The sequence below is a fragment of the Electrophorus electricus genome, chromosome 11 (assembly GCF_013358815.1).
Source record: "Electrophorus electricus isolate fEleEle1 chromosome 11, fEleEle1.pri, whole genome shotgun sequence".
NCBI classification, from domain to species: Eukaryota; Metazoa; Chordata; class Actinopteri; order Gymnotiformes; family Gymnotidae; genus Electrophorus; species Electrophorus electricus.
In genome coordinates this window covers 3332746-3473454 of record NC_049545.1, presented here as the reverse complement: position 1 = coordinate 3473454, position 140709 = coordinate 3332746, and the positions used below count along the sequence as shown (strand labels likewise).

Sequence of the window (140709 nt, the reverse complement as noted above, 5' to 3'; positions counted from 1 at the left end):
TAGGTGCAGAGTGATATAAATGAAAAACAGAAACATAAGCACCTGAACAGTGATCATGAGCACCAAACAATAAACATACACCATGAGCATGAACAGCAACACTAACAATGACCAACAACTAATGCTACTCACACAGTGGTTTAAATACACACATAAATGACATGTAGATCAAGGTGTAGGTGTATGAAGTAATGAGGTGCTGGCTACAAACAAAGGGGCCATCACATAGAAAACAGTCAACAGATATGAGTCCCACAGCACGTGGCGGGCAGTACCATGTGATGTGTGGATAGGGGTGCGTACCGTTACAGAACCTTAACCATTGCGCGGTGGTCGGTACATATGCAGTACTGAAACGACCTGTTTCTTTAGAATAAAGATCCTTCATTCCTGCTCCCCCCATATAAGGCTGATCATTAAGGCAAGATCTAGCCAACTAGGCTCATTTCTTATGACCTGAAGGAAACTGAATGTGAGAGTGTTAGAGGAATACTTGTACAAGCGTCTGTTCCCACTGTGTCTGCATCAAACATATTGACTGGGATATGTGTGCACTGAGGTTCCCGACAGGTCTGACTCCTGTGTTTAGACATGCAGCAAAATTTCTCTCTTGTTTCTTTTGCCATAAGCACAGGTTGCTGCTGTACAGATCTGAGGTCAAATCAGACTACATATTATCATGGGCTGATTTTCTCTTGTTTACAGATACTGCAGGCCCGAAGGAGCATTTGAGGATGTTTTACAGCACACAGTTTAACCAGAAACATTCAGTTGGGGTAATAAAAGGAACTGTTGCACCAATACATACACTGAACCATACATGAACATGTGATCATATGGGTTTTGTTCTGTTTTCCTGAATACACACCGATTTCTCAACAGGACATGTCTTATGCCAGCTGCAAAAGACCCTGGAGGGAGGAAAGCGAGAGCCGAATTTCCATTAACAGATTCTTTATTATTCATTCTTTCAAAGCAGCGATACCGAGTCTAGTGGCTTTTCAGGAGCGGAGTAACGTATCTCCAGTAGGCTCGTGTGGTTTGACTACTAATGTGCAGCACCATCCCGCCGCACCTGTGGGTGTACAAATACGCGTACAGGTAAATGAGACGCAGGTGTCTCCTGTCAGAAGACAGGTGATTGCGAGCAGGGAAAGTGAGTGACACGGTCCTGGTCTGGCAGGTGCCGAATTGTCTGAAGACCTGGAGGAACAGCAGCTCGGCCGTCTCCAATGCGGTGGGCAGGGCTACCAAAGGGACGAATCGAACCATCTTTGAGAACCGAGCCACAACACTCAGGATTGTGGTGTTGCCCTCAGAGACTGGCAAGTCCACTGCCAGACAGGACCATATGGTCGGTGGGGTATAGGCAAGGGAAGGAGTTTCCCTGCCGGAGGTACCCGGGCGTCTTGCTGCGTGCGCAGTCGGGAAAGGAAGCCACATACCTCACTACATCTTGGGGCATAGCAGGCCACCAATAACGTGCTCCAATCAGTTGCGCGGTGCAGGCTGCGCCTGGGTGACCCGTCCCCAAGGATGTGTGCCCACGTGATAAGTGTGCCTCGATGTGCCGGGGGGACATAGAGGCGATTGGTGGGACTTTGTGGATGAGGATTAGCAGCCTTGATCTGTTGGTCCAATTCCCATTCCAGGGACGCCAAAAAGCAGGTGGGCGAGAGAACCGGCTCTGAGCTCGTGGGCTGTGCTTCTGCTGTGTATTGTCGGGAGAGCGTGTCCGCTCGGGTGTTCTTTTCTCCCGGCCTGTAGGTGACCTTGAACTGAAACCGGGAGAAGAAGATTGACCACCTGGCCTGCCTGTCGTTTAGTGTCATAGGGGTCTGGAGGCATTCTAGGTTCTTGTGGTCAGTATAAACTGTGAATGGGCATCTTGCTCCCTCAAGCCAGTGCCTTTATTCTTCGAAAGCGAGCTTCATAGCCAGGAGCTCACGGTCCCCAACCCCGTAGTTCCTCTCTGCTGAGCTCAGCTTCTGAGAGAAGTAAGCGATGGGCCGCAGGCCGCCTCTCTCTCCCGGGTGTTGCCAAAGTACCGCGCCCACACCCATGTCGGAGGCATCTACTTCCATCACGAAAGGTCTCTCAGGGTCCGGTTGTTGCAAGATGGGTGTGGTTGCGAAGGCGTTCTTGAGCTCCTCCAAGGCCTTGTTGACCTCCTGAGTCCACTTGAACCTTTGCACAGGTCCTCGGAGCTGGTCTGTGAGGGCCCTTGCCAGTGAACTGAAGGATTTAATAAACCTCCTATAAAAGTTGGCGAAGCTCAGAAAGTGTTGTAGTGCTTTGTGTGTAAGCGGCCTTGGCCACATCTTCACTGCCTCCACCTTGCCTGGTTGCATACTCACACTACCTTGTTGAATAGCGTACCCTAGGAAGTCGACCTCCTTGTGGTGGAATTCGCATTTCTCAGCCTTGCAATACAGGTGGTTCTCTAACAAGGTCTGTAGCACGGCCCACACGTCGCACACATGTTGGTTACGGGAGGGGGAATAGATCCAAATGTCGTCGATATAGGCGACAACGGATCTTCCCAAAAACTCCCTAAGAACCTCGTTAATGTAGGCCTGGAAAATCGACAGGGCCATCGCCAGACCATATGGCTGAACCAAATAGTCATAGTGGCCCGTGGAGGTGCTGAAGGCTGTTTTCCATTCGTCTCCCTCCTTGATCCCGATGAATTTGTATGCACTGCGTAAATCCAGTTTCATGAAATACCTGGCCCCTCTCAGATGTTCAAGTGCTGCTGGTACCAGAGGAAGGGGATACAGGTACTGCAACCGGAAGCTTGTTGAGTCCTCGGTAGTCCACACAAGGTCTCAGGCCCCCGTCCCTCTTTACAAAGAAGACCCCTGCTGATGCTGGAGAGGTCGAGGGTCAGACATACCCTTGTTGCAGGGCCTCTTTGATATATTGTCCCATAGCCTGCTCCTCCTCCTGAGAGAGGGGGTAGATCCTGCACCGAGGGGGCACTGCTCCCTCCTTGAGCAGTCCCAGTCTCAGTGCGGTGGAAGCGGAGTGGCTTTGCTGGGGCTGAAGACTTGCTCCAGGTTCTGGTACTCTAAAAGAATAGGCACCTGCCTATCAGCTTCAGGGCTTTCTATTGAAGTAGCCTGGAGGGGTACTGCCTTGTTTGGGAAGCACCTCCGATAGCAGGACAGTGTCCCCTGCAGGATCTGTTTTTTTGTCCACAGCATCTGTGGATTGTGCGCACGCAGCCAAGGCAAACCTAGAGTGAGAGAGTGAGACAAGCCAGGCAGGAGGAAGAAACTGATGCGTTCCGTATGTCCCTCCCGGTTGACAAAGAGAACCCAGGGAGTTACATGGGTGATGTATCCTGGGCCTACCAGACCCCCATCCAGGGCCTGTATGCTTAGAGAGGAGGGCAGAGCAATGAGCTTGATGCCTAGCTTCCTCGCAAAGCCCCAGTTCATGACATTCCCTGCAACTCCCGAATCCACTAGGACATAAGCTGACAGTACACAGCCTTTGTACGATACCTTAACCGGTAATTTAAACAGGGGACGAGAGGAAGAACGACTCACCCTACTGTCGCCTCTTCCTCTTCGCTGTACCCCGGCTGCGTCCAGCTGCATGGGCTCCTCAGGCATGTCAGTTTGCCAGGCGGGTCCGGCCCCGGTTCGTTGCTTAGCCTCCCGTTGCACACACCGCCGCTTTTCTTGCAAGAGGCGGTCGTACCTTATGGCTAGGTGAACCACTTCATTTAGGGTGTTCCCCTCCCATCTACATGCTAGCTCCGCCTGTAGCTCAGCCCGCAGCCTGTTCACAAACACGTCAATCTGCGTGGGTTCGTTGCAGCGTGTTCCTGCTATTAAGGCTCGGAATTCCATGGCGTAGTTGGCTGTGGATCTCGATCCCTGCCTCAGGTGCAACAGTGATTGCCCGCAGAGCCTTCCCTGTTGATAGAATACCAAACATAATTCTCCGATAAATCCCGCATAATCATTCATAAGTGGAGAGTTATTTGTGCCCAAAGCAGCACCCCATACACGTGCGTTTCCTGTGAGCCTCCAGATGACAAACGAAGCTTTTGCATAGTTGGACAGTCGCGGCTGGTATCCAAAGAACAGCTCACACTGCACAATAAAACCTTCGCAGGTCTCAGGGTCCCCGTCCTACGCCTATAATGTGGACTCTGAGTGTAGGTAGGTGTATTTAATATAGTGGCTTGTATATATTGTTCTTTAGTTTGAAATAAAAAAAAAAACAAACTTAAGAATCCTATCAATGTTATATTTAAAGTTATGTAGGTTACATAACAGTAGTTCAAACAGCAAGAATCAGCATATTATGATCTCATGAAGATTTAAGTTATTATTATATTCATATATACTGTTTGTTTTCAGAATCACCACATTTGTAGCAAAATTCACCATAACCAAAATTTTGAGTTTCAAGCTTTCATCCTGAGTTTGCCCTTAGTAATTGCAGTAGTTTTACAGCTGATACGAGTTTACCAAGATGAACTGAAGCAGCAGGGTCTGTTGATGACATTCTAAAGGGTTACTGCCAGTTCAAGAAAGCAATAAACAGCACAACACTGACCCTTTTCTCTGGGGTGCCATCATCTTCAGGTATAAGTGACATCAGGTCTTCAAACACCTACTCAGTTACTTCTGAAATGATATGGGTGCATCAAAAAGTTCAAATGCCATGAAATTTCATTCCATTAACCTCAAAACATGTCTGGCCTGTTTCAATGGACCTGTTTATTCAAGGCTGAGCAAAAGTCTCCAAAGATGTCCTGGGAATTCCTGAGAAAGGAAATGCATCCTTTAGGATCTTGCTATTTACTTAACAGTAGTATTCTGCATAAGTTACATTATTTTCTTAGACAAAATGATGTGAAAATTGTAGGGGCAACTATCCTGGATAATTTGCCCCTCCAGCAGCTAATGAATATGGACCGTTAACATTTTACAGGGAGGAAGAGAAATACACGTGTAACAGATTAGAGACTATTCCAATGTTTCTCAACCCAGTTCTCTGAGCCCAACAGACAGTCCACACTTTTACTGCATCCCAGCTCACAACATACCGGGAGCAACTGAATACCGGATTCAGATGAACTAGGAACTAGGCTAGAGCTAAAATATTGACTGGGGGGTGAGAAAAACTCTACATTGTCACTGCTTAATTGGAACCTCATGAAATAAAGAGGTCTCTTGGGAATTCAAAATAATACACTCAGACCACCCTTATGACAGACTGGTAGTATTTTGGCAGTGTTCTGGCTTAGACAACAGTTCTAGCTTAGTGACTACTGCCTGAACCCCTATACTCACTTCTGAACCCTTATACTCACCTCTGAACCTGTATACTCACCTCTAAACCCTTATAAGCACCTCTAAACCCCTAAACTCACCTCTGAACCTTTATACTCACCTCTGAACCCCTAATCTCACCTGTGAACTCTTATACTCAACTCTGAACCTCTATATTCACATCTGAACCCCTAAACGCACCTCTGAACCCTTATAAGCAACTCTGAACCCCTATACTTACCTCTGAACCCCTATACTCACCTCTGAGCCCTTATAAGCACCTCTGAACCCTTATAAGCACCTCTGAACCCCTATACTCACCTCTGAGCCCTTATAAGCACCTCTGAACCCTTATAAGCACCTCTGAACCCTTATAAGCACCTCTGAACCCCTATACTTACCTCTGAACCCCTATGCTCACCTCTGAACCCTTATAAGCACCTCTGAACCCTTATAAGCACCTCTGAACCCCTATACTCATCTCTGAAAAAGGTAAAAGCATGATATGATCTCTGCACGTAACCCTGTAAGGACTAAAACAGGTCAGAAATTGACACAGTATTGGTGCAAATGACTGTGTAGTGAATTAAATGTGAAGGACACTTCAAAGTGGCAACCTCAGTTCTTCTCTGTGTTGTCACCTGCGGTCAAGTCAAACAAACCTGGAAATGAAGAGTGGTGACAGGCAAACGAGAGGACTGAGCCAGAGCTAAAACGCGAATAAAAATGGGCTTGGCATTTGAGAAGTGGTGATATCTCCATAACTTGGATAGATTTGAGAATGATGCAATGTCGTAATTTTTTTGCAAACGGAAAAGATATTTTAGTCTATGACTTTTATTGCTGGATTACTCAGATCATTAAATTAAATTATTATCTGCTAGGCCTGATTCAAGATTGAAAGCAGGTATCACAGACTACAGTATTGAGATAAGGTGAGTTACAGCATCTTCTCTTGGCTAGCTCAAACTGGCCAGCTGCACATAGCTAACACTAAATCTTGTACTTAGTAATTGATGTCCACTGTCTTTTTAGACCTCAAATATTGCTGCTACTAGGCTGTCACCAGAGATATTTGAACATCTGTCAACCCAAACTCTCACCCTGCCTGTACACTCTAATGGACACAGAGCCTGTGTGTGATGTCATCTCTGCAAAATGTCTTGCCTCACATAGGGGGTCTTTTTGTCACTTTTTTTTTGTTTGTTTGTTTTGGGGTTTTTTTACGTTTAAATGTTATTTTCAAGTCAAAATATTTGAGCCAAAACATTGCATGATGCCAAAACACTCATGTCAGGACTTACATGATAATAACAGGTAATAACATTTAAACCTTAAAAAAACCCCTAGAACTGTAGCTTTAGAAACAACAGAATGGACTTTGAAATTGCTTTGAAATTATGTTGTCAAACACCTCAACATTCAACTCTAGGTAACCGGCACAGAGTCCTCGTCACTGAGCTACAGCCAGGGGCATCAAAGAAGTTTGGTCAAGTTCCATAAGTTTGAAACTCTCAAAAGTGTACATTATAGATATAACAGGCAAGGGACATCTTGTCACCTCAGGACTAAGAATTAAATGAAGAAATTAGCTCTGAGATAGGATGCACACAGTAGTAACCATAGAAACTAAGACTCATTCTGAAATGTGGCTCTACAGGTAAGAGGAAGTTTCTTACTGATGGGTTTGTAGATTGAGCTCTGCTCAAATCCGAATGTGAAAAGTGATAATATTTTACATGAAGGGAGTCTATATAACACATTTGTAACATCTTATGTAAATATCACACAAATTCATGAATGTTCATATCAACATGCATATGTATTGTTATGTCAGTTTGAGAAAATTAAAAATTCAAGTCTCATTCATGTGGTACTCCAGTATCTAAATACTTGAATGAGAGTAGACTACTGCATATTATTTAAGACATACACATCCATTTTGAATGTAAATTGTATAGTTCATATATTGAATACATGAACTTTTTTATTTTGGAAAAATAAATGTAAAAAATCATGAGTGCATTATAAAGTATTTATGTAAAATGTTTTATATTATGTAAACATGCTTCATGTAAAGATCCTGTGAAGAAACCTCTTCTAGATATTCAGAGACAAAAAAAGAAAAAAAAATATGATCTAGTTTAACAATATTGTTTTGAGCCAAAAGATTTGGTTATGTATTTGCCAAAAAGATTTGGGGTGAAATAAACTTCTAATACCTGTTACTTACATGAGCAGCAGTATAACACAAAAGCAGCTTCAAACATCTGACATCTAACCGGATCAACTACATCTGGGGTGAGTAGAAACCTATCTAGATTAAATATTTTGATTGCCAAACATATCCTTTACCAATTTGATGCAGTATGTCAGTGATTGTGGTCTGTTTGATGATAATGGTCTGTAGGTTGCTGTAACATTTTAGCAGGGATGCCAAGAGGGTGGCTAATCATGACAGAACCCCCCACTAAAGCACACAACACTGGGGCACACAAACAGAACACAGGATTTGACGAGACACCCACAAGCAGAACGCAGAGCAGGGACAAGGCCCAGACGAGACATAAGAACAGACAGAAACAGGATACTCAACAGGAGCAGACAAGGGAACTGATACAAAAACCAGGGGAACAGGATAAGGACCAGGAACAGAGGCAGGAGGTCAGGCAAGACGGGAAGTAGGAACAGGAGTACCACATGAAGCAGAGACAGGACTGAAAGGGGGAGCTAGGGACAGTGAGGCAGGACAGGACATGGAGGCAGGACAGGACATGGAGGCAGGACAGGGGACATGGAGGAAGCCAATCGGGTTCCTCAATGACAGATGAGAGGACACATGGAGTAAACAAAGAAGTAGGAACAGGACCAGGGGCCAGGTGAGATCCTTGGCTATGTGGACACCAAGGAACTTGAAGCTGTTCACCTTTTCCACCATTGTCCTCTCAGTTCTGGGAGGTGCATGCTCTCTGCCTCGCCTCCTGATCTCAACAATCAGCTCCCTGGTTTTTCTGACATTGAAGTAAGGGTTGTTAGCAGTGCACCACTCTGTGTGGAGCTTCACATCTTCCCTGTACAGTACGGTCCTTCGTCATTGCTGGTGATTGTGTCAATTATATTTATGTCATCGGCAAACTTGATAATGGCGTTGACATTGTTGATGCATTCAAGTACGAAATCAAGCCAAATGCCATGACCACTATTCTGTACTTAGGAGGTGCTAAAGCCAAATGTCATGACCATTACCCTATGCTAAGGAAAGGCACATGCCAAATGCCATATTACAGGTGATTGAGTGCCGTTATCCTCAAGAGTATCCAAAAATGAAAACGAAAACCATAATTGCACCTTTAGCACCCTTCGGAATAGACAGCACATCTCAGAGCCATCAGATTCAGAATTAGGTACATTTAAATAAATCAACCACAGCATAGGGGAAGGATACAATATGATACCCAGAGCCTGCAGGGTTTCTATGGCAATAGGACATTGATGAGGAAAAGCAAACATATACGAATGGGAAGCCTGAGGAAGGAGGAATATTCTCTCCGGAATAAAACCCTCGGACACTCGAACTGTGCAGTTGCGGAGAAAAGACCATTCAGTGAGAGCTCAATGCTATCAGAATCTGTTTCATTACAATATCATGGTGGTGATTTATCCATCAAAGATTGGTGGTCGATTTTAAAATAACCAATTTCTGACTCCTTGGGGTAATGTAAAGGTGTCCATAGCTGGAAAGAGAGTTTGTTGGAGTCGTACCAATATTTCTGGAATGACCTTGTCCAACAAACCCACTCTTTCCTTGCAATTATGAAATACCCATCGTTCCCAAATTGAGTTTGAATGTTTGCAAGAAAAGGTTGTTGGAGTCTAACTGAAAGGTAACACCTTTCTCCGCCTCCCAGGTCGCTGTGACTCAGAGCTGACTCAGTTCCTCACTAGGAGGGAAAGGTTGAGTCTAAGGAGTGGTCTTGTCTAAAGGTATTTGATAACTATGCCCCAGCCTTTGGACAGGTCAGCTCTGGAGGAGAAGTAGAAGAAAAGAGAACTGCAGCAGCATATGTCATGGAAAGAACAGGAGAAACAAACCATTTGCAGTAGTGTATAGCAGAGTGAGCAATGCTGTACACACACACACACACACAAACACATACACACTCACACAAACACACTCACCCAAACACACACACACACAAACACAAACACACACAAACACATACACACTCACACTCACACAAAAAAACACACTCACCCAAACACACACACACACACACACACACACACACACACACACACACACACACACACACACACACACACACAAACAAACACACACAAACACACCCAAACACACACAAACACACACTCACACAAACACACACAAACACACAAACACACACACACAAACACACAAACACACACAAACACACACAAACACATACACACTCACACTCACACAAAAAACACACTCACCCAAACACACACACACACAAACACAAACACACACAAACACATACACACTCACACTCACACAAAAAAACACACTCACCCAAACACACACACACACACACACACACAAACACACACAAACACACCCAAACACACACAAACACACACTCACACAAACACACACACACACACAAACACACACAAACACACAAACACACACACACAAACACACAAACACACACAAACACACACAAACACATACACACTCACACTCACACAAAAAAACACACTCACCCAAACACACACACAAACACACACAAACACACACAAACACACATTCACACAAACACACACTCACACAAAAAAACACACTCACCCAAACACACACACACAAACACACACAAACACACAAACACACACACACAAACACATACACACTCACACAAAAAAACACACTCACCCAAATACACACACACACACACACACAAACACACACAAACACACCCAAACACACACAAACACACACTCACACAAACACACACACACACACAAACACACACAACACACACACACACACACAAACACACACACAAACACACACACACACACACACACACACACACACACACACTGGAAAATATCATGGTCATAATGCTCTGCAATAAAGTTGAATCAAAGTGGTGTTCAATTTCTCTGCATTCATAATTTTCATTTCAAGAAAAGCAGCTTTGTTTGCCGCTGAATAAGCCCTACTCACAAATCCTACTGTATGATGTTTTCACTGTGGTCTCCATCGAAAGCCTTAAGCTCAATAAAAGAACACAGCTGAAAAAGAGCAGAGCACAACTTTACACTTGTTTATAGGGAGAGTCAGTCTTTTGTTTTGCTCTAGAGACAGATGGCTTGCCACATTAATGTAAACTTGTCCATTATCCAGTTCAGATGTTTTCTGCAGTCATGTAAAAATAGGGCCTTTGTTTGGTGCTTCTAAGTAACGTAAAAGAAAAATTCGTACATCCCATCATACTGTCCTGGCAGCACAGGGCACAAGGAGAGAACAAAGCCCAGACAGGGCACACAAACACACAACATTTGAATGCGAGAGGCCAGGCCAGAAATCAAACCCAGATCACTGGATCTGGGAGGCATCAGCAGCGGGAGGCACTACTGTTGCAATGCTGCAGACATACAGAGAGGCTGGATGCCACCACGGAAGGGCTACGGATGCTGCTCCCTGCAGGCCACCCGGCAATGCTACAGAGACAGGCGGTGTTCCGTGTCTTTGTGCAGATTTTTTTTTTTTTAAATAAGGTGTGTGTACTACAAAGCAATTTCTGGTTTAGTGACCCAGTGATTAGAGCTTGGTGTCGCAAGTCAGACTAGATACCTGGATATAATCCAGGATCTAAACGAAGCCTCTCTTTCCAAAAAAAAGTATTATCCTCCTTAGATAACTCTGCTCTCTTTGCCAAATGATTTACTGTTTGAAAGGTATAGATTCTCAGCTGAGTGCATTATCTATTTATGAAAACTCCATGAGCCGTACACAAGCAATTCCTCCTCATCAGCCATGCTCTTATAGTGCCTCATACAGTTTTGCATAGAGTTGCAGTATTTCACCACTGCCTAATACTTGTACTCAGTGGCAGATGCTGAGGACATCAAAAGTCCTTCCACAGCATCAATGTGCAATGTAGTGCTTCACATTCTCAGTATTTTGCATTATTACAGGACATTTCAGGGGTTCACTGGTAGGGGACAGATGTATGTATGATGTAGGCATGACTGCCATCAACATTTGAGGTCATACCCTGAACCGGATCCTGGCCCAGAGACCTGCTGTGCCACTCTCAAAGACCAGGGCCAGGAAGGAACTGGGTTTTGGTAACCGGAAGTAATCATGATTCAACTGTTTCTGTGGGCTCAAATGTACCCCAAACAGGGCCGATGACATCACCGTTGTCTGTGGAGAGCGGAACGCCCTGGCCGTACTACAGGAGAGCCCTTTTCATGGAACCATCTCCTAATTGTTGGTCCCATCACCACAGATAACAAAGATGGAAGGGTGGTGAGGCATTTCATCACTGAGCAGTTTTCCACAGCTGCCTCCAGTGATACCTCCATAATCAGTTTCCACCGTTTACTTTTCCAGGTGCCACAGTAGGTGGCTTCCTATCACTCTGGGTGTGTGTGTGTGTGTGTGTGTGTGTGTGTGTGTTTGTGTATACTGTGCTAACTGGTGTGTGTGTGTGTGTGTACTGTGCTAAGTAGTGTGTGTGTGTGTGTGTGTGTGTGTGTACTGTACTAATTGGTGCTGTGCTAACTGGTGTGTGTGTGTGTTTGTACTGTGCTAACTGGTGTGTGTGTGTGTGTGTGTGTGTGTGTACTGTGATAACTGGTGTGTGTGTGTGTGTGTGTGTGTGTGTGTGTGCATTCACTCTAGATGGGTTCAACGCAGAGAGAGAATTCCCAAGGGGATCAATAAAGTCACTTCCTCAGCTGTTGTATAAAGAGGTGAGGGGAGCTGAGGGAGGTGAGTAGAGCTGAGGGGAGGTGAGGGAGCTGAGGGGGGGTGAGGGAGCTGAGGGGAGGTGAGGGAGGTGAGGGAAGGTGAGGGAGCTGAGGGGAGGTGAGGGGAGGTGAGGGAACTGAGGGGGGGTGAGGGAGCTGAGGGGGGGTGAGGGAGGTGAGGGGGGGTGAGGGAGGTGAGGGAGCTGAGGGGAGGTGAGGGAGCTGAGGGGGGGTGAGGGAGCTGAGGGGAGGTGAGGGAGCTGAGGGAACTGAGGGAGCTGAGGGGAGGTGAGAGGAGCTGAGGGGAGGTGAGAGGAGCACCCCCTGGTCATCCATTACCTTTGGCTTTTCTTGCAGTTGGCTGAGAAGGGAACAATTTTTAATCAAATTCTAATAAAAAACAATATGAAATGCAAAAGAGCATTTACAAACTACCAAACATGATGTGCAATTACACTGCTATATTTTGCATGTTCCCCTGTTCTATCCACATTCAAACAATTATCTTATTGTAATTCCACCATTTGGCAGGAAGATACATTACTTTGTTTCTAATCCATGGCCCTCAACTGCCTAGACTATCCGTGACACTCATTTACATTTATAGCTTTGAGATGAGACTTTTATCCAAAACGACTTACAATTATGAGTGAGTAGACTTTGAGCAATTGAGGGTTAAGGGCTTTGCTCAGGGGCCCAACAGTAGCAACTTGGCAGTGGTGGGGCTTGAACCAGCAATTCCAACTACAAGTCAAGCACTTAACCCCCTGAGTTACCACTACCCTACGTAGACGTGCTTACAGACAAGAGACTGCTAAAGCACACTGCTGCTGTTCTTTCCATTGGCCAACTGTACCTGCAAATGAACTATTTTCCCATCACATGTCCACATGTTGCTGGTGTTTACTGCAAATCAGCTACATGAAACCAGTGAAGTGAATGAAGTGGAAGGACAAGAAAATTCCAGACCATTAAAGACCAGCTGGCAGCAGTTTTCTGGATCAGGTTCAAGTGCCTGATGGCACACCAGGAGCAAGTTGCAGTAGTCAAGCCTGAAGACAACAAATCCAAACAGTGCTAAGCAAAACAAACCAAACCAAAACAAAGGAAAACTGGGTCAGCAACAGGAGATGAGACACAAACACAGCTAGTGAAGGGGGCTTAGAAGCGCAGGTGAACACGCAGCGAGACATCACGGCATGCAAACAGAAAACTGGAGCGCAAATGCACAGGGAGAGGTGAGCTGATTGAGAACAGATGCAGTCAGTAAGCACGGCAGTGAGACGTAATGATGCTGGCTGGAGAATTATGGGAGTTGGACACTGTCATAGGGGAGGAGGCCTGACAGGAGGATCAGATGTGACACTGCTAATGCTACTCCTTTCACTAACTGGGTTTCAGACATATATAAATACATTTTCCTCACTTATGGATCATTTTGAATGTTTAATGCCTCAATATTAGAGACACTGAATCAAGTGTAGAAGCGTCAAGCATTCCCACAGGAGTCTGCAAAAATACAGGGATTGTTTATGGATATTGCCAAACTCAGTACACTTACATTAGCTTGTATAATTCATAATTAAATTGTTACATTAACAAGCTAAAATGAGTAAATTATGGCAGTAATTCCTTAATTTTGAATTGTAAAACAAGCAGAAGGTTTCTGAGATTTTTGTTAAAACAACTTAAACTTCCATTTTTGCATCAGTGTTAATAGTGAAGTACGATGCTCTAATGCTACATACTTGACTAGTAAACAGAAGGTTGCTGGTTCAGTCCCACCACCATGTTACCACTGTTAGGCCCCTGAGCAAGACCCTTAACCCTCAAGTTGTACTCAATCATGATTATAAGTCCTTTCGGATAAAAACATGTGCTAAATATACATCGCACTGAGACATCAGCATTGAAATGTGTTTCTAATTAATTCACAAGCCACAGCTACTGCACTGGTAGGACAAGGTTACCTTAGAGATCTGTTCAGACTTCTGATAATCACACGTTGTGATTGACTCAGACATGCATAGCAAGTAATTATTTTCAGAAGCCTGCACCTCTTGCGGTAGTCGGCGCAGGGGCTGTGGAGGACAAAGTGAGAATTGCCAGGGCTAATGATGAAACTCATTCTGCACTGTGGTGGATTAATTCATGGCTGCAGATGCACAGGAGGGACAGAGGTTAAGGAATGAATGACGCAGGCAATGAGAATGCACCCATGGAGAGTTGTGGATCAATGCATACATTTTTATGCCTGTATACATTTTGATTTTAGATGTTTGTTTCTTAATATAATGGGAGAGACGCAAAATGGCAGCGCCCTGCAATGACACCATTTCACACTTAAATTACACGGATGGTTTGGAAAATTGTCGTGTGGGTTGGCGGCGTGTATTTTATATTTGCAGTTTTGACCACATACAGAAACTTTATTAACAGCAACAATAACAAACAATTTGAGGTTGTTTATTTACCTGCCATATTGTAATAGTAATGTGTACTCGTTTAATGTAATGTACAGTATTTGAGTGAACTACAATGAATTACAACTGAGATATCTAATTATCATCCTGGACAACACACAGTGGATATCAAAAGTCAGCATGAAACTACTGAGACTTCACATTAATTGATCAGAAGGTAAAAGTCTAGACATACAGACCTTTCCTCACTTTTAATAAGCTCTTTTAGCCAACAATATTTCAGTAAAATGTAAGACATTGCATTTAATTTACTTTATTTACAAATTCTGTACAGGTATGTTGATCATACAGTGTGTATATTAATATATCCTTTATATAGTGTAAATATTTATATGAATCATATTGTGACATGCATACAGGAACAGAGGTAGGATGCAGTTGCAAGTCAAGCCTTATTTAATAAATGAGCAAAAATAAATACAGACAGACAAACGCTGGAACAGAAAACAAGACTAAACCATGAAGGATGGAACACTCACTGTCGAACAAAGGAACGGCCAAACATCAGCCTTCGCAGAAGACAAGTAATGAGATGAACAGTAGGAATTACGAATGGAAACAAGGCACGGGCCGGACAAATGAGACGCAACGACAGAAATGGGAGAAGGTGGGGACACAAGTGAGAGGCAAGGAACACAAAGCGCGTGGAGGATGACGCTGATGAGGGTGGTACTGCTACAGAGCCTCTAACGCATGTCCCCCAGCGCGCGGAAGAACTGAAGGGGAAACCAAGGCAGGCGTCGCGTGGCAGGAGAGGAACAGAGGGCAGGTTCTTAGGGGGTGGACGAGGACGGAAGCCAGAGAGAGGCCCGGGGTCGAGACTAGGAAGGCGCTGTGGTGCGGATAGGGGACTGAACAGGTAGAGAGACAGGAAGGGGGACGAAGGCAAAGATAGAGGAGCGCACCGGAGGCAGCGCGCCTCACGAGCACGGCACAGAGAGCACCAGAGCGCCCTCCAGGGAAGTGAGCACAACGAGGGCGAGATGCAACGCACGCACCGACCTCGGGTTGGCGAAGCGCGGAGGCGGCATCCATCGGAAGGCAGGGTGCAGCGGAAGCTGGAATCAGAGAAACAAAGGCAGCCAGACAAACACTTGGGCACACTAGACCAATTTTGGGCCATGCGTAGAGGAACAAAGGCAGGTCGTGAGTCGAGACAACTTCTTCAATGAAATAAAGGAAGCTAAATTGGGATAACAAAAACAGGAATCGAAAACAAGGCTGGGAAAAAAACAAAGAATGACAGAACACTCACAGATGAACAAAATGTACAGAACGTAAGAACAATAACTGACATAAAGGACTGGGGTGGGGGAAGTGGAAACAACACACAGGTGGGACGAAAGAGACATAAAGACAGAAACAAGGGACCACTGAGCGAGGGCAGGGAAGCACATGAGAGGACAACACAAAGCACATGGAACAGACAGAAGGTAAACAAACAAAGGCCCGCGTGGCAGACAGCACCACGTGGAGAACGACCTAGAAAAAAATATATCTAAAATAAATGTAAAGAAATAAGGAGCTAGTATAAAGGAAGGGTGGGGATGAGGGAATGTTTATTTGTGTTTATTTATGTATATATTTGGGTCATGTATCAGTTATACTAACGAAGGAAATGAGGGAAATCTATTCTGACAACGGCAAAGATAGAGACGTGGAAAAATAAGACATGGAGAGACGCACACAGCAAACCCCCAGTGCTGACTTAACACTTTCAGCTAGACTCTTAAACTAAATATCACCCCTAGATTAAACAAAAAGATATTAAATTCTCTTCAATATTATTAACATGTTCATATTTTCTTTGTAGTTTCTGAAAATTCAAAGTTCAAAAGGGCTTTATTGTCATTTCAGCTATATACAAGTACACAGCAAAACGAAACAATGTTCCTCCAGGACCATGGTGCAACACAAACCAAGTGCAACAGACAACACGCTACACAAGTGCAAACAATACAGTACAGTGCAATAATATCATACAATAAATACAGGACAGCACCAATACACAATGAACACACAGTGCATTTATTTTGACCAGTACACAATACTGGGAATATGTATAGTGGGTTTGTGCATAGGAGTCAGTGACATGCTATGCTGAACATAGCAGCCACTGGTGGCAGCCAGTTCAGTTCAGAATACAGTTCTGATTTAGTACAGCATGAAGGAAGAATGTGCAAGAATGCAAAGAGTGCATATTATATGTGTGTGAAGTTTGACTTCAGCAATTTGTCCGATACAAAAACAATGTGTGTGTGTGTGTGTGTGTGAATATGTATAAGCATGTGTGTATGTGTGTTTGTGTGTATAGAAGTGTCCATTTGTTTGTGAATTGGAATTAGCCAGAGTTCAGGAGTCTAATGGCTTCTGGGAAGAAGCCGCTGCACAGTCTGGAGGTGCGGGACCGGATGCTGCGGTACCTTTTTCCAGACGGCAAAAGGGTGAACTGTTCATGTGAGGAGTGTGTGGGGTCTTCCACAATGCTGGTGGCTTTGCGGATGCATTGTGTTGTGTAGATGTCCGTGATGGAGGGAAGAGAGACCCCAATGATCTTCTCAGCTGTTTGCACTATTCTCTGAAGTGTCTTGCAGTTAAAGGCGGTGGCAGTTCCCAAACCAGGTAGTGATGCAGCTGCTCAGGATGCTCTCTATAGTATCTCTGTAGAAGGTGGCGAGGATGGGTGATGGGACATGGGCTTTTCTCAGCTTCTGAAGGAAGTAAAGATGTTGCTGGGCTTTCTTGGTAATGGAACTGGTGTTCAGGGTCCAGGTGAGGTTCTCTGCTAAGTGAACACCAAGGAACTTGGTGTTCTTGACGATCTCCTCTAAGGAGCTTGATGGTAAACGGGGCGTGTTCTCACCCTTGCTCTTCTGAAGACAACAACCATCTCTTTTGTTTTGTCAACATTCAGATACAGGTTGTTGACCTTGCACCAGCTCACCAGTTCTCGCACCTCCTCTCTGTATGCTGACTCACCATCAGCGAACTTGATGATGTGGTTGGAGCAGTGCATGGCTGCACAGTCATGAGTCAGCAGTGTGAATAGCAGAGGGCTGAGTACGCTGCCCTGGGGAGCACCAGTACTCAGTGTGGTGGTGCTGGAAGTGCTGCTCCCGATCCGGACTGACTGAGGTCTACCAGTCAAGAAATCCAGGATCCAGTTGCAGAGGGAGGTGTTCAAGCCCAGTAAGCTCAACTTTCCAATCAGATGCTGAGGAACGATGGTGCTGAATGCTGAACTGAGTCTATGAACAGCATCCTCACGTAGGTGCCCTTTTTGTCCAGATGTGTGAGTGCCAGATGGAGTGTGGTGGAGATGGCATTATCCGTAGAGCGGTTGGAGCGGTACGTGAACTGCAGGGGGTCCAGAGAAGGGGGAAGCTGGGTCTTGACGTGTCTCATGGCGAGTCTCTCGAAGCACTTCATGATGACGGATAGGAGTGCGATGGGACGGTAGTTGTTGAGACACGATACCGTGGACTTCTTAGGCACGGGGACGATGGTGGTAGTCTTGAAGCATATCGGGACAATGGTGCAGCTCAGAGAGATACTGAAGATGTCTGTCAGGACATCTGCCAGCTGGTCAGCACATTCTCTGAGCACACGACCCGGGATGTTGTCTGGTCCAGCAGCTTTCCATGGGTTAACTCCACGCAGAGTTCACCTCACCTCAGCCGCAGTCAGGCACAGCGCCTGGTCATTTTGCGGGATAGACTTTTCCGCTGCAACATTGTTCTGTGCTTCAAACCGTGCATAGAAGTCATTCAGTGCATCTGGGAGGGAGGCATCACTATCACAGGAGGGTGATGTTTTCCTGTAGTTAGTAATGGCCTGAATGCCCCTCCACATGCATCGAACGCTTCTGACATTATATAATTATAGTATCTAAATTGACATGCAGCCTAAAGTTGGGGTTGTCTCATAATTTCTCCCGAATTTAATGCTTAATGTCATATTTGAATGGAAACATTAATACTGTCATCATCAACACTAATTTCTACTTACAGCATGAATGTGTGTATGCGTGTGCACTCAAGTACATCTTAAACAAGCAATTATATTGCATTCAATTAACAGTCAAACAGCAATCCTTCTTTTTATTCAAAGATTAAAGGCATATAATGACACTGGAGTGCAGGATCCATGACCCACCTGCTGCCCCGTGGGAAGACAGAGAGGCTGGCAGAGCTGAGCCACAGAGAGAGCTCTACCATGCTATCATCAGCCAGCAGCGCCCACAGTCAGCTGGAGGCCAGAGATCTCAACATAGCCATGGTGGGTGCAGTTCACCCAACACTCAGCCTCGGCTTGACCCCATGCGAGCATGCGCAACGCAGCACTTGGTGGCCTAGCAGAAGCCCATTAGACCTTATTAAGATGATTGAAGCTGCCCTGACTCAGCCTCCTACATGCGTGTCAATTTACACACCTGTCATTATGCCACCTGTAAATATTTCAGCACTAGTCACACAATGAGCACTGATGGAATGCTGACGGTTTCTAGAACTGTCACCTCAGGCCCCAATAAAATTGTGCAGTAGGGTTAAGGTATGACAGGACAAATACTCTGAAAATACTCTGAAATGCAAACACTACTTCTAAACACATACAGTAAGTGTTAAAAATAGCTTTTGATAAGACCGTCTCAAAGAGCAATGACATGGAAGGTAATGCAGTGCTAATGGACTTCTAAAGACTAAACAGGGGACACATATGTGCAGGTACCTTCATTATAATGTTGGTATTCACTAGATAGAAAAGTATTCTCTGACAGCTTTGCTGCTAGATATCGAACCTGTAAGAAGTCACCCATGTGTGACCCATAGTCAACAGGACTTTTCTCCCATTGGTCCTCTGACATTTAACAAACTTTTTCCGAGCTTCCTTGGCTTCTTATGGTAGTGTTAGCTTTAATTAGACTGCCACACCAGCTCTGTGCCATCCAGATTTGAGCTTTCCGTCATCATGATTGCAGCATGAGTGTACTGAACCCAACTTTAATAAGAAAAAGAAGAAGAATTCTAATAATAATAATAATAATAATAATAATAATCTGTTAGTAAGATATGACCACAACCATTTAAGAGCTAAGTCAGTAATACCAATAGATAACTGTCTAGAAATGAGTGTCAGTTGAAAGCAGCAGTAGCAAGTGTTAAGAGGACAGTCTCAGTACTGTGCAGAGTGCAAAAACCAGACTGAAAGGGCTCATACAAATTATTTCTTTCTAGAAAATCTTGAAGCTGTGAGGCTCAAACCCTTTCCACAATGCTGGCAACATAAGGAAGATTGGAAGTGAGTCTGTAGTTGACCAGTGAGAACAAATCTAACCTAGGTTACTTTAATATGGGCGTAACCGCAGTTATTTAGAGAAAGGGAGGGACAGCACCTAATGAAAAACAGATCCATCAGGTAGGAGAAAATGGATTTAAGAATAGCAGTTGGAGCTGGGTCAATCTGCCACGACGAGGGAGGCAATTTAGTAATGACGTTAGAGATAGCAGAAGAAGCAACAAACAAATCGATAAACACAGACAGGATTTTGAGGACCTGTAGTCTGTAAAAGAGAAGAACAAGTTACCATCGGGAATTGCCTGGAAATTCTGTTTACTTTATCCTGGAAAAAATCCAAAAAAGCCAGACACTGAGCAGGGGGAGTTGGGAGCGGATGAGGACACAGACTGAAGAAGAACATTTATTAAAGAGAGATTTGGGCTTATGCCGGCCACCCCTTTCATGGTTAGAATAGTAAAAAGAGCTGGCAGTGTTTAGAACATCCTTGTATTTGGAGACTTGCCATGTGAAAAGTAAAAGATGAACAGTGAGACCAGCTTCCTTGTGCAGGCCCTGGAGATGCCTGACTTTGGTCTTCATAGCTCTGAGCTCTGGGGTGAACCATGGAGAAGAGTGAGTAGCAGGGACTGGTCTATTCCTGAGAGGAGCGAAAGTACTGACTGTTCCAGAAACAGCGCTGTTGTAGAGTACATCCAAGTCATCAGGTGAAGACAGCTTAGAAATATCTGACAAAGAAGAAGTCTGAAGAGAGCTAGAGAAAATATGAACTCTAAGTCTGCACTCCAGAGCCTCTCCGCATTTGGACAGCTCACATGTTCCCGAGTAAACACTTTTTTCAGGAGCCATTAAGTAAGTCAAGATTCAATTTATCCTTCATGGGCTCCTCTGGCTAACCATTAGGAGATGGCAACATGCAAATACTCTGCTTAAAATGTAGGAGACAATAATGTTTGTGAGACCATGAGCCACAACTCTCTTAATTAAACAACAGTGACAGTACCTTTGGTTCACAGTACAAATAGGCATGTGTGAGTGTGTGAGCGCATGTCGAGCTTGATAACATCAGCACGCCGTCTTCCAAAGGAAGGCAAACGAGTTCCAAGGTGACGAGGACCTAATGTGAATAAGGAGTGCGAGGAGTGTGAGGCAGACAGAGAACGCCGAGTCCTAGAAGAGCACAGACAGTGAGGTAACACCTGTAATGCAGATGCAGTCATCAGTCAGCCAGCACGGAGCGGCTGTACCGGTGACAAAGGCTTCAGCAATGCATTGTGGGTCAGCAGAGGAGCCAGAGCAGTGCCCTGCCATCCCTTGAAGGACACTCTAATTCTGTCACAGAGGGCCAGCAGGCACACGGAGACTCTTCAGGGTGAGCCGCAATATGATTTAAAGGTGCAGAGGGCTGTGCGTGGATAGGACGAGGCACGTCTGAAAGAAGGTTCTCGGTGTACGGTATGGGGTGTGTGAGAGGGTGAGTGGCAGTTGTGGGGCAGAACTCAGAAAGGTAATAAAGTGCACGCAAAACATTGCAGACTACTGACTCAGACCGCATGGGATTCGAGAACCTGCCTCAATTCCTCCAGATAGCCTCTAATGCATTACGTCCTTCTGTAATCCGGAAGTAGCAGGACACTAAACACTACTCTCCTGAGGAAAACAGCAGAAACCTGGTCGGTGGACACCACTAGAAAACGCGCCAACAGAAATAGATAGCCGAGTCTCACAAGGCCGTTTAGGATTTGAAATGATAAAGCCATTTCATGTTATCTCACTGGTACACACACACACACACACAGAGAGAGAGAGAGAGAGAGAGACAGAGAGAGAGAGAGAGAGAGAGAGAGAGAGAGAGAGAGAGAGAGAGAGAGAGAGAGAGAGAGAGAGAAAATGTACCTCAAATTCAGTGCATTTGGGAAAATATTTTCACTTCTTAGCTTTAGGTTAAAGGGTTCCACACAAATGTAAAACAGCAGTGTGTTGCTTTGTCTTCCTCAAAGCACCTATAAATCCATTATCGAGAATTCAATTTTCTCATTTCAGCCTTTGATTCATTCATAGAGGGAACCAAAATGTATTGCCTGATTCAGTACAGAATTTTGCAATCAAACACTAGTGATGTGCACACTGGATGTAGTGACGTTCATAGCAATGTGTTAAGGCGCTTGTGGCCTTTGCCATTGTGCCATCCAAACATGCATTTCTCAGACGCTTCGATGAAATTTGGACCGTTTCTCACTTCCGGATAGTCGGATTATTTTAAAGACCACCTCGGACATTCTTCTTTAGTGCTCTTATTGACCAAATATAGACTTTCATTATTGCTTTATTAGGTAGTGTTATTTTTGATACCTGACAACTTGACCATTAAATTAAATGACATGCTGCAAATGATTGTTTAATCATTACAACCACTTGATATGTTTGTACTTATTTGATAAAAGAATAAAAGGTTAGCTTTCATGAGGGTTAGATCTTTTATTCTTAAGGTAATATGAGCCTTAGTTGCTTGGCAGTTTCAATCTATGTTGTTGCAAATAATGAGACTACAGGAAAGTATAGAAACTGAGGATTCTGAATTAGTGTGACAGTAATAGGAGATAATTAATTTAGCTGAGTGCTGAAAACTATTGCAGATCCATCCAGTCACTCAAAGCTGCAGATAATGTTGAATAATTTTCTGAAGCAGAGAAGCACACTGAACTTTCCAACATTCATTAGACTGATTCAAACACAATAATCAAGCTAAAGTAGGTTACTTAACTGAGCTGTGTTTCCAGGCACTGCCTGAGTGGAGTCTATGGGACTGAGATCCTTGCAGTTACAGGCCACTTACCAGAAGAGTGACAGTTTTAAGAGTCTTGTGCAATACTCAGTCAACGGTAAAATTAGCCGTTTAATTAGCATCAAGCATGTTTAATTAATTACAATTCTGAAACTATAAGTGCTATTTAAAGAGTATATCTGATTGCTTAAAATTGACAGAGAGCAGAGATCTGTGTCCTAAAATAAGTCTTTTACTCAGTGAAGATAAAAGCAGGCAGAGGCAGCATTGTCCATATGTGGTGTTGGAAATCATGAAAGCCCATAAACATTCTCAGATGGATCATTTAGACAGACACAATCAGTTTGATTGATTGTTTTATTTATATTAGGAAATTACAACATTATGCACTTATTCAAATTGTGACCTATTCATTCTGTCTTGCGAATCTGTATTCCTATTACATCATTTTCTCCAGAGCATTAAGGGGGATTGTGTATTCAAACTCCCACATTGTTTTAACAAGTGGATTAGAAAGCAGAGACAATAAAATACCTTGTTTAGACATGATGTCTTGGTTTGTTTTTTTTGTTTTTTCGTAGGTTCAGCATGCCACAAAACACCTCAGGGAAATGAAACAGCTGGTGTTGGGAAATTGATTAGCATGATTTGTGAGCAGTGACAAATCAATTTCATTGCACTCTGTGCAATGACAGTGAAGGAATCTGTCTACCAAAAATCAATGGAAACTGGAGGCATTTAAAGAAAATTGGTCTGTCGGCTTAAAAGCAGCAAAATGTTTTGCACCAAAACAGAAACATTCATTGAAATAACAAAGTGTGTTCGTCCCCCTAAACCTGTCTGTCCAGTTCTGATGGTAAGAGAGCCAGATCTGACTTCATTGTTTAGCAGACCCCTGCCCTCTGTTTCATGTATTAAGAAGGAAAAACACTCTTTCTGAAACACTCCGCTGGGGAACATAAGAAGTGCTTCAGGTTCTGGACAGGAAGAATATTCCATGAGCTTTAGCATTGTCAGGGTCCTCAACATAAAGTATCTTGTTTCTGTTCTAGAAGGAAGTTCATGAGCAGTGGAGGAGGTGCATCAGAGAAGAACAGTGAGACACAGGACACACAGTAAGATGGAATAAGCTGGAATAAGCTTTATATTCTTCGATTTCTAATGTGAAGCACTTTGAATTGCCGCTGTGTATGAAATGTGCCAAACAAATAAACTTGCCTTGCCTAATACTCACCCTGTTCCAGGAGCTTAGGCTCACCTCTGCTACATAGGGAGGAAGCTGAGCCAAAGACATGTAATAGCACATGGATGAGCTCAAGCCTCAAGGGACTCCACCATATACATCTGCTCTCGTTACGTTCAGCGGTGTAGCTGTCATTCCACAAAATCAATTTACAGGAATTGAATCAACATTCCGTAGTCTCTGTAGGAGAACTAAGAGTCTGACATATTTGATGCAGCTTCGAACATACAGGCAGCAGACTTTGTACAATGTTATATACGTTGGTTTGACTCTTAACTCAGGTTTCCAGTGGCCCCTGTATTATACCATTTACAGTAGAATGTAAGGTTTTCTCAACACATTTTTGCACCACTGTTCACAACTGTGCCCAAGGACTCTTTCATGAATGACCTGTTTGAGCGATAGACTTCTCGACAAATGTTGGAAATTGTAGAAGAACCATTATATTACATATGTTTACTGTTGAGTTAAAAATAAAGCTAAATGCATAAGTTATACATGACATTATATCAGTAAACATATGTTTAAATACATTTTCAGAAAATATATTCACTACTGTCATTTAAAAATTGCCTTTATTTGATAGGTATAAGAAGGTAAGGGAAATTTTGTCAGTCTCTGCATTTGCGCAGCAGCACAATAACATGGACTTTTGCTCAAGGCAAAGAACCGAGGACGACATTTTTATGAGATTCTAATTAAAGTCTGGTAGAAAGCCTGCAAATAAGATCCATCCCCCTACAGAGACTTTAATGCACACTGACACACTGGCAACATTATTGTATGCAGGCAATACTGCAACGAGGTCATTACAGCAGCGCGCGGACACATATACGATGAAACAAAGATGACAAAATGTAAACTCCAGAGGGGTGAATTATTTATGCGAAGTGCTAGAGAAAAAATACCGTGTGAAAGTGCTCTGGGCTCTGGGCCGATTACAACGTCACAACCAGACAAGCGATATCTGTTTCGCCTGGGAATCCAAAAGACAGACAAGGTTCACTACCGCAGTGTTTTATCGGCCCTCCTGGAGTCCTGATCAAGTGCCCCCCACCCAAGGTAAGTGGTAAGCCATAAAGAGCTTTAGTCATTATCACCAAGAAATTGTGTGCGGTTTGAAACCAGCCCACCTTAGTGCCATGCAGGTTTGTGGTCGCTATGGTTGCTGTCTGTGGTGCTGAGCTGCGGGTCTCAGCAGTGAAGGCTGTTTGGGAGAAAGACCCAAGGCTCAACCAGGTCTAACTCCAAAATGTCCTCATGAGAACATAGGTACCCTCCACAAGACAATCAAAGAAAAAAAGACATAAAAATATGTAAGGCAAAGGGCGGGTATCACCTATAATATCTGGCGATTTTCCATGCTTGTGTGTTTTATCATTCAGGATACAAGCACGAGCATATGCTGTATATTGAAACGGTACTCGACCAGCTCTGATTTCTTAATTGTGATAACGAGCTACAGATTCCAGCAGTGGTATGTGGTAAATAGGTAACCACTGAACACACTTCCACTGTTATACTCCAGTACAGTGGCAGCATCACATGTACCAGAAGCAAGTGAGCTGCTGCACAACTTATGGGACCTCGAGCTCTCACAGGTGACGGGTCTGGCCTCGAGGCCGGGTGCCATGGCTGCATCATTCCACAGACGCTGAGCTGGATTGAGATCTGGCGACTGGGCAAGCTGATGCATTAAAACTGAAATGTTCTCGGGAGCAATATTGGTGTTGGTCTGGTTGCACTGAACATTATCCTGCTGAAAATAAATTAATACACAGATTGACTGCTCCCATGAATGAGCCAGTTTGCAGTTTTTACAATTTCAAGATAGATTTCAAAACATACATTTTCTTTAGACTTTAATGTTTTAGACTGTAGATTTCAGAACTTTATATTTTAATACTTAAATATATATACATATAATATGTGTGTGTATATATTATTAATGTTTCATTTTTTAGGAAATTTCATTAAAGTTAACATTTTAAATTGTTTTCTTTTTAATACCAGCTTTTTATTGTGCCGTTTCCATGAGACGTCATTACAAGCATTACAATCATGAAAATCATCAGCAAGCAGCAGGAAAAGCCAATTACATGATCGTGAAGGAGGAAGCAGACAAATTAGGTCAAAGCGCAGAAACACAATGGGGGGTGAGAAGCCAGGAATAACAACAATGAAGCGGAGTAGTAATGGCATATTGTCAACAACAACAGTCTAGCGTTAGTGGTTCGTTTTGTTTCCACTAGTAGTGGACACAGTAGCAGTCAACAACTGCAGCAAATGCGGAGCTTTTATTTTATTTTTTACATCAAACGTAAAGTATAGGCTCTGTCACATTTACATAATATTCAAGATATAAATATATACAAATATTAAAATTTGTTTTTCACTTTAGATCGCAACGCAAATATAAATAGATTTCTACAGACTAGAGTCTATAGGTTCAGATTTTATTTTGTTGTGCTAAAGTCATGTTTGTGTCTTTAAAGACCGCAGTGTTTATCTTCGGCAATTAAAATATATAGTCTGTAACTGAAAATACATCACAAAACAAGCATCATGCATATCCGTGATAAGTTGCTTTATATTGGCGAGTGCATGCAGCTCACCGAGGAGTCAGTGCCTGGAGAGCTGAACACGTGCATCCGTGGGGAGCGTGCGTTATCACCACTGTCTCTGCTTGCACGCCGGACGAGGAAAGTAAGCCTGCAGGCGGCACGTGCGTTTTGTCAGCGGCCAACTTTGACTCACCGCGCGGACAGCGGTGATGAGTAGCCGATCTCTCCACGCGATGAATGACGACTGAATAAATAATTTCAAATACACCCTGAAATTGAACCCCCCACCCGCCGTGTGCGCGTGTGTGCACAGCAAGACTCGCGGGGAAGGCGCGCGCGTTAAAGACCATGAGTGACTCCACAGTCCTCGCGCACAGGCACATCAGGATGGTGGAAGTTAAGTTGCTCACGCGATGAATTATTTTAATGAAAGTCGGACGCAGACGAGCGCGGAGCGTTACATCTTCGCGTCTGGGACGTACAAACTTCTCGCCTTCACGATCGGAACCATAGGGGTATTGGGCTTTTGCAACAATGCTGTCGTCATTATACTTTATTATAGGTTCAAGAGACTGCGCACGCCGACTAATTTGTTGCTCGCGAACATAAGCGCGAGCGACCTGCTGGTGTCCGTCGTCGGAATCAACTTCACCTTCGTCTCGTGCGTTAAGCAGGAGTGGCTGTGGAACAGCGCAGCGTGTGTCTGGGACGGATTCAGCAACAGTTTACTTGGTCAGTCCTCCGTTTTACTGCTAGGCAATTTGTGCGGTATATGGCATCGTGGATGTGAGGCGCTTTGTGAAGTTAGAACACCACTGCCGAGAGATCGTTTGCTTTTATGTTTTCACAAACGTGCCGTGGTATGGTCGTGTATGTTTATACGCCACGTTACTTAAGTGGCTCCTCCGCAGGAGTGCAACTTGTCTCCGTTTAGCTGCGCCATGTAACTTAGTCGAAATTCAAACACTCTTCATCTGTCAGGTTCACAAGCGTTCGTGGAAGTGCGCGATACTGTTTCCTGATTCCATTAGTGGTCACGCTCAGCCGGTGTGCACCGAACCTAACGCGCGCGTCAAGCGATCCGCAACTTCCAAATGAATTAGCGAAGAACTGGCGCTTTGCAAAGATGATAGCTCACGATCGGTATTTCTGGTCCAAATTAACAGTTTAACAGATCCAAATTATTCAGAAGAACTGAAAGATATTTTGATTTGTGTTAAAGTGTCACTTAATGAAACGTTTCAGTCCCCCGCGCCATTACATCAAACGCCAGTGGTGGCATATCGCTCTGCTTTTCTGGAATGATAAATCTCCCTGTGAGACTTAGTTACATAGTAAACATCCAATTTTTATTAATCTTTTGTGATACTGTCATACAACTGATGACAGATAACTGCTAACCAGGAACTGTCAGCGAAGTTTACGGTATGTGTTTATGGAGAGGTGTGTGTTCGAGGAGTATATGCAGCAAAACAAAACAAAATCAAAATTAGATAGTGATTGAAATAAACCTACGCAGGTGCTACTATAATAACAATAATGACTTTCAGTACAGAAACACAGCATTATCCAACACAATAAACATATATCAGGAGATGTTACTAAATTGTAAAGAACATTCAAAGCTATCCTGTTGTCAGAAAAAGTAGGCGGACTTTATGAACAATCTGTGCTGCGTAGGAATGATGAAAAACTCTTAGCTGCTCAAATGAAACTTTAAACAAACATAAATGTATTAGATGTTGAAGAGTGCTAAAACAGTAACACCACTATGATAAAACAATTATACTATTACAGTAGGTAGAACATAATAGTATTATACTATTATACATATATAATATTATACTATTATATATAGTATTATACTATTATACTAATACCCATCAACATATGGAGATGCATTATTGTCATTAAATGCGATCATGCACTTTGGATGCTGGTTTAGAAGCAGAATAAAACCCATAGCAGCGTCCAGCACCATGGATGACAATGCTTTCCCTCACATCCACCAAACATTAGCTCCACACCCGTCTACCCAAAAAGGTCACAAGAGTCACTCGTGCGGAACAAACCTTGACCTAGGGTAGCCGTAATGACACCCAAGCAGTAACAGTTCAAGGGCTGAGGGGCCCGGGATGCCTCGGGAGGCAGTCAGGAGAAGCTTTCGCATTCCTCCTCCAGCCAAACATCTGGCCATACCAACAACTGTTGGCTCTGCTTCCCAGTGCAGCTGCATAGGAGACAGCCCGGAAAACCATGGTGGAAATAGCTGTAGGCAGAGAGACTGTTATCTGCTCTAAATATGGGTGTCCGTGATGTTAAAGGATGGCAGGTGCTTATTGTCTCTCCAAGCTGTGGGGCTAGTAAATATGGCATCACTCGATCCAAATTGAAACTTCTAGTCATTCTAGTCTGGAGATATTTCACTCATCTCCCAGCATGGGAGAATTACATTTTTGTTTTCTGTTTTATACATGCAGCAGTTTTCTCGCTGACATCTGCCCTGTCTTCTCTGTCATGGCTAGGTGTCGTGTCCCTCATGACGCTATCTGCACTGGCGTATGAGCGCTACATCCGAGTGGTACATGCCAAGGTTGTGGACTTTCCCTGGGCCTGGCGCGCCATCACCCACATTTGGCTCTACTCACTGGCCTGGACCGGTGCTCCTCTGCTGGGCTGGAATAGGTACACCCTGGAGGTCCACCAGCTGGGTTGTTCCCTGGACTGGGCATCCAAAGATCCCAACGATGCTTCCTTCATCCTCTTCTTCCTCCTTGGCTGCTTCTTCATTCCCATAGGGATCATGGCTTACTGCTATGGGAATATTTTATATGCAGTACACATGGTGAGATAAAAGATGTCAAAGTTTATTATAGTTTATCATAAGTTTATAAATATAAAGATTTATTGCCTGCATCTACAACCCATCCTCCACACATTTAGTCCCCAAAAAAGTTATAATAATATTCTCTTTCATCTTGCAAGTATTCTTTCTTGGGTACCAGTTACGCTACCAGCCTCCTTCATTCCTCTTAACCCATAGTTCTTTCCCTTCACGTGCCTCTCCCAGTGCTCTGTCATTTTCCCTTATGATGTCACATTTAGTCACATCGTCTTGCCGTTCTAATTCAGTTTGCTTCTGTATGAGGATCATTGCTGGAATATTGCCCTGTAGCTGGAAGCATATTGCCTGGAAGTGCCTGGTGTAAGCAATGATGATGTACACGACTAATCTGTCCTTCTTGTTAATGTAGGCCCATGCATTTGTCTGGTACTGCTTTTATCAGTTCTATCAGTTTTCATTTATGAGTGCTCAGAATAGCTCAGATAAGCATAATCAAGTACACACTGGATGGCTGAAGCACACTCTGTTTTGGCCAGCTGTTTGTAAATTATTCATGACCCACAGGAAGCAAGTCATTACTTCTGCTCAGTCTGAACCCAGTATCACCTTATGCAAAGTCAGTGGAGACCGCCTGCCAAAACACACCCACCCACACATACTCACCCACAAACATGAACTGACTTTAACTAAGCATGCAACTACATGCTTGTGCTCAGAAGACTCCTGGAACCCAGCTGGGCCCCGCTAATGCACCGCTCTAGTCACTACGTCACTTGCCCTGATTTATGGTTCCATTTCCGAGTGTCAGAGTAGCATTTTGAAAAAAGTGTGCCAACGGTCTGCTTCGGGTGCACTTTTAGAAGGTCTAGATAGTAATGGAGTACATCGTATATGCATCAGGACCAGATGGCTCTTGGTTCTGGGAGGGAGGGATGGCAAGGATATATCACCAGAAGAACTTTCTCCTGAGTGGAAAACCAAACTATGCGTATGCAACCCTTGAACTCTTCACTGAATAACCATTTTTGTAGTCTGACAGTCCTCTGTATTAATGAGTCAGTGAATGAGTCAGCCAGTGCGCTATGGCCAGTGCTTATGGGTGCAAGAGCACTATAAAGCTGTGACCTATTCTTCACAATAGTACCACAATAGTGCCCCCTGCTGGTGACCTAGTTCTTTGCCCACAAATGTCCCCATCACATGGTATGGAAGTCTCAGCTGCGCTTAGCCTGAAGCATCTAGTTTTCCACGCGCCCTTGAGCCCGTGTCTTTAGTGCTGATGTGATGCTGGCGGTAATTTATGAAACACGTACAGAAACTTTATTGAAAAAAGGGTCTCTCAGGGGAGAACTTCATAGGGGCACAATCACACAGCACGGTACAGCAGATGGAGTGGACTCGTACGTAAACGAGGCTTCAGGTGGCATTCGCAGATCTGGTTTGGCCTGGTTTCAGACTTGATCTGTGCCACTTATCAGTGTGGACTTTCCCATTAGTTTATTCTCCAGGGTGAATATAGAATTTAGAAATAAATTCAAAAACAGCTCAAATATAGATTTAGAAAACCTACAGCAGTGTTAATTAGATGTAGAAGATAATGACGCTTCATGTAATGTGGAAATTTGGAAGTGTACAGTACTATTAAAACGTTCCCTTTACTCGTGTCTCGTTACCGCTAAAGCTGCGCTCCATTGAAGACCTTCAGACGGTGCACATCGTTAAGGTCCTGCGCTACGAGAAGAAGGTGGCAGCCATGTTGTTGCTGATGATCTCCTGCTACCTGCTGTGCTGGACTCCCTACGCCGTGGTCTCCATGCTGGAGGCTTTCGGCAAGCGCAACGCGGTGTCCCCCACCGCGGCCATTATCCCTTCCTTCTTCGCCAAGTCCAGCACGGTTTACAACCCTGTTATATATGCCCTCATGAGCAGGAAGGTAAGTGGCACCTTCCAGAAACCCATGACATGGTAGGAGGGTTTAACAGTGCAGAGTTTAAACACTTTCCACTCACTTTATTAGAACTACCTACCTCGCGTCTACATTGCCGAGCCAGGTATTAGGTATACTCACTCATTTATGACTGTACAATTACAATCTGTTGGCATGCACAATTAATTAGCCAACTCCTACCCCACTCATCGCTGGTCAGTTTGTGGTCGTCCTCAGTACCTATATGAACTGACCCCTGGAATATTAGTGGCATGGTAGCGGCATAGGAGTGGTATGGGAGTTGCATGGTAGTGGGTGTTTAGCAGCATAGTTGCTGGAGTTTTTCTATCACTTTAGACAGATTACATTATACACCGTTGACAAGACTCACTGCTGGGCAGAGTGCGCGCCACCACCCAAATATATCCAGACAGAAGAAGCCTTGTGGTGAGAAGCTGAGACATGATGAAGAGTTGGAGTATGAGTAACGCAGACTGTGCAGGGCATCAAATGTGCTCTAGTATCATACCGTGGACCCACAAGCTGTTTCAAATAATGTGGACTGTGAACACATATTATTGTACTGCAAATACTACAAATCAGAACGTGAAGACTGCAGTGCCCACACCAAATCCACTCCTGGCAGGTCCAAAGAAACATCAAACAAAAATGAAAAGGTCGGTTTTTCAAGGTGTCAGGTACCCATGAAACTTACTAGGGAGCCTTCCAACACCATATCGAAAAGTGTTATTTTGTATAGTGAGTCATAAAGAGAAAGGTTATTTTGTATAGTGAGTCATAAAGAGAAAAGTGTTATTTTGTATAGTGAGTCATAAAGAGAAAAGTTATTTTGTATAGTGAGTCATAAAGAGAAAAGTGTTATTTTGTATAGTGAGTCATAAAGAGAAAAGGTTATTTTGTATAGTGAGTCATAAAGAGAAAAGTGTTATTTTGTATAGTGAGTCATAAAGAGAAAAGTGTTATTTTGTATAGTGAGTCATAAAGAGAAAAGGTTATTTTGTATAGTGAGTCATAAAGAGAAAAGTGTTATTTTGTATAGTGAGTCATAAAGAGAAAAGTGTTATTTTGTATAGAGAGTCATAAAGAGAAAAGTGTTATTTTGTATAGTGAGTCATAAAGAGAAAAGGTTATTTTGTATAGTGAGTCATAAAGAGAAAAGTGTTATTTTGTATAGTGAGTCATAAAGAGAAAAGGTTATTTTGTATAGTGAGTCATAAAGAGAAAAGTGTTATTTTGTATAGTGAGTCATAAAGAGAAAAGTGTCATTTTGTATAGTGAGTCATAAAGAGAAAAGTGTTATTTTGTATAGTGAGTCATAAAGAGAAAAGGTTATTTTGTATAGTGAGTCATAAAGAGAAAAGTGTTATTTTGTATAGTGAGTCATAAAGAGAAAAGTGTCATTTTGTATAGTGAGTCATAAAGAGAAAAGTGTTATTTTGTATAGTGAGTCATAAAGAGAAAAGGTTGTTTTGTATAGTGAGTCATAAAGAGAAAAGTGTCATTTTGTATAGTGAGTCATAAAGAGAAAAGTGTTATTTTGTATAGTGAGTCATAAAGAGAAAAGGTTATTTTGTATAGTGAGTCATAAAGAGAAAAGTGTCATTTTGTATAGTGAGTCAAAGAGAAAAGTGTCATTTTGTATAGTGAGTCATAAAGAGAAAAGGTTATTTTGTATAGTGAGTCATAAAGAGAAAAGGTTATTTTGTATAGTGAGTCATAAAGAGAAAAGTGTTATTTTGTATAGTGAGTCATAAAGAGAAAAGTGTCATTTTGTATAGTGAGTCATAAAGAGAAAAGTGTCATTTTGTATAGTGAGTCATAAAGAGAAAAGTGTTATTTTGTATAGTGAGTCATAAAGAGAAAAGTGTTATTTTGTATAGTGAGTCATAAAGAGAAAAGTGTCATTTTGTATAGTGAGTCATAAAGAGAAAAGTGTCATTTTGTATAGTGAGTCATAAAGAGAAAAGGTTATTTTGTATAGTGAGTCATAAAGAGAAAAGTGTCATTTTGTATAGTGAGTCATAAAGAGAAAAGTGTCATTTTGTATAGTGAGTCATAAAGAGAAAAGTGTTATTTTGTATAGTGAGTCATAAAGAGAAAAGGTTATTTTGTATAGTGAGTCATAAAGAGAAAAGTGTTATTTTGTATAGTGAGTCATAAAGAGAAAAGTGTCATTTTGTATAGTGAGTCATAAAGAGAAAAGTGTTATTTTGTATAGTGAGTCATAAAGAGAAAAGGTTATTTTGTATAGTGAGTCATAAAGAGAAAAGTGTCATTTTGTATAGTGAGTCATAAAGAGAAAAGTGTTATTTTGTATAGTGAGTCATAAAGAGAAAAGGTTATTTTGTATAGTGAGTCATAAAGAGAAAAGTGTCATTTTGTATAGTGAGTCAAAGAGAAAAGTGTTATTTTGTATAGTGAGTCAAAGAGAAAAGTGTTATTTTGTATAGTGAGTCATAAAGAGAAAAGGGTTATTTTGTATAGTGAGTCATAAAGAGAAAAGGTTATTTTGTATAGTGAGTCATAAAGAGAAAAGGTTATTTTGTATAGTGAGTCATAAAGAGAAAAGTGTTATTTTGTATAGTGAGTCATAAAGAGAAAAGGTTATTTTGTATAGTGAGTCATAAAGAGAAAAGTGTCATTTGGTATAGTGAGTCATAAAGAGAAAAGTGTTATTTTGTATAGTGAGTCATAAAGAGAAAAGTGTTATTTTGTATAGTGAGTCATAAAGAGAAAAGTGTCATTTTGTATAGTGAGTCATAAAGAGAAAAGTGTTATTTTGTATAGTGAGTCATAAAGAGAAAAGGTTATTTTGTATAGTGAGTCATAAAGAGAAAAGTGTCATTTTGTATAGTGAGTCATAAAGAGAAAGTGTTATTTTGTATAGTGAGTCATAAAGAGAAAAGGTTATTTTGTATAGTGAGTCATAAAGAGAAAAGTGTTATTTTGTATAGTGAGTCATAAAGAGAAAAGTGTAATTTTGTATAGTGAGTCATAAAGAGAAAAGGTTATTTTGTATAGTGAGTCAAAGAGAAAAGTGTAATTTTGTATAGTGAGTCATAAAGAGAAAAGGTTATTTTGTATAGTGAGTCATAAAGAGAAAAATGTTATTTTGTATAGTGAGTCATAAAGAGAAAAGTGTTATTTTGTATAGTGAGTCATAAAGAGAAAAGTGTTATTTTGTGTCATCGCTTTCTTTTTTCCTTCATTGGTACCCGTGAAGATGTGCAGAGCGACCTTTAGCAGTTACCATTTCCAATATCCCCAGTTGCAAACACTAACAGAAGTGAGAAAGGAAGCAGCTTAAGAAGCCCATGCTTGATAAAACAAACCTGTCAATGGTTGGCTTCAAGAAGGAGCGCAAGATAGTGAGTCTTCTAGGAATTCAGGAATAGCTATGTGCAGCCACAGGACTCGCTCCCTGTCTCTCACTTGTTAAACAGTGAGAGGGAGAGAAATGTTCAGAATGTTCCCTTTGCTAAATCACCTCTTCTGTCTGCGTGTGTGTGTGCATTGCTTAGTTTCGACATTGCATGCTACAGCTGTTGTGCTCTCGTCTGGGCCGCCTGCAGCAGAGCATCAAGGACCGCCCTCTGACCTGCAGCAACCAGCCGATACGCCCGATTGTGATGTCTCAGAGCCGCCACGACCGGCCCAAGAAGAGAGTGACCTTCAACTCATCCTCCATCGTCTTCATCATCACCAGCAATGACACAGACGCTCTGGACGTCAGTTCTAAATGTGGCGGCGCTCCAGAGGTCAATGTCATCCAAGTGCGACCCCTCTGACAGTGGCACGGTAGTGACATGATCGTGACACCCTAGGGTTTCCCCTTTCATGCTGAAGAAACACATTCGCTGATGTTCTTCTCTGCTGTGGATATCTTATTGTGATGCTAAACACATAATTTGAACTAAATGGTCCTGAACTACTGCAAAAGTCCATTGGTCAACCCCATTGCTTTCGTTACTGATTTTTACAAAGTGTGGAAACTACGTTACTTATTAATGTAAATAATATAAATGTTATATGGTCCTTTTTTATTTATTTGTAAAACTAGTCCTAAATTTATTAATTTGTTAAGTAAAATAAAGCTAAAATGTTTATACATTAAAGCCCTTCCCTTATATATGACGTGCAGAGCTTCAGAAGAGTCAGCTGACAAATGTCAAGTGTTACAAGCTGTTTATGTTGTAGCCTATAAAACAATACTTTTAGGAAAATATTTGTTTATCTTTATGGACAGGCACAAATAATCTGACACACACTTTCACACTTCTCATATTGGTTAATAATATTAAATTACCTCAGTTTCTGATCTTAAATCAGTGTGCAATTCACAGCTATGACTGTCCCTCCATCTACTACAGTTCATAAGCTGCAGCACTGGCCTAAAGAACGTAACTTAGAACTGTTCAAACACGTAACAGGACAGTTAGCTTCTAGCATTCCTTGTCCAGTGTTCCCCACAGATGCTGGCTCACAAACACGAAAGGGGTCAGTGGCTCCTTCACTATCTGTCTGTGAAATGGTCAGAAGGGCTTTCTAAACAGAAAATGCACATTTGTACTGGAAGGCAATCTTCATGAACAGAACCAATAAAAAGACCTTTAATTCAGATACACAAGATTTTGTCCAGTTCCATTTAACTGGACCTCTCTCATCGCCAAGTTCAAGCTGTGCGCAGTCACCGTGAGATGACTTACTTGGCTTTATTAACAGCAGAAAGAGGCAAACCCAGAGGTAAACAAGCTCAAGATTAAGAAGAAGCAAGACCAGCTTCACTGTTTCCAACGGCCCACGCAGCCCCGTTTTGTGCGGTGCTGAACATAGCAGGGTGCTTTAGCACTGCCGCCGCGGAAAGCACACGCACAGAGTGTGCTGGGGCCATCGGCCCATGCAGGTGTGTTATTTAAAACATTGGGGTAATGGGAGCTGCCTGACTCCAACTCAGAAGGATGGTCCAACACTGTCTCACTTGATATAAGAAGCAGGATGGGAAACCAGGGACACACAGGCACATGGATGGAAAACAGCAGAGACCGGTGAGCTGTAACGTTGATGAAGGATGTTTCAACTGCAAAATGTACTTACTCAAATACGATTTTATTCTGAAAAGGTTCAACACAAACATGAGGAAAGATTCTGTTTCACAATGACAAAACCTTAAATGTTATACAGGATACAAACTGAGCCACTCCTAGGCTAAATGATAATGAGCTAAACAACTTGTAATGAATGGCCATTGTAATGAACTAGAGTAATATCTGTCGCATTACTGCCAATACCTAATTATATTGCTTGGATTTACAGCTGCAAAGGACTGTTCTATAAAGCCACAGTCCAGACCAGCCTTCCGGCCACTGTTTAATCAAAACCTTAATAAACAACGTCATTTCCCTGAATACAATTACACCCACTGACCTCATTTTCTGCCCAAATTGATTAGCTGTAATTCACGTTCATGGAGCATTATTAATGTCTCCAAATTTTAGACTGAAGATAGAATGAAAAAGACGGAGCTCCCACTGGGATCAAAGAGAGCTTTAGTATCACCCGATGATGGGCACTTCCTGGACACTTAGTTTTGGAAGAACTTGAGGGCAAGGCCCCGATTCCAGAGCTGCTCCACCGCAACGCTGGGCTTTTTGGGACCGATTTTGAGAAGCAGACATACCCCTCCTATTACTGAAACTGTCCCAAAGATCCACAGCCCCTGAGTGATCACCTGTAGAGCACAGGAGACACTTTTAATGCCACACTGGATTAGCCCACAGTTGCAGTACATAAGGAAAACATGTATAATGTGGCTTTTGGAAGGAATCTGATTTTTCTGAGGAATACCTATTCCAGCTAAGGACCACCTGGCAAATAATGTTTTTTTAAAAAAAAGGATATTTTGATGTTTGTTGCTGCAGCAGCCTCCAGCTGGGTTACATCCCATGGTCAACAAAACAGTGCAATGGCACGAGCAGATCTGGGATACGACACTGGATGTCAGCTGTGTCATTCAACGCAGATGTTGTCAGCCCATCTGAGTAAAATGGCACAATGACCTTTTCTGCCACAAACTAAAGTGGTTGGTGAGCTGTCTCCGTCTCCCACAGGCTTAGTGGCTGCCTTTCCCCTTAGTGAAGAACCTGTCAGCTTCCAGGCAGCTTGTGTTCAGAAAGGGCTTTAGGGGACTCCACAGCAGTAAATTAAAATGAGGTTTTGTGAAAGCAACCAGGACAATCAATGGCAAAGCCTTTGCCTGTTTGTGCACGCGCACACACACACGCGCGCGCACACACACACACACAAACGCGCGCGCACACACACACAAACGCGCGCGCACACACACACAAACGCGCGCACACACACACACAAACGCGCGCACACACACACAAACGCGCGCACACACACACACAAACGCGCGCACACACACTTATTAATATTTTTGAGATCACCTTGTTCTGCCATTTCCAGTGGATCACAGCTTCATGATAGCGTGTTCTGGTGAAGGTGACCTGAGGGAAAAATTAAAAAAGAATGACGAATGAGAGACACTGAACCCTTCCAGTGAAGAACACATGTGAGAGGAAAAAGACCCAGAGCCTGGCTTACCATGGTATACAACGGGATGATTGTCCTTGGCATGATAAAGTGGAGTGCGTTGTCCAAATATTTGCGGAATAGGAAATACCTGGAATTCACGTGTGATCTCATCTAAGACACATGAAAACAAAGACAAACAATTTCCATGACAAAGCACTCACCTACACATGCTAATATTCAATAGCTAATAATAATAATTATAATTCAGCCCCAAGTCCATGAATTGTATTAGCACTTCTGGGAGTGCTGTTCAAACAACTCACATTTGTCTAACAGGATGGTCTAGATGCAAATATATAATAATTATAGAAGAGACATGAATTGTTTCAAAAGCCCAGTCAACTTGAAATCCTCTCCACAGCACTTGCATTAAGTTCTCTTCTCCATGTGCTTAACAGTGCAATGTAGAGACAGGTACTGTGATGCTGCTTTACCATGCAGATGCGTCAAACCCAGGTAATTCACTCTTAAGAGGAGAGCTTACTGTCCAGTGCAACGGACCAAGTTGTGTCAGTAAGTGGCTACTGTAAAATGAAACCTGTCCTTACAGTATATACCACGGACACAAGACTCCCTTTGCACATTGTATTGGTAAGTAAAGAAACTATATTACCTCAATATAGTTGTACATAGCCAAGTCCGCGATGGCATGATCATCTGGAACACGGACTCTTGAGTATTCTGGGAGCACGGCAGCTGCAGAAAACCCCACACAAGTAAGAAAAGTGATTTATGAATTCCTCCGACAAACAGCACTGTTCAGCTACGACACAAGACTTTGCTAAAGAATCTGCTCTTACAGGAAATGCCTCCAATGATCAAAATCACAAGTTAAATAATATCTAAACAAGTCAAAGTCTGCTTAATGTGAATAGAATATTCAAGTCTGGACAAAAGATTTTACACAAAGTACAGCTTTACACATTTACTACTTTACTCCATTGGGAGTAGATTACCTGAGGGTGCTTGTGTAGTGCTTATTAAAACAGACTTACCAAAGTCTTCATTTAACTCGTCCATTATCTCATTAAAAACCAGGCAGTCTTCAAAGCCCTGAGGATGGTAACATTGTAGATTATGGGTCTGGGTTAGAGATGGCTGGCTCCTCCCAGGCCCGTCTCGCCCACGCCACGATCTACTCACCGCATTCATACCCTGGCCGTAGAACGGCACCACAGCGTGGGCTGCGTCACCTAAGAGCAAGCACTTGTCCAGCAGGTGGTACGGGGAGCACTTCACCGACACCATGGCCTGAGCAGGCAGGCGGAAGAAGTCCCTCCTCAGAGCATCACTGGACAAGAGCGTGCCATGGTCAGGACCAGAGGATGCAAACCTTCTTCCTCATGTCTCAGGCTTTCTACTTTCCAGGTGAATTCACTTTAATAAGCATGTAACGCAAAAAATAAATTATGCCAAGCTACCACTTCTTTGATTTTTCTCAAGGACATCATCTGTTTCTGATAGTATTCTAGATGAAAGGCAAGGACACCAAGTCTTGTAAACGGTGTATAATATTTATTCGAAAATTGAGTCTTATTAATGGAAATTGAGTCTTATTAGACTCGGAATTTAAAATGTACCTTTAATATAGATAATAACGCTCACATTCGAAGCCTCAGCCCACACGTTTTGATGCATTCTGCTCCGAACAACGAGTCAATAACTCACAGCCTAAAATAAGCCGCTGATGTGCAAGCACAAACATTCCCCATAGCTGTGGCTGTTCCAATACCACCATGCCTTACACCAACACCAAAAAAGACGTGTTGCCACAATTTGCAGAACCATGTTTTGTTACTGAAAACTAACGCAAACAGTAGTGTAATGTAATGTCCAAGGCCAGTTAAAACAAGAATGGCTGTCAGTGATGCACGGAAAGCGACAACGAGGCCAATTAAAATTTTGTGTTGTGCCAAAAAAAATTGAACAACCCTCTCTGGTGTTTTACAGGCCATCAAACACTGCGTAGTACATTCAGCTGTTTTCAGAGGCAAATAGTTTCATATCCGCGTGCATTTAAATTAGTTGCACAGCTCAGTGGTTTCTTCAATCTCTACCTCTCACCTGTAGCATCTGGTGCTCTTTACAGTGAAAAACTCATAACTGAGGTCAGTGTATTTCCTAGCCTGCAATTTCACACTTCACTGCCAAGGAGTTCTGAGTACCTCCTGGGACACAGCGACACAAGACGGCGCGGTGGGTAGGAGGCGGAGACGGGACATTCCTTACACTCCTATCAGAGGGATGGAATCGGAAAAGTACTTCTGAAAGAAGTTGATCAGTTCTTCTCCCGTGGTGATCTTCTCGTAATTCTCGAAGGGCATGAAGAGTGTGCAGGTGAACGTCTTGTCCTTTAAAACGCACAATAAGCACATTTTAAAACGGTAACCCTTATCCTGTACCTGCATTTAAAAGCACTGCACACAAGAGTACATTACCAGTCACACTGTGATTACAAGTTATTTTCCCTTTGACTCCATTTCTATTTTAGTCTTTCTGTGCCACTCACTCACTCTCTTTTTCACTCTTTTTCTTTCTCTCTGTCTCACTCTCTCGCGCCCTCTCTCATTAGAAAACTTGTAGGTGTACAGTTAGAGACTACAGCCTAGCTGTTGCCAATCAGATACTGTGTTTATCAAATGGTCAGTTTTTGACCACAGAACAAAATGAGATTTTTAAGAGATTTACACTTACCATGTTGGGCAGAGCAATCATCATGAAAGTGTTTCTGGGCCAGATGTGGAGAAAATTGGGCTTCATTGCAAACTGATCATAGACACAGACACAACTATGACCACATATACACACACACAGGTGAGACTCGTGCACATCACTCACCAGCTTAGCTTTGCTACACTCCAATGAACACAAAGAACAAATACATCATATATGCTTTTATTAAGTGACAGACACAGACAGACTGGGAGACGAAGAGGCATGGGCAGGCGGCACTTACGTCCCCGTTCCTGGGAGGCATGGTGAGCTCCAGGTAGCCATGGGGGATGTAGGTCTGGCTGTAATTATAGCGACTCCGACGCAAAAACTGCTTCCGGGTGGCAGAGAAGGCCCCGTCGCAGCCCACGATGAGATCAGCCTGGACGTCCCTCTCAGTCCCATCAGGCCTACAAACCAACACGGAGAACATCTACAAGAACGTCTACAAGATGGAAAAACACTAACAGCATTTACTAAGGAGCTGTTTGGTTGTCTATGCTCATATACTACGAGCACATAGAGACCATTTCTACGCGAGAGGAACATCAGTGAGATATGTTGCAAAACCTGACTGCAGTATCATAGTACTACAACATTACAAGAATAAAACTGGAGAAATAATCATGTAAACAGGTCAAAAAAAAAAAAAAAAAGCTGAGACTATTTACCCGAGAAAGGTCATGGTCCCCGTTTCTGGGCTCCAGTCGAGCAGTTTGTGACTGAAGTTCAGCTCTGTGTTTGGATAGGCTTCAGCCACTGTGGGGGGTGACACACAGCTGCCACTGAAAACCACTCAACACAGCTCTGACAGAACAACTTCCAGTCTCAAATTCACAGGAAAAGCGCTCTCACTCAATCATATGTGCAGGTTCAGGACACAAAAAATGTTTACAGACACTTAGTAGTAATGTATGTAGTAATTTCCTTCCCCCGTATGTTTTTTGGGAAGAGAGTATTTCCAAATAGGTATATTTCAGATCATTTCATGGTTATTAGCACTGTATGAGGATAATAAATAGGTTTGACTGATGAATATATTTGACTACCTGTAAGTAGCTCCTTATTGAGGTTGGCTCTGCCCACAGAGAGGATGTACTGAAAGGAAAAGATTTGATTTTCCTCAACAGTCAATTTTGATCAATTTAACACAGAGAACCCACATCTCCTTTCCAGAAATCAACATCACTGATATGTATGAAGGGCCATCATATTGATGTGGAACTACCTCTCCCTGTGTTAACAACAATCCAAAGTGAAACAGGTCTCCACTCGGATTATCCTGTTATACACCTGTTCTTTTACATAGGGTGAACTTTAATGCAGTGACTAAGCACCTGCATTTAAAAACACTACAAAAAAGCCCATTTCCAGTCACACTGTGATTACAGATTGTTTTAGCCTTTCTGTGGAAGTCTGTCAGTCTCTCTGTCATTTTCTTCCACTCTAGCGCTGTTACAATCCCTCTCAGTAAGACAATTAACAAGAAGCCCTAATAAGCTGATGATTTAAATGCAACTTCATGTCTTGGAGAAGGTCCAGGGTCCAGAGAAGTCCCAAATGCTGCTTGCTTCTGTAATTATACTCACCACTAGCCAATTAACCACAAATGAGCCTGCTCATCACTAGACACAAACCGAAACGTGTGACGTACACAGCTGTTTTGTGTGTGGATTCAGGGATGTCCTCAGGTACAAAGTGGGCCTGCTTTTAAACTGTCAATATAAATTACAAATGTATACATAACATAACTCAGTATATACCTAACTATACAGTATATACATAACTCATGTCTCCAGCTTCAGTGAAAGCACACAGGGCAATCAATCACATGATTTTCTGGTCGGTTATTAAATTAGTAATAATATTCCTGATAAAGTTAAAAGCCATGCAAGAAGAGTTCAAAGTCATAATAGCTAATGTACCTAATCTGCGCTCACTCTGACAATGATTAACAATGGGTATGATGAAATCACGGCAGTTGCATTGACTCAGAGGGAAGAGCTGAGGTCACGATTTGCTGTCACATATGTGCACTTAGTGGGGTATGTGCACGTGTGCATTTCATCATAGAACCTTTATGTCATTCTGTAGAAATGGGTATATAAGAATATATTACAACAATCCAAACGCATGACAGGAAGAAAGTCCATTCATTTAGTCAACATATCACTTCTTAATGAAGTTATATATTATATTATATTTATTTATTTATTTAGATCCATACTACATATCAATGTGAAATAATAAATGACTTCATGCTAGACAGATAGCATGATGACCTAATGACACAACATGAGCTCATTATATCGTAATGTTACCAGCCAGACTGCTCTGATGTCCATCTGAGCCGCATGGAAGTCAGATTAAAGTGGATTCGTTTACTTTATTTATGTATTAGTCCATATTTAGACTTGCACAGAAAAGTACAGAGAGAGAGAGAGAGAGAGAGAGAGAGAGAGAGAGAGAGAGAGAGAGGGAGGAGAGAGAGAGAGAGGAGAGAGAGAGAGAGTTACCTGGCCCTTCTTCCCATAAGGTATGGGGGAACATTTCCCACTCGTACTGTGGATCATACGACCATGCATTGGGATGCCCTGGGAGACAATCTATAATTCATAGACCAGAACAGTAAGTCGTTGTATTAAACACTAATGCAAATAATTAAAATGATCCAAACTCAATAGTGAATCTGTATGATTGATTAGAAATAACAAAACAGGGTGTGCCTCAGTGCCTTCAATGTCCTGTGTTACCTTTCAGTCAATGCCTCTCATACTACTAAATAGACTTCATTAAAAAAAAAAAAAATTTCCATTGGCTAATTGTGCTCACATGAACTGACAAACCACATTCAAGGGCAACTGCTTCTAATGTTTCCACAATAAGCATAGCTAAGATGAGAGCTCTAATAGGAATTGCAAAATAAAAAATTATTGTAGTAAAATTAACCAATAAATTATGATATCCTGTCCGAAGAAAGTAACATGGGGGAAAATGAATATTTCATAATTTTGACATCATTTGGGAGCATTTCATTAACCTGAGCTTATGAAGGCTGGGTTTGGGCATTCCAACTTTTCAGACCTAAAGTCCCATACATACCTTCTCTTCTATGCCAATGTGGCTCAAAGCTTGGCGCCCCCTGTAGGAGAGGGCTAGATTAATGCTCCTGCCCTGCACTGTCTTGGCATAACGAATATCTGACAAGACAAAAAGGTTAAACATAGTTGTAGTCTATCACCTGGAAATGTACAAGGCGTTCAACTTTACCATGCCTGACGATGAAGTGAGATGTCTTTACCTTCTCGGGATTCAAAAAGCACAACCTCAAATCCTCTCTTTGCAAAGAAGGACGCATTTAACGCACCAACCTAAACGGATTCCAGTGGAAGGCAAGAGAGAGAAAAGTGTTTTTAATACTGGAAAAGAACTTTAATATCATTCCATATTTTAATACAAACATATAAATAAACTTCTATCTAGCACAAACCTTTACCAATATAATATGATTCCGACATCAATAATTTGTAGTTTTATCATCATTTTATAGATTATTAATTATATAGCCCATTGTCTTTCATTCAGCAGACTCAAAGTAATATTAAAAGTACTATAAATTTGTTTTAGGCAAGGATATTATATCCACATGAGTGTGATCATCTGAAGACCAAAGTGTTTCTGCACAGCACTCAACCGCCTTATAAATCATCCAATTCAGCCAATTTCCAAATGATAGTTGGATATTTTGTGCAGCTATAATTTATTTCAAAAGATTCAACTTCAAAATGTATCAATTAAAGAAGTTTTCTGAAATAAAATATTCTGTGACGAATAACTGACTGAAAAATGTTGTTTACATGAGTATTCATTGTATTGTTCTATGGAGTGGCTAGACAGGACCGTCACTCAAAAAGGGGACAGCCCGAGAGGGTAACGAACACTTTGAAAGGGCTCCAGAATGCAGTAGTCGAGAAGGTTCACCAGTCAACACTCAGCAGGACAAAGCAACACAGGAATGATTGAGCAATTAAAAACTGAAATGTTCTACAATGACCAAGTCAATCAATAATCAACATTCATTAACAATATCATTTAGCCAAGCCAGAAGGCCAAATGGCAGGATTGTTTTTGTAGTACACTTCACAGACAAGGCGAGTCAAAGTGCTTTACAAATAAAGGAACAATACAAAAGACATGGATGAAGATGAAAAAGACAAACAAGCAAAACCATTCCCAGTGCGCAAAACTGGTAGAAACGTCCCTGACAGACAGGGTTGAAGCAGCAGTTTTCCCCGTTATTAATTTTTTTAAAGATTTGTTGACAGATTTCAATTTTACTTTAAGATCATATTAGTCTTGAATTAAACATACTGTCTGGAACAATCTGTCTAAGAGTTATTTTTTAACACTGATGAATCTGATTACTTTCATAAATTTTAAAATACTTTTGTAAGACAAAAGTGGGTTGACTATGATTTCAATTATTCTCCATGCCGTCAGGTTAATCAGCCAATGGTAGTGTCAGATATTAGACCACATTATCTTACCAAACCGCCTCCGACTATAGCAACCTTTTTCTTGTGGGTTGATTTGTTCTTAGTGTGGTGATGCATGCCTGGGAATTCCTCTGAAATTAGCACTGTATATAAATGGATTTCAACAACCTGCAAGAGCAAATGAACTTTTGTAACATCTGTAAACAATCACGAATACAAATACCCTAAACACTGTCACCTTTATCTGTTCCTGTGGATAAACTAAGCAACATACAGTACTCAAAACAGAGGAATGTCACAACACAAGTGCAAAGCCCACAACCACAGCATGTGGGAATCAAAGATTAAGATGCTTGTTTGACATTTTTAAACATAGATTATGTCTAAATTTAGACATTCATGTCTTTTTTAACATGACACTCGTGTCATTTAAACATAAGCCATTTTTATATCAACTCTATTTTAATCAAAGCAAAATACTTTATAATTAGACCAAATCTCTGGGATCTTTTAAAATGAATGCTCAGTTTATCACAGTAACATATTAGAATCTGTAATGCAAAGTTTGCACAGTTCTGCACAACCCAAATCTGAATCACAATTCAAGTTATATAGGAGACGTTATAACTTAACACATATGCTTCATTATATCTTTTAATACCCCAAGTGGTCATGTTCAAAGCTGCATAAATGTAACAAGCCCTCAACAATTACCCAAATCCCCTAATGCAGCATGTTTAAACTACTGACTAGTATTTCACCAGATCCCTTTTTGAAAAACTCTACATTGCATTTGACTTCCCAGCCTTTTCCAGAGTTTTTAAAAGCGCAAACCTTTCATTATTTCTGTCAAAACTGGTAATAACACGGCATCCAGCACAGACCAACTCACCCCGTACACAACCACCACGAAGGAGAGTCTGTGGCCAGTCAAGAGACCAGGAGGACAGTCAGGTTGCGGGGATGGCTGACCTTTGAGCGGTGGAGCTGTGGGGTGTCACCTGTGGAGTCAAGCTGTGAAGCACAGTGAGGACTACCGAGAGCTTGTGTGCGTCTCCACCAACCTTTAGCTCTTATTTAATGGTTTAAAGTAATTTTCATTGTTAAATTCTTGATCTGTATAGTAGCTGTGAATTTAATTTAAATCTTGTCTTCTAATTTTGCTAGATTAGTATGTTTATAACATGTTTTACCATCCAGGTGATGTGTGTGTGTGTGTGTGTGTGTGTGTGTGTGTGTGTGCTTTACTTAACTATCCCGTTTTGTTTTGGGGTTGTTTTTTTTTGTCATTTAAAAAAATAAAGTAAATTGTGGTTTGTGGCCTTTACTGAGAACTGCACCAGAGGTAAAATGTGTTGGTAGCAAGGTCATAGGTAGCTTTCCCTCGTATCTCAAGTTGATTAAACCTACTACTGAATTATCTTTAAAGACGCATGCTGTAACAATGCAAGTTTTTTGTGAGCTGATCAATTTGCACAAAACATGGAGCTGGAAAGAGGATGTAGAAGAGATGAAAAGAGGTAGAATAAATAATCCTCGTTAAAATAACTATCAAAACTACTGTAATATTTTGATTGATTTATTGTAAGATGCAATGTATATTTTCAGCGGTTTTACTGAAGCCATTTATAGAAAATGATTCAATGATGTGAAAAATACTCTCCTAATGGTATTTTCAGTACAACTTGTGTTGGCTCAACAATATGCTTATATTTATTGCATAGCCTCACAAGGCTTAGCCTGTCAAATACGCCTTGATTTTTATATGGGCAAACATGGTTTTGCATATAGACAAACATTGCTTAACATATGGGCAAACTAGCATGACATTATCCTAAATCATACTAGTTTACTAGTTTAGAAGGACACACAGTTATAAGGAGGAGCTTGCATGAGCTATATTATTCACAGATACCAGCAAGTCTTTCAGGTTTTAGACAGATGTGTGAATAAAAATAAAAAAATAAACCTTTAACCGTTAACAGTATTATTTTTTAACCACGCAGCCTGTTCCTTTAAAACGGACCACTACTAGGTCAAAGTCTTACTTGGCTACACTAATATGCTGCATGTGCAAAATCTGCATTCTATAAGACAACAAGCCGTCTATTTACTCATTTAAATACAGAAGCTCTCAAGGTTATTGATGGAGATTCCAGTGTTTACAGTTGATGCGTTTACTAATCTACCATTCAAAGGCAATCCTGCAGCAGTTTGTCTTCTGGAGAACGTAAGTGATGTTTCTTAACACAGTGAGTATGCTTCATTAATGTTTGTCTTACAGGATATATAAAAACAAAAGAACTTTGTAACAAACTAGGAACTGCAAGATGAGCTTTATCAGAAAATTGCTGCCGAGATGAATTTATCCGAGACCGCATTCGTCACCAAGCTAAAACCAACAGATGACTTCTGTTCAGGTACCGAACTGCACAAGACTGATTTGCACAGACCTCTGCAATAAATAGCCTCTATAGTATGTACATTTATTGCCTTAACAGTGGCTTCCATTACTCCAAATCAGCGAATCTCGAGGCCATTAAGAAAAGAAAAGGAAACTATGCTAACATGAGCTCTTTTTAAAAGGCGCGAGACTGGGTTTGCGCTGGTTCACCCCTACAAACGAGATTGCGCTCTGTGGCCACGCGACGCTGGCCGCAGCAGCCGTTCTCTTTTACCAGAAAGGTAATGCGGTACACACCACCACAGACATGCTTTCACCACAGTCCGCCGTGATGAACGTCACAGCAAAAAAATGGCATAAATCTCTACAGAGAATACCAACCCTGTCGTGGCGTTTGAGACTCTGAGCGGAGAGTTGCGGGTCCGACGGCGTGGCGAGTCTTTAGTGATGGACTTTCCCCTCAACAGACCACAGGTTCAGGTAGGCTGCCCGACTCTCACACATTTCCTTCTGAAAAACCAGTCCTCATCTGTACCGTGGAAGGGATACAGATTATTACAGCTCAACACGTCTCTCATTTTATTGGCAGGACTGCAATGAATTCAAAGACCTCATTAAGGTGCGTTTACTAATTCATCACGTGTCAAAGAGACCACGGCCCTTTTTCCACACCATTTTTTTTTTCCATTTCCCTTTATATATAAAATCAAAGGAAATAAAATTACCTGCAAAAAATGGTAATCTGAGGCGAGTCTATTTTAGCGTCATAGCCCAACCGAATGCGCGTGTCACGGTACAGGCAGCTGTGGGGGCCGCGCCCGTGCAGGAGGTGTGCTACTGTAAGACTACGAAGAAGCTCTTGCTGTGTCTGGCGGACACGTGTGACAGGTACCTGTGCAGGTTCACGTACTGTCAAATACAACTGAGGGAATATGCCTTCGGAAATGCCATATGCAGAGTAGGGCGCACTGGTCGATTGTTTTATTAATTGACTACTCTGCTGATCACTCTGTCGATTAATCGGGCAAGTGGACATGAAATACTTTTGCATTATTAAACAGCAATAGTAATATGTACAAAAGAGAATACACGTTTAAATAAAACATTTTCGAAAAGGCAAACTATAAGTAAAAAAAAATTAATTTCAAATTATTTTTAAAAACGGTATCCATTATATTTTCAACGTGATCAATTGTGTATGAAAGTGTGGAACATTCGTTTGTGAACGGAGTCGTTAAACGTTATTTTGAATTAGCGATTGTGTATACTGCATGTTAGATTCATCATGATGTCCACTTTGTTTTGAATAATGTACGAGAGGTGCTATTCTATTTTCAGACGTGCAGGAGTCTTACCAAAAAAAAGTATACAAACATCTAACCAAAAGGTTGTTGTTTGCAGGGCAGCACTTGCGTCTTTGAACCCCGTGGCTGAGACCCTGCTGAGAAGCGATCACAGTGGAAAAGTTAAAAGCATCGTCGTCACGATCAGAGGGGCCGCCGCCTCACCGCCGGGATACGATTTCTTCTCCCGCAACTTTGCCCCCTGGCACGGAATCCCAGAAGACCCGGTGACGGGTAAACTCGACCGGGGTGGGATCTAGCAAGCAGGGAAACCCACGTACAAATGCAGAGCACAGACCCTCGGGTTCAGTGCAACTGCTGTGGATTGCTATAGACGTAAATATACCCCTGCCTCTTTTTTAATTTGACGATAAAGAATGGATCTTCTTTCTCAAAGGCTCTGCGCATACAGTCCTTGCTGCCTACTGGGCTGAGAAACTAGGCAAGAAGAAAATGTTGGGTAGGTATCGAGGTCTGATCAATTTTTAGTTTTTAACCAAAAAGGGGAAAAAGGCACAGAAGTGAAGCAGCAGTGGATTATTTTCAATGTCAAAACATAATTGTAGTCTGAATTAGAAATTACCACTACACAGTTTGAGAGCTGTAGATCTTGTGAAATCAACTCATGACACAATGATCAAAGTTAACGTACAACACTCATCCATGTTCGCATTCCCAGCATACCAGTGCTCCAGACGCGGCGGAGAACTAGAGCTGGAACTGAGGGACAACAGAGTGGACATCGCTGGGCGAGCAGTGGTCATACTTCAGGGAACCCTCAAACTCTAGAGAACATGCTCTAGGTTTCAAGATGGCTTTCCATGACGGTCATATTAGCCAGGAACCAATTCTGGGCATCCACAGCTAGATTGGTCGTTCATCTAGGAGTGTTCCGGTTATGCAAATCAGTCGTTTCTTAAAGAACTTAGAAGCAGAAGTGTATGCTAACCATAGACTGCATGTACAGGCTACAGTGCCAAGTAATCATAGAAACTTTTGCTTCCTGCTTGCTGTGAGAAGACTTTTTTTTTTTTTGGCTTTTTTTTTTAGTGCAGTTTCTAAACAGCTTCTTCCATGCTAAGAAGTTGACTAGTAATTGCGTAAGAAAGCTTTATTACAAAATAGAAAAAAAAAACTCACATTAAAAATCTACAAATAAATGTACAAAATCTGTTAATAAAAGTTCTTAAAAGGTTAATCTCACAAATGAGGTAGGAATTACATACAGCAAAATCAGTCAGCCCTTGGCACAGCTCAACTCTGAGGTATTAATAACAGTGTATGATCAACTTATTAATGGTGACTTGGCTTTCTTTCCCTTTCACTGGTGAGGAAACTCCTAACAAGATGTGCGTGAAAGAAGAAAGACAAAAAAAAACAAACAAAAAAAAAAAAAAACGCACACAAGTGTTCACATTACTTCCAGGATTTGGGAGATGGGAGATAACGGCACGACAGCAGTAGTCATTCCCTGCCGGATCATTTCATTATCCCAGGTAGAGTCTTGGCAGTGCTTCAGGAGCTGCAGGCGGTAGCTGGAAGACGTGCTACAAGTTAAGGGGAACACAAAGCCCACCTGACAGCTCAGTGACATCACTTCCCCACCCACGCACCACTGATTTAAAGGCCCGGGGTCCGTCAGCCCTTCTCTGCTGACTACGTGAACTCGTCAGCTCAGGCAGGCATGTTGCGGCTGAGACGGGCTCCTAGAGACGGGCCAGGACTGGAGGCCACCGTAAAGGATATCATGTTTTCTTGCTGCATGTGGGCGAGGAGCTTCTCCAGAGGAGCGTAGAGACGCAGCGTGGGGGCAGAGCCTATCATCAGCAGCTTGTGCTTGGCTCTGGTGATGGCCACGTTCAACCTGCGCCAGTCCTTCAGCAGCTCACCCAGCTACGACACACACGCACGGCAAGTTGGAACCAAACGACATGTGGCGCTGGGTTGGTCTCCCTCAACTGCAAATATGACTAAGCAAATGATCCTGAGTGTTTATACTCGGAGTCTAACCAAAGCAAGTCAAACTGGCCACGCTTGCGCGATGACACTATTTCTTCCGACACTGCCACTTACGTTGCCGTCCGTGTGGCTCCGGACAAAGGAGACGATGACAACGCTCTTGTCCCGGCCCTGGTACCTGTCCACAGTGTTGACCTCCACAGCCCTGAAGGCCTCCACGTCCAGCAGAGTTGAGATAGCCTTCAGCTGCTGCCGGTACGGAGCAATGACGCCGATGTCTCCCGCACTGCAGCCCGCCTGAAACAGCAACTCAAAGCTCAGATTTTGGAAAACCAGACCAAAGGCCACCTCCACGCTGGCATTAGGCTGAGTGGAGCCGTTTCCTGGCCTAAAAGAACAATAGTATACAAACTGTAGGAGCAGTGGTCATCCACCAGGCACCTGGCTTCTTTTACAGTAACACTGCTCAATTTTTGAGTTACATTATGCTATATTTTTAAATAAACAACACTTTAAAATTATACACCTTTGGGCAAAAATATCTATTGACCTAATTTAAAAAAAAAAAAGTCTCAACCTCCAGATGATGTCAATAATAAACAAATGCGCATAAAGAAATGTAAAAAATCCTAGTACATTAGTCAGTCAGAGTGAGGGTTGGGTAACAGCCAGGTCCTTAACTAATAAACCCCACAAACCAGAAACATTTACTACACATAAAAGTGTGATGTGACCCCCTTGAACACTTTAACCTTGATCAGCAGGCTGACGATGGTGTGCACCAGCGCGGCCTCCATGTGGTTACTAACACCGCCCTTCTCCACTGTCTCTAAAGCAGGAACCTGCCATGCAGACCCAGAGAACGAGGGAGCCTTCATTACACTGATGCGTTTAGGGATTGCTTTAAAAAAGACAAGGATTTAACATTCGCAAATAAAGTCTTATATACAGTTTCCTTTTTACTGAACTCATGTGTGAGCCATAAAGCACTAGAGCAGCTACAGTACTTAATGTGTGCACATTATACATCAAGTACCACCATTTCAAACAGGAAGTAACCGACCCTTTAGCTGATCTGAGCCTCTCTGACCATTCGTGTAGAGACCTGAGCCGTAGGCTGCGTGAGGCTGACCTGTGAAGTGTCCAGGAAGCAGACAGGCTTTTGGGGATCCAATGCTGTGTGGACCCAGGCACTATACTGGGGCTGACACACATACAGCTCCAGCTCCCTCTCTACCGCTGCCCTGCAGGGCAGATCCAGCACGGCGCAGGCCGTCCGCTCTGAGCCACACTCCAGCCTGCCCTCGTACATCAGGGCGTTGCTGAGGGACATGATCGCACTGTAGCAAAGCACACAGGCAAGTGTTTACAGCCCATCTTACACACACACACACACACCTCTATCCACCGTCCCGGGATGCCCACCTGTTCATCCTGTACTGGACAGTCAGCTGAACCACGGCTTCTCTGTGGTGCTCGAGGCGTTTGAACAGGCTCTCATCCATACCCAGAGCTCTGAGACACAGGGAAAAAAAAGCCAGCATACTCAGTCCTTCAGTTTCATCACAGCTACACAAGAGGACGTGAGTCATCACAGAAACTGTGTCACAAGATGACAAGGTGAGGCATTTTCATAACTTCATGTCCAGGGTAACATCTTAATCCAATACCACATGGCTTATTTAGGATCTCAAATTCATAATTTCCCGCTGCCATTTTCCTTAGTGATGTTTGGTTACTGTGGTTGAACATTTTGTATATTATATCCATGTCATTGAGGTTTGTAGACTGACATTTTATTGAGAAAGAATCTGTCAGCATGCCGCATTCATGCCGTGACTAAACATCCAAACAAGAACGGGCAAACACCAACGCAGAAGGGACGTGTGGCTTCAGCACAAAATCTGAGCAGCGGAGGGAGGGCACCTGGCTTCAGGGTTCTGGACAATGGGGGGCAGCTGTTGGTGGTCCCCCACAAGTACGAAACGCTGGGCATAGAAGAGGGGCCCCAGACACACGGGCTGGCTGATCTGAGACGCCTCGTCCACGATGCAGAAGTCAAAGCGGCGTCGGCTGAAGATCGGGTGCTTCGCCCCCATGCATGTGGTTGCCACGACGAGCTGAGGGTAGAATGGTGCGTGAGCCTGCAGCCAGCACAGAGACGGGGCTTCCCAAAATGCCGAGCAGACTCGTATCTACCTCTTTGTTATAGAAGTCCTCCAGCTGCTGCAGGGTGCGCACGCCCCGGGCACGAGCATGCTCTTCCGTGAAGGGCAGGACGTCGCGGTGAACTTTGTGGGCGCGGCCCAGGCGCAGGAAGCCGATCTTAAACTTCCTCAGTTTCAGCAGGATGTTGTCGACGGCAGAGTGAGTGTAGCTGGTGAGGAGAACGCTGAAGCCGCACGCGTGGAGGATGCGCACCTGTGGAGGAGACACACACACACACCCACACACACACAAACACGAGGACAGAGGTGTGTGGGGAGGAGAGAGGAAAGGAAAGGCAAGTTCCCTCGACAAAACACAGACCTGCACTACACACTGTAGCCGCTATTCACACCAGTGCACAACAGGCAAAAGGGAGAACCTCCCCTTCCTCACCAGGGTACAAATGGTGGTGGTCTTCCCAGTGCCAGGCATGCCCACGATCAGTGTGTAGTCCCTGGACAGTAGCACCTTCTTCATGGCCTGCTTCTGAGGCTTGTTGAGCCCTGAGGTGTGGAAGGACGACAGATCTCAAAACAGTAAAATCTCCTGTTAAAGAGGGACTTGAGCAGACTGTGCAGTGCAGGGGAAATGGATAATAATCAGTAAATAAATAGAAGATTCAGATTCTATTTAAAGGATGTTTCTCAAGACCAGAAGGGGAAGCTTTGAGGCACCTTTCAGAATGGTGGCTACAGTATCCTTGGCATTTCGGGGCAGGACACTGCTGAGACTCTCGATGAACCGAGGAGGCTCGTACTCCACGATCAGCTGCCTGAGCCGCTCACTGCCACACGCACACGCACACGCACACGCACACGCACACACATATATATATATATATAGCACAGCTCATTCTGCCATAGAAAGCAGCACAGCTCCAAGCTGGGGCCCACCGCACTGACCTGGTTGGGGTGTTCTCCATCAGCATGGAGAGGTTTCCCAGATGAGTGGTCAGCCCCCCCGCACCTTCATCCTGGTCCAGCCGGAACACCATGTCCAAGGAATACTTGGAGAGATTCCTAAAGCAGCGAAGCACTCAGTCAGTCAATGAATTCATCAAACACTCAGAGGTCTCCGTGTAGAAACAATCCATCAGCCTCAGTCACTAACTAGGAAAGTTCAAAAACAGAAGCGGCAAGACACCCTAGGACAGGCCTTCACGGCCTCACAGCTGGGGGTAGAGTGCGCACCACTGGACGGTATTCATGAGAAATTTCTACCGACTGTTTGATAACACGAGTGGGAAAACAGCAGGATTTGCAACATGACTCACTTATCCAAAGAACAGGTCACCGTAGTGTTGGTCACCGCAGTTACATATCCTGTTGCTAGGCCGATAAAGCGAGAGTCCTGGTCGCTGACCACGACCCTGTCCCCGACGAGGAGTCCGACGGGGGCGTGGTCTCCCTGCCCGCGCTGGAAGCGGTGCGAGTACACGTCGTCGGTCAGCACGGCCGCGCGCTCGGCCAGCACCAGGTTCCCCATGCAGCTCCCGCTCTTCTCTCTGCAGAACGGCAGCAACGTTTGAGCCGAAGGCTGCGAACGCGGCATCGCCTTCCTACAGAGTTCACAAGTCCGGCCGCCCGAGCCCGTTAAGCTCTTGGAAAGGCCGACTGGGGCTGGATTTGAACTCTGCACGGAGGGCGAGACCTCCACGGGGGAAAGCCTGGGACTCCGCAAACCCGACGGCCCGCTGCTCCCATCCCGGTGCCCACCTCTCCTGAGCCGAGCACAGCCAGACGCCGCGGCGGCTGCTCTTGCTCTCCACGGTGAGGGTCTCGAGGCTGCAGAGCAGCAGCCAGTGGCTGAAGTAGCGCAGGTGGGGCTGGCGCAGGTGCTCGCTCTCCGGCCGCAGGAAGCCCTCGGGGGCCTCTGGGGGACACGCACCCAGGACCCCCTCCACAGCTCTGGACCCGGAGGCAGGAGAAGCCGTTCAGAGAGCAGCGCAGAAGCAAGAGAAATTCTCATGAGAAGCGCCACTTGCGTGTAAACATGTATGACACGTTATAAAAGTCTGACAGGGAATTGCTATTTGCAGAAGTTGCTGATTTAAAAAGGTCCCAATACTATTACGCAACATGTACGCATACACTGTGTCAGTAGGTAGAGCCACTGGTACCTGTTGTACAGGGCACAGTTCCTCCTCTGTGGGCAGAACTTGCAGGCCTGCTGGTCCGAGATGATGCCAGGTATTGGCGCCATGCGGCTTCGGCCCTCCACCCTGGTGAGGCTCCTGCCAACATGCTGAGCCAGAGTGTTCCTCAGTTTGAGCAGTTCTGCCATTACCAACAGCACCGGGTTATCAAGGAGGTGCCAAGGAAGTAATCGCACTAGTTTACAGCATTAACTATACAAGCAAAATCCAGAACAACATTCCTTACGTAAGGTCGTGGGAGGTTCAGATAAACGTCACCCAAAGCCTCATTAAAATACATCCTCTTCCGTGGGCAGAACTCATCTGTTAATATATCTGCTAGTGGCATTCATTTCCTCTGTCCAACTGCTTTAACAATAGTTGTGGTATAAATAATAACCATTATATATCATATAATAAATTATAACCATATTTTTTAAAAGGATATTGTCCTACTCCAGAACCAAGAACTGACTGAATTTCAAATTCAAACCACCCAGATGAATTAAGGACATGGCTGAACAAGATAAAGTGAGATGTTCCAGCATTTTCACTATGTTCGCTTTATGATCTGTGAATCTGGAGCAAGATTTTTAAAAGGACCTTTAAAAACAAACAAACAGCCTTTGTGGACAGTGGTCCAACTACGTAGTAGATGTACATTCTAGTTAAAGCCTGGTAGGTGAGACTAACCTCTTTTGTCCATGTGGTTGGCCACTACAGGGTGGAGACTGCCTGTCTTCAGGTAGATGAGAAAACCAGCCTCAGCGTCTGCGCGTCTGTCGGCGCTCATGAGAGTATACAAAATGACCTGCAGAGGAAAGGGGTGGGGCTTACAGCCTCAGTACTGGAACCGAAAAATACTGTTTTGCTCCAATCTACCAAACATCTGTTTCAAAAATGCTTCTGCTGCTAGACATGGTCTCGGGGAGCACCGAATGGAGGCGGACCGTCAGCGAGGTCCCACCTACTCTTCACCTGGCTGCGATGCTCGATGGAGTTGCTTTCTTTGCCTGTCTTCAGCTCCAGGGGCACGACCCTGTCCAGGCACGGCCTGCCTCGCCGCTGGATCCTCACGCCTGCCGTCACGTCCAGCTTCCCCTTCAGGCCGAAGCGCGGACACCAGATGTTCTCCTCGATGTCCACGAAGTCGGTGACGATGACCGTGCTGAGTGACTCATTCCTGCTCGGTGCTCCGTCGCTGGGGCTGAGAACGGCAGCGGCACGAAGGGACCAAGCTGAGCTAATCTAATCGAACACAAACAGTCCCCGCTACAAACAGCCCTCCTGACCACCCAGGGAAAACAAATAAATCTAGAAGGTCATAAAGAAGGCCGACCAACCGGGACAGGCCCTACTATCGTGTAGGCTATTGCTGAAAACAGGACACACTCGAGCCTGCTCTGCTGTGCAAGACAGTGTGCGGTAAAGGAGTGAGTGACGCTCACAGTTTAAGAGGCAGCTGCTTGTGTCCTGCCTCTGGAGACGTGTAGAGGTAGTCTTTTGCCCACTCAGCCAGGGCGGGCAGGTATTCCTCAACCTCCTGCTTCATGTCTGCTTGAGTCAGTTTCAGACTGTACCTGATCGCATAACACAAGGGAACATGCTCAAGTCACACTGTCCCGAACGACGCAAAGCTGAGAGAACTACCCCGGCACTCACATTTGTCTGAGGTAGTTAGGACTGAGAAGCACTTCACTGGCGAGTTCCTCCAGCTTCCCCAGAGAGAAGTCCAAAGACATGGCAGCTTTTTGGAAGACGTCGTGAACTACGCTTCCATTCAGCATCTGCTTGCTGCCGCCATCAAACGTCTGTGGGAACAAAGTGCTGAAAGTGTCACAGCCAAAAGAGCAAAGGGACCACGTCCTACATCTTAAAAGGTCCTGTGCACAGTCGACCACTAACCAACTTTCTTACCATTTCGCTTTATGGGACTTTTATTGGTCTTAGCATTTTAAATCCTGCTTAAGTGCCTCCATTTACAGGCACAGAAGACCACTGCTGACTGCCACGCCATCAACAGGTGTGGGCTAGGACATGGCAGGCAGCCCAAACCTACACAGGGCCTCGCTCAGGGGCCCAACAGCGGCGGGGCTCAAACCAGCACCTCCCAACCACAAGACAAGCCCCCTAACCACTACCCCTTCCATTTACAAGCAAAAACATTTATTTTGGCATCATCTACCTGTCTGACATCTAACGGCTCAGTTTCTTTGCAACGCATAACTCAACATTTGGCCTGCTTGTTTAGCAATACCTTAAACATCTCTCCAAGTACAGCTCGTCTCATGCATCGAATACTGTTCGCGATACTGGTCCCAGAGATAAGCAGATCAGGCAGGAGCACCAGGTAACCAGAGTCGTTGTCGATCACCCATGAGCCGGAAACACGCTCTCCTTCCAAATGAATGATGTCCCCCACAGCTACTGCAGTGGTAGCCCTTAAGCAAGAGAACACAAAGGGTTATGTCCACGGCATAAAAAAGCTGGAAGCAGAGTCAGTTGTATTTGTAACTAACCAGCCATCCTTTAGAACGCAGGTCTCTGTGTGCTGCATGGTCTTTGAACAGGTGATCGTTAAATGTTTCTCGGCGTAGTTTCCACACCCAGAGGTCTCTTGCACCTCCAAAACCCAGTACCGGTTTTTGTGACCAGCAGCCAATATAACGTGTTCTGGAATCTTCTTTCTATAGATGAAACAAAGGCAAAGTCCATCTTAAACAAAAGTTTTAAAATGTACAGTGAAAAGTGAAGTGTGCTTTCTCAGACCAAGCTAACCAGAAGACCGAGTACTGTTCAAATGTTAAAACACAAAAAAAAAAAAAAAAAAAAAAAAACCCCACAAAAAAAACCGGTTTGATTATTGAGTTGATTTGCAAAACTTACTCAGAGTTGGACTTCTGAAGTTTCAGCTCCCCCAAACTTTGCTCCATCTTGTCATCAAACCAGCTGTCCTCTAGATCAGTGAAATTCTCCTCAGAGTTTGTCAAGTCTTTTTCTTGGGCAGCAAGCACTTCAGAACATTCCTTCAATGATTTATTTTCATTTACTGGACAACTGAGAACACTTTTCTGCTTTTTGTTATCACATATCCAAGAACTATATGACAATACAAGGTCAGATTGGTTGTCACTAGGCATTTCCGCCATGTTTGTCTTGGGCGCCGTAACGAGGACAAACTTATTTTCTTTTTCATTTTCATTTGAGCCATGTTTTTTAAGATGATTATCTTTGGAATGTTTAGAGACAGTAGCACCATACACCTTCTCTGAAGTCAGTTTTCCCATTTTCATTTCTGACAAGGTAGAAAACTCACTGTTTTTCTCAGAAAGAATCCTCTTAACTTTGCCAGACTTCCTCTCAGTGTTCTTCGAGTCACCTTTCTGCGGTGTGCCATTTTGAAAATCAGGAGAGTCACGAATGATCTGAAGAAATGTGTCTAGATCTTCTCCCGGTGAGCTGGATTCCTTTTCAAAATCTCTCTGGAACTGCCTGACTCTGGGGCGCTTGGTCTTCTGGAGGCTCTCAGAACCCATCAACCTTTTCACAGAGACAAAACGACTGATGCCATTTTTCTCTTCCAAAGTGTCCCCTGATTTCGGGCTCCTCTTTTCCTGCGGCAGTGAGGACCTGCTGGCCATCAGGTTGGTCTTGCAGTTTAAGCTTCTGGAGCGTGGGCTACGAGAAACGGGCGAGCGGGGTCCCTCCGTGGCAGGCGCCCGTGTCTCGCTCTCCGGCGTCTCTGGGATGGCGAAGGGGGAGAGCAGAAGGCTTGTGATCTCCCTGTCCAAATTCTCCACCTCATCAGAGACTTCTGCGTTTGCAGTCGAACACATGGTTGTACCTCTTCTGGGGGATTTTTGTGACATCTATGGAAACATGGAAGGTGAGGGAGTTAGACTGTTGGGGCACTTCTTTTTCCAAGTTAGTTTACCTCATCTGAATTTCTTAAACGTTCACGGCTTAATGCTACAATCAGCAGGTCCGACCACTATAGCCATCCACTCAATGGCAAATTAAATAAGAGGCCCACTGACCTACGGAAGCACGTGCATACAGCACACACATCCTGTAAACCGGACGTCTTCTACTGCTGTACTGTGTAGTTTAACACCAAGGCTTTGGAGTGCTAGATAACACAAAGCCACTTTGGTCAGTGCCTTCTAAAACTTCAACTTACTCTTTTATTATTTTCACCTGCTTGAGTGCGTATGCAGGCCACACTTAACACAGCCTCAGAAAAGTAGTTTGAACGCCTTGTTTAGAAATCCATGTGAGATTAATAAAGTTAATAAAAATACACCTCCCCCTAAAACATGAGGGCTGTCTGTGCTGCCTATACATGCCCCGTGCTAAGTTTGCATCACCTGCGTACTGATCAAAGTGAGTGCAGCGCAGCTACCCTGAGAGGTTTCGGCAGGAGCGGAGCTGCGTCTACAGCCATCGTTAGCTAAGTTAGGCTTGTCTCGTCATGTCACCAGCTTGCAAGCGCCCACTAAAGGAAACCGATTAGGCTTCATTAGGTAACTAACCTACCTTTGAGGAAAAAAACATGGAAATGTTGGATTGCAGGCCACTGCTCATCTGCAACACAGAGAGTTTAACGTTAGACGGAGACACCTGAACGACTAGTACTACTGGATCTAATGGCGTTTTTATGTCTCGCCGTCTGGTCTAAAGGTCAGATTGGGCTAACCGATCCCTGGATAATACTTACAGAGCTCTTCCGAGACTTGGCTTTCACCATCGCCGACATGGGGAGTTAGGCAAACAGCTGTCCAAGCAGTTAAATAAGTAAATAAAACCAAATAAATCCGCTAAACACAGCGATCTTTAGTCGTGTTCAGGGAGAGTGTTGCTAGGCAGCGCTGTCTCGATTCCATAAATTCGCGGGAAACTACAAACATTCTCTTTCGTCTGCAGCTTTCGAGGTTTGCAAAAGTAGGCAGCTCCACCTAGCGTTGGTGACAGCGCATAGTTGCGCTCTTGTCTGTGCAATTCATTTCTGTGCAATTCCGTGCAATTCATGTCTGTGAAATAAACTCAAAGATCAATAAATATACACCGTGGTTATTGTGCATACGGGCGACTTTATACATGCAGGTGTAATGACTTTATGATAACTACGGAAAGGTGATCCACGCATAACACAATAGCGTTGAAACTAGAGCTTCCGTTGTAAAACATTGATGGAAATCCAGCACAGTCCAGTCAGTGGAGTGGGTCTTCTGCAGGAGGTGATATGGAACCCATAGCACAAACACTAAAGTGTCCTGTCTGCGCAGACCTGCTCACAGACCCAGTAACGCTTCCCTGCGGACACGACTTCTGCCAGACCTGCATTCGCATCGTCTGGAACGTGAATGGCTCTGATGCGGGTTCAGGAGGACCTCTCTTCTGTCCAGAATGTCAGATCTTTCTTCCATCTAATCTAAAGCTCGAAATCAACACAGATCTTCAGCGAAAGGTGCAGCATGCGAGTACCTATGAGCCCAGGAAGGAAGAGGCACCTCGGACAGCACCATCGCCCATCATGTGTGATCACTGTATTGATAGATCTTCCGTGGCCGTGAAAAGCTGCTTAAGATGTGACGCGTCCCTATGTTCAGCTCACACTCTTCTTCACCAGCAGAGGGCGCACTTGAGGGGTCATACACTAATTGAAGTGGCCGAGGACCTCCTTTCTTACAAGTGCCGAGAGCATGGTGAAGACCTGAAGCTGTTCTGCCAGGAAGACCAGGCGGTGGTGTGCGCTCTCTGTGTGGTGGCTGGAGCACATCACACTCACCAGGTGGTGCAGGTGCAAGGAGCCTGCTCACACTTCAAGGTACGAGATGGATAATGATACTACCCTGGTTGGTTCAGTCTTAGATATTGCTACCAGGTCATTGGAATATAAAAAGGCAATAAATACTGTATGATTTCAAACATTTTTTGTGTTTGTGTTTCTGTTGGTTCATGGAAAACAGAAGACTGTGAATGTGTGTTGTCCTTTGTTCTCTTCCTCTGAGGCCCTTTAGAAATCATTACAAGAAAGAGAAGCCCAGCTGCTACAGAGTAGACATATGGCTGAATGCGCAATAGAGGACTTGGACTCACTCTGTTCACAGGTTTCGGTGAATGTTCACTGATACTGTTTATTACTACAATCATCGAAATATTAACAGCTTTTCAACTTTACATCCTGTAATTCAACTCGTAAATAGAAATAACCGCCAGCAGTTTTCAAAATAAAATGTATGTTTTTTTCTTGAAACATACATATGTTACATTTTTTTTCCAGTGTTCTGCAGAGGCATGCAAAGTCAGAATAAGAGAAAAATACAGTCAAATGAAAGCTGTGATTGATGGGCAACAGCAGCTAATGATAGATATTCTGGACATGGAAGTCCTTCACTCCAACAAGTGGCTGGATTCCAAGCGAGAGTTTTTAAAGCATCATATTGAAGACATTAAGAGTGTCATGAGTGCAGAACAGTCTCTCCTCCAAGAAAAGAACCCTCTGAAATTCTTGCAGGTGAAAGGCAGATGTGATCATCTGAATGTGTCGTTTATATGATTATGACTTTATCTGAGCTTTTCATTTTATATATATAAAATTATATTGTGTGTAATTATATTGTACCATGTTATGCTCTTGCAGCATCTCAGAATACACAGACTTCGGTGGGTGTGGCATGTTCACCTAATATTCAACTAATCTTTGCTTATAACAAGTCACTGTTGCAATTTTGTATGAATATATGTGGCCTCAGACATTTTAATTGGAAAAAAGTAGAAGACACGAGTCGTTTAGTTGCTTTGTTCAACCAAACATGATTTATATTATTCTACTGTAAGGATGACTGGGTTACTACAAAAGAGTTTTTAATTGCTGCTGATCTCAGAATTAGATTTTAAAATCGTTCATCATGGTCACAGGAAAAGACTGGAATTAGCATCACTACCATCAGCGGAGTGGGAATGTTGCACTTCCCAAAGGATGGAGACGGTGGAGAGAACGGTTGATGGCCTGTCTGAAGCTGTGCTCCAAAAGCTGTGTTCCACTGACAAAGCGTGGGCAAGTACGTTCGACTTCCTAAACATGAGAATGTCCCACAAAGTGTGTTTCCTTAAAAGGTCACAACAAAGCAGGCTTCCCAATGGTCGAGCTGTATTTTGCATATCCCTTCAGACCTCAGAGCAATACATTTTGACGCAGAGACGGCACACCCTAAGCTGGAGGTCTCATCGGACATGCTGGAGGTGCGCTGGAGCAAGCAGGCCAGCCAGGAGAAGGGGGATGGAGAGCACATTTCTGCTGAGTACAACGTCCTGGCCAGGGAGTCCTTCTCCAGCGGCGCTCCCTACTGGGAGGTAGTTATCTGGGAAAAGCCGTACTGGCTTATTGGTCTGTCATATGGGCCCAGTACCACGTCAGCGGAGACAGATGCGGTTATGTCCAGGAGCTCCTCGTATGAGGCTTTCTGCTATATCTATCATGGAAATGGAAAATATCTCGTAGGCAACGGTTCTGAAGAGACACTGTTGCCAGTAAGAAAACGGATTAAAAAACTTGGGGTGTGGGTAAACTTCCAAAGAGGAACAGTGTCTTTCCATGATGCTGACACACTGACATTACTCCATTCATTCTCGGTAGAATTCCTGGGGCCCGTCTATCCTGTCTTCAACCCTTGCATGGCTGTCGATGAGCAGAACACACAGCCTCTTGTCTTATTCTACCTTGAAGACCAAAAGGAAGGCAGGTTGCAGTAGCGCTACATGTCCTGCATTGTTTTCTCTCTTACAGACAGTGTGCTGTTTTGCTGTGTTTATTTTGCTATAGTAAAGGGCACGTGCACTTGTGGCAGTGAGATATAGCCTTCTTCTTTTACTGTCCAGTATTTTGCAACGTTGGCTCTTAGCTGTCAGCTTTGCCTCCACAGAACTATGAAAGGCATACAGATTTTTAAAAGCAATATATTGTCAAAATAAATATTGATGATACAATTTTGTATTTGTATGTTTATAGCATGCACATGTATTTGTACTTGTATCTGAATAATCGTGGCCCACAGCTTGGAAACGCTGTGCTTTATGTGCTTATAGACTTTTAATGGACACGAACAGTAGGCGAACCCTAGTTCTTTTTTTTTTGTGCTAGATGAGTGAGAAATGTAAATGTAAATCTGGGTTTACATCCAACATCAAAAAAAGAAATAAATCGACAAATAAACCCATTCTAGTAAGGAATGACCTGATGCTGAGGCTTCGTACAGTGGCCTAGCTAAACATGGGTTAGTTCTTTAACCAAGTTTGATTTTTAAAAACAAATCAAACGTTGCTCATTCAGCGCGATACATTTTGGATTTCATTTCTCCGATTTGGTATGGAGCCAATATCTGTGCCCCACAAACGCGCCCTGGTGGTAGGACACGCCAGTTAAAGAGTTTGCTCGGTAGGTGGCAGTAATGTGCCCTGAACCCAAAGAGGCAACAACGGGAACAAACGAGGACGAAGACAGTCACCTAGCAGGGGTTGTTGTTTTATCCACCTGTCGGTCCGTATCTAGGCGGTTATGTGGTCGGTTCACCAACACACTGCTGTTCGTTGCGTTGTACTGGAGGACATTAATAAGGGGAAAATCATGTGCTGAACCGAGCAGGTGAACGGAAGCCTAATTGTTTAAGTTTAGCGTGAGCAGCCATGCGGCTTCGTGCTGGTCAGCTGGGCACCGCCGGGTTCAGGAGCGCCTTTGACTTCGGGCAGAGGGAGACTGCACGGTGGTTCCCTGGACACATGGCTAAAGGTGTGTGTGCTCCATCTGCAACACCAAACACACCGCCTTCACCAGACATTTCACCGTGGTGTCTGCGGCTTACAACCCAGCCGCTTTAGTTCGCCTCTTAGTGCCCTGCGCAATGGGGACGCGGCTTCACGGTGCGATTACAGCGTGGCTCAAGTTAGGGGCGAGTAAACTGCATAACATGTCCAAAACATGAAAAGATTTACCAGGAAACGCATAATATTGGCCTTCTGCATCCGCGATTGGTCACCGAACAAATTATTTTAATATTAATATTGCACAATAAGTTCCCGAAACTCAGTTCCACAGTAGCTGTACTTTGTTTTTCATCTAAATGTCCTTGTTTTTGTGGTTTGCTTGTGTGTATCCTCTTAGGACTAAAGCAAATGCGGGCAAGACTGAGGAGCACTGACTGCATCATTGAAATCCACGATGCAAGAATATCCTTTGAGCGGCACCCAGTATGACTTCCATTTCATTAAGCTCCGTTTCGCTGTAAATTGAGGGGCTTTTTTGCTCATGCCACATTCTTGTTCATTTGAGGTTTTTTTTAACTGGCACACATACCATTTTCTGGAAGAAATCCCTTGTTTCAAGAAAGTCTGGACATCCGGCCACGTTTACTTGTGCTGAATAAGATGGACCTGGCAGACACATCAAAAAAATTGGTATCGTAATGTGCTTTACAAATTTTGGTGGAAAAACCAAAAAAAAACCTACCAAAAATATAGTAACTCAGCTTGGAGTACATGGGCCATAACCAAGTGTGTCTTTTTTTCCCTCAGAGTGTTCTGAAACAGCTTGAGAGAGAGGGTGTTAAGAATGTCCTGTTCACTGACTGCCTTAAGCAGAGAGATGACAGTGTTAAAAAGGTGAGAAGGGCGGCATGCAACACCAGACCTTATCACAGGGATGGAAAGCAGTCCGGAGACAAACCTTCCAACTTTGTTTGCTCTGTGGTAATGTCACTGTGTTTTGTTGAAGATCGTTCCTCTCGTCACCAAGCTGATTGAGAGCGCAGCCCGTTTTCACAGAGAAGAGGTCAGTTGTGCTAAACGACTGTTTTGTTGTGCTAGCCCTGTTTTGCAGCATCACATTATACACACGCGAAACTTAATTGTTCAGTTGAAACGGTTCTTTTTTCATTTGCATATATATTTTTTGTTCCATTTGCAGAATAGAAGTTACTGCCTAATGGTCATTGGGGTGCCAAATGTTGGCAAGTCTTCACTAATTAATGCTTTAAGGAGAACAAATCTAAAAAAAGGTATGTTTTTACACACCAGCAATGTTTTTTTTTTTCTTACTTGGCGTTATTTGGGTTTTTTAAAGTAAAATACCAATGATCTCCTTTTCTGAATGCAGGCAAAGCCTCGAGGGTTGGTGGTGAGCCTGGAATTACCAAAGCCATCCTGACCAAAATCCAGGTGTGATGACTGATGGTTGGTTTTGTGTCAGGGATTGGACTAGAGTTAGCCTAGTCATAATGGAAACTGTATTTTATGAAGATATGAGACCAGTTTTGCACTTTCTTTTTCTCTTTGTGCTGCTAAATAAATAACTGCTCTGGAATCCTAATGCAACTGTGCTGAACTTTTATACGTTTTCCACTCTCTGCCTACCCGTTAATAGCGGCACTTTGTGTCTTAACAGGTTTGTGAAAGACCCATCATACATTTGCTGGACACACCAGGAGTGCTGCCTCCTAACATTGAGAATATAGAAACTGGGATGAAACTTGCTTTATGCGGTAAGACTTTATTTAACAGATCATTAACAGCAGGTCCTTAACAACAACATCAGAACAGATCTGTATAGGTTCTGCTGCTTTGTTGTAGCCAACAGTCACTATGCAGTTATTCTGAATGTAATTATTTGTTTTCCCCCAAACAGGTACCATATTGGATCACTTAGTTGGTGAGGACGTCATAGCTGATTATCTGCTTTTTTCACTGAACAGGCTACAACAGTTTGGGTGCGCTAAATGGTGATACTTAACAGTTATATGCATGGGTGTATTCTTTCTATGAAAGAATAGAAATAACAGAGTAAGGTAAATCAGATTCCTAACAGGTCAGGCTGTAGAGCGTCGGTTTACCACATGACCTTGGTACTTGTTATTAAACATTTCTTATGCAAACGTGGTATTAACGTGATGCCTTCAGGTATGTGGAGAGGTACGACCTGGAAGCACCGTGTGATGATATCCAGCATGTACTGAAGCATATCGCTGTGAAGTTAGGCAAGACCCAGCGTGTGAAGGCCATCACTGGAGTGGGTAAGTGGGTGCGGCAGACTGCTGAAACAGCAGGGTCAGCGTTATTCTTAACATCACTTTCATACGTTTTTCTGATACACAAATGCATACACAGAGCTTCGCTAACCGATCATCACTTATTCAGTAAGTCCATGTTTTCTGATAGAATAACATGAAATGTTTTATGAACAAAATTCATTTGAAAGTCCTTTTCAGCACTGTGTGCTGTAGCCTGCCATCAGTTAAGTTGACTCTGAACTCTGTAGGTGACATTACCATGAAAGTGCCGAACTACACTGCTGCAGCGTATGACTTCATAAGAGCGTTCCGCAAAGGAGAGCTCGGCAAAGTCATGCTGGACTTATGAACACGACGCTTCTCTTAACAAGCAACTCATGATGATGGAGTTGACGATCAGATTTTCTATGTTCACGTATTCTCTTAATTCTATTGCAAAAAGAATTACTTTGGTGCCGTTACTACGATTATACAGTTGTAATTCACAAAATTGTTATATTTAAAACCATTGTAACAATTCAGAAACAATAAAATGTATATATTTACACACAACCAGTTGATCTGAATAATATTAAAACAGCACCTTTAAAATGTCAAGTAAGTTATAGAATAAGCATTTTAAGTTCAACATAATCACTTGTCTTTTTATCTTCTTCTATGTAATGATCTTGCTCCGTTATAACTAGACTTAATTTTAATCAACACAAGTGCAATACAGCAATGGCATTTCTTGCTATGGTCATGCTTTTTAAATATTCTAGGCAGTCACACTTAAAGTCAACACTAGAAAACATAATCTGGTAGTGTCAACGTGAGAGTTTTCCGTTTCAAGGATAACAAAATTAAGAAATCGTGTCTTAATGCCTATAAACAAAGATGCTGGCAATATTACAGCTGGCATAAATATTATCAGTAAGTCTTCATTCTTATTAGAAAGATGATACTACAGAGAATCGTCTGCAGTCATATACTGTACAGAACTGTTATAGCTGTGGAGGGAAGGATCGTCTGATTAAGATGTACCTCATCCAGCAGCCGGGTGGCATGTTTATTTTACCATTTTATCTTCAGTAATCATAAAACGGTTCTGTTTCAGAAACCTTACCTAAAGGTTATCTATGTGATATTAAATGTTATACTGTGTTACCAGAAGTCTTACAAATCTGCACTTAATACTATTCGATTAAAATGTAAAAAAAATATTACAAACTACTGAGATTTCACCTCCATACAATGTACAAAAAACAAAACAAAACCCACAGACACGGAATCCAAACACTAGTTTTCTCACTGAGTGCACAATCTGAAGGAATTGGGTATGTGTGTTGGTTGTAGAGATGAATCTGTTTATCGTGGTGATCTCACATCCCGTGCACACATACAACAAGGATAAGCCAAAGTATTTTACAGTTCTAACAGCTTTGTTTCTGGGATGTGGTCTCCGGACATGTTGTAGGTATTCTGTGTTGTTAGAGTTTCTTGCTACTGCTTCTACTGAAGCAAAATCTGCACAAAATTAATTTGGTTTGTTTACCTTACCGTATGCATGTTTGGAGCACGAGTCGGGTTCCCGAGGCCACTAATAAGTGCAGTTGCTGTTGTGAAGTGCACCAGGGTACGCTGTTAAACATGTTAGGAGTACACATTGCACAGTACTTTACAGGACGTAGCTTATCAAGCCCCTACAACAGTATATCGTACTTAAGGAATCATAAAGTTTATTGGCAGTAGTAGTGAGAATAGTTCACTGTACGTGAAGTCACGGGACATTGCGCAGGATGTCCTGGCAAAGTAAAGCTCCCATTCTGTTCTGTTGCTGTAATAATCATCCCCACGCTCCGAGCTGTCATCCGGGCGGCGCTGGGCAGAAGCGTACCAGCCTCCTGTGCCCAGTGCCACGGCGGCACCGGCAGCGGCAGCCGCCGCCACACGCACCGAGGAGGAGCCGCGGGCGCGGGACGTGCGGCTTCCACGCGCACTCCCGCGGGCAGAGCCCCTGGCACCCCCTCTGCCCCCTTTGGACATCACCTGGTCACACAGGAAAGCTGAGAGAAGCAGGAATATCCAGCAGGTGGCCACAGCCCGGTTCATTCTGGAATGCCTGACAAAGGAAGGCAGCAAGTGTGTTATCCAAAAAACAAATCACACAAAACTAGGTTTGGTTCAGCAAGAGATTAGGAACCATTAATGGGACTAGACTGGGAATTTACAGAAGCTGAAATTCCTTGTCATTCCACTTAGTGAGGACAAAGTGGAGTTGAATTCGGGCTACATGGTGTCTCTCCTGAGTTTTTCCTTTCTCCCTGAGTTCTCTGCTATTTTTGTAAGACTCCTGCCAAAATACCTCCATATTTAAACTACCAACAGTATCTATTTCAGTAAATATTTGTTGGGAAAATGCATTCTAATTCCCCATGCATTTTCTTATTGGAATGAAATGTCTTACTTGTTAAGAAAGTGCAAAAATAACAATATTTTTACAAGACTGACCAAATATGTTCTATTATATAATTGGATGTATAATGATGTAATGGTCACACATTATTTCTAATGTAAATATATACATAATTATGTATATCTGTAACCTGAATAAGTAAATAATTATCTATACAAGTTCACATATTTTGAGATTTGTTTCCTAATAAAATACATCCCACTGAGAACTGTGGATCACACTGTGGGCACCAACTAGCTTTCATTCTTTGTTATTATTTCAGAATGAAGTATATATTACAAGCTGGTCTTTGTGCCCAAAACATGATTTACTATCACTTACAACACAGTTACTATAACATAAAAGAGACATGTGAAGTTGATTACATTTTTATACCCAAATAATAGCAATGAGTTATAACTGCTTGCTTGGAAGACACTTCTCTCTTTCCGAGCATGTCGTCTGAGGGTCCAAGGAGCACGTTATTGTGTTGGGACAGTGCTTTATACATGAAACGAAACAAATTCAAGAAGCAAACCAAATTAACAAATGGCGCCAGGAGCTTGCAGGTCCCCCTGCAAAGTGAGGAGGTTCTTTGTGGGGGGGGGGGGGGTTTTCTGACCATAAAGCATTAAACATTAATCCATTCTTGGTATAGAATTACATTGTCACCTGTCTGCGTTTAAGATGAGCACTTATAATGCGCAAACCTGTACAGACAGAATGCAGGCTTCTAAAAGTAGAATAAGGACAAGACAACCTGGGGCCCAGTTTCCCAAGAGCGTCCTGTTAAAATTGTAACTGATGCAGAACGTGACTGTGCAACTGTATTTAACTGCAGTTAATCCTAATTTAATCTTCCCTTGGTGCACTTACATGTAAGCAATTTAGGCTTTTGCTCAATATTATTCCAGGTAGCATAGCTCGAGTCTGACAGACAGTGCTGCAAATTCTGAAGAATTTTCATTATTCGTAGCAGGAATAGTAGTAACAGCATTGAGGTGGTGATGACGATGGCGTTAATAAGGAGAATATTTAGAATGAAGACCTACAGTGCCAGTATTCTCTGATAAAATGGAAGACATGTTCTTCAGTCTGTTGCTCCTCACGTAGGTGAAGTGAAACCATTTTGTACAGAGAATGATCATTTGTGATCATTTGGCATTAATGACAACGATGCTGCTTAGATTGATGAGGATTCGTCAGAAGGTTTTGGATTTTTCAGAGAAGGCGCTCGCTCTTTGCGGAGTTTGCGTCCGTCTGTGTCTCTGGCCACATCATTCGTGCGGAAAATGGGTCAAAGCCCATCGTTGAGTTTTTGGTTCTTGCAATGAATCTCAGAAAATTACATACATGTAGGTGCTTTTTATTACACGAGTTAGGCCTACACCACCGTCTGATTGGCTATCAAAAAAGGAACATTTAAAAAACAAACCAACAAACAAAAAAGGTATTTATATCGTAGTTCCTAGTTAAGGGAATTCTGACGGAAATCTTCCCACTACAGACGTATGCAACAAGGCAAAGAAAAGCTAACGTTCGTCTTGGACTAACGCTGTATAACTACAGTCTAATCACTATGTACCGAGCGGATGGTCAGAGGCGCGCGCCTGTTCTCGTGAAGCCCGACAGGATCCCACGCGCTATGTCTTCTGCAGCCTTGGCGCAAACCGCAGCCTAATCCTGAAAGCGTGCAGGCTCACTCACTTACCTCAGCTTTGTCGCCGTTCTCCACGATCGAAACACTTTACCTCTCGATGCGTCGTTGTCATATAAGAGAGGAGATCAAGTGAAGGCAGTACGAGCTCACCTGTGAGGGAAATGCCACTGCATGCAGGGCGGTAGCATGATAAAACGCAGTAGGGTCGTGATGGCGGTACAACGAGGAGGTCTCGGTCTTACGAGAAGGAAAAAATAAAGAAATTAATTCGGCTGCCTGCTTTAGTGTGCAGAAGGAAATGTTTCGTCTGCTACATCTACCACTTTAATGAGTAATTAATAGCGGAGGGTGCGAGGGTTGCCCACTACCGACTAAACGCCTTTAACGTGGTTAACCGTTCACACTCTGTCAGAAGATTTCATGGTTGCCTGTACACGACTAAAGGGCTTCAAGTTATTAAAAATAAAAAATAAAAAACTCCTATTGATACCGTTACTGATCAAAATTGCTGACAAAAAAAATGCGTAAGTCGTATCCTAAATAAACTCATTCAAAATTAAATCTTATTTATGCTGAAATCTGTTTTGTCTGACTAGTAAAATGTATGGGTGTATATCGGTGTATTCCAGCTCTTTTCAATGGGTCGCATTTATTGGCTCATTGACCAAGGAGCAGCCTCATTGACCTCTTACATCAGCTGCTTTGCCACCCAGAGGTTATTATACCTCATGATCTATCACTTAAATTGTTCCCTGTAACCTTTGTGTTTAAAAAACCTAATAAACTATTTAAATAAAAATAAAAACGTAGCAAGATGTAACTAGATGCTACATATGTGCACTGAAGATCTCTACATGATTTAAAACAAACCAAAATATTATTTTGTGTATACAATAAGTATATGTGAATCCCAGGCCTAAGCCCCTGAGAACATATTTTTCCATCATATCTCCACACACACACACACACACACACACACACACACACACGTCCTGCATGCTGCACATTAAACATCCAGAACAGACTTACTGCACATACCAAGTAAATGTAGGCTACAACACCTTCCAGCCAACATCCCATGCCAATTCACACCAAGAGAACATCATAAAGGACATAAATAGTGGTGTAGTGCAGTGATGTAGTAGTTGCAGAATTAGCTGTAAGCTGTACTTTTCACTGGCATTTGTTTATTTTTACAATGTAGAACTGGCACACAGTTTACATTTAGGAACATAGATCATAAACTACCTGACAAGCCTACCAGCTTTTCTTTTAGTAAACGTTATGTACCATGTTGTTGTTTTTAATATTATTAACAGAACCACCCCCCATCCCCAAACTCATTTTTAACAGTTAATAGTGAGGTTGGCCAATGGTTAAAGCTTCTAGAACAAATGAAGGCACTTATTCATGAAACAGAAGACAGTTGAGCAGAGGAAGGCCCTTATGACCACAAAACAGAAACCTGTGACACCCAAGCAGTTCATGGGGACTTGTTAACTCACGTAATGAGTGATTGAGTCAGGATATTCTTGAGAATGGGAATGAGTAAGGGAATTCCTGAGAATGGAAATGAGTCAGAGAATTCCTGGGAATGTAAATGAGTCAGGCTGATCCTAAGATGACATGCAACAGGCCATTCAGCTTGAAACATTCTTCAGGCCGCATTGTAGTGATTGTATCACTAGTGACATTATCACTGGTGATAATGGCCATCAAAAACCACACGCACATTGTCACACAGTCCTCTGGTCCAGCAGCCCTGACCAACGAGGCTAATGCTGGGGCGCTTCACTACATTCCCCAGAATCCTCTGGGGAGATCAGCATCCCCTGAATACTAATGTTATACACCTGTTAGCTCTATTTAAGGTCTATTTAATTCCAGCAGGTTAGCTGCTTCCTTGAGAAGTATTATTCATTGTTTCCTGTACAAACACAGGGGTGTTTTGACAGGTTCGTATTTGTCTTTGGATTTCCCCTTTGTATTTGGTTGCCTTCAGGAATGTTTGTCTCTGGCTCTGTTTTGTTGGACTATTTTTTTTCATTAAGATTTTTGGATTTATCCTCTTATAATAAGCTAGTAACCGATCCACACACATCTGGCCCTTCCTGCCGCATTACACATGAGTGTATGTAGGTCCGCTCTGTTCTTTTCTCACGCATTAATTACACTGAACCCATATAAACACCCTTATTTCTTATGCATCTTATAATCCAGACTTCAACCAGACCCAACCCTTTCTGGGGTAAGACTATATACATACCTTGAATACATACCTAGTCAAACTACTTTTTAACTAGTCGAAGTACTAATTACAGGTTGGTAGTACTGACTGCATAGTTAGTGTTACAGGTGTCGGGACACGCTGTCCCTGTAGATGCCAAGTCAGTGCCTGCTTTGGAGTAACTATTATCATTTTCACCCTTTCACTGTGTCCAATAGAACCATCCTGCTTGACTTTATATGTCCACGTGTGTGAAACTTCTATAGCAGTAACGACTACTTCAGTCAAGAGGCCGTCCAGAGGACCGCCCTGGCTGACAGCCCTCTGCAACGCTGAGCCTTATGCACCAGTTCCTTTTCATGTCTTCTCTTATGATACTCTTGTTCAGTTCTGTAGATCGTTTCGTTTCTTTCGTCATTTAGTTCTGCAGATTGAGCAACAGTGATTATGTTGGTATGGCATGATGGAACCCTTCATTGGCCTTGTAACCTCATGTAAGTGTGTGATTAAAACTCACAAGTTCAAAAAGTTCGGTGTAGTTGTATGTTCTTCCGCACTACATTCACACTAGAGCAACATGTGGAGTGGAATAAAGGTACTGCCAGCTTGGATTGTTTTCAATGTGTTTGTGGTGTTTTTTTCCTGTAGAGATCAAATGTAGATTCTCACTCCTTCTAATATTTACAGGATACTTACATAAAAATGTTTAGACTGCCAGTGGTTTATAGAATGTTATAGTTTGCTTATTTCCAAGTCTGCAAATTTAGATAATTATTTGTCCATGTTTCTTTTTTAATTCTCAATGTATACGGCTCTTTTTATCTGCAGGATTATGTGTAACGACGTTTCCATACTACTGGCATAGCACTGGGATATGCTGGGAATTGTAGCGGCATGACTGATGCACTGCCAGAATCTGTGGCAAGGTAAGCCAAACCTCTTTACTATTCCTAAAAGAGTATAATCAATTTGTTATAGTGTATGAATATATTATATAACTAATGAATGATATATTGTATTATTCTTTTTTGTCCTTTTAGGTCTCAAACCTGAATTATTTAATCACGTTACACTGTGAAACCTGCACGGCATAATTCATGTTAGTATGTTACATTCTGTCCCAGTTTTGACTGGTGTATATATCAAATCTCATGTAAATACGTATTGCTTCATCAAGATTCACATTCATCAATGCCCTAACATAAACTGGAATTGATTCGATTATCTAAAAATCTTTTTAAAAATCAATTTATTGATATACACGTATTTATTACATTCTAGTCAATATAAACAGCTTTTAATTTTTCATAAATATGTTGCTTTATTTATCTTAATGTGTATATGATCAATTTAAAAAAAAAAAGATTTGTGTTCATCTGCTAGAAAAAAAGATTAGCATATTGATACATTTCCAACATGATGTGTTATTGGCTTAGGCTAAAGGAGTTTTTCTCTTATTAGTACAATAACTGCAACATGAATATAAAGATAATTCAGCACAATATCATTATTATTTCTATGACCAGTGGCTATAGTCTCTGCTGTGCCTCACTTCAATACTCATCCCTTTTCACAAATTAAATCATTATGAATTCATCAAATGTTCTTCCAACCTATATACAGCATTTCCATCACTTGATTTCCAATCCAGGGTTGAATTTATAATTTAAGATGATTTAGTATGTGCTCAATAACATCTCAAACCTATATGTGTAAATACAAAATGTAATTAGCATTTGTAGATAAATAACAGACATATCAGAATGCCATGTGGGCTTTTATATATATATATATATATATATATATATAAAGGAGTAAAAGCCATCCTGTTCCTAAATAAGTTAATACCCTGTAAATCTTATTTCCAGGGTTTGGCCTGTGGCTGACAGAGTGGTTAGTAAATGACTTCTTAAAATGTAAATTACTTCTATAAATGATTGTAAACAACTGCACTTAATGACTCTTATGAAGAATAGGTCTGCATTCTCTTGGATTCATCAGCTATGTAAATGTATGACAGTTGTACTGGGTTTGATTCAGTGGTATCCAACCCAATTTTGACTGCTTCTTTCATGCTGTTTAACATAAATCTCTAAAGACCTGGAATGAGTTATAGCATTTCTGTTTCCCACTGTGACAGAATAGTTTGTCATATAAACTAATAATTCTTATTTATTAGTATCACTCTTGAAAATATATGGTATACATTATAAACATGACTGGTATGTTTAAGTTCACACCTTTACAATGTTACAAACCTACATTTGTCCATTAAAGTCTTGTGGACATTTTAAAATGAAGAAATATTTCAAGACATCATTCTAACAAGATTACAGAGTCATGCTCTACTGATCTTGCATATCTGGTTTTTGAGGTTGTTTCTGCTCTCGAGATGCAGAGTATAAAGTCTAATCTCACTATCCTGTTACACACATAGGATCAAAGAGGTCTCCTGAAATCCTTAGCACTAGCACTAAATGGTAGATTAGCGTATGCTATATACAGAATAATTTATTTGCTTTTAAGACTTTGAATTGACAATTCTTGAATTGTATGTTATTAGAAGAAACATCTCTGAAGAAAAGTAACAAACATTTCTTTCACATTTTTAAAACTATATATAATGCAGTTTTCTAGAGCATGTTGATCAAAAATGGCTACATTGAAACAGCCAATTAAATTAAATGTCTAATTTAAAAGGAAGATTTTTCGCAGAGCAAAGACTGAACATGAAAGGTAAAATGAAAAGTAAAACCGACCATCACAGGTACCGTGATTCAAATCAGGCAAAGACATAATGACGCATTTAGTCCAGTAGATGGCGCAGAAGTTCACGTTTCACCCTGCTTACAGCCACAATGATGGTGCAGTCATAAAGTATGTGCATGGGCTGATTTCACATCGCAGAAATAAAGCAAAATAGGCTTAAAATTGAATTTATATAGTTTAAGGGAAGGTTATCTTTTTAAACTTCAAATTATTTGAACTTTGGCCTGTAATGAACACTTCCTGTGCTTGTCAATAATCTTAAAACTTGTAGATAATTATGCCTCGCTAACAACATTTCTCTGGTAAGCCCTCTTTAAGTTGCTAAACTAGTTTGAGCATTTTGTGTGATTAAATGTATTGAGAAAACCGTATTGATTCTAACTTAGTGACTGAACCATTTTGTTTGGTGTAAAAGACGCAGCTCGGTGAACGAGCACATTTTTTTCTTTTTTACAAAAGTGACTTTTTTTTTCCAGAGTGACAAATGTTCGCATCATTTAAAGCTCCAGACCAGCTCAGAGGTTTGGTCATGCCTGACCTGAAAACAAGCCAAACCAACAGCCCTTACACCTAAAGTGTTTACCCGCAGTACATGACTGAGACTGTAAAATTTAGGTAGAAGGTCCTTCTCCAGAACGGTTGTCCACTGCTGTAATCCAGGACAGACATTATTACATTGGATTATTTTTATATATATATATATATATATATATATATATTATATATATATAAAAATAATCCAATGCTATTATTTCTGAGTAATTCTATATCATTTCAACACAGTATGCTTTGTTGTGAGTGGATCACTGAATCAGTTATTGAAGCTTTTCCAAATGCATCCTGGTATGCTGCATGCCTGTTTGAGGCTTGGAAGTACGGTTGTACAGTCCGTCAATCCGCTGCGGTTGTTGTGCGTGTGCAGCACCCCGGCGGACGCAGGGCTGCCATTAGGCTCCGCCTCCTGCGCTGTCCCTTCCCGGCGCTGGCGTGCGAGGTGACTGTGCTCTGGCGCGACAGTTTCACGGCTCTCCCCGCGGTCTCCTTGATTTGCAGCTCCAGGTGCTTCTGAATGGCGAGGCCCAGCTCCTCGGGGTCCACGGACGCCCCGTACACCTCCCACGTCATGCCTTCCGTGTCCCACTTCACCTCCCGCACCGGGGACTTCCTCCGGGCCGCTGGACCCTCTCGCGACAGACGCACCTCGGGGAACACATGCTGGGCCTGGCCCTCCGGGTGCTCCTGGCCCACCTGCACACCCGCGTCCCTCAGCTCCACGGGCGAGGTCATGGTCGCCACATCCCTGGGGGGCCTGCCCTCGTCCTCGGCCCGCTGCTGGCTCCCGAAACGCCGCAGGGGCCCGAGCCGGTCGCAGTCCAGGCTGCAGCAGAAGGGCACAGGCTTGCCATCCAGCCCCGTCTCGCCGATGGAGGGAATCAACCGGGGGAGGGCCAGCATGGCCGACCCGCCGCCCTGCCCCGTGCTGTGCCCCGCCCCATGGGGGGAGACGGAGATGGGCTGGGGGTGGCAGTAGGCAGCAAACGTGCCCTCGATGGCCACATGGGGGCAGGAGTTCCAGCAGATGGCCTCTTCCAGCCTGGAGTGTTTCGTGGCACCGCTTCGCTCTCCTGCAGCCAGAGAGCCAGAACTGGCAGAAGGTGGGCAGTCCTGCTGGACTGGGCGGCCTGAGCAGGCGTCACCTTCTCGGCAGAATGCGGTGGTTGTGCTGCCGCCCGGCGGCTGCATGGCCTGCGTACCCGCTAATGGCCGGCTAGACGTTTCTGGACTCATCCCACTGGGTTCGCAAGGAAGCTCTAACGCAGGGCCCCCTTTCTGTGTGTGCAGGCTGTCAGAGAGACTCCTCTGAGCAGGCAGCTTTGCTGGGGCCAGGCTCTGCTCTCCCAGGTCTCTGTGCTGGCAGGATACGTTTGCTCCCAAGCTCTGTTCCTTCTGATGGGTCCCACTGTCTCTGTCTTCTCTCAGTGCCAATGCGCGGTCCGCTACGTGAACATCTGCAATACTGTGGGGACTTGCTGCACTGCGAACAGCCACGGTGGCGTTTGGTTTGGTGTGGTTGCTGTCTTCCAGAACGTTCTCTGAGCATGGCGCTTCACTGGAGTGCTTCTGGAGCTCCACAGGCTGGAGGGAAGCCTTTGTCAGCTCTGCCGAGCTCGTTGAGACTGGGAGAACAGACACATTAGGGAATGCAGCATCACATGGGATGGCACCCCCTGGTGGGAACTGCCCTAACAAAGGGCGTCCAGTCTCCGTCATCAAAAACTGAAAGATTGAAAGATGAGTTATAGTTTTTCTTTATTTCTTACTTGTCAAATAATTATCTAAATTTGCAGACTTGGAAATAAGCAAACCATAACATTCTATAAAACACTGGCAGTCTAAACATTTTTATGTAAGTATCCTATAATCAAAATGCTAATTTTATGGCATACACATGTTTATTTACATACAGCTGTAATTAAATGTTTCTAAAATTAGGGTCCACCAAGAGAAAAATTAAAACACACTGAAGATAAAACAGGCATCGTCTGAATCTGTTTGATCACACTGCCAGCTGTGACAATATTGCTTCTGGATCCTTGTGAGTATATGCTATGTAGTCTTTATGTAGGCTTCCACTTCAAGGTCAGTAAAGCTGGCACTAGATACTTTTACAGGCAGTCACTAAGTGAACAAATCAAACAAGCATACATAATCCTCAAACAGGGGTCCAAGATTAGGGAAATAAGATTGTTCCTTGATTAATGAGCGTCTGGTGATCTATCAGATCCCAGAAGACATTCAGGACTGAATGCTTGCCTGGGGAATATGACACAGGAGGACAGATGCCCGCACAGGCAGATTCTGAGAGACTTGCACACACTAATCTATTCTAAGAATGATAGTGACAGTGATAGTGGATATTCGACCAGATTAACCCTCTGATTATATATAGCATGTGCTTAGTGTCTGATCGCAGATAAGGTTTATGCTTCTAAGAGAACAGATATGTGAATACATTTTAATGCAATCTAACATCTAAAACTTAATCACAGCACGGATCTGAAGTGCTTCGCTATCACTCGATTTAAGCCCAGGTAAGAGTGTTAGCCCTGCCGTTAGCATTTTAGGGGGAGTTTGATACAGCAGTGGTTCAGCCCCTGGTAGTCTGAACTGAGTCCGTCTCTTCCAATCAGTATCGCGAAAAATGGCGCGAAGGGTGAGAGGTCACAACATAATCTGCACCATGAAAATGAAGAATAACTGATGACCAAGTAATACAAGAATTAAGGACTTTAAACACATGCCAGAGACATCTGTCCTCGCAACCTATGAGAAAATACATAAGAACTGATGAATCAATTAAACGGAAACAATATTTGAATAATAATTTGAAAATGTGAATAATTGTTAATGAATAGGCACTTTGGCGTGTGTTTAAACTAGACTGCTGAACAACTATTTGGAAACAAGGTTTTCATAAAGATGAAAATAAAAATATAAATATATGCACCACATGCTGAACAATATACAAAGACGAAGGAAAAATATTCTATAGTACAGAAAGAGAGAAATTAAGAAACAAATTACTAAACAGAAAACAAAAAAAGTTATTTTGAAAACTGGAGCATAAATAAAGTGCTGTTTTGTTTCTTTCCCTAAAAAAGATTTCTTTTAGACTATGATACAGTACAACACCAGGGATCCTGGTCCTCTCAGGGTCTCCCCTCTGTGTGATTACCGGATTCGTATTTATTTAGGGGTGTTTTCTTGGCATTCTAGACTATTAAATATACAGGTATCAGACACCACTGGTCTCTCACATTCTAGAAGTAAGGAGTGCCTCTAACTACACACACAGACCCTGCTGCTATTGTTATTCAATGAGGATCAACTGACTTGTTGGACAAGCTGTTTTGAAGTCACTGAATTTCAATTTAGCCAATTTGTACAAGCATGCTAGCCTGCTAGTTTTCAGTATGCCTTTTTGGGCCAACCATGTGTAAGCTCAGTCACACACATGGCCCAGCATAAGATCTGCATTTAGATGTATACTAAGCTATTTAAAGGTTTGTGTCCTGAAATGTGCAATAGTGAGAGACCAAGTTCTGTCTGCAGCATGCACTCTCTCCAGATCTGCACGCATTGCTATTCCATAAGAGCTAAAAATACCTGACCAGGGAAGGTCTTTCCATATGGATCCAAATGTGCACACACACACACACACACACACACACACACACACACACACACACACACACACACACACACACACACATATATATACATATACATATACATATACATATACATATACATATACATATACATATACATATATATATATATATATATATATATATATATATATATATTCTAGACATTCTAAAGGGGCTAGACATTTACAGGTTTTCCAGATGAGCTGCACTACATGGAGCACTCCGGGGAAAATCGCCCTTACCCTGCGCGAGTCGACGGTGAGGCTTCTGTTCTCTCCTTGTTGAGCTTTGGCTCCCAGCAGCCTGTCTGCCCTCCAGCCTCTTTCTAGCGTATCTGAGAAGCCATCCCGGCGTCAGCGAAGGACCTTGAGAGGGGACCGGAGGGCTAGGCAGTGCTGCCTCCTTCCCGCACACTCATCCACAGGTGAAACCCCTCCTCCCCTCCCCGCCCCCTCCTTTTCTCAGTCAATCCGTCAGACCCCGCCCATCGTGGCAGCCTGACTCCTCCCCCAGCCCCTCCAGCGTTTCTCCAGCGGCGGGGGAGATGGAGGAATGATCTCGCCTTTCCTCTGATTGCAAACCTGCCTTCAGTCACATCCCTTCACATCGTCTGGCCCCGAGGGACGGAGGCGTGAGAGAGGGGGCGTTAACGTGTAGCGCTGAGGCAGGCTGGACGTGGTGATGGACAGGACGGTTCACGTTTGCCCATCTGAGGAAAAGACAGAGAGGAAAATTCTCTCCTGAATGAACATAAATACGGGAGTTTGTTTACTGGCACTGAGTCTCCCCCACACCCCCACCCAAACACCTTGTGTCGGACAACACACGCTCTCTGCGGGAGTCTGCCTCCTTCTCTCACACCTGTTTCCTTGCGCAACCTCGAAATGTTCGCTCCCTCTCCCACCATCACTCCTCCCTTGTTGCTATAGCAATAGCATGGCTCAACGGGACATGAATTTAGTTTTTGGGTTTTTTTGTTGTTTTTTCCTTTTTTTTTTTTTTGCTCGCTGTGAGAAAACACCAGAGAAACACATCAGTACTGTCTAGCAGTTGGTATGTGATGACATAAAACCACACTGGAACATCTGTGACATTAATATATCTGTAGGCCTTTGATGCTGTGAGTTTGGCAAAACATAGTCACACCTTCCTCATAGTCTCTTGATATGAACAGATTCCAAAAAGACGGGATTAGTTTGGCTATGGAGCATTTCCTTGTAGTCACATACAGGAACCACAGAAAGGAAAATGGTCACATGGTCATGGAGAAAAGTTAACAATGGAATGAAACTAAAGAACACTATCCCTTCCCTCCATTTCCTGTTCATGATTAATAGGCAGTGGAAAAGACATTAAGCCTAACACAAACACTTCAGACCTACATTTTAAACATGAAAGGTGTTGCCCCACACCAGCTGATCAGTAATGGTACAGGGAGATTATACACTCCTCACTGCTGGGAAATGTCTGAATGCATGCGAATTATAATTATACTATATTTGTGTGTATAAAAACCCATGTGTGAAATGACCTTTAGTTCCTTTTATTCAGTACTTTATGTTAGATATCCTAATTATGTTAGATTATCCTAATTATGTTAGATTATCCTAATTATGTTGAATATTCTAATTAGATCTGTTAGACTGATATTTCACCTGGCAGGCAGAAATCATCTGTAGGTGTTAAATGCGCATGCTGTGTGTTCATTACATACACAGAGCTTTTAAAAATAAGAGCTCAATCTCAGAGGGCTATAGAAGTGGGGTAGGCGGACAATGGACAGACATCATAGTCAGAGGGGACAGTGGAGGGTTATGAACTGCCTCAGCATCTGGAGAGGACGTAGACCAGCTGTGCAGGGAATAAAAAACACAGAAAATGGAGAAATGCAAACAGTATTTGAGACCCTCTGCCACTCACGTTCTTGCCAGAGGTACTGTTTTATTCAATACCAAGCTCCTTCCTTCAAATAAAACACATTAAAAGAAAGAAAAATGCTCCTATACACAACACCTGGATATCAAATAATGCACATCGCTGAACCAAAGCAGTAGAAAACCAATACACAGCACTGACCCCAAACCCAACTTACATACATTAAAAACTAATCTCACTTTACTTTACACACATTTAACATATATTGAGAAAATACTGCAATATATTACAATTTATATGCAGATGCAACATAACTTTTGGAATCTGATTTGGAAATGTTGCCCATCACTGAGGATAATGTACTGATGTCATTAAAAATATGAACAGCTTTTACCTACGACATGTAGGACAAGACTACACTTTGGCCTACTTCGTCATAGTTAGATACACAATTAAATTTTTAACCTGAAGTCAAGACTTCTCACCTTAAATAAAATTTAAGGATGTTTTTATTCTCAAAAAAAAAAAATCCACCTGAAAATATATTTCCATTTATTACAGTGATATCCCACCGTGTGCCATAGCAGCCTTAAGAGTGCTGTTCATAACGTGCGATTTGCGAAGTGTTTCAGACTGTAATCAAGACGTCTCTGACCACAACAAAACCACCACGGCTGAGGTCAAATCTGCAGGGTTTAGACAAACTCCTCCGGTCCTTCCTGGAGCACAGTGCTGAGTGTTTCCAGTGTTTCCCTCACAATACTCGTTTAGTTAGTAATTCTGGTTTTTTGTACTTGATTTCAACATGTGGTGTTGGTGACAGCATCTAAATCGCTTTGTTGTTAGTCATATCTCAGATTTGAGCTTTATCCTTTTGGTTTAAACTTATCGCATATTGCAAAGTGAAGAATAGCATAGAATAGTTCCTATTCCGAGAGACACTGTATATAAAAAGACGTTACACTGAATTACTGAATGTAGGTCGAAATATCTGAAGAACTTCTATATAAGTAAACTAATCCACGTACGTAGAATCGAGTTAGACAGATTCAAGATCCTTTTTGTGTTAGAAATCTATAATGGCTGACAGACATAATATTCCATGTATCCATTAAAAAAATAAATAAATAAATAAAGATTTTCTCTTTAAGTTCATCTGACATGATCTTTGAACTTTAATTTACAGTTGCATACTTTGCCTCTGTTGACATTGGCAGCCAACAATGACGCCACCCACAGCAGCATGTACATAGTCCACTCCAGGCAAAACATCAAAGCAAGTCGAAAGTCCCATTACTAGTTTTGCTCTTTGTAACAGGATATCAGCAAGTTGTCAGAGCATTTTGGCAACAGTGAATGATCCCACTGCTTCTCAGCTGAGGTCATAAGCTGGACATTACTTTTATATCCACATAGTCTGACGTTGTTCCACTTACCAGGGTCAAAGAGATCGCCAGCATAGTTGTGTAGAGTCCGTCTCTGGAGTCCTTTGATATGACTGCAACTTGTGTTCTAAATGGCACGCCACCAACCAGGTGCTCTTTATCCTCAGGAATGTGTCACATGACTGCCTGCAGCCACACCCACCCAGTCCTGTTTTTTGTTGTTGTTGTTGTTGTTGTTGTTGTTATTGTTGTTCACATTCTCACTTTCACAGGTGACATGAAAACCCAGCACGGCAGAAGGTCCTTTATCCTGGAGATGTTTAGAAAAGACATCCATCCTTGGGTGGATTTGAATCAATGACTGCTATTTTACATGCTTACGCTACTGCCCATGCAGGTACATGATGTGTACTGTTACATTAGTCATGTTATCCTGACTATTGGACTTTATAGACAGCAGCATCTTCTAGGCTAAATGATGCTATAGAGGCTGTTTAATCACATGTGAGTTGTTCTTTATATCCATTCATTTCCATCCAAGCACTCAGTCTAGAACTTCAATTACTTGCCACTTTACCCCTTTACCCCCTTTCTCCCCTCCACCCCCAAAAAAAACATTTGAGAAAATGTACAAAAGCTGTGGGGTTTTCTTGTAATTATTTCTAAATAGATGAGTACAAAGATAAATGTTCAGCAAGCAGTGCAGAATGAGTGTAGAGGAGATCGCTTTACAACACCAGTGTTGCTCTCTGGGGCAGCAGAGATCAGATACTCAATACCACACACAGAACAAAATACTGAGGAAAAACAAGCTTTCTTCTGATCCTTAACTATATATTAGCGTTAATTGCTTTAATATGGCACCCTATATATGTAGGATGAGCCACTTTAGGTTGTAATGTAGTCTAGGTTCAGCCCATGTCACTATCACTGACTCCAAAAGAGCAAACTTTGTCTGCACCTGTATAAGTGACTGAGTAGACACACTGCTCCAAAGTCCTTCCAAAGACCAGTTCACTCGGTTTGAAGCCTTACTAACGCTGTCCTGCAGATGGCAGACACCCTTATCCACGGTGACTTATAGATTTATGAGTGTGACAATACGTGTGCCCCCCTGGTACTCACACCCATGGCTTCACTCTACCTGCTCTACCAGGTGAGCTGCAGGTACAGCCCATGGTGAAAGGTCGGGAAATAGACGCCACGGTAGTCTGTGAATGTTCCTAATGTGTATCATTCCTCTAGCGATTACAATCTACGCTGACTTGTTTAACGTTCCCACAGGGCTCTTTGTTCTTCATGTCATTGCTTTGTTTGACTGTTTGTTTTCTTGTTTGTCCGTTTGTCATGTTTTTATTTCTTTGCTTGTTTTGAGTATAATGAACTTCAAACACACCAAATGCAGCTTTGGGCTTTAATTACAGCACAAAAAACCCAAAACAAAAACAGGCATTTCTAATTCCATTTGGTGCTTTGTATAAATAACAGTAATTAAATGTCATTATTGGTGTCATGTATCCTCTTCTGGTTTACTGAAATATTGTAGTGTCAGAGTGGCTCAATGGTGGGTGGTGCTTTCTGCCTGAGTACTGCTCAGACACCATGTACTTGGAGTTGGGTGGAGTGGAGTGGAGCTGGTTGGAGTGGGTACTGTGAAATGAAGGCACAGGAAAGGGATCTCTGGGCCTGTGTCCCATTTTCTCATCGTCCCCCAGAGATTGGCCATATGCTGCATTCAACATGCCCCCTGCACACACACACACACACACACACACGCACACACACGCACAGGCACCATAGCACCACAGGATTTTAGTACTATATAACTAGATGTTCTAGTGTGATACAACCTGGTCAAGGTCAAGCCGTAACATGAGTAAAAGTGACCTCTGCACGCTCCCGCTAAATGTCTTTGAAAAATAACACGCAAGATGTCGTCTTAAAGGAGTACGGCACCAGCTCTGGCTGCACTGGCAACAGCTTCCATCTCAAAGGGTTTAGAACAATTGGAAGCCACTAGAACGACACAGGAGAGATTTCATAGAGTTAACAAGTATAAGCAAAAGCACCTTCCTCCTTACGAATGAAGTTTATATACAAGAGAAAACATAGCACTTTGTCACTAGCCAGCAAAACCTGAAATACCTCAGCACCATACAAACTATAAGCTATTTCCACCACTATCTCAATAAATACTGTTTACCAAACGGGTCTTAAGTACCAGTCTTCACACATGCTTAGGCTGCTGGTTGGATGACTGGGAATGTGAAACCGCTTCTTCTCTTCAGGTTCCTTTTACAGGTTGGTCCCTCTGCAGTTGCATCTGTCCATGAGCCCAAACCTTCAATGTACTCTTAAAAAAAAGAGATAAGCTACAACAAAGCAAAAGAACCACACAGTACGACCAATAATGCCATAACACTCCCACACCCAAAACAACAACAGTGTTTATTAGTCTACACTCCACTGACTAGATACGTTATCAGCCACAACATTTTGCTTCCTTTGTTGTGCTGAATGTTGAGATTGAAGCTCTGAATCATTAAAAAGGTATCTGGTTGGTGTTTTGCACTCGATGTAAAAGCACTAATGGATTGTCATTTGTGTAGACTACAACAGTACTAGACCTTAGATAGACCTCAAAATTCTGTAAGACAGACAGGAGAGGGTTTACAATGATCGAATACCACTAGGAGTACTACACAGATGTGTCTTCACCGAGTTAAAACCATTATCATACTTCACAGCCCACATCAAAAATTTTTCTTTTTAATCTTGTCAGCAGGATAACAGCACAAGCAGATCTTTTTGCAAAAACATCTATAAGAGCCTGCCATTCTTGAAAATCACGTAAGAACATTTAAATGGGAGGGATGGAAAGTCAGTGATGGCCTTAATGCTCAGGGGTGCACTTCAGCCTGTCCCGTTTGTTTCCCTAAATAAGAGATTCTGGCAAACTTACATTTCATGAGGTTCAGAGTGAGGTTTTCTGAAACTAGTCGGTAAATAAGTTGTTAGTCAAAGACATTTAGATTCTTATATGATTATATGATCAGTCTAGGTTTGTGATATACCACAAAATCATGATACACTTTGCAGTTGTCCACAACAGATAGGATTCTCCATAAACCTCTGGAAGCCGTTTTTGTATCTTCAACGGCATCACAGAAAATTCTAGAAACTTCAAATGTGGGACAAGAAGCGATTAATAGCAGTAAGAACAAGCACAACAGAGACCAAAAACAAATCTGAATTTGGATCTGTTAGAATACTGGTAAGGTTTTCTAGCAAATTCCACGAACGTTTGGTTGGCCGTTTTTGCTCTGTCTATATTTCTGCCGGGATGCTTCAGGCACCGGTTAAAATGCACGTAGCAGTGTGGCTTCAAACATGCTGTAATTTAAAGTGTGTTCAGATGATAACAGCACACACCTGCTGCGCTGTGCCCACCAGCTTACACTGGAAAAGCAAAGCCTAGACGAGCTATGACCCAGTACCGTAGCTATGCACTCAAACACAGGTGAATATGGCAGAAGAAGGCTGATATGCCTACTGCCACCTCGGTTCCCAAATTCACATAAAAACAATGTTGAGACATGGATAGTTTGTTTATCTTTGATCTGAACTGCATTTTCAAAACTAATAAACAGAACAAATCTAGTGACCCATAAAGATTCTATAAATTGCTCCCCCTGCTGGCAAACAGTTGAATATGTCCATGTTCCATACCTTCAGTGTACTCTGAAAAAAGAAAGACTACAACAAAGCAATTAAACCATAAACTATGACCCAATGAGCCGTAACAATTAGTATGTAAAAATTGTGATAATAATATGAATTTCACTCAAGACAGTAAATAAGTTGTTGGGTAATAATGAGACTTTTGATCATTTGTCTCTATATTCCATGACATTACATTTGAAATGAAACAATAAGTAGTAGTATTATGACTAATATTAAAAGCGCAGAACCTTCACAAGAGTAATTAATGGTTAATTGTTTTGGAACACTGAGAACTGAGAACACTGATTTTGAAAAGTATGAGTGCAGATTTTAAAGAGACTCTAAGCAAAATGTCACGTTTAGTAAATCGTCTGCAGCCAGCACCTGAAGTGTGACACCCACAGACAGACAGCAGCTGATGCTGGTCGCCGTTCTAGCCGAGGATCTGTCGAGTCATTTTCTGCATGCTACATGCCTTCAGGCTTGCTTACTTTATAGTGGTTTTTGATTCATTTTATCTGCGTAATGATCTATCATGCCTGCATTCTTGATCTATTCACCTGTTTTTATTCATCTCCTAAAGAAAATATCTGTTTTCTCATGCTTCATAACAATGCGCTGAACTAGCTATTATGTCCCACGAAATGCTTCTCTCATGTCTATGAATAGTTCGTTTAGATTTGCCATCCACAGTATAACATGTTTTACTGACATGACACTTCAGTGGTTGTACAGATCCAAATGCCCTCTAGAACATTCAGCTTGTACCCTTTCGTTGAGTCTTTTGGGCAGCCAACTGTGCAGTTACTCGTGGTTCCCTGGAATAGGAAGGTTGAGTATTAAAAGGACAGAGATTGCTATATGGTTCACACTATAGATGTAAATACCCTCAAATTACAGGTGGTACTCTAATAATGCTGGAGTCTCCATCTAGAGGCCAGGTCAAATATGAACCATGAAATATATGCCCATTGCAATACCTTTTATCCTTTAACCTTTGGTGTGTGTATTATTGTCTTGGTCCACAAAGGTTTCAGAACTAAAAGCTGTTTCTCAAGAAAGACATAAACGTGCTTTTTCAGATTTGTAGGCATGAAGTTCTGAAGCATGAATTCATAAATGGACATAACAGTGTGTCCAGGTACTCTGGAAGTAATAAAGCAATAGCAAAGCTACTGTGTTGATAAGTGCAGTTATCTAGTTGGCTAAAAAGGATAAGTAGCTTTCATGCCTCACTAGGCAAAAACAAACAAAAACAAAACAGTGAAGCAGTCAGTGCATTTGGGAACTTCTGGGAAGTGATAAAGCAGTAAATCTTTTTTACTCACATTAGATTCTGTGACTTTGGTTAGACAAACACCATACTCCCAGTTCAGCTGTTCCACTTTTATTGCCAGAAACAAGCTCTTCTGGTAAACCACACACTCAACAAGAGAAATAGTCCATTTAAAACCAGTTCAACACACATTAGAGTAGCAGTATCAAGGACAGATCGAGGTTGTGCTATTACAGTTATCTAGCTGTGACGTGCTTTGCAAAGGTGCTGTAATGAACTGCTGTTTGATACAGGCAGTGGTACAGTGGGCCCAGTAGTACCACACAAGAGCCTTCCTAATACCTGTCCCTACACTTCCATTCAGTCCCAGTTCACACTGACTGAAGTATTACTGACAGACTTGATACACACATACAGCGATTTGCATAAGCCTAGAACACAGTCACACAGTGCTACATGTCAATGATTGCTAGTTTTGCTTTATATATATATCAGTGATCAGCCACAACATTAAAACCTCTGACAGGTAAAATTAATTACATTAATTATCTCAGGTACAACGGTACCTGTCAAGTGGTGGGATATAATATGCAGCATTGAAACACTCTGTTCTTGATGAAGTTGATGTGTTAGAAGCAGGAAAATTTCTCAGGCATGAGGATCTGAGCAATGGCTAAAGTGTGATCTAGATGACTGGGTCAGAGCCTTGTGGGACGTTCCCGGTATGCAGTGGTTAGTACTTACAGCGACAGGGTGATGGGTGCCCAAGGCTCATTGATGCACACCACACGGGGAGCAAAGACTAGCCTATCTAGTCTGATCCCACAGAGGAACTACTGTAGCACAAACAGCTGAAAACGTTAATGCTGGCCATGACAGAAAGATGGCAGATCAGACGGTGCATGGCAGCTTGCTGTAGATGGAGCTGCGTAGCCGTACACCACTCAGAGTGCTCGTGCCCGGCCCTGTTCACCGCTAAGAGTGCCTACAATGGGCACACGAGCATCAGAACTGGATCGTGGAGCAACAGAAGGCTTACTTATGGAAGAGATGGTAGCTGGGTGGCAGCTGGGAATAAGGTAACCTGGTGGAGGCATGGTAGCTGGGTGGCAGCTGGGAATAAGGTAACCTGGTGGAGGCAGGGTGCTGCTTTGAAAAGTGTTCTGTTGGGAAACCTTCAGCACTGGCATTCATGTGGATGTTACTTTGACACAAACTACAGAAACAGTTCTGCAGACCAAGTATATGAATTCATGGCAATGGTATTCCCTAATGGCTCTGGCCTTTTTCAGCAAGATAATGCATCCTGCCACACTGCAAAAATTGCTCAGGAATGGCTCGAGGACCATGACAAAGAGTTCAGGGTGTTGACTTAGCGTCCAAATTCCCCCAGATCCCAATCTGAAGGAGTATCTGCGTTGGAAAAACGTGTGCCCCACCTTGCAACTTACAGAACTCAACACATCTACTGCTAAGGAAGCTTGATGTCACATACCACAGCAGTCCAGATCTTCAGGAGTCCAGGCTTCGACAGGTCAAAGCCATTTTGGTGGGACAAGGGGTATCTACACAATATTAAGCGGGTGGTCTTAATTTTTTGGCTGATGAGTGAGTAAATATATAAAAAAAAGTCCATACAGTATTAGCAATAGCAAAAACAATGATATGTGAAATTATCTAGTCTAATTTGATATTATATTATATTATATATATATATATATATATATATATATATATATATATATATATATATATATATATATATATATATATATATAAAATTTGACTAGATAATTTCACATATCATTAATATAAAATTAGACTAGATAATTTCACATATCATTGTTTTTGCTATTGCTAATACTGTATGGACTTTTTTGTGCTCATGATTAGTTGGTAAAATGATCAACATGATCAAAGGATCTGCATAAAATATATTCAATCAGTCACTAGTAAGGCCAACTATAATATAAATATCATACAGGAATTCCAGAATATGTATTGCAAATTGAGCCGCATTTCCTTTTCTGAGGCATGAACTGTAATCATGTCCCATATTAGGAAAATGCAGGACCAATATGAATAATAATGAGTATATATTTTGTGCTGTAAGACTGAGAAGCATTATCATATTTACATAAACCACACCCAGTGTAACAAAAATACATTTGCATTTCATTATTTAGCATTAAAAGAAAATTAGCACATGTAATTTTATACAGCTTTGCCAAAAAGCACAATATATTTCCACGTGTTTATCTTTTATCTTATGCACACCAGTTACCTTGTATATACTTAATTTCCCCCTAACAGTGTTCAGGACATAAAGAAGTCATGGATATTACCGAAGGACCTACAGATCTTTCAGTCCTCTCATACAGAAGACTGGTATCTTATAGAGACGCACCCGTAGTGTCCTTTGATTGGCCACCGCTGAGCAGCTAGGGACGAAGCCATGAGCCGACGCTTCGTTCCTGGGCCAATCAAGCTCCTCTACCATAATAACATCACCCTGTTTTTGAATGATTCTATAATGGGCACGTAGTTGGGATTGCTTTGGTCTGAGAGAATGTAGGACTGGGTTGGTTAGTAGAGCGTGAAGAGAAGAACAGCGTGTGCTTGGAGTCAGTAGTCCCGCTGAGATTGGACAGTTGTTCTAGCTGCTCTCAGAGAGCACAGCCCTCACCGACTCTGCCTGTGAGGCCAGTTTGGTGCTGCTGTGACTCGAGAGCTTAGCCAGACTGTCCTTCAGGTTCAAAGCTTCCATCTGCTCCTTCATCATGCCTGTCGAGGAGGGAGGGAATGAGGGATGGAGGGGAAGAAAGAGAGAGAGAGAGAGAGAGAGAGAGAGAGAGAGAGAGAGAGAGAGAGAGAGAGAGAGAGAGAGAGAGAGAGAGAGCGAGAGAGAGAGAGAGAACATCCATGATAAGGAGTGTTATTAGAGGTAGGTCCCAGCTAATGGGATCTGTGATTTCATTGGGATTTTAGTCATTCACTCTTAGAAAAAAATAACAAAATGTTCTGTAGAGCTATTGCTTGCTTTTATAGTTGTACTTATTTACCATTTACCATTACAAATGGTACTTTCTTAACACAAGTATCCAAAATAACATACTGAAGCATGTGCTACTGAAGTGTGTGTACTGAAACGTGTGCTAATAAAGCATGTGCTACTGAAACGTGTGCTAATAAAGCATGTGCTACTGAAACGTGTGCTAATAAAGCGTGTGCTACTGAAGCGTGTGCTAATAAAGCATGTGCTACTGAAACGTGTGCTAATAAAGCGTGTGCTACTGAAACGTGTGCTAATAAAGCGTGTGCTACTGAAATGTGTGCTAATAAAGCGTGTGCTACTGAAGCGTGTGCTAATAAAGCATGTGCTACTGAAACGTGTGCTAATAAAGCGTGTGCTACTGAAACGTGTGCTAATAAAGCGTGTGCTACTGAAATGTGTGCTAATAAAGCGTGTGCTACTGAAGCGTGTGCTAATAAAGCATGTACTACTGAAACGTGTGCTAATAAAGCGTGTGCTACTGAAATGTGTGCTAATAAAGCGTGTGCTACTGAAATGTGTGCTAATAAAGCGTGTGCTACTGAAGCGTGTGTACTGACTGGAGTTGGCAAGGCTGCAGATGAGGCCTAAAGTGCTAAACTTGACCTCCACTGCCCCTACAGGGTCATCCAGCATCTTCTTTAGAGTGCATAACAGATCAGCACTCTGAAATGGCTCTTGTACTGCCTCTGGGTAACACACACACACAGGAGGAGTTTGGATTATGGAAAGTAATAAAACTGAACCACATTCAGATCTATTGATAGTTCTCACATTGTACACTACAAACAAGTGCTTCCATTTTTAAATAGCAAATGTGAACCATACAACAGACCATAGCTTCAGTCTATCCACACACACACACACACACACACACACACACAGCATGCTAAAATATTAATGCTAAAACATGAATGTATTGAAAACAATTAAAAACGAGGCCTTACCCATATCTATTGCAGAGGCAATTGCTAGTGCAACCAAAGCCTCATTTTGCATAATGACATGTTCACTGGTTGCCATAGAGATGAGGTGTTGGACCCCATCTGCCTTGATAACAGAGTGGATGACATCCTGTCAGGAGGACAGAAGAGCACACTTCAGATATCCTGCAGTCAGATGGGGTTGAGAGGACTGTAATGAGCCTTTAAGAACCCTACTTGTGAGGAGTTTTTGATGCCTTATATTTATTTGTGTGTGTGTGTGTGTGTGTGTGTGTGTGTGTGTGTGTGTGTGTGTTTCTCCTGTTAAGGGAGAGGAGTTTATCTAAAAATAACTGAAAGATTATTGGTGACTTAGCAATTAATACCACATGTTTACCACACCATCAGGGGACAGCTGTTCATTTGTGAACACCTACAATCCTGCTCACTGGATCTGTTGTGTGTGTCTGCATGTAACTGGTAATGTGGTGCTCACTGGGGAGCGACTGTGTCTGATAAGCGCCGCTAAAAGCCGATTTGCCTCTCCTCTGACACCAGCGTGGTCCTTCGCTTCACACCACTCCATAACCCGCGCCAGTAACACCCCGTCCTTTCCCAGGACGGTAGCTGCCTCCTCTAACACACACACACGGATGAGAAAGAAAATGAACTTGACAATGTAGAGTGAAAAATGTATTTAAGAGAGTTTTTTCTGCATTTATTACCTTTGTAAAGTAAAATAGTTAATTGAGTGCGACTAGTAATTTACACCTCAGTGAATCTGTTTGTATAGAATGTTCTCTACTGTTTGGTACCGAGTGCTTCTGTGTAGCTGATAGAACACTGCGAAGGTAATAATACATAATAATAATAATAATAATAATAATAATAATAATAATAATATAATATATAGCATATATGACAGTGTAAATGAAGTCTGCTCTATAGGCACAGAAAGGAGCATTTATCAGCTTAAGACTCTAAATGTGTTTTAGTATATACCAATATATATTAGAGGTGTGTTTCTTAAATGTGTTTGGCTTAAAAGCTGTATGAAGTTCATTCTTTACTCTGATGTAGGACCAGTCCTCCCATGTCCAATTACTCCCTCAATGATTACATCAGAAACCTAAGAACTGATCTTAGATCAGTAGAAAGCAGGCCCCTCAGCCAAGGCTGTGAGCCTGCTCGCATGCTCATATGAAGTGCTGGGAGACAGAAATGAAGCTGTTAATAAAAAGATGAGGTGTCGATAACGGAGTGGAGGACGTCCTGTCAGGAGGACGGAAGAGCACACTTCAGAGATCCTGCCGTCAGATGAGGTTAGGAGGACCGGAAGGCAAAATGAAACTTTTTACGGAGAGCTTCTTTGCACAAGATGATCTTAGAATGGTACCCCATTTTTGTGCCTGTTCCTGTTCGAAATAGCCGGTTATTTCTACAGGATGAGAGTGCTGACTGTGTATCGTAGTCTCTTCACGCGCCTTACCTTGGCCATCCACCATCATGCGCAGGGTCCCAAGCAATTTGAACTGGACAGGGGGCATGTCAGAGCGCAGGAGGGTCCTGATCCGCAGGCTGACGCCGTCCTCTAGCATGCGCACTTTATTAGACACTAGAGACACAGAAGAGACACTTCTCTAAGCCTCTCCAAGACACTTCTCTAAGCCTCTCTAAGACACTTCTCTAAGCCTCTCTAAGACATTTCTCTAAGCCTCTCCAAGACACTTCTCTAAGCCTCTCTAAGACACTTCTCTAAGCCTCTCTAAGACACTTCTCTCTAAGCCTCTCTAAGACACTTCTCTAAGCCTCTCTAAGACACTTCTCTAAGCCTCTCCAAGACACTTCTCTAAGCCTCTCTAAGACACTTCTCTAAGCCTCTCTAAGACACTTCTCTCTAAGCCTCTCTAAGACACTTCTCTAAGCCTCTCTAAGACACTTCTCTAAGCCTCTCTAAGACACTTCTCTAAGCCTCTCCAAGACACTTCTCTAAGCCTCTCTAAGACACTTCTCTAAGCCTCTCCAAGACACTTCTCTAAGCCTCTCTAAGACACTTCTCTAAGCCTCTCTAAGACACTTCTCTAAGCCTCTTCAAAACACTTCTCTAAGCCTCTCCAAGATACTTCTCTCTAAGCCTTTCCAAGACACTTCTGTAGGCCTCTCCAAGACACTTCTCTAAGCCTCTCCAAGACACTTCTCTCTAAGCCTCTCCAAGACACTTCTCTAAGCCTCTCCAAAACACTTCTCTAAGCCTCTTCAAGACACTTCTCTAAGCTTCTCTAAGACACTTCTCTAAGCCACTCTAAGAAACTTTCTTTAAGCCTCTCTAAGACACTTCACTAAGCTTCTCCAAGACAATTCACTAAGCCAATAAGCAAGGTTGAAGGAGATGAACTCTATCAGGCTGAGGAGCACACTGAGCATATAACCTTGTCACTGACTATGATTTGGTAGATGTGAAGAGCATGTAACTAGAGGAAAAGATAGTCGTCGTTAAACACAAAAGCTTATTTGCAGAGAAACAGCCCTGAATACTGGTAGACTAACAAGTGGTATCGCATGACTCTCTGTTAAATACTCTGAATGGTATGGCACCTCAGTTCGTGGGCAGTGGTGTTAATGCTGACTTTAATAGTGAGGTTTTAAGTGCCAAGCACAGAGTGCTACGGTGCAGTCAGGTCATGAGCTGATGGAGGATGGGAGTTGCACCTGGTATAGCGAGGTTCCTGAGGGCACTCAGGGCAGCGTGCTGCACCGAAACGTCTCCCTCATCCACGTGAAGCTCCAGCAGATCCAAGAGATGAGGAACAACCCCCAGCTCCATCATCTTGACGCAGTTACTGTCTGAAAGTGGAGGTCTTCATTAATGCCGGACTAGACTGACGGGGAAGGACAGGGTTGTTTCTGCCAGTGTGGCTGTGCTGGGTGCACTTTAATCTCACCGTTCCTGGCAAAGTTGGCGATGGCCAGTGCTCCAGATAACTGCAGCTGGGTGTTGGAGGACTGGAGCCAGGACAGAACATCCTGGTACACTGTCCCCGTGCCTTCCCCGAAGCACTTCTGCATGGACTCATCTAGAAAACATCCAGTCAGCTAGGTGACATGTAGCCTCGGTGCATCTATCCGTTCCCAACTGTACTACAGATTACGGCTTGGCTTTACTGGTAGGCTACACTGTTCAGACGTGCATTTCTGTGAATCATTCTGTGCAATAATTAATTAATTTAATATGCAATAATGAATTAATTTACAATTAATAAATGGTGTTAAACCTACCAATAATATATTAGTACATGTCTGGAGGAAAAAATAGCCATCTTGTGTAGTGTGTATACAATGTAATAACAACCTATGTATCAAGGGTTTGGCTACTAATGAAACATTTCTGATCTGCACTGACAGAAATCAAGAAAACCACACATACATGCAGGACTAAAACAACATCTAAAGCGCCTTTTACATTGTGGCCTTTAATATATCGCATTCTTGGCCATCCCATAAGCTATAACAGCGGAGCACCCTGAGCACACTACCCTGCTCACCACCCCGAGCACACTACCCTGCTCACTACCCCGAGCACACTACTCTGCTCACCACCCTGAGCACACTACCCTGCTCACCACCCTGAGCACACTACCCTGCTCACCACCCCGAGCACACTACCCTGCTCACTACCCCGAGCACACTACCCTGCTCACCACCCCGAGCACACTACCCTGCTCACTACCCCGAGCACACTACCCTGCTCACCACCCTGAGCACACGACCCTGCTCACTACCCCGAGCACACTACCCTGAACACACTACGCTGAGCACACTACCCCGAGCACACTACCCTGCTCACTACCCCAAGCACACTACCCTGCTCACTACCCCGAGCACACTACCCTGCTCACTACCCTGCTCACTACCCCGAGCACACTACCCTGCTCACTGCCCCAAGCACACTACCCTGAACACACTACGCTGAGCACACTACCATGCTCACTACCCTGACCGCACTACGCTGAGCACACTACCCTGAGCACACTACCCTGCTCACTACCCCGAGCACACTACCCTGCTCACCACCCTGAGCACACTACCCTGCTCACCACCCTGAGCACACTACCCTGCTCACCACCCTGAGCACACTACCCTGCTCACTACCCCGAGCACACTACCCTGCTCACCACCCTGAGCACACGACCCTGCTCACTACCCCGAGCACACTACCCTGAACACACTACGCTGAGCACACTACCCCGAGCACACTACCCTGCTCACCACCCTGAGCACACTACCCTGCTCACTACCCCGAGCACACTACCCTGCTCACTACCCCGAGCACACTACCCTGCTCACTACCCCAAGCACACTACCCTGCTCACTACCCCGAGCACACTACCCTGCTCACTGCCCCAAGCACACTACCGTGAACACACTACGCTGAGCACACTACCATGCTCACTACCCTGACCGCACTACGCTGAGCACACTACCCTGAGCACACTACCCTGCTCACTACCCTTAGCACTATCCTGCTCTGCTAGCTCAACTTCTGCTTTCTGTTGTGTTCATGCTTATTTTCGCTGATGTTGCCTGGGCTCTGAGTGTAGCTACATGCCCACCAGCAGCCACTGTGCAAGCCATGCTAGCTGGACCAGCTTGAACTGGTGATGTAGTCAAGAGCATCTTCAATGTGGGGAAAGTGGAGAGAGCCGTGTCTTAGTGAGGCACTGATGGTCCACGCAGAATCTCCAGATGTCATCTCTCTTCTTTACTTAGGTGATAGTGTTGATCGCAAGCTTGCTGACGGAGCTGTTCGTCAGCAGCTTGCATTCGGTGCCTGGAAGCAGCTCCGTCCTGACAAAAGAAATAGTGGACCTGTTGTTGAGGAGTGCTCTGCAGGGGCGGGGGTTGCTTAGCGGGCAGCATCGGGCAGCCCACAGTGGAAGTAGGCTCTGCTGGAGGTGAGATTGCAAGACACAACGCCACAGTTCGCTACCTCCATGAAGTTTCCAGATGACTCAGGAAATGGCTTTCAGCAATGGCTTGCTTTGTGCGCCTTTCTCTTGCACTGCAAGAATGTGAGCACTGTTTGTTAGCATGCAGACTCAGTAGCTTTCCCACCAAGCCTTCCTCTGTATTCTCAGTGCTAACCTCTCAGTGTCGGTCTGTCATGGCTGGGCACTGGCTAACTTCAGCCTGGGCTACCTGGTTGGTCCCAGCAGGCTAGCGAGGTGTTTGGTGCAGTATCACTCAGAAAATCCCGTAGTACTAAATCTTCTTGAACTTCTTCAGAGCAGCTACGGTAGTCATGCCTCGCCACAGGACGCGGCCTCTCCTCGGTTTGTTGACAGTGGCTCGGTAGGGCCTGTAACTCGTCAGGACACGCACTAACGAAGTGTTTCTCCTCCTACAGCCCTAACACCAGCAGTGGTTTTGTCTGACCAGCAACTTAACTGTACCAGTTGTACGTGAGCTTCAGACAATTACTACATAACATAACCATTACACTTGGAGAGGTGGGCCACTATGGGAGGGTCTTGCACTGGTTCTTAGTTTGCCATTTTCCACTGGCAGAACCCAAAACAACCTTCTGCTTCGACTTTATGTTCCGCTGTATTAAAAATACTGAGGTGGTCTGAGTAGTACTTTCTGACAAAACTTACCCCCCAGTAATAGCGTCACTATGAGATTGGAAGCTATTTTAATACTGCAGAGGTCATGAGGATCAGAGTCACCCTGCAATCCACGAATCATCTCTGAGAGAGCTTCAGGAACTCCTGCTTCCACAAACTGGAGTTTCAGTCCATCTGAGTCATAAACATACATGCACACACATGTAGTACATATATCGGTTAATCTGCAGTGTACCTTTATTAACTTCAACCTTTTGGGGTTTAAGTGGTCATAGTCACAATTACATTTATGGAATTTAGCTGACACTTCTATCCATAGCAACTTACAATTTTGACTGAGTACAACTTGAGCAATGGAGGGATAAGGGCCTTGCTCAGGGGCCCAACAGTGGCAACTTGAACCAGCAACCTTCCAATTACAAATCAAGTAGCTTAACCACTGAGCTACCACTGCCACCATCATGTTAAGCTCTGGGGCCTGCTAAGACGTGCGCGTGCCTCACCGCTCTCTCCGAGACTCCCCAGCACCTCCAGGATAAGGTGGCGCCTCTCTGCGTCTGGAGCCCGCTTCAGCTGAACAGTCAGGACATCTGCCACCGCCACCTCTGCCAAAGCTTCTCTCGCCACATCTGAACACGAGCAAAGGTTCAGTCGCCGCCGGCTCCGACCATGACGTCACGTCCACCAAGTTACTCAAGACCCACAATTCCAGTGCAGAGGAACCACCGGCGGTGGCCGTACGCCTCCCTTGTGAGACACTTCTGAGACACTTGGGAGCGACCTGGATTTCACCTGCCCAGCCTGATCTTTGAAAGACAGGAGGAGCAGTAGATCTAAAAAAACTAGGTCTCTCCCAAGTGCGCCTGTTTTTTTTTATAGTGTGGAAGGCGCAGAAGGGCCGTGCTGATCGCTCGTTCTCACCCATATCAGCAAGGTTGCACAGAGCCAGAAGGCAGACGTTGACCAGCGGGTCGTTCTCTGGGTACTGGTGCATTATGTCCATCAACCTGGGGATAATGCCACTGTGCACCAGCTGAATCTGCTGGACAGCTGAGAGCGAGAGAGCGAGAGAGAGAGAGAACAAAAGGTTAGGAGGTTTAAGAAATTAAAAGAGGCACAAAAGCATGATATTAAAAAAGGTAGGGAGGGAGAGACGAGAAGAGAGGGCACGAGGCAAATGAGGTCCTAAGCAGAGGCAAGCTGGGGCAGCGAATGCCGTCGGAAGTTTTCCACACGGGTTTGCATTTCTTTCCCATTTGGTGAATGCCACCCTTTGTCCTTCCCAAACAAATGCCCATTAGTGAAGAACAGCCATGCTCACTGTTGTCGAAGCAGATGCGTCCGATGGCCCGACCCGCATGCAGCAGCAGATCCTGGTCCAAGCTGTTCAGCAGGGGCACCAGGGCAGCAACCAGGCCTGCCTCAATGCACTGCTCCCTCACAGCAGCTAACGCGTGAACACACCAGCGTTAGTCATCAGAGAGGACGTGCCACAAATCCCTACAGTATACCACCCCTTTAACGCCATACTAGTTTATTTTAAAACCATTTACAAAAAAAACGAATAAAAAGTTTTTATTTAGCATTTTTGCTTTAGAAGCCTAAAAATGTTTTACCGTTTCATCAGACAGAAATACACCGAGAGGTTTTACGAGCATAGGATCTTTGGCGCGAGATAATTGGTATCACATTGAATCTTTTTCTCCAGTTTCATAGCAATTCAAGTGACCACTACTTCAGTGCTCAATGTTAGAGACGGTCAGTGTTAACCCAGTCAGTGTAGGTGCAATAACAAGAACTGTTGCTGTTACCCTCTCTGGCCATCTCTGCCACCAGCAGGGTGACCTGGGACACGAGGGAGCCCTTGTTCCTCAGAGCCTGGGCCAGTGTGGGCAGGATCCCGCTGGAAGCTATCTGCTCCGCAGTGCCCCGTTCTGGGGAGAGAGCAGAGCGTTCGACTGTAAGGGCAGTTTGTACAAGCATTTGGTCCTTGATAGAGACTGGGGGGAGGCCACTGGCTTGCGGCTAAGCGTAGGTATCCATGGAGAGAGTCTAAGCAAAAAACCAAAGATGTTGTAGGTTTGCGTGGGAGCTCAGCACGCCTGTTCCTGTCAAATTAAATGAGTATTACAACTTCTCTCCAGCTTCCCTCTGATTTCATTGTGTTGCACCTTGTAGTGCATCTCTCGTCTCCTCTAGTGTCTCTCTACGCTGTGCTCCACTGACTCCAACCCTGGCATGATCTGGATCTGCTCTCATAGCGGAATTACAGGAGAATCTCCTCCATTCCTGAGTCAAGTGGAATCTCTCATTAAAACGTGCTTCCAGTCAAAGAAACTCCGAACAGCCGAGGAGGCAGGACAGGCTGTCAGAACAGGCAGTGCTGCCATGGCAACATCTACAATGTGTTCTTTTGAGGGAGTCTGTTTTTGCCAATTTTGGAAGCAGGCACCAACTAAGATCTGACTGGCAGGAACGTCTGCTACAAATAAATTTGTGTTGGGTCAGAAGGTCAAAGACAGTAGAAGGGAGAAGAAAGAATGTACAGACAAGATTAATCCATCTTTTCACTCATGCTACCTCATTATGAATCTCATTCTCCCTTCCTCTCTCTTTCAGCCAGTTAGTCTCACTCCTTTTTTATCTCTCCTGCTATTTCTGTCTCTCTCAATTTCTCTCCGTCTGACAGACGTATAGGAGGTCTCACAGATACACTGAGAAAATGCGTTATTCAAACACACACACTCATTCAAAGAAGAAGACCTGATGTGACGGACAAACATGAATATGAATACTTACTCTTCTCTAGCAGGAGGTTCAGAATTGTGTCCATATGAGGCTTCAGCTCCTCATCTATAAGTTCTGTGCTCACACTAATGGCTTTTAGAGCCTCAGCCAGAGAGTCTGAAACATTTAGAAAAATATTGACCCTTCACCGATGAGAAAGCATGCCGTTCACTTACACGTGGGTGGAGTTAAAGTTTGCACAACAATAGTGGAAACTGTACAGTAGAGGCACATTAGAGCATCAAAATTATTTCTCAACGAAGGGGGATGCAGGTTTACAGACAAGGTTTCTCCAAGGATTCTATAAACATCACACATTTACTGAACACTGAGAGTCCCACAATCTGCAGTCATTACATCACACGCAAAGTGCCACAATATTAATCAGGCAAGTTGTTTTTCACTCTGAACCTTTGGTGAAGGACACTACAAGAAGAGAATATGTGTGTGTCAGGTTTTCTGTGTGTGTTTGTGTGTGTGTGTATGTGTATGCGCGCGCGCGCGTGTGTTTATGTACACACTGAGTTTATTCAGGCGATTCTTTATTAGAATTACTTTGAAAAGTGAAGCAGTCATTTGGCTTTCCCCCTGACTGCACACCATTTCAAATGTTTTGTCTATCAGTTATTTCCGCATCAGACAGTCTTCGTCTCTCGCCGGGGCATATGAGGGTGTATAACAGCTTGGAGAATAAGAGGAGCCCAACTAATTAGGTTTCCAAACGCATTTTCTAATGGCATGTTTGCTTATTGCTTTTTTTGCTAAAGCAAACCTAGCGTGTAAGACAAAGATGGAGAGGAAGAAACAGAAAAGAGGTAAGGAGGGAGAGAGGGATTAATCACCCCGAGAAGCTCTGGTAAGGAGAGTGAAACAGATACAGACACACAGAGAGAGGCTATTATCACATCAAGCTCCTAATATATCATATAACTCCACACCTAGACATGAACATTCTCCCTATTCACTAGTCTTCATCTTTTCCCCATTAAAAAGCAAGTTAGAGGATGTACGTGAGTGGCAGCTGCTCCTCGCAGTCCTCATTACTTCAGGCAGCCTGCTTCTCAGCATGGCTCACTTCAAACACCCACAGGCTGGGGATAACTCGCTCTTCGCCGTGGGAGAGCCCAGACTCCCACCACAACCACCCGGGGGCACCGCTACAACTTGCAGCCCAAGCCTGAACGTGACCTTTCCAGGCATGCCAGAAGGGAAAACCAGGTAGGGTGGCTGGCTCCGAGCTGCAGCTGCTCTCAGCAGCCACGTCTGCTTCCACGCAGCGCACAGCGTCAGGTCCACAGTCCGAGATGCACATGACACTGATCGGATTAGGACGCGCTGTCTTACTGTGGATAAAAGATCCGAGAGGAGTGCGAAGAAAAGAGGCTTTAGGTACTCACCCATATCTGCCATGGCTGCTGGTAGGCTAAGTCGTCCTCGGTGTCTCCCTGTGTCTGTCTATTTCTCTCTCTGTCTCTGCAGCTGCGCGTGGTCCGTGTGTGTGTGTGTGTGTGTGTGTGTGTGTGTGTGTGTGTGTGTGTGTATGTTTGTCGTGAGTGTGTAAAAAAGAGACAGCCCTTCTCCAGGCAGGAGAGAAGACTCCAGCCTCAAGACTGTCTCAAGTCAGCCCAGCTACCTGCCTCTGGTCCCCTTCACTGATCCTTCCTGCTGATACATGCGCACTCCTCTGCCTCTCTCCCTCTCTCTCTCTCTCTCTCTCCCTCCCTCCCTCCCTCCCTCTCTTTCTCTCTCTCCCTCCCTCCCTCTCTTTCTCTCTCCCTCCCTCCCTCTCTCTCTTTCTCTCTCTCTCTCCTTCCCTCTCTCCCTCTCTCTTTCTCTCTCTCTCTCCCTCCCTCCCTCTCTTTCTCTCTCTCTCCCTCCCTCCCTCTCTCTCTTTCTCTCTCTCTCTCCCTCCCTCCCTCTCTTTCTCTCTCTCTCCCTCCCTCCCTCTCTCTTTCTCTCTCTCTCTCTCTCCTTCCCTCCCTCCCTCTCTCTCTCTCTCTCCTTCCCTCCCTCCCTCTCTCTCTTTCTCTCTCTCTCCCTCCCTCTCTCCCTCTCTCTTTCTCTCTCTCTCTCCCTCCCTCCCTCCCTCTCTTTCTCCCTCTCTCCCTCTCTCTCTCCCTCCCTCCCTCCCTCTCTCTCTCTCTCTCTCTCTCTCTCTCCCTCTCTCTCTCCCTCCCTCTCTCCCTCTCTCTTTCTCTCCCTCCCTCCCTCCCTCCCTCCCTCTCTCCCTCCCTCCCTCTCTTTCTCTCTCTCTCCCTCCCTCCCTCTCTCTTTCTCTCTCCCTCCCTCCCTCCCTCCCTCCCTCCCTCTCTCTCTTTCTCTCTCTCTCTCCCTCCCTCTCTCCCTCTCTCCTTCTCTCTCTCTCTCCCTCCCTCCCTCCCTCTCTTTCTCTCTCTCCCTCCCTCCCTCTCTCTTTCTCTCTCTCTCCCTCCCTCCCTCCCTCTCTTTCTCTCTCTCTCTCCTTCCCTCCCTCCCTCTCTCTCTCTCCTTCCCTCCCTCCCTCTCTCTTTCTCTCTCTCTCTCCCTCCCTCCCTCCCTCTCTTTCTCTCTCTCCCTCCCTCCCTCTCTCTTTCTCTCTCTCTCCCTCCCTCCCTCCCTCTCTTTCTCTCTCTCTCCCTCCCTCTCTCCCTCTCTCTTTCTCTCTCTCTCTCCCTCCCTCCCTCTCTTTCTCTCTCTCTCCTTCCCTCCCTCCCTCTCTCTTTCTCTCTCTCTCTCCCTCCCTCCCTCCCTCTCTTTCTCTCTCTCTCTCCCTCCCTCTCTCCCTCTCTCTTTCTCTCTCTCTCTCCCTCCCTCCCTCCCTCTCTTTCTCTCTCTCTCCCTCCCTCCCTCTCTCCCTCTCTCTCTCTCTCTCTCTCTCTCTGTCCTCCCCGACAGCCTCCCTTCTTCACACCAATTTCATTCACTCTCCCATAGCCAAGCACACACACTCTCTCTCTTTTCCTTGGGTTGGCACTCCCTCACTCACCCCCACTGTTCCCTTGCCCCACCCTCAACCTCCCTCCCACACTCTAAAGATGCCTTACACCCTGAAGATCTGCCCCCAGGGTCTGAACCTGAAACCTCATAATACAGCCTCACTAAAATATGAAGACTAAGGTGCATTTCAAGATGCTGGCTAGATATGAGATGGTGCAAAATGAACCATAAGAAAGCAATATTCTAAAAGTAAATTATTTTAATGTAGGTGAATGTGAGGTCGATTACACTGGCCTACTTTTTACGGCCATGAATCGATGCAGGAGAATTATACTAAAAGTTGAACCTGCCACAGTAAGCCTCCTAAATTAGAAATTCAATTTGTGTATGCTCATAATTCTTTCCTACCTGAAGCCAAGCAAAAACTCTCTCATATGCAGCAGCAGTGGACAGGTTAGAAATCCATGCACGCGTTAAGTACACCAACAATAGGATCTGCATGCTGCTTGTCTTTGTTGTTTATGTACAGCAGAAAAAATATACAGTCCTATTTGTATGACCAATAGATGTCAGCAAAAGTCAGTGAAAGAGACTAAAATGATAAAAATAATCTGCTAAAGAAGGGTGGTAGTTAAACTGATATAGCCAATAACAGACCTCCACCTCCACGCCTACACCTCTACACCTGAACCTCACCAGTAACAGACCTCCACCCCTACACCTCTACACCTGAACCTCACCAGTAACAGACCTCCAACCCTACACCTCTATGCCTGAACCTCACTAGTAACAGACCTCCACCCCTACAGCTACACCTCTACACCTGAACCTCACCAGTAACAGACCTCCACCCCTACACCTACACCTCTACACCTGAACCTCAACAATAACAGACCTCCACCCCTACACCTCTACGCCTGAACCTCACTAGTAACAGACCTCCAACCCTACACCTACACCTCTACACCTGAACCTCACCAGTAACAGACCTCCACCCCTACAGCTACATCTCTACGCCTGAACCTCACCAGTAACAGACCTCCACCCCTACACCTCTACACCTGAGCCTCACCAGTAACAGACCTCCAATCCTACACCTACACCTCTACACCTGAACCTCACTAGTAACAGACCTCCACCCCTACACCTACACCTCTACACCTGAACCTCACCAGTAACAGACCTCCACCCCTACACCTCTATGCCTGAACCTCACTAGTAACAGACCTCCACCCCTACAGCTACACCTCTACACCTGAACCTCACCAATAACAGACCTCCACCCCTACACCTCTATGCCTGAACCTCACTAGTAACAGACCTCCACCCCTACAGCTACATCTCTATGCCTGAACCTCACCAGTAACAGACCTCCACCCCTACACCTCTACACCTGAGCCTCACCAGTAACAGACCTCCAATCCTACACCTACACCTCTACACCTGAACCTCAACAATAACAGACCTCCAACCCTACACCTACACTTCTCAACCTGAACCTCACCAAAAACTGACCCTTACACCCTACACCTATGAATGTGTGTGTGTGTGTGTGTGTGTGTGTGTGTGTGTGTGTGTGTGTGTGTGTGTGTGTGTGTGTGTGTGTGTGTGTGTGTGTGTGTGTGTGTATTCCTGTAGCTCAGCTGGCACATGTTCATCAGGTAGAGCAACACTAAATTCATGGGTTTGACACTAACAAACCCTCTTCTGGATAAGAGCATCTCTCCCAGCTCAGTGATTCAGGAGAGGGAATTACACAGAATTACTACATCCTAACAGCAGGTGGCAGTGTGTGTTCAGCCATAATTGTTTGTGGCAACATATTCCCAGTGTGTCTCAATATAAATGTCTATAGTCTAAATGCCTATAGTCCATATATATTCTATGTAGTTTATCCCAAACTACATACTATATATATATTAATTAGAAGTTATCAAAACTATGTGTCACTTTAACTAAGTATGTTTAGCTAAAGTGTTTTGGTTACTTTAGTTAAAGTTTGTTTATAGCAATAATTATATATTATATTATAAGAAATTATTATATGGTCATGAGAATGAGAAGTAATTTTAAGGAAAGAAAAAAGAAAACTGTGTGTGTGTGTGTGTGAGTGTGTGTGTGTGTGAGTGTGTGTGAATGTGCATGCATGCATGTGTGTGCGCACGTGTATATGTGTGTGCGTGTGTGTGTGTGTGCACATGCCTGCGTGTGCGCGAGTGTGTGTGTGCGTGTGTGTGTGCGTGCGCGTGTGCGTGAGTGTGTGTGAATGTGCATGCATGCATGTGTATGTGCACACGTGTTGTGTGCACATGTTTATGTGTGCATGTGTGTGTCTGTGTGCACGCATGTGTGTGCACACATGTTGTGTGCACATGTATATGTGCGTGCGTGTGTCTGTGTGTGTGCATGTGTTTCTGTGTGTGTGTGCGTGCGTGAATGTGCATGCATGCATGTGTATGTGCGTGTGCGCACGTGTATATGTGTGTGCGTGTGTGTGCGCGTGCGTGTGTGCATGCGTGTGTGTGAATGTGCATGCATGCATGTGTGTGCACGCGTGTTGTGTGCACATGTATGTGTGTGCATGTGTGTGTCTGTGTGCATGCATGCGTGTTGTGTGCATGTGTATATGTGCGTGCATGCACGTGTCTGTGTGTGTGCATGTGTTTCTGTGTGTGTGTGTGTGCGTCTGTGTGTGTGTGCGTGCGTGAATGTGCATGCATGCATGTGTATGTGCACGTATGTTGTGTGCACACGTGTTGTGTGCACGTGTATGTGCGTGCATGTGTGTGTGTGTGTCTGTGTGGTGTGAATGTGCAAGCGTGCATGTGTGTGCGCATGTGTATATGTGCGTGTGAGTGGGTGTGGGTGTGTGTGCGCGCCTATGTGCGTGAGTGCAGGTGAACGTGCGTGCTTGTGTGTGTGCAGTCATCCTCACATGCCCCTTACTCAGGTCTTTCTCACCACTGCTCCTGTTTTGGAAAAACATTGTACATTATATTATCATTAGAAAGAATATTTCATCACTCTAAATTATACAGTCAGATTAACTACAGATTATAGGGATTATAAACAAACATTTATCTTTTAAATTGAATTTAGTAAACATTATGATGTGTCATCTGTGAGTGCAGCGGAAATGGATGGACCATCCTCTTTAAAACATACTGACACCAAATACTTGTGATAGGAAATAACTCACTTACTAACCAGACTAAACTCAATTTAAATGACACAGGAACTGCAGATGAAATCAGAAATGGGCTCGAACAAGGATTGAGGTAGCAGTTTCAGGCTGAGCTACCTCGGACTCGGACGGACCATTTTGACTCCCTTAGGTTCCCCATCTTCCGACACATAGCAGGAACATTCCTCACGCCGATGCCCACAGAGAAAGAGATTCTGCTATTGAATGGGTTCGTTAGACCTTGGCCAGGGTATAGGGGACAGGTTGGAGCTGTGTGTTCTCGGAAACACCACCTCTACTTTTCAGTCTTGCCTATTTGGAGAAAAAAAGCATTTTTTATTTTTTTTTATGTCATAGTTAGAAAAATCTATGAATAAATATATATGTAAATATTAATGGCAGCAATAACAGACATCATGAAATGGTATAAACACCATGCAGCTCTTTTAAGGACAAAGAGGTGAGATAATTCCTCCATGAAATGTCCAGACAGCCTTCATTAGCTAATGGATTCACCCTGCATTAATCAACTCACAGTTACAGACAGCGTTCCCAGGGCCCAGACAATCCAGACCTCCTTCCTATCGGCACGCCGCTGTTCTTCTCCACGTGCTTTAACCCCCACCAGGGAAAACACTCAGTTTTCTTTCTCTTTAAACTTTGACATCGCGCAATGATGTCAGTGTACCACTGGGAAATCAAACACTTGGAAAAATCTAATCTGATCTAAGATGTGCACGCTGCAGGGAGACTCTGGCATGCGGTCGGGAGAGAGTGGCAGGGATAACGGAGCGAGGAAGAGTCAAACCCGAGCCAGAACCTAATTGTGCAGTGTCCTCTCAAAAAGGAAAAGCACAATCGCATCAGAGAGTGTGGATTAAGGCATTACTGCCATCGCTGAGTGAACGTATGGGGTATTCATCTGTATGCCTTAGAGCCGCAGAACAGACACCATGTATCTTATCTAACAGGACACAACTATACAAAACCTTGGGTTTCCAGACTTAAATGTATTAATGTAGGATTTACCCCTTATATGATTTTACAGAATACTGACTAATGTTAAACAACCCCAAGGTTACCATATTAGTACAGTGAATACAGGGAATTCCACAGGGGTTTAGGAAAACATACCTTTTGTTGTTTGTTGCTTTGGCTCAGAATTTTTTGTCTGGAACACAATGAATTTAAAATTAACTTAAAATGAATGATGAATCTAAAATTTTAGATGATTTTAAAAGTATCAGCATTAACAGGATATGTAATTATAGTAACTAATGTATATATTATGTTTCACATAGCTGTCGCTAATTGTGTTGAGAGTCTTGCTTAGGGATCAAATAAAGGCAGAGATGGGTTTTTCTTTTTCTTATTGTGTGTGTGTGTGTGTTTCTTCACCTCTAGGACCCTTCCTGTACTTGACAGCTGGGCTGGTATGGTGGGGAGAGGTCTGCCTGCCCAACCCCCGATGTCAGCTGGACTGAGCCCCCACCCCATCATCCATTAAACATTTAGGAACCTTTCACTGTGCCAGACCTGCCTTTCTCCAGGGACTCTGAGCTGCTGTCATAATGAAGTCTAAACTCCATGATGAATATTCATCACTTCTGCAAGTCTAATCAGCAGAAGTCTTTTTGAATTAATGGCGTGACCAGAAAGAATATAAGGTAATAAAAACAACAGACATCAAACAAGGACTTGCCAAGAAATGTTATTCATTAAAAGATCATTCACTAAAATGTGAACAAAGTAAAACCGTGCTGATGGTACTGAAGACAACAGGTTACACTGATAGTGAAGTAATAGTAATGATCAGTACTGATAGCAGTTGTTAGTTCAGGAGATTATTTTACCAGCAAAACACAAGAGACTTCAATAGAAACTAACCAAACAGAGTTGCAAAAGATACAGTTAAGTAAATTTGGTTTGTGGACACTTTTAACTCTTACTGTGCTAAAGAACAAATCCGTGCAGTGCTCATTAACTCACGTGTGCTGGGCTTCACAAACCACACAGCTTTAGGTGCTTTAATGAACCATTCTGTTTATAGTACCATTTCTTACATCTCAGTTTCAATCTTCTTAGATCCGCTGGGTACAGCAGCACACGTGTGAAATCAGCTGCCATAGTTCATGGCCATATTGCAATATATGTACATATAGGAGACACATATACACACATAGCTTATAGCCAAGTATCTGAAAGTAGATATCAGTGTGCTATTGTCATTCCATAGCCGTAGGTGTCATCCTATCTGCTAAGTGGACACCCCCCCCCCCCATATGCCCTTCTTACCCGTAAAGGTACAATGTACAGCACACAAAAACATACAATACTGCTACTGCTATTTTCTCAATAGATGATCCATTATATTTCACTGGTCAGTCATTGCAAGTATTACTCAGGGGGTTATGGGTTTTAATAACAGTTTGAGGGTGGGGGCGGGACTCGCGGCGATTACATGTAGTTATTTTGTCTTAAGGAAACAGAGAAAAACAATGAGCTCTTCTCATGGGTGGAAAGTACTGCACATTCTTCAGGGTCAGTTTACCAATCCGTGAGGGCAGCTACCAGCTCCTCACAACAGTAGAGCTGCACTGTGCTTACTGTCCCTACTGCGCACTGCGGGGCATGCGGCCCACTGGGTAAACACACGCGTGGTCAACATTATTAGCACCCTTAAATTTGAGCACTTCTCCGGAAATAATGTGAAACTGCTTGGGTCTATATAAACTCATGTGTTTGATGCAGAAAAACATGACAAAAAAATAACAAATAAAATGTCACACCTTGGCCGGTATCCAGCCAGTCCTCGCGTAACACACACACCAATCACGGCACATGGTCACTTTCCCGAGCTCAGTCAGCCACATACAGTTACGTTCCTCAATTGTTGATCTGTTTAAACCCCGCAGGTGCCCAAGTGCAGTGCTCTGCATTGAAGGTCTTTGGCTCAAAGACTTATCTGTTTTCTCTGTTTCTGTGAAGCCTTTTTTCTCTTGTTGTTTGCCTTCTGCAAATAAAACGTTTTTCAGGTTTGTTACTTCTGTTTTGCTCCTGCTTCACAATGTCACATAAAAAAATGGTAGAACAAAAGATTAGTCATTTTAAAGCACTTTTACGGACTACTGGAGCTAACCACAGTGCTGTACAGTTCGCAGCAAATTAGATGAATAGCATACAAATTAGTGGAATATTAATAGCAAAAATAATTAAACAATAAGTAAAAGCAGTGCAATTTGAAGAAAAATCTAAATGCAGCTAATGTGTCTAATGGTTTAAAACCAGTTAGGACTCAAAAGCCTGGGAATATAAGTATATATTTAAATTAGACTTAAAAACATTATATGTTTGACATCATTATATAAAGAGGTCAACGCTTCCACAGTGCTGGGGCAGAACCTGGGGCAGAACCTGATGCTCTGTCGACTTTAGATGTTAGTGGAGACTGTGGAAGGGCTGAAAGCAACTCACTGAAGGAACTTAAGGAACTTGGAGCTCATGAGTTGAATGTGGGTGCAGGAGATCAGAGATGCAGGTTGGAGAGTTAATAAATAAAATAAAATCTTAAAATCAATGTTGTACTTTATGGGTAGCCAGTTAAGGGAAGCCTTCATTCGTGATATTATCTCTCTTTCCTGGACCCTGTTTAAAACCTAGTAGCCGCATTCTAGACCAGCTGTAAATGTAACAGAGCTGACAGACTGATTCCCATATACAATACAACGAATTACCACAGTCGATGTGTGTTGAAATAAAAGCATGAATCAGACTCCAGGTCTTTGATAAGTTTAGCAGTTGATCTGAGTTAATAAAAACTAACACAAACCATTTAATAGATTATCTTTTTGCCAGCATTAAGTGCAGAATCTAAGATAAAATCAGCCAAAAGTGGAGCTATACAATCACTTCTCTCTCCCCAAATTGGCAGTGCTCACATGACTTCATTGGTCTATGAATGGCGGTAGCTGTGATGCTTATTAAGGCCAGATTTATTCCCTGTTCCTTGTTCACAACGGCAAACACAAGAGACAGAGATGTTCACGAGTCAACTGGTACAAGTCCAAGTCTAGGTCGGGAGTCTGAGTGCAAGTCCGAGTGATGTCATTATTCTCTAAATAAGAGTCTGAGTCAAGTCTCAAGTCTTCAAGGATAGAAGGAAAAAATGTTTTAAACTGGCCAGCGATGAGTCCTGAAAATATTTGGAGAGAGCTGAAATCTGCTATTGGGAATAGGAACCCTGCAAATATTCAAGCGCTTGAAAGAGTTGCAATGGAAACTTGTGAGAAACTACAGACTGACAGGGGCAAGAAGCTCACAGAAGGTTACCAAAACATTTGGAGGCTGTCATTCCTGCCAAAGGTTGTGCAACCAAGTATTAGGGAGAGTTCCTTTAATCCCACAAAGTCATGTGTCATGTTTCCTCGTTATTTCTTCTTTGAAATGACTGAATGTTTGTTGAATGTCACTTCTGTTGAACGATTTTGAACATGCTACAAAAATATATTGATCCAAAGTTGGTACATATGCATTAATTTCCGAAAAAATTGACCTTGACATACAAAATAATCAAGGGTGCTAACATTGACCACAACTGTAATCACAGCTGAGCCTGCCAAATATAACAAGTGACAACCTGAAACAGCCCTTAATATCCAACTAGGAAAATTTCTCACGAGGAGAAACGTGATAAGGGGAAATCCTTGGTCATCAAACAGTGGAAAATGTATGTCTTCAAAAAAGGTTTATGGTAGAGAAGCATTCACAATCAGCATTTTATATCACTCCATATTTGGTATTACTCCGTGAGTATACTAAACTGAGTATACTGAATAAGAGCTCATATTCACTGAATAACAGACTCCAACAGACTATTCTTTTCAAATGGTCTTCCCGAAAAAAATAATAAATTAAATAAAATTATATAAGATTTTATTGAGATATTTATTGACAAAAAAGATATGAAACACTAATGTGTAACCTACACTTATACAGTTTAATATTAGTGTGAGAAGTTTCTTGGGGGTTCTTAGTAACCCAGCAGTAGTCCTGCTTTTAACACGCTAGGGTATGTAGAAAGAGTTGAAGTAAAGCAAAGAGTGTGTCCAGCTCAGACAATGGAGGAAACACAAGACAGCCTCTGTTTCATTCGCTTTTTGTTCAACAGCTCATGCTCACGTCTGAGTGAAAATGCTTAGTCAAACTTCTTAAACGAAGCCTGAAATAAATAGCCTTGGGAATGATTTATACCGCTAAGAGAAGAGAAGAAAGACTTTCCCCCAAAAGTGGTTGTTTACAGGCCACTAGCTTTAGGGCAGTTGGACAAACAAGCGCGGCAGAAGTCAGAGTTCAGGAAGGGCCATTCATTGTCTCTTCAGCATTGTTGAGGCCAGTGGGTCCTGCCTGCATAGCACGTATCAATATCCCTCTATACTTGCATGGACCAGAGAAAATGAATTAGCATCTGTATCTTGCCTTTCAGTGGGAAAATAAAGACTGCTGACTCGCCACTCCCAAAAACGAACTTATGCTGATTTCCCTTGCTTTTTTTTCCCTAAAACGGTCGTGTAATTTATATTTTGAAAATGTATAATCTAAGATTAAGTTTGGGGTTTTTTTATTTGCAGAACACACAAAAAAAAATCTATTAAAGCATTTATTAAAAATGTAAGGATATGAATTGGAATACAGTGAGATAAATATAAATCTTAATGTGTTTTTTAACCATTTATAATTGAAACAGCCCATTGCACCATTTATTTATTTAACCATTTATGACTGAAACAGCCCATTGCACCACTGCAGGAATATTTTCCAGTTTAGTACAGGCAAAAAATAAGTGCGTAACTTTCATTTTTCTATTTCCTCTGCTGGTAAAATCGTTGGCTATGTTACACATTACCTTAAACGTGCAGAGGCAAAAGCAGAATACCAGTACAGTTCCAGGAACAAGCTGACACTTAGTGGGATGATGCAGTCTGGAGCCTGCACGTTAAAAACGGGGACGAGAACAGTACGCGGAACTGAAGCACATTAAACCACAAACATGAGCGACAATAAGTGAAGGCTTTAAGGGGGCACTCGCCACGTAATGCTTCCTGGGTGCTGCAGTTTCACCTTCATGAGTGCAGAATTTATGATGACACAGTCAAACACAACACATCTTGTCAAACGGTGAAGGAATTCATGAGATGATTTATATTCCCATAATTCAGATCTCTGTTCTACAGAATGACAATGTTTTTGCAAACTCTGTTGGTCCATCACACAGAGTGGTGACTGTATTTTATTTATTAATTTAAACTAAGATACGTTGACCAAATGTTAATTATATGTAATTAAGATAATTATCAGTTGTATAATAATTAGTCATTTATGGCTTTGTATTGTGGTGGGGTCCTACTTTGAAAAAAAAAAAGAAACATAAGATTCAAGATTTATGCAGCCTGACGTGTACAAACATCTGGAAACAATGTAACGGTGTCTTAAAAGTATTACTGCGACAAATATTTTACAACAGGCTAACAATTTACTTACGGTACGGATTATAATCGGGAGAGATAACTCCACACTCACCACGCCACTATATTTACGACAGTGTCTATCGCGTAGCACCATTCTACGACAGTGCCGTTTCCATAACGACAGTTGGGCGGCACGTCATACAGGAAAAATGGCGACCTTCGTAACGTGTTGAGGAGCGCTCGTTTCAGGGCCGTTTCGTTCACTTTTTCCACTCAGAAAGCTTCGGGTGTGCTGCGTTTGAAGCTAGTGGTCGCTGTGTTGGCGTGACGATGGCCGGGATACAGGACAAGGTCGCCAGGCTGCTGAGTAGGGAGAGGGGCAGGCCCGCCCTGAAGCCCACCAGGCCGCTGGTCCTGAAGGACGAGGTGTCCAACCGCAGGATGAAGAGAGGGGGTAAGTAGGACTCGGAGTGGGGTATTGGGGCATCTTCAGCCTTCACACGACACCGGTCGGCTCGGGTAACCTGGTGTAGGCAAGGTTTCGGATGGCCGGGCCTCCAGAGCGGTGCGGTTTAGTGCGAAGGGCGTGCATGTGGCGGTTTGACATGACACCGGTTTGTTGTTTTGTTGTTTGGGGTTTGTTTCTCCTGCTCTCAGAGGCCTCGTGTGTCACAGAAATGTCTCTGCTGATGGCTTGCTGGAAGCAACATGAATTCAACAACGCGCTCTGCTCCAGTGAAGTCTCAGCGTTCTACAGATGTGTAGAAAATGCGCAGGTACCCTTTCCTATTGTCAGGAAGCCCATACCCCCACCCGGCAGTGTTGTGGTATTCCTTTGAAATGCGCCTCTGATTAGGAAGAATGACCAGTGTAATTTGTTTCCTGCTTTGGGAGTATCCAACTTTCATAGTATGTTGGTTGTTTAAGATGACTCTCATACATCAGCTATGAAGGGTATTATGTAGTCGCCAACGTTTGCTTCGTTTAAAAAAAAAAATACATATATATTTTATTTATTTATGTATGTGTGTGTGTGTGTGTGTGTGTGTATATATATATATATATATATATATATATATATATATATATATATATATATATATATATGTGTGTGTATACACACACATACATATATATGTGGGTGTGTGTAAGTAGTTATTCAAGTTAAAATACTTTTTGAGAGAATTTTGGTTGTATATTTACAAATACGTCATGCTAATTTTGTTTCTACTTGTCACCACTTATAGACAGAGAGGAGGAACCAAGCAAAGAATTTGGCCCTTGGCCAAGGAGGAAGACTGCTGCCAAAACAAGCCAACAAGCTACTGAAACGGCACCCCAACTTGACCAGAGAGATCTAGATCCAGCACTGTGGACATACTCAATCCACAGACGTCTTGCTGTGAGAGACAGGTGCCAGAACACGCTGTGATTGAGGTGTAAATCGGCAAACCTACACTGGCAAAAAGACATTGAAGCAGTGGGTTTTTTTCCTGAGGAATTAAATCATAATTAATCACACCATCAACAGCAGCAGATACTTGCTAAGTAAAGTACTTGATCTGAAGCACAGGCTTGTGGACCCCCTCTATTACTACAGTCATTTGACACATTTCTCAAAGGTAACTCTGTAAAGCAGTGCATGACCAGCCTTGGTGTGGTTCCGAGTCTGCAATCTCTGAAAGCTTGTTACTTGAATAAATTGTTTTAAAATATTACTACTGATGTTAGTGTAGTAAATGTAGTCTTTCCCTAACATATGTTGGTTTTTATGGCATTTACGCTTTGTCCTGGAGTGATCTTTTGCATTGCAGTGTGTTTAATCTTATCTGCAGCCGTGTGCCTTTCCATCTGCATGTCTCGTGTGTAAATAGTGGCCTGGTATGCTTCGTTCAGTGAGTAGGGTTACTGAAAACACTGCTGATTTAATTACCACTGTTGATGTTCTCCATTACTTTCATTAGACATGGTTCGCGTTGTTCCACTGAGCAGTGAAAGCAGATTAAACTAGTAGATACAGCTTTATTGGTTTTAATTGCTTATTAATTTAACCCCAATGTTCAGAACATACTGAATGGGTTCCTACAGTACAGCTGGAAGTTTGCCAGCTTGTCTTGTGATAACATCATCCACCATTTCCTTAGACTTATCTGCCCCAGTGTAAATGACCTGACATTACTAAAGGAAATGCCATCTGCCGCAACAAAGCATCGCGGGGCTTGTGAACTGCTAATGAAACAGCCGACTTCTGAAATCTGGACTAATCAAAGAACTTTGAACAACTAAAAATACCCTCCAGCCTTGAGAAACACTGGAGTGTCTACAGCCTACAGGCAGAGCTGGACTGACTGGGGACAGATTACTGGGAAATACTTTACAGTTCTAGATTATTGGGAAATACTTTTCTGTGCAGTGGTGACTTTCCCTTCTGCTGTTGATTTTCAGGTTAAGTGCCTGACATCTACTGGACTTGTATAGTTCCAAATGGCCACATGTATTTAAACCAACTGGACACAACTGATGCTATGGTGTGATGCTAAGCAATGCAACCACTCCTTAGGAGATAAGAGAAGCAATGCTTTTACCATGTGTTGAGAATGCTTCAGTGCACGCAGGAAGGTTTCAGCATGAAAACACACAATTCTTGAGTAGATTTCAGATGAAATGTGAGAAATCAAAACATTGTAGGACATCAGTGTTTAACAACAGTAAGACACTGCCTTTGTGGAGGGAGAGTGGATCTAAGAGGAGTTAGACTCTAAAAGAAATACTGCGTGAAAGGTTCTGTAAGGGGATTTTTGGTCACATTTACCAGTGGTTAAATGATGTATCCTTGGATGTCTTGGCACATTGTGAATATGAAATGGCATTAACTCTTTCAGCAACCTGGGCTCTGTTCCCCAAAATCATCATAGTGTTAAGATCATCTTAATCAAGAGAGTTTTCATGTAATATTTGCTGTACCTTTTAAAGTTGATCTTTATTTTACTTTGTTTTTGGGAAACTCGGCCCTGAACAAAACTGGGCGAGGGTGTGCGCACAGGTGCGGCCGCACCCTTACTAAACATTGGCAACGCCTCATTTATCACTATTCATACAGCGACGTTCAATGCAATTTTATTTAGTCCTCGGATTTGTAAAATCCGAGGACCGAAACGTATCGGAACGGAAATATTTCCATGCTAGCTCTCCGGTATTCCCATGAAACTCCCTCCGACCCGTGTTACGAGCTAAGCAGTAAAAGCTGCATTCGCACCTGCATGCAGACGAACGTGTCCTCGCGACGAGGAAGGCTCCGTTCTGCCCCGCGCGCCTCCGGCACCTGGTGAGGTCACGCGCCGTTTGCGCTTCGACTCGCGCGTTTATTCCCGGCTCGAGAGGAAGGGTGAAGCACTGGAGGAGTTTCTTTTTTTAAAATCGCTCTCCTCTTTCAGAATGGGATCCCCGGACCCAGACGCGGGTGGGGCGGTGGCCGTCCTCGGGGTTCCGGCCGCTGGAAGCTCGCAGCATGTGATTTTATTGCGGACGGCAGCGGACTGTGCGCTCCGGGATTAAACTCTGGTATTAAGTTGCTGCCAAACTTCACTCCACGTTGTTGGACTGAGGTTTATGCACCGTGAACGGCGATGGGATTCGTGAACCAGAGGCTCGAGCAGTGACAGAATGGCCATCGGAACCATCCACGGGCTTCTCTCGTGTGCTGCGCTGTATTATATTTTGCTTTATGCTTCGGGAGAGGTACGTAACACGGTTATTTGCCTTATCTGACCAGGTTTTTACAGCAGTGCTTTTTTTTTTTAAATGTTAAGGTAAATACATTTTTTATTTATTTGAGTCTCGATGGTATTATTATAACGTGTGTTTGAAAGATCCGAACTTTTTTAAGAGTATGTTTATAAGGATGAAATAATTATGTAGCTTCAGCAGCATTTTAGTAATCTGATTAATTACAAGAATAATTTCTTGGAAATTTAGAAAAGTACCACTGGTTTGAAGTCACCGGGTTCTGAGCGAGTCAGACCACCCTATTCAAATGCTCTGTCTCAGTTATTTAGTCTGTGTAAAATGATGTAAGGGCAACTAAAATACACGTGAAACTATCAGTAAGGTGCCAGTCAACGCTTTGCTCCGTGTCTGTATATAAGAATAAAACGCGCGCCAAAAATATAGTATAGTTATAAGTATGTGCATAGCTACAGAAAACACGCATACGTGTATTTCTTTGGTACACAAGGTCTGTAATAAATATTAATGTTTTTAAGTGACAAATGTTTGGTTAATGTTCAAAAAGAAATTATTATTTCAACCTACCCACGCCAGCAAGTTATAAATGAACAAGATGTATTACATTGGTATATTTGGAGTGTTAATGTAGGCTATGCTACTACTACTACTACTAATAATAATAATAATAACGACAATTATAAATATTTTGTTACACCTAGTGTTGAGTCATTTACTTCTGCAGATTATAAAATCCGCTTTTGATGCTTAATAAATTGAAAAGCCCGTTTGCTTGACTTGAAACGTGTGTTTAGAGGACATTTTCTTATCGTAAAGCAGCATGGAGCCCTCTCCTAAAGAGACGGGCGTAAAAAAACCCATGGTGACAGAAGCGCATCTTATTTAAGTAGTGTATAAACGTCCTTAACTACGTGGAACGGCTGCGGTTTGGATTTGAATCTTAGTGCTAACAGATAACAGTTGCTTTTATACCGAACTCTTATTTGTAGCGTTCCTACACGTAACGGTGTCGTATTTCAAGACTCTTACTTTTATTAATTACTGTGATAAAATGTTTGATTACTTTGCTTTTAAAAGTCGTTTTTATGGCAAAATGTTTAAAAACAAACAAACAAAAAAAACAGAAAAAGGTATTTGACTTTGTAATAAACACAAGCAAGGAAGGAAAAAAGAAATAATACAATAAAAACAATGTTCAACTAAGGATGTGAATGTTAAAGAATGTTGTCCTAACTCTTTGTCTTTATCTTTAAAGGTTGCACAGCAAAACGACTACTTGAATACTCTACAGAGTTCAGGTACTTTCATATTCCCTTAAAAATATAAGACTCAGTACAACTTATAGCACTAAAGGGTTAAAGGAAAACTGACTTTTATTGTAGATTGCCAGCATGCAAATTCCCCTAATGTAAAACGTTACTGCAGTGCCTTTTGACCTGTTTTGCATGAGCACCTTGTCCTAAAATAAGATTTGCTTATTTTAGAGCAAGGCACTCAATTAGGTGAGTGTTGCCCCGTGCAGAAAAGCAACTGCTGCAGATGAGACTTGGTGTTTTCTCCTGTCAAATGTGCTTCAGCCACATCCTCAGCTTGGCCCATAATGAAAACAACTGCAAGGGATGTGAAAGTTGCCAACTGGAAGATGTTTTGGCAGTCTGTCCCCTGCGGCAAAGCATACGAGCGACTAAACCGGGGCTAGGCTGATAAGGGATGCACACTGACTAAAGGTGCTTGTAACAGGACCCAAGTGTAAATAAATATCGGAGACAGAGAATGGGCTTTAAACAACTGTGCTGTCGAGGGGTTTAGAGCCCTCTGGGTTGGGCAGCAGGGAGACCAATCTCCCTGTGATGTGTTTGTATCAGGTTTAACACTTCCCTCCTTAGCATGTCTACACAGGTTTCTCGGTTTGCCTCTTTAGCATCATTAGTATGAGAGGACAGTGTTTTCCTCCTACCTCCTCTCTCTACTCAATCCCAGTGCAGAATTCCTCCTCTGCTTCAGCTCCAATGAGGCTTTGCTGAGATGATAGCTTATGAATGTTTCTCTTAAGTATTTGTGTTCATAGTTCACTGTACTGACACGTACTGTCTCAGGACGGTTGCTACAGTCCAGTGGGGCCATGTTCTTGTTCATGGTCTAATATTGTAGCGTAATGTCTCGAAAATTATGTCTGGAATTTTGCCCAGATACCATGTCAGCTGTGTGTGTGTGTGTGTGTGTGTGTGTGTGTGTGTGTGTGTGTGTGTGTGGGGCTATAGTCTGTGCAGTCTGTGAAGAGAACCGGAGCTTTGCTATGATTGAAGATGTGCAGGGAATGATGATGGATTACTGAAGTATTAATCAGCACTCGACACATTTTTTAGAAATTCATACCAGCATGTGTTTCAGGTATGAATTTAAGAAACTGGCAGAACTGATTTGAAATAGTAGCACGGAGTCACACACACAGACATACCCAGAAATTCTTCCAGCTTTACCTTGCTAAGTCCATGTTTAAGCACGTGAAGCATAGGCCGCGGTAGACTCTGAGTCGTCTGCTGAAGATTTGGGGGTCCGTGCTCAGACATGTAAACGCTGTTCTCACCTTACCCGTGAAAGTCCTGTAGTGTGTAATGTTGAGAGTCGGAGAAGGAGAGCCACACATGCACACACAAGCATTTTTCCCTCCCTGAGGGTTTAGCACCTGGCCATAACAGCTTGATAGAGGTTCATACGCTCCGACCTCTGATTGCTTCTGCTTTTTTCTGGATCTTCTTTGGCCGGTATTCAGACCAAGTGATGCCCATGAGCTCAGAGGGCACCCATTCCTGGCATTCAGAATGTGTTTCAGGTAATCTGAGTTATGGATCACTACAGTCCACTGATTAGAATCAGTTTCTCTGGACAGTGTGTGTGTGTGTGTGTGTGTGTGTGTGCGCAGTTGCCTGTTGAAATGCAGTGTTGGCTCTCCACTTGCAATCACTCGCACTTCACCCCACCACTTCCAGATCCCTAGCTCAGCGTTTCCGAGAGTGGCTTCTGTCGTCCAGATGGAGAGCTGAGCTGTTTTACCGGCGCTCCCCTGCTCTCCTGACTTCCTGCTCCTTCCTTCGCACATGCATTTTGTAGGAAAGTAATCAACTTCAGGCACGCTGCATATGGAGAACAGCACCATGTTCTGGGAGCAGTGAAAAGCTGTGATTGCTCGTAGGAATGTTGCAGATGGGACCCAAACTTAGCATGCAGGGGCGCTGGGCTCCAGGACGGCCACTGTCACTGCTACTGCGTCTCTGGCCGCCTGCTTCATGGCAATGTTAAGAGGACACTTTCCACATAGGAATGACCCAAAGCCAGAGTGCTTTACTGCTCCTGCTGCCACATCCTGGCTGTGTGGAAAATATGTTACAATCTCCTGTAAAGATCTGAATCTGGTTTGACAAAAATTGCAGACACTGTTAATTGGCAAGGCGTGCTAGTGACATTTATTTGATACACAGCTAAGTCTTGATATCAGTCACAGACCCACATGTTGCAATTCCTCACTCTTTGCTGTGACAGACACACCTGGGGCTTTGATTAGGTGATGATGGTGTGTCTCAGCAGAACAGAGCCTCAGAAATCCCCTCTTTCACAGCAACTGCAATCATTAGTATGGCTGAATATTGCAGGGTTTCGACCCTTAGATTAATTTCATTTTTCCCATCCTAAAGAACTTGTCAAAGAGACATTGGTCACATTGCGCATAGTAGTTGCTATAAGCCTCTGTCCTATTTTACCCAACATCTGGGACTGAATAACTCTTATAGCATGTGTTTGTGTGTGTATGCGTGCATGTGTGTACACTGGCGTATTCGTCAGCATGTCCCTGTGTGTATTCTCATGCCGTTAGGCCTTCCGTCCTGCCCGGAGGGCTTCTCCGAGCTGGGCTACTACAACGGTTCCGTGTCCCAGACCGAGTCTGGCTTTCCCTGCCTGAAGTGGACGGAGTTTGTGGACTACGTGCAGCAGTACCCAGACAGAGGGCTGGGCCATCACAACTACTGCAGGAACCCTGACAGCGCGGCAAAGCCCTGGTGTTTCTTCAGACAGCTCTCTGGAGCCATCAGCTGGGCCTACTGTGACTGCCACCAGGGTGAGTCTCTCCTCCCTGTAGGCTTCCTACCATATGTCCAGAACCTACTGTATACATACTGCAGACAAGCAGCTTACCTCTTATTTTAAGTTTAAAAAAATGTAGTCAGGACTTGCTGTAAATGGAAGCCTATGCATAAGTACTTTAAGTATTTTTTGCATAGCCGTGGACCTTCTAAATTCTACTGAAACGAGAATATTTTCTCACTACCTGTTGGAAAGCAGGGATCTAATCCTGTTACTTGGATCGGTTTTCTGTTTGGCCTATCGATCAGCTTTAGTTAGCTGAGCTTTTCTGTAGTTTATTTTTTTACACCTAAAGTAAGTTAGATTTTACTAGCAAGTTTAAAAGCAACCGGAGAGTGTGTAAAATGCTATTTTGGCTCACGATTTGTGATACTATATCAGTTGAAAATGCTTGTTAACACAGGCACCATCACCAGTATAAACCTCACACGCCATCGTCCTTATAAACCTCGCACGTCAGCCCCGGTGTAAACCTCGCACGTCAACCCCGCTGTATCTCCAGACAGTATAACCTTAGCCCAGTCCAGACTACATTTAAAGTACAGTGTCTAATTTAGTTTGTTGCTTTTTAACTGATTTGCGACATTACAATATTTAAATCAAAGCAAAAGCCAAAAACCATAGCAGGAATGGTGTGTGTTTCTTAATTGAGTGTTCATTTTATTCTCAGTCTTATGGTCTTGGGATAGATCTGTCCACTTGGTTTGTTGTGTTCTGTGTCTTGCTGTTGTGATAGTTCTCTCTCTTTCTCCACATCTGTCTGGGTTCTGTCCATTTATGCACATCTGGTTTAGGTGTAGGTGTCTGTGTGATTGATTTTGTCCTCACCAACCTGCATGCGCTGCCCGGTGCAGTACTGCAGGTCAAATTTCTCTGCATCCTGTGTGTTTGTTGCGAAGATCTCTGCTTGCCTCTGGCAACCTTTCACTTTCAGAGTAACATTTCTTGCAGTTGCAGACTCACAGTATAAGTGTGTGTGCCCTTGTGTGTGTATGCGCAGGGATCAGCAGTGTCTTTATTTACTTGCCAAGCTTAAAATACTGCATGTTGATTTACTCTAAGACATAAATAAATGCCCTTGTCTGTGTCATTATCCTACTGTAACAGTAGAGTTGCTTTTATGGTCTGTCTGTCTCTGTCTGTCTGTGTGTACGCTTATATTTACTTGCGTGTGATCAAATAAGCACTGGCTGCTGTCTGAATCTCCAGGCACAGCCAGACTTGTGGGAGGCGTGTCCAACATGAGCGGTCGCCTGGAGATTTATCTGAACGGCCAGTGGGGGGCAGTGTGTGACACACACCTGACTGACCGAGACGCAAGTGTCACCTGTCGACAGCTTGGTCAGGGGTATAAGGCTTTACCCTCGATCCTCCTGACATTTGTGCACATATTATTCTGCATCATGTCCACAGGTGTCCCACGTAAATAATAATGATAATAATAATCCCACGTAAATCTCTTCGGAAAAGAAACGGAAGTGTAATAAGCTGCCTTTTGCTGTGCAGTGAAATCGGTACCGCTCTCAAACACTCCTACTTTGGGCCTGGTTCCGGACTCTTCCACTACGAACGCCTCGGCTGCCGTGGCAACGAGAACTCCCTGATGGAGTGTCGGAACAGGAAGTTTGTCTCTGGCGACTGTAACCATGGAAACGAAGCTGGAGTCGTGTGTGCTGTACCTGATGGTGCGTTGGCTTCCTTCACGTTTTCCTTTTTTCATTCTTTTTGGCTTTTTTAATGAGGCAGAGTAAAAGTCTGATTCCGGTAAGGGTAGCAGCAGTACTAATGACGAGGTGTAGTCTCACAGCTGCTCTGTTGTAGGTCCTCTGCAGCTAGGACTCACCCAGTAGATGTCTAGGTGTCATTTAAGTGAAGGTTGTTTGTTTCTTTTGTCTAAGTACCTCAGAGAGCCTCAGGAGAAGTGACAGAAAGTGGTGTGTGTGTGTGTGTGTGTGCGTGCGCGTGTGTATATGTTTTCAGAGGCAGAGAAAGGAGCTTCTTGTACAGACACAGGTATATTTAGAGTCAGCTTGAATGTTTCACAGAAACCTTAGAAGGCAGAGAGACATCAGAGAGGTGTGAGGCCGCAGTAGAGTGTCACCAAATACAGGCCAACATATAAACGTACAGGAATTATTAGAGGAATCAATATAACATGTTACACAATCCAACATATCTCCAATAATGTCAAGTTCATATAGCTGTCTGTTACATGGTGGGTGAGCTTCAAAATGTCCAGGCTGTATATAGAAGCACAATAAGTGTGTTTTTGTTTATATTGGGTCTCGAGCTGTTATTTTTATTCACAAGCGCGTCCACATGCATTCGCGTTCAGGTTATGGCGCCCCCTTGAGGCTGGTGGGAGGTCTGGAAGACTTTGAGGGGCGAGTGGAAGTGTATCATAACGGCAAATGGGGCACGATCTGTGATGATCACTGGGACGACATTGACGCGGAGGTGGTCTGTAGACAGTTGGGAATGGGGTAAGGACTTCTACATGGATGAACACCTTCTAATGCCTTTCTAATGCACCAAATGGATATGTGACCTGCTCAGTCGTCAGACGGTCAACGTTTTAAATGCTGTTGTGTGTACTTGGCATACCACAAGTATATACATCTATGAGTAAACTGAAACTTGTATATCTTTATTATTTAGCATTTTCAATAAAATGGAATAACAGAACTAAGATGTCTAACTTGCTGTACACAGCTCTGAAAGAACTGTTTATTCAACAAATGCAACACACAAATACACACGTAGAACTTTATGAATATAGATTTAAGGGAAGGTGGGCATGAATAATTGAAGGGTTCTGTGAGTGTGCATGAAATGAGAAGATTGTGAGGGAGAGTGGACCACTGTATCTCCCCTTCAGTATCAGAGCTGTGAGAGAGGAGCACTGGCTCTCACACACACACACACACACACACACACACACACACACAACACAAACTCAGAGCTGTGAGAGAGGAGCGCTGGCTTACACACACACACACACAACACAAACTCAGAGCTGTGAGAGAGGAGCGCTGGCTTACACACACACACACACACACACACAACACAAACTCAGAGCTGTGAGAGAGGAGCGCTGGCTTACACACACACACACACAACACAAACTCAGAGCTGTGAGAGAGGAGCGCTGGCTTACACACACACACACACACACAACACAAACTCAGAGCTGTGAGAGAGGAGCGCTGGCTTACACACACACACAACACAAACTCAGAGCTGTGAGAGAGGAGCACTGGCTCTCACACACACACACACACACACACACAACACAAACTCAGAGCTGTGAGAGAGGAGCGCTGGCTTACACACACACAACACAAACTCAGAGCTGTGAGAGAGGAGCGCTGGCTTACACACACACACACACAACACAAACTCAGAGCTGTGAGAGAGGAGCGCTGGCTTACACACACAACACAAACTCAGAGCTGTGAGAGAGGAGCGCTGGCTTACACACACACACACAACACAAACTCAGAGCTGTGAGAGAGGAGCGCTGGCTTACACACACACACACACACACACAGAATCAGAGCTGTGAATGAGGAGAACAGGCTCACACACACACACACACACACACAGAATCAGAGCTGTCATTTTCTCCATGTATTACCCTTCCTTATTACAGCATGAGCATTATTGATCATCCTGTTTTCTTGAGGGCTTAAGTTGCTTCTATATTTCTTAGTAACTTCAATTAAATAAACTCACCTGTTTGCCGTCTTCCCTGACATGAGTTCATTTGGCTGCATGCTTGCTGACTGGAGGCAGTTGTAGCTTCACCTCTGTACTGGGACGTGTGTGTGTGTGTGTGTGTGTGTGTGTGTATGTGTGTGTAATGGGGTGCTCAGCGGTGTGCCGAAGGCGTGGGCCTGGTCTCACTTTGGCCAGGGCCTGGGGCCCATCCTCCTGGATGGCGTGCACTGCACGGGAAATGAGCTGTCTGTGGAGGATTGTTCCCACGCGCCCTGGGGCGAGCACAACTGTGACCACATGGAAGACGCTGGGGTATCCTGCAACCCATACACAGGTGAACAAACATGTCTGCACTGAAGTGTTACAGAAAAAAAACGGACGGTGTTGCACATTTGATGCTCATAAGTAGAACTAGAAACGATACCGCACATGGACCCGAAGAGAATGCCGTGACTGTAGGTCGCACGCTGCGACTGCCTTCGGCAAAATTTTCACGGCCCAGAACAACTATGATGAAGAGATGTAATTATTCAGTCTTCTGGCGAAAAACTGAAGTAAATGACTCAGCATCAACGTTTGAGATGATGAGGTCTGTTGTAGATGGCGAGGTACGTCTGGTGGGAGCAGGAGGGCCCTGGGAGGGCCGTCTGGAGGTGTACCATGCCAGAGAGTGGGGCACAGTATGTGATGACAATTGGACTGAACAGCACGCCCAAGTGGTGTGTCAACAGCTTGGCTTCAGGTGGGCATAGAAGTTTAATTAACTTAAATGTCATCATCAAAGGCAAGGTTACAGATGTACTCTTAAATGGGTTGTTGTTTTTTCCTCTGAATGAATCAGTTATAAAAAATGATACATAACCCCTGAAGCAAACCTGTTATTCATAAAAACTATATCCCATTATTTTAATGACATTTTCTTAAATTTGTAATTACATTTATAGCAAAGAGAATTCATATCGTATATTTGAACACCATTTTTGCCAAGGGCCAATTAGTAAAACAATTGTATTCTCACTAATTAATGATTAATTCTGAATATCGGAGCTCCACGTTTCACCGCGTACCACTGTGTTTATGATGCATGTCATGCGGTTCCAGACGAGTAGGTCTTAAAACATTGGTGAGGGGTTATAGGTTAAATCCTTCCTATAACCTAGCGTGCATTCAGGTGAGGGCATTAGCAATGCGGTTGTTTGTCCAGCAGAGGGCGTGCTGAGGTGGTTCCTGGAGCTGCATTTGGGGAGGGCACAGGGTCCATCCTGCTGGATGAGGTGAGCTGTGAAGGGAGTGAGCACTCCCTGCTGGAGTGCGACCGCGCGGAGTGGGGCTGCCACGACTGCTCGCACGGCGAGGATGTGGGCGTGCGCTGTGACAGAGAAGGAAGCGCCAATGACATTCCTGTGGTTCCTCCAGTCTCAGGTGAGCTACATGAGTTCCTACACGCCTACTGTACAAAAGGCAAGACCACAAACCTCAAAGCCAAAGTCGCATTTATTTACGCAGCGCTTTTTAAAACGCACATTGTCAAAGTTCATCTTTAAAAATGAACAGGGGGTCAAGATCACTAATGAGGTTGCTGGTTCAAGTCCCACTATTGCCACTGTTGACCTCAAAGGCTCAAACTGCTTGGTCACAAATATAAGTCGCTCTGGATAAACGCATCTGCTAAATGCTGTAAACGGAAAGGTCACTCCAGTGGGTCTGGGTTGGTCGGGCTGTTTCTGAGATGGCAGCATCGGTTGGTCTACAGGAGGGACCGGGACGTTTTAGTAGCATGCAAACAAAACCGAAAGATGTAGGTTAGATCTTTAAAGATAAACTGCACATGAACAGTCCATATACCGTAGACGTGCCAGTGGTTAGCATGCACCTCTGGCAGGTTTATCTGTAGTAGTAGAACTAAAGGGTGGGAGGGAAGGCGATCACAGTCCCGAGGGCTCTGTGAGACACTGCATTCCACCCACATCATCATCACAAACCTGAGTGAAGGCATGAAATGTCTGGATGACAGCATCGACATCTCAGATTACCAGAAAACTCCAGGACCTGAAGCTCAAGACTCACCACTGTTAAATAGAGAAGAATGAATACAAGCTTAACGAAATAAGTTTTCCTTACCCATGTTTCAAAACTGGGAGTGTGTCTGAGTCTCAGATTCAAGCTGGAAGGCTGAGCGGCTTCTATATGAGAAGCATCTACCCAGGCTGTAAGTCTTACTAATTCTACAAACTAAGAGAAATCTGCGTTTTGCCAGCACAGTAGGTAATTTCATTCCTTGCTTGTGAACCATAGTAAAGTGCTGTGCTTAGCTTGACCATCTTACTGACCACGATAGCTGAGGCCTGTTTTTTTTTTTTTGGTGGGGGGGGGGCCGGCTGATTTTGTTTATTTGTTTGTTTGTTTGTTGTCTTTGCCTGCCTTTCCTGTGCAGAGTTTGTAAACCCCAGCCCCGGTCTCTTCCTCTTGACTCAGTTCATGAGAGTTGACTGTGTCTGCTGAGTTGATGCAGATCAGGGAATTGCGAGGCAGTGCTGGGATTCCCCCAGAATTCCAGTGAAAAGTCCTGGCTGTATGCACCCCTCTCTTTCCTCCAGGTCCGTTGCTGCGGCTGGTGGACGGAGAGAGTCGCAAAGAGGGCAGAGTGGAGGTGTTCATGGGCGGTCAGTGGGGCAGCGTGTGCGACGATGGCTGGAACGACGTCAGCGCTGCCGTGGTCTGTAGGCAGCTGGGCTTTGTGTGAGTACTACAACAGTGCAGCAGGAAAACGCCAGAAAACGACAGGAACTTTGCCTGGTTCAGTAATCCCACCTAACAAAGCATCCTGCTGTAGTTTATGTAAACGCCGGTGTCGGTTGGTCAGAGTCTTGGAACGCATGAGGTTGTCGTGCATGTTGCCAGTGCGCCGATCGTGCTCCGCTCTTCCTCCAGCGGCGTGTCAAAGTCGCGCTCCATGGCCTATTTCGGAGAGGGCCAGGGTCCCATACACCTAGACAACGTGAGGTGTACGGGGACGGAGTCGTCTCTGGGCCAGTGCTCAGCCCAGGGCTCACATGCGCATAACTGCAGGCACAGCGAGGATGCTGGCGTCATCTGCGACTACGTCCCGCCATCGGCGGGAGATGGTGCCATGGCAACGCTACCGTGCGGCCTGAGGTCCAACGTGCAGCGCCGGAGGAGGAGGATCATTGGAGGCGACAAGTCGCTACGGTAACAGACCCCTTCTGAGAACAGACAAATAGTACTTGAGAGTGTGGTGTCCATGCAATTAGCCACCTCGAGCTCTGTCAGGGCTGCTAGACCGGCTCTAAATGTCTCTGTGCATTTGAGCAGAGCCAGTCGTGTGCACTGCATGTGAAAAGAGGAAGGATGTAAACTCTAGCTTGTCATGTCTGTGGAATTATTTATTCGCCGGAAGGAAAGGACTAATTTATATGTAAAACGCATCCCCCTCTGTCTGGATGATAGAGCAACATGGAAATAGAGTTAAAACTGTAATACATGTTGTAGACCCACCTCTGAGAAATGGCGAGTACCCTCAAACCTAGTGACAGGTCAAATTCATTCACACGGTCACTTTTTGCATGCATTATTTATTTCTTATTCCATTATAACATTGAGCATGCAGAGTACAATCCTTCTCATGACATTAAACATTAATAAAGAAAATAACCTTGTATTTTTAATGCTGCGTTTAAGCAGAAAGACGTTTGAGGCTTTGGTTTCCTATTGATCATCTGAACTGGTCAGAGAGTCGCACCTCTTCCGTTTGCAAAAGGGAAAGTGTTTTTCCCCTGCTGACTGGGATATATTGCCTTCACGTCTGTATAATGTGTGCATCTAAACAAGCGTATTTGAGGAACCGTGCATACAGCCTTGGTGCGGATAGCCCTTGTCGGGTGACTGTAACGGTCCGTTAAAGCGGCGGTCCGTGAAGAGGCCGAGTGTCCATATGCATGACGCTTGCTGTGTGTGTAGAGGGGACTGGCCATGGCAGGCTTCCCTGTGGCTGCGGTCTCAGGCCAAAAGAAACCATCCCCTGTGTGGAGCTACTGTCATCAACTCCTGCTGGCTCGTCACTGCGGCTCATTGCTTTAAGAGGTGAGAGGGAGACATCTAGTGGTTCTGTGCGGAATTACCTCGACCGTCTGCTGCGGATGCTGCAGCTTTACTGTAACTAAATATTTTCCCCTGTGATACCTGATACTGAAAGTGAGGCTAAGAAAAGACCTCTCTCTCTCTCTCCACCTCTCTCTCTCTCTCTCTCTCTCTCTCTCTCTCTCTCTCTCTCTACCTCCCTCTTTCTCTGACTCTCTCTCTCTACCTCTGACTCTCTCTCCACCTCCCTCTCTCACTCTTTACCTTTCTCTCTCTTTCTCGCTTTCTACCTCTCTCTACACCTCCCCCTCTCTCTGCCTCCTCTCTCTCTCTTTCACTCTGTACCTCTGTCTCTCTCTCTCTCTCTCTCTCTCCCTCTTTCCCTCCTTCTCTCTACCTCTCTCTCTCCACCTCTCTCTCTCTCTCTCTCTCTCTCCACCTCTCTACCTCCCTCTTTCTCTGTCTCTCTCGCTCTCTCTCCCTCTCTCTCTACCTCCCTCTCGCTTTCTACCTCGCTCTACACCTCCCTCTCTCTCTACCTCCCACTCTCTCTCTCTTTCCCTCCTTCTCTCTACCTCTCTCTCCACCTCTCTACCTCCCTCTTTCTCGCTCTCTCACTCTCTACCTCTCTCTCTACACCTCCCTGTCTCTCTACCTCCCACTCTCTCTCTCTACCTCCCACTCTCTCTCTCGCTCTCCCTCTGTCAGGTTCGGCACCGATCCCTCACGCTACGTTCTGAGGCTGGGGGACTACCATACTGAGGAGAGGGATGCCTTTGAGCGCACCCTCTCACCCGAGCGCATCATCATCCACAGCAGGTACCACAGCCAGGGCTGGGAGTACGACATCGCCCTGCTGAGTCTGAGGGGGGCGCACGGTAACTGCGTGGCCTTCAACCCCCACACGAATGCCGCCTGCCTTCCGGCTCGCGGCCCCGGGAGAGCCGAGAGGCCATCTGCATGCATCATCACCGGCTGGGGCGTTACAGGTATGCGATCGCCAGCTTTGCGCTTATGTGCCCCCGTGCCCCTGACTGACAGCCGTACTAATGAGAGCTGACAAATGAAACCATCAATCCAGGAAAGCCTTGTTATGCCGAGGTGAACTGTGTGTGTGTGTGTGTGTGTGTGTGTGTGTGTGTGTGTGTGTGTGTGTGTGTGTGTGTGTGTGTGTGTGTGTGTGTGTGTGTGTGTGTGTGTGTGTGTGTGTGTGTGTCTCTCTCTCTCTGTCTCTCTCTCAGACTCGGAGTACTCTCGCACGCTCCTGCAGGCTTGGCTCCCCCTGCTTCCCTCCTGGAAGTGTAAGAAGCGCTACGGGAGCCGCTACACCGGCCGCATGCTCTGCGCCGGCAGCCTGTCGCACCGTCGCCGGGTGGACAGCTGTCAGGGTGACAGTGGGGGCCCTCTGGTGTGCCAGGGCGAGGACGGGCGCTGGACTCTGACCGGGGTCATTTCCTGGGGGCACGGCTGTGGCGACCCCCGCTACCCGGGGGTGTACACGCGGGTCAGCAGGTTTCTGAAGTGGATTGAGAAGGTCACCCTAAGTCCTGCTTATGTCTGACGTTACAGTGTGGTCATGGCTTATTCACCATCAATATACTGTACTTGAAATCTGAAATGCCTGTGGGGGATTTGACTAAACCCAGGAGGCTCATGGGCAGCAGAGTTCTGGCTTCATCTCTACTGTTGACATCGCAGCGTTTTTTTTTTTGTTTTTTTTTCCTGCTTGTTTACACAAGGTAGGGACGTACACGCTTACCCTGATGGTGGGAAGGAAGGAAGGGAGCCAGACACATGCCTCAAGAGTGCGAATGACATGTTTGAGCTACAAGTGTACTAACTGTGCAGAATGATAGAGGTTGAGCTGCCCTTGGTTGACAAGACCATATACAGAATACGTACATGTAGATTAATATGATATAGTATATTACACCATAGTGCACTTAACTGTCTGCCATATCAGTGGAAGATTTGCAGATATTCTCCGATATGTGCAGTTTGTTTAAGGGTTAAAGTTGAAATTTGTATTATGTGATGAATTCATTACCATTCCAGTAGAGAATATTTCATTAGTTCTCAGTGTAATTATTATCCATACTCATGTCAAGTACACAGATTAAACATAACTGTACATAAGTAGTCAAATGTTTTTCGTTTTTTTACGTGGAGCTAACATGGTCAGAGTGGTGAAACACGCCAAGACCCAGCCCACACTTTCTTATCTTGTACCCAACATAAACGGACTCCCAGATTCCTCAGCCCTATGAAAAACCTCTCTGAATGGTGTAGGTATAAGATTAATGGGCCATCTGTAATAATTACACATAGCAAAGTGGATTGAAATTGGGAACCATCATCCATTAATACACCATTTAATATGCAACAAAACTGCATTAGAAATCACATGTACTGTATTATGTTGAGTATTCGTTTGTTGCATTAGATTTTGAATTGTGTTATTTATCTGTGTATCAGGTTGATACCTACAGTAATGTTTACATAAATAACTGTCATAACTCCTGTTATCGAAGAAAATGCTCTTTGGTGCACTATGATGTCCAGTGCATTAAGTGTTGTTTTCCTTAAAGTGCAAGTTTGGACTTTTTCAACCCATATGTTATTAAATTGCTGTTTGTCACCATTTGTAATTGTAAACAGAACAATGCCTCTGATGGCTTTAGTGCACAAAAACCTCTCTTTTTCTGCCTCTTCTCACTGTGATCAAACACTCTCCAGAGGCAAATTTGTAATTTTTGCAGTGTCTTCCAAATGCTGCAGTAGATCATGCCCAATTAAAAATGTTCAAACATGTCAATGAGACCTGTCAAAAGGCATGTTCAGTAGAATATCTAAAGACATTTTATCAAGGAACTATAAAGTGTTCCCCAGTTTGAAAACCATGTTTTCCAAGGTTTGTTGGGGTTGTCTGAGGTTCACACAGTAACAGTCTTGGGCTGTGTTGAAGTGCAGTGCCCAGCTGCGGTAAAGTGTTGAGGTTCTCGGTGCTACAGCTATTGCTGAGGGTTTGGAAATGATGGGGATAGTTGGAGTTTACACACAGCAAACCTGCCCTTTGATGTAAGTTTCTGCTTCATTAATGATGTAATGAATGATGGGTGTAATCCAATATAAATGTACCCGATTAAAAATAAAAACACAAAAAGAAAACACAAATAGTTAAATGAGACAGAATGCATCACTTATAGGATATTCTACTAACATCGTGAGTATCCCGTGTTCTCCTTTTGCTAACGTACGTAGGGCATGTATTTAGATGAGAGGTGTGAGTTCTGCTCAGATGCATTTTAGTCCTGGGGACACACTTAAATCCTCTGAATCTTTATGTAGGTAGTGCTTTCATGACTGAGTCAACAAACAGCAGCTGGCTGGCTACTAGAAACGATTAATTTGTGACGCACACTATTCACTGCCATTAGCTGCCATTTTCTCATGTGAAGCATTAGAGGACTTTGGTTCTGCCCACCCAAAACATATAAACACATTTGCACTCACACAGTAGGATCACATTTTCATGGCAGACCCAGTGTGCCAGCATCACACCTCCAGTACCGACAGACTGACAGTGTCTGTAGACTGGAAGGTGGAACCAGTGACACGTTGTGTCAATTAGAGACAGGCACTGGTTTGGATTCCTATTACCTGTCTCCCGTCTGGAAGGAGATTGTTCAGTTGATGGCCAAGTATGAGTCAGTCTTTGCTTGTCGCGAGCTTAACTGGGACAGAGCGACCTGTTTGGTGCATCGCACCCTAACGAGATAACTGGATAAAAAATCATGATGGGTTTCCTTCATCTCTTGCAACTGTGCAGGAGAGGAACAGTGACACAAGATTCTGTACTGACTTTGGATGGCTTCATTCGATTACAGGGGAAAACACACACATTCTTCCTCATCAAACCAGTGGTCTGGCTGCTTTGTAAGGTAATGCTTTGTTCTCCACCTCAGGCTCCTACAATGTTGCTACATAGAACATGATCACAAGCTCACCCCTTTAACCCCGGCCCTTGATTTATATGAGTACAACCCTTAGCTGTAGGGACTATTTAACAGCCCAGAAATATTCATGAGACTGATATTCAACGTTTTTGAGGATCGGAAGATTTAGCCTGCTGCTGTCTGGATAAGGTTCTTGTTTTCAGACCAAATAAAAGGCTTAGACCCGGGAAACTTTGTATCTTTAAGCTGTTGCCCTTTAACTCTAACCCCTAGCCTTAACCCCTGACCCAAGAAAATGTCAAGCAAGCCAGTCAACACTATGAGTGAAGTTAGTGTTATAGTGATTGGTATGTCTGAAACTGATTTCGTAGAAGAGTTATTATGGGCGGGTTCTATCTATATTTATCAGGGGGTTTTGTTATAGTTTGCTTTTGCCAGACCATTGTTTGACTTTACCGCAGGATCCAGGGCTCCATATTCTTAAAAAGGAAAGAGGACGTGCTTGAAAATAGACTAATTCCATGATTGATTGTCTTTTCATAGTAAAACAAAGCATGCAGTGCACAGACAGCTTTGCTCTGAAGTTTGCAGTATGAGAGAACTTTCCTGACACATTAAACTAAGACTGGATGTGTGAACAGAGGTGAGTTACTAAATTGGTGTGTTATGAGTTAAACATCAAACGCATTCCAGACCCAAAGAATGTAGCTACTGACGCACTCAGAAGGAAGTCATTGGCGAGGCCCAATGCATTGCATTGCCTTAACTGGGGCCCTTCTCTAGCACAGCTGGCCCATGTTGCAGATGTTCAAGGAGATGGAGTGCAGGATGTGTCTGGTCATCAAGTCAGCAGCTGGACCCATGATGAGCATTAGTGCAGACTTACCTTCTGTAACAATGAATTATCCAGAAACTACTGAGACATTCATCCATCTCACTTTCAGTTGGAAGTATCAGCTACTTGAAATGCAGAGGAACTCAGGAAGTTACCCCATGGCAAGTGGAAAGTGCAACCCTCAGAGGAATGATTTATTTACAAACAGTACTGCTCCGTGGAGGAGAAAGATTGTGCTGGGAACCGGGAAGAGGTAGACACATGGCGGATCCAGAAAGCCAGAGCTTCAGAGGGCCGGGCATGCAGCATGACTTGCGAAGACAGAAAGAAGCTGCCAAGGTGGCATCTGGCACAGCAGTCCTGGGAGTTTGTCAGGGACACAAAGCAGAAACAATGTGTTAGTAATGGAATGAGCCGGAGGAAGTGCCTGGTAGGACCTCGCGAGCTTGCCGTATCGCATGCTACCATTGGCCCACCCTAAGCTGGAGCAGGTGGGTGTGATCATGCCTCCCCTGACTGGGGCTAGTTGCAATCACTGGCTCTTCTGTTGTGCCTTTGTGGGCGGGATCCCTGCTCACTTTGGGAATTCACTTTGTGCATACAAAGAGTAAATGAAATAGGGTTATGGCTGCTTAGGAAATGAAACCGTGAAGACCAGCATACTCTACAGACGATGAGCATACCTTCCAGTGTGTGGATGCCAAATCACTGGTGGGAAAATCTTGTAGGCCCTTAACAGAGGAGATGACATAGAAGAACACAAGCTTTTGTCACTTTTGGTCATTGTGCAAAGACAGCACATGCTGTCCTGCATCTGAACAGGTCATCTGAGACTAGCTCACCAATGTCTTTCCATGGAGAAGTCGCCTAAGCCAGGGGGACAGATATTAAATGCAAGTTGATCATCTTTGTCTGCTGGCAACCAAGAACCACAAGTAAATCCCTGAAAATAAATAAATTCTGAAAAAAAAAAGTGGCGAGGAAAGGTTTAACAAACTATGGAGAATACGATTCGGACCCTGATACCTTAAGACAAACGTGAATGACCTCAGACGATGGCGTCACTTACATTTCTCTACAAGAGCAGTGTAATGGATGTTCAGGATACGCCTCCTTTCATCTGATTTTTGAACGATTTTTGGCATCTTGTCACAGAAACGAAATTGATGATGACTGACCAGGTGATGCTTGTTAATTGCACTGAAATACACACCTACTGACCTACCACTGTCACACAAAACATTACATCAAACAGGGGCAGTTGGTCCATTAAACCCAGAGCTGGACAACTCCTGGACACCAGTGGCTGTGCTTGTGAGATCCTAATGTGGTGCTGTGCGGTCAGCTGGAGGGAGGAAGTGAGCTGGACAGGAAGAGCGTAACAGATTTTAAAAGTATCTCCACTTCCCATAATATATTTGTCTTACACACAGCTGTAGTCTGTACATGTATGGGGAAAAAATGATATCAGCTGGGTTTTGCTTGCTTCTAGGACTGTATTTGTATTCATCATATAGCTAGCAAATTAGCTCAATGTTCTCTGCCTTTAGGTTAGCTGTGTTTAGAGAGGTAAGTAGCACTTGCTTGTTTTTGCAGTCATATACTGCACTGCCAGTACTGCATCATATGACAGCATTACTCTGTGCGTTTAGTTTTTATGCAGTACCACAGTGATATACATGGTATAGAAATCATTACTTTTATCATTATATTATATTTTTATTTTTACTATTGAATTTGGCAGTTTTTATAGTAAATCCACACCTGTCTTCAAGTTCATGTATCTATTATTATTATTATTATTATTAATAAATTACTGTTAGTAGTAGTTGTAGTATTGTTATTATAAGACCTTCAAATAAGTAGGTCGCAATGGGAAATTTGACTGAAGATTTTTGTAGGCAATAAAACACACAGAATAACAGAAGCAGCACAGGTAACAGTCCAGCCAACTCCAGCGTCTCTGTTTGCAATCATAAGGTTTTATTTAAAAGGAACCAGCGAGAAGTTACACTTGACCAAATACACCATGCTGCATAAAGCATAAAGAACATGAAATACAAGAGAGTTAAGGGAAAAAAATGTTATTTTGAATAAATCAAACAAGGGTGTGCAGTTTTGCAGATTAAGATTACAGCATTTAAGCGTCACATGTGCTGCGGAAGCCCAGATCAGCTGATGGGGGCCGGACAGCCCGCTGAGGCCGGAGAGCGCAGAGCCATCTTCCACAGCGGAGACAGCGAGGAAACGGGGCACGGGAGGAAGGGATCTGGGGGAGCCCGGCTCGGTTTGGTCGGCTTCTGAGACACACTGGGTGTAGAGCCATCGGCAGGGATCGCAGTGGGAGCAGACCGAGCCTGCGGAAACTGGGAGGCGAGGACCGAGCAAGCTGGTGGGAGACCTGGAGCGCAGGCGGCCACTCGGTGTTGTAGGGGAGAGACGAGAGGGCATCTGTGGCAGCGCAAACTAAACACACAGCTGCTGGAGAGACATATTCGCCGGTGAACAAATGTCAAGCGCGTATTACACGACCGATTAACTCGCTCCGCTGGCTAGCGAGGCTTTGTTGACTTGAACATTGGGCGACAATCACAAAATCGCTGAATAAAAACCAACTCGGGGTTTTTTTTTTTTTTGTTGGTTTTTTTTTTTTGTTTTTGTTTGTGGAGCAGCGACTTGTGTGTTCAGACCGGGGTCGGGGGAGCGAGCGTTTCCTCACAGAGCGAGTCGGTATTAAAAACCTTGTTTGAATACCGGTCGAGGCTTGTTTTCAAAGGGTTTAGGACGCGTTGTTTTATTGAGTAATGTCGGCTCACGTCGTGTCAACACGCATTATTCAAACGTGCCGACTAGCCTCCAAACTACTCCGCTAGCCGGCTAGCCGTTAGCCGAGCCGCTAGCTCACGCTAGCCGTCTCTCGTCCTCTCTCTTTTTTGCCTGAACTACAATTTGCAAACGTCGAAGACCGGTGATCTTAATTAGAGGAATTTGATCGGTCGTTTCAGACCGGTCGGGTTTACAAAAAGAGTAGGTAAGTCCGTCGTTGGAGTAAGGGCCTGTTCTCGCCCTGTCTAGGTTAGCTAGCTTGGCTAGCTTTGCTAACCGAGGCGCTTTTGTGGGACACAAGCAGGGGAAGGAGAAAGTAGTTGTAATGCAAGAAAAAATAGTTAACTTTTGCCAAGTTTGCAAACAGCTGGACGTCTCCGATTAAGTGCATGAGCTAATGTTTTTTCGCTATTTCAGCCTTGCTAACTTAACGAAGGGCCAGCAGCTCCAAAAAAAAAACAAAAAACAAAACAAAAACCAAAAAACCCTTCGTGTGGAGTTTGGAGTGAACCTGCTCCCGGAGCCACTCGCACATGAACGGGTGCCGTTATACTTCTCTCAGCAGAAATGGGGGGGAAAGGTATTATCTAGCTTAGTTGGACACGAAAAACCTTGCATCTTTAATGTTTGTCTTTTCACTTCGTCGCGAACTCACGGCCTATTTGATAATTAAAGCCCTTTTATAAAAAACAAAAAGTTTTATAGTGTGAATACATTGCAAAACATGGATTGATTGTGCGTGACGTTGCCTGAAGTGCACATATGACCGATATGATCGGTGGTGAACGGGTGTCCTTTGATGCACCGTACACGTTGTCATCGTAAACTGCCACAGTGCGTCGAGAGCAAAAGCGAAGAAGGCTGCGAGCTTTGGAGAGAGTTAGGAGAGTTGCCGTGCTGTTTTGACCCTGTTCAGGTCCCCTCCCCCACCTGGTGCTGCCCCACTGGAGGTGTGCTTCGCCCATGCAGGCTGGCTGCAACTCCCCTGTCAGCTGCCAGCCGTCCTCCCACAAGCCACAGTTCATTCACTCCTTGTTGAAGTCCTCGGATTTTCATAGTTGCAAACTTCGCATGTGATGGAACTGATGTTCGCCGAGTGGGAAGACGGAGAGAGGTTCTCCTTCGAAGACTCTGACCGTTTTGAAGAGGATTCCCTTTGCTCGTTTATATCGGAGGCGGAGAGCCTCTGTCAGAACTGGAGAGGATGGAGGAAACAGTCTGCTGGTCCGAATTCACCCACAGTTAAGATTAAAGGTAAGTTTAAAAAAACAAACAAAAACATTCTCCCGTGTGTTGCAAAACAGCTTGTGTGCTCATTGTCATTGTAATGCGATCCCTGTCATTGCCTTCTTCCCTTACCTCTGACCTTAGAGCAGAGGATATGTTCTGAATTGCTGGACAACACTGTCACATAACTGTTGAGCCTTTTGAAAGTTCGAAACCTCCAGAGTGGTTTTAGAGATTAGCGGTGTGTTGCATAAAATTAAGCAGTGGTTGGTTAAAATTAAATCTAACTGTCATACATCCTGTAACAAAAAAAGACTAGAAAGTTAGACTTCAACAAGACTCTGAGAATGTGGCACAAAGAGTTTAATCAGCGTCTGGAATGCACATAAAAAGTGTGTTCTGTCATGCTTTTCACACCAAATAACTAACTTTTTATTTTCTTAGTATTTATTTGTTTTAAGTACATAGGTCATTGTCTTATCATTAAATTCAACAACTTGTTCATTTCTCAGAACTGATATTTGGCTCACTTTTTTTTCTTTTTTTAAATTTCAAGGAAAGTAGTTGCGGAGTCTGAATCAGTCATTGAGTTTGGAAGACTGTCTGGGTTAACTGTGTCCTTACTGACAGTTCCTCGTGTTTTTAGAGAAGTTCTGACCAATCAAAAATCCTGATCCAACCACACTGATCCAGAAGTGCCCGAACAGGCCAACTTTATGGTGCGAAAGCAACATTCCACAATGTTGGATTGTTGTGTGTAGTATTTTGACTAATAAGAGAGTCAGTGAGGGGGCTTTTTTTTCCCCTAGACACGGGCCTTGTGGTGTTTGGATTGAAGGAGCTGTGGGGGTTGGGTGTAGTGCAGCGTGGGGAAGGCTGTAAAAAGAGCTTTGTCTTGTTCAGGTCACTGCCTTGGAGCAGGGTATTGTGGTTAAGCAGTAACCCCCCCAGTTTAATGATGCTGCATAATGCTGCCGATCTTGTGTAGCTCCTTCGTCGGGCTCTAAAATCCCCTCGTTTTCAGCCACATGTGGAGACATTTCTCCTGCCTGGGGGGTCTTTTTTTTTTTTTTCGGCACAGGAGCACGGCCCCACCGGTGCGGTGGTCCGTTTAGAGTTTTGGGGGTGCAGCGGTCTTTTGTTCTTCGTTTGTTGAGCTCTGTGCGTCAGGTCTGTGAGTAGTGCTGCATCAGACCGGCGGGTGAGCACCAGCGCCCCAGCTGTCCGTCACCCTCCTGTTTAACAAGGAGCCCCGTTTTAGTCACCCTATGACTCTGACTGTGCCACATGACTGGGGGGGGGGGTGACCAAATAAACACCCACTCGCTCACCCTTACACACAGTCTTTCTCACGGTCTCCTTCTCTCTCATGCAAATTATGGTATAATTTTTACGTGTCACCTGGCCTTGGTCACAATCTCCCCCCCCCCCCCAGGTATAAATTATTCTCTCATTAAAGACACTTTGACATCACTTTGATGTGATGCTACACAGTTGCCGATTGTTCTCCTTTTAAATAGCTAATTAAAAATATATACATGTATACATTTATATTAAATACCTCAACACTTGGATGACGGTGTCTGAATACAACACCTCATATAACTGTCTGCCATTGATCGATATGTGGCATGTGACCAGGGTTGTAACGCTTTCACGGTTTATAGTTGGACGGTTACTTCACCTTTTTCAAAATACTGACGAACACGTTTTCATCTATTACTGTCTAGTTTGTTTGTTTTTGTTTTTGTTCCTTGCACCAGTGTTTTTGCATTACATTTGTGCCCAGCAACTTCCTAAAAATGTTGGTTAGAGTTCGTAACCCCCCCCCAGATACCCCCCAAATCGTAATCCCTGTTTTTGCATACAGGAACACTCACACTCACTCTGTGGAAAAGCCTTTGGCTGAGTAATTCTCTATATAAACATGGTCTCTGCCCTTTGAGAATATGCCACTTCCAGTGGGCTTCATCATACATGATTCCTTCACGCACAGAAGACATGGCATTGTTGAGCACAAATAAGAAAACCTTTTGTCTTAGTTAATGAAGTTGGCTGCGTACAGCTGTGCTAGTCAGGGCTTCTGTCCCTCTTTAAAAAACTTTTAAAAAGAAAAGAAAGCAAATCTCAGCACATGTGCCTTTCCGTGTGGTCGCCATTTGTTTCATCTTACATTGACAGTTTGTACATACCACAAATATATTGTTTTAGTGAATTTATTATTTACAAAAATACAGGATTTAAAATTTGTATTTTTTTTTAAACATTGCTTTTGTCCACAACCTGCTACAAAATGAATTCTCACTACTCCCAGTTTGGAAAAAACCAGCGTTAAATAACACTATGACCTGCACACATCTCTAAAGCGCTGAATAATTAGCTCATACGTTTCTCATCAGTAGTACTGCTTTTCTTTTAAGTCCATGCAAACCAGAAATGTCCGGTTTTAACTATAGTAATGAGAGCCCGTGTCGGAGTGCAGCCATAGACTGTATAGTGTTGAGCTATTTACTTGGCATAACTGAACAAAAATTGGCTGTACAAGGATGTACAGAGCAACTTTTGTAAACCGCTTTGTAATAAATTGTTCTGTTAATTCCCAGCAACATTTTGTGATTTTTTTTTTTATTTTTTTTTTTTTTTTTAATGGACAATTAATACTGTGGTACCATGAAACGGGGATATTTTTAGACTGTTACCACACCTGTTGTAAGTTATTTTTGCTCACTGGCGGCTGCTTGAGGTGGGCCTCTCAGAGGGCCTGATGAGCAAAGAAAGGTGACCAAGCTTCTGGATCTAGAGAGACTATTCTGAAGTACCGTGTGAAGCCCTTGGCATAGGTCGACTTGGGCTGGCACCTTCATATGGAGTTTCCATAGCAGCTCTTCCTTCCCTTTTGGGCTGCAGGTCTTGGGGCCAGTGACTAGAGTTGTGGGAAACGGATACATATAAGAGACTTGGTCCTACGTGTTAGTCAGCCACTGTATCTGGCATTCCCACTTGCTTCATTTTACACATGAGGGAATTTCTGTCTCTTTGGCAGCCTGCTGCTGCTTGATTTGGTGTAGGGGTGGGTCTACTTATTAGCAGGCTTGCATAATTGGCGCCTGAGAAATGTGCAGAGTTTTGTACAAGTCTTCCTGTCCCATCTTTCACTTTGTGTCATGTGGAACCCACACACTTTTTTTTCCCCCATGTTACAACTACAGTGTGTTGTGGTCTAATAACAGTGTTATTTGCTATATATATTGTGCAGGTCTTGCTTTTAGGAGACGGTCACCCACTACTGCTCGACTGTGAAGTCATGGCTCCAGTCC

The 140709-nt window shown here is 43.6% G+C and overlaps 12 protein-coding genes and 1 long non-coding RNA gene across 19 annotated transcripts in view; 7 read left to right on the top strand and 6 right to left on the bottom strand.

The window, feature by feature from the left end:
• The first annotated feature begins 26958 nt into the window (after positions 1-26958).
• opn3 (opsin 3) lies at positions 26959-35450 on the top strand. The gene is made up of 4 exons (XM_027014150.2): positions 26959-27359; positions 29153-29472; positions 31154-31405; positions 34942-35450. The coding sequence occupies exons 1-4, from the start codon at positions 27041-27043 to the stop codon at positions 35206-35208; spliced, it is 1158 nt and encodes a 385-aa protein (XP_026869951.2). The 5' UTR covers positions 26959-27040; the 3' UTR covers positions 35209-35450.
• A 1276-nt stretch (positions 35451-36726) lies between these two features.
• Positions 36727-48078, bottom strand: LOC113579909 (kynurenine 3-monooxygenase). Its single transcript, XM_027014147.2, has 17 exons — positions 48011-48078; positions 46118-46226; positions 45277-45393; positions 44031-44100; positions 43832-43929; positions 43246-43335; positions 41779-41827; positions 41401-41488; positions 40974-41139; positions 40712-40783; positions 40247-40368; positions 39161-39308; positions 39013-39070; positions 38631-38713; positions 38027-38128; positions 37870-37929; positions 36727-37148 (listed from the first exon to the last, which is right to left on the bottom strand). The coding sequence occupies exons 3-17, from the start codon at positions 45340-45342 to the stop codon at positions 37002-37004; spliced, it is 1419 nt and encodes a 472-aa protein (XP_026869948.2). The 5' UTR covers positions 45343-45393; positions 46118-46226; positions 48011-48078; the 3' UTR covers positions 36727-37001.
• On the top strand, positions 47312-49977 carry pbld (phenazine biosynthesis like protein domain containing). Its single transcript, XM_027014148.2, has 9 exons — positions 47312-47455; positions 47546-47645; positions 47812-47910; positions 48000-48109; positions 48219-48248; positions 48429-48517; positions 49031-49206; positions 49370-49432; positions 49652-49977. Exons 1-9 carry the CDS (start codon positions 47372-47374, stop codon positions 49759-49761), a joined length of 861 nt encoding a protein of 286 aa, XP_026869949.1. The 5' UTR covers positions 47312-47371; the 3' UTR covers positions 49762-49977.
• Positions 49978-50110: 133 nt separating this feature from the next.
• On the bottom strand, positions 50111-60048 carry dna2 (DNA replication helicase/nuclease 2). Its single transcript, XM_027014144.2, has 23 exons — positions 59991-60048; positions 59810-59857; positions 58160-59142; positions 57793-57960; positions 57531-57714; positions 56936-57084; positions 56722-56853; positions 56252-56480; positions 55967-56084; positions 55259-55415; positions 54855-55046; positions 54413-54643; positions 54042-54158; positions 53814-53923; positions 53533-53642; positions 53131-53352; positions 52858-53051; positions 52357-52446; positions 52064-52271; positions 51684-51773; positions 51046-51228; positions 50719-50865; positions 50111-50516 (listed from the first exon to the last, which is right to left on the bottom strand). The coding sequence occupies exons 1-23, from the start codon at positions 60027-60029 to the stop codon at positions 50460-50462; spliced, it is 4158 nt and encodes a 1385-aa protein (XP_026869945.2). The 5' UTR covers positions 60030-60048; the 3' UTR covers positions 50111-50459.
• Positions 60049-60515: 467 nt separating this feature from the next.
• LOC113579917 (E3 ubiquitin-protein ligase TRIM8-like) lies at positions 60516-63028 on the top strand. Its single transcript, XM_027014162.2, has 2 exons — positions 60516-61100; positions 62393-63028. Exons 1-2 carry the CDS (start codon positions 60516-60518, stop codon positions 63026-63028), a joined length of 1221 nt encoding a protein of 406 aa, XP_026869963.2.
• A 733-nt stretch (positions 63029-63761) lies between these two features.
• mtg1 (mitochondrial ribosome-associated GTPase 1) lies at positions 63762-66885 on the top strand. The gene is made up of 11 exons (XM_027014105.2): positions 63762-64061; positions 64434-64498; positions 64622-64726; positions 64844-64930; positions 65043-65099; positions 65235-65325; positions 65424-65485; positions 65712-65808; positions 65952-66033; positions 66224-66336; positions 66582-66885. Exons 1-11 carry the CDS (start codon positions 63959-63961, stop codon positions 66680-66682), a joined length of 963 nt encoding a protein of 320 aa, XP_026869906.2. The 5' UTR covers positions 63762-63958; the 3' UTR covers positions 66683-66885.
• Positions 66886-66982: 97 nt separating this feature from the next.
• sprn (shadow of prion protein) lies at positions 66983-70785 on the bottom strand. The gene is made up of 2 exons (XM_035531251.1): positions 70578-70785; positions 66983-68434 (listed from the first exon to the last, which is right to left on the bottom strand). Exons 1-2 carry the CDS (start codon positions 70613-70615, stop codon positions 68035-68037), a joined length of 438 nt encoding a protein of 145 aa, XP_035387144.1. The 5' UTR covers positions 70616-70785; the 3' UTR covers positions 66983-68034.
• A 3140-nt stretch (positions 70786-73925) lies between these two features.
• On the bottom strand, positions 73926-80040 carry si:dkey-191g9.7 (G protein-regulated inducer of neurite outgrowth 2). The gene is made up of 2 exons (XM_035531313.1): positions 79880-80040; positions 73926-77700 (listed from the first exon to the last, which is right to left on the bottom strand). Exon 2 carries the CDS (start codon positions 77692-77694, stop codon positions 76315-76317), a length of 1380 nt encoding a protein of 459 aa, XP_035387206.1. The 5' UTR covers positions 77695-77700; positions 79880-80040; the 3' UTR covers positions 73926-76314.
• Positions 80041-87991: 7951 nt separating this feature from the next.
• Positions 87992-89577, bottom strand: LOC118242225. Its single transcript, XR_004776677.1, has 2 exons — positions 89026-89577; positions 87992-88980 (listed from the first exon to the last, which is right to left on the bottom strand). It is a non-coding gene; the product is annotated as an uncharacterized LOC118242225 (long non-coding RNA).
• A 473-nt stretch (positions 89578-90050) lies between these two features.
• si:dkey-191g9.5 (rap1 GTPase-GDP dissociation stimulator 1) lies at positions 90051-101923 on the bottom strand. The gene is made up of 14 exons (XM_035531246.1): positions 101680-101923; positions 100295-100399; positions 99307-99429; positions 98817-98942; positions 98417-98545; positions 97999-98124; positions 97526-97669; positions 94814-94945; positions 94581-94715; positions 93361-93486; positions 92368-92507; positions 91896-92022; positions 91509-91637; positions 90051-90680 (listed from the first exon to the last, which is right to left on the bottom strand). Exons 1-14 carry the CDS (start codon positions 101690-101692, stop codon positions 90553-90555), a joined length of 1683 nt encoding a protein of 560 aa, XP_035387139.1. The 5' UTR covers positions 101693-101923; the 3' UTR covers positions 90051-90552.
• Positions 101924-113019: 11096 nt separating this feature from the next.
• chchd1 (coiled-coil-helix-coiled-coil-helix domain containing 1) lies at positions 113020-114564 on the top strand. 2 transcript variants are annotated; one of them, XM_027033041.2, is made up of 3 exons: positions 113020-113300; positions 113522-113622; positions 114094-114564. In XM_027033041.2, exons 1-3 carry the CDS (start codon positions 113177-113179, stop codon positions 114205-114207), a joined length of 339 nt encoding a protein of 112 aa, XP_026888842.2. In that variant the 5' UTR covers positions 113020-113176; the 3' UTR covers positions 114208-114564. The 2 variants fall into 2 exon arrangements, with proteins under 2 accessions (XP_026888842.2, XP_026888843.2); XM_027033042.2 differs by having other exon boundaries at positions 113022-113300; positions 113504-113622.
• Positions 114565-114669: 105 nt separating this feature from the next.
• si:ch211-51a6.2 (neurotrypsin) lies at positions 114670-130271 on the top strand. 4 transcript variants are annotated; one of them, XM_035531573.1, is made up of 15 exons: positions 114670-116584; positions 117846-117888; positions 120462-120704; positions 121940-122078; positions 122237-122415; positions 122711-122743; positions 123066-123213; positions 124606-124784; positions 125051-125192; positions 125658-125872; positions 127048-127189; positions 127382-127660; positions 128429-128551; positions 129257-129537; positions 129790-130271. In XM_035531573.1, exons 1-15 carry the CDS (start codon positions 116510-116512, stop codon positions 130107-130109), a joined length of 2541 nt encoding a protein of 846 aa, XP_035387466.1. In that variant the 5' UTR covers positions 114670-116509; the 3' UTR covers positions 130110-130271. The 4 variants fall into 4 exon arrangements, with proteins under 4 accessions (XP_035387466.1, XP_035387465.1, XP_026888845.2 ...); XM_035531572.1 differs by having other exon boundaries at positions 125655-125872; XM_027033044.2 differs by lacking the exon at positions 122711-122743.
• A 5258-nt stretch (positions 130272-135529) lies between these two features.
• The window catches only part of zswim8 (zinc finger, SWIM-type containing 8), a 30834-nt gene continuing 25654 nt past the window's right edge, over positions 135530-140709 (top strand). For all 3 annotated transcript variants that reach the window (XM_035531337.1, XM_035531336.1, XM_035531338.1), the window contains exon 1: positions 135530-137419. In XM_035531337.1, the coding sequence (XP_035387230.1) occupies positions 137242-137419 (178 nt within the window). In that variant the 5' untranslated portion in view covers positions 135530-137241. The remainder of the gene's footprint in view (positions 137420-140709) is intronic.

What these genes read in the sequence shown, in the direction of transcription:
- dna2 (XM_027014144.2), bottom strand. Translation starts at nt 60,029, where the DNA reads ATGTCGGCGATGGTGAAAGCCAAGTCTCGGAAGAGCTCT. An exon ending in GTGACCTGTTCTTTGGATAA is followed by an intron (nt 54,159 to 54,412) that starts GTGAGTCATGTT and finishes TCGCTGCTTTAG; the next exon opens with GAATCTCTCCAAGTATTCCT. An exon ending in GGAGCCACACGGACGGCAAC is followed by an intron (nt 50,866 to 51,045) that starts GTAAGTGGCAGT and finishes TGTGTGTCGTAG; the next exon opens with CTGGGTGAGCTGCTGAAGGA.
- opn3 (XM_027014150.2), top strand. Translation starts at nt 27,041, where the DNA reads ATGAATTATTTTAATGAAAGTCGGACGCAGACGAGCGCGGAGCGTTAC. An exon ending in ATTCAGCAACAGTTTACTTG is followed by an intron (nt 27,360 to 29,152) that starts GTCAGTCCTCCG and finishes TGTCATGGCTAG; the next exon opens with GTGTCGTGTCCCTCATGACG. An exon ending in ATGCCCTCATGAGCAGGAAG is followed by an intron (nt 31,406 to 34,941) that starts GTAAGTGGCACC and finishes TGCATTGCTTAG; the next exon opens with TTTCGACATTGCATGCTACA.
- LOC113579917 (XM_027014162.2), top strand. Translation starts at nt 60,516, where the DNA reads ATGGAACCCATAGCACAAACACTAAAGTGTCCTGTCTGCGCAGACCTG. An exon ending in GAGCCTGCTCACACTTCAAG is followed by an intron (nt 61,101 to 62,392) that starts GTACGAGATGGA and finishes TTTCCTTAAAAG; the next exon opens with GTCACAACAAAGCAGGCTTC.
- si:dkey-191g9.5 (XM_035531246.1), bottom strand. An exon ending in GGGGAGTCTCGGAGAGAGCG is followed by an intron (nt 97,670 to 97,998) that starts GTGAGGCACGCG and finishes TTTATGACTCAG; the next exon opens with ATGGACTGAAACTCCAGTTT. An exon ending in AGTGACGCTATTACTGGGGG is followed by an intron (nt 94,946 to 97,525) that starts GTAAGTTTTGTC and finishes GATGTTTTCTAG; the next exon opens with ATGAGTCCATGCAGAAGTGC.
- chchd1 (XM_027033042.2), top strand. Translation starts at nt 113,177, where the DNA reads ATGGCCGGGATACAGGACAAGGTCGCCAGGCTGCTGAGTAGGGAGAGG. An exon ending in CCGCAGGATGAAGAGAGGGG is followed by an intron (nt 113,301 to 113,503) that starts GTAAGTAGGACT and finishes TCCTGCTCTCAG; the next exon opens with AGGCCTCGTGTGTCACAGAA. An exon ending in GATGTGTAGAAAATGCGCAG is followed by an intron (nt 113,623 to 114,093) that starts GTACCCTTTCCT and finishes CACCACTTATAG; the next exon opens with ACAGAGAGGAGGAACCAAGC.
- LOC113579909 (XM_027014147.2), bottom strand. Translation starts at nt 45,342, where the DNA reads ATGCATCACCACACTAAGAACAAATCAACCCACAAGAAAAAGGTTGCT. An exon ending in CTTATGGGAAGAAGGGCCAG is followed by an intron (nt 41,828 to 43,245) that starts GTAACTCTCTCT and finishes TTTTCCTTTCAG; the next exon opens with TACATCCTCTCTGTGGGCAG. An exon ending in CAATAAGGAGCTACTTACAG is followed by an intron (nt 41,489 to 41,778) that starts GTAGTCAAATAT and finishes CACCCCCCACAG; the next exon opens with TGGCTGAAGCCTATCCAAAC.
- mtg1 (XM_027014105.2), top strand. Translation starts at nt 63,959, where the DNA reads ATGCGGCTTCGTGCTGGTCAGCTGGGCACCGCCGGGTTCAGGAGCGCC. An exon ending in GATGAAACTTGCTTTATGCG is followed by an intron (nt 65,809 to 65,951) that starts GTAAGACTTTAT and finishes TCCCCCAAACAG; the next exon opens with GTACCATATTGGATCACTTA. An exon ending in GAAGGCCATCACTGGAGTGG is followed by an intron (nt 66,337 to 66,581) that starts GTAAGTGGGTGC and finishes TGAACTCTGTAG; the next exon opens with GTGACATTACCATGAAAGTG.
- si:dkey-191g9.7 (XM_035531313.1), bottom strand. Translation starts at nt 77,694, where the DNA reads ATGACGGAGACTGGACGCCCTTTGTTAGGGCAGTTCCCACCAGGGGGT.
- sprn (XM_035531251.1), bottom strand. Translation starts at nt 70,615, where the DNA reads ATGCTACCGCCCTGCATGCAGTGGCATTTCCCTCACAG. An exon ending in CAGTGGCATTTCCCTCACAG is followed by an intron (nt 68,435 to 70,577) that starts GTGAGCTCGTAC and finishes TTCCTTTGTCAG; the next exon opens with GCATTCCAGAATGAACCGGG.
- si:ch211-51a6.2 (XM_035531572.1), top strand. Translation starts at nt 116,510, where the DNA reads ATGGCCATCGGAACCATCCACGGGCTTCTCTCGTGTGCTGCGCTGTAT. An exon ending in CTACTGTGACTGCCACCAGG is followed by an intron (nt 120,705 to 121,939) that starts GTGAGTCTCTCC and finishes CTGAATCTCCAG; the next exon opens with GCACAGCCAGACTTGTGGGA. An exon ending in TGTCGACAGCTTGGTCAGGG is followed by an intron (nt 122,079 to 122,236) that starts GTATAAGGCTTT and finishes TTTGCTGTGCAG; the next exon opens with TGAAATCGGTACCGCTCTCA.
- pbld (XM_027014148.2), top strand. Translation starts at nt 47,372, where the DNA reads ATGGAGATTCCAGTGTTTACAGTTGATGCGTTTACTAATCTACCATTC. An exon ending in CTGGCGGACACGTGTGACAG is followed by an intron (nt 48,518 to 49,030) that starts GTACCTGTGCAG and finishes TGTTGTTTGCAG; the next exon opens with GGCAGCACTTGCGTCTTTGA. An exon ending in AGGCAAGAAGAAAATGTTGG is followed by an intron (nt 49,433 to 49,651) that starts GTAGGTATCGAG and finishes TCGCATTCCCAG; the next exon opens with CATACCAGTGCTCCAGACGC.